Source organism: Taudactylus pleione, unplaced genomic scaffold, assembly GCF_031769625.1.
Source record: "Taudactylus pleione unplaced genomic scaffold, aTauple2 ptg000201l, whole genome shotgun sequence".
Classification (NCBI taxonomy): Eukaryota; Metazoa; Chordata; class Amphibia; order Anura; family Myobatrachidae; genus Taudactylus; species Taudactylus pleione.
Window position 1 is genome coordinate 8,990,953 of NW_028284603.1, and position 102,569 is coordinate 9,093,521.

Sequence of the window (102,569 nt, forward strand, 5' to 3'; positions counted from 1 at the left end):
GTGCGACATGAGGATGTCATAATGTCAATATGCAGCATGTCAACATGCTTGGCATGCCAGTGTTGCAAGGTCAACATGATTAGAATATCAACAAAAGGTCCTTGGTGGTCTAGTGGTGACTTAACTTCAGCAGGTGCGGCAGCTCCAGTGGTGTCTTCTGGGTCTAGCAGTAGCGTTATGATGACTTTTGGGGGATCCTGCATGACTTCTGGTGGTGACTATTGCTAATCCTAACCCCTAACTCTCTCCCTAGTGCCTAAACCTAACCTCCCCTCTCATAGCCTAATCCTTCCCCTACTGCCTAACCCTAATCCTTTCCCTAGATGCCAACCCTAACCCTCCCCTACCAAAGTCTAATCCTCTCCCTAGTACCGAACCCTCCTTTTCCGTAGGCTAATCCCCTGCCCTTGTGCCTAACCCTAACCCGCACCTTCCATAGCCTAACTCTAACCCTGTGCTGCTGCAGCCTATCCCTAACCCTCCAGTCCCTGCAGAATGTTAACATTTAACATGTCGGTATTGTGAAAATACAGTCATTCTGTAGATACAGACATGTTCATTGTCAACATTTCAACAATGTTGCCTTCATAACTGTAGTCGTTGTGGTGTCGACATTATGACTGTTGACATTTGTAAATGTTGGCCTTATGACTACATCCCGAGAAAATGTATTAAACCTTCTAATGAGTGGACAAGAGAGCAACTTATTCAGCCAGCATTTATCAAGTAGATTCCATAGAATGATAGGTAGAAGCTGATTGGTTGCCATGGGCAACTTCTCCACTCTTTAGAAGGTTTGACACATTTCCCCCAGAGTTCTTACCTGGGTCACGTACAACTATAGGATGTTCCTTTATTGTCCCTCCTTTTGGCACGTCCACCTCTCCACTCTCCCTATATTTTGGGTCACAGTATCACCTCTCCATTGAAGACATCCACATCTATCTTCCCTCCCCTGATCTCTCCTTTCTGTTCTATATCATGTGACCGGGTGTAGTTAAATTGCCGGCGGACGGGATACCGGCCGCTGAAATACTGACACAGGAATCCCGAACATGCCAATGACGATATCCCGAAGGAGATCAGGATACCAGAGTCAGCATCCCGAATGCCGGAATCCAGAAAGTCCGGACCCCGGTAAGTATTGCAGTTTCCCCGGAGATGGGGGTTTAGGTTTAGGCACCCCCAGGGGGGGAGATTAGGGTTAGGTACCCCCCGGGGAGGGTTAGGCTACTGGGAGGGAGGGGGTTAGGGTTAGACACCTCAGGGGGAAGGTTAGGGTAAGGCAACCCCCGGAAGGGTTAGGTATAGGGTGCGGTAAGGGAGGTTATGGTTAGGCATGACCAGGGGGAGATTAGGGTTAGGCACCAAAGAGGGAGGGTTAGGGATAGTACACCACCCCTGACGGGATCTTCAGGGTTCGGGCATCCGGCGTCAGGATTTCATGCCCATTCCCATGGGACCAACTCTTTCTCAGCTATCTCCACATGGCTGTTATGTTATGCTCCAGAGATTTAATATAAAAACTGTGTTTTTATACATGTGTGCCACCCCAGCCATTGACCTGACCGCACGTCACTGCTAAAAAATCAATCTCTTTATAAGAGTGTACCAACTGCCACATGTACTATACACACTAATGCACCCGCACAACGGTCCCAAGCTCCACTCTGGTCCACTCACTTCTACTTATCTTTGTTTTCATGTCTGCATTTATATTATTTAGTCTACCCTGCATGTCCCTGTTTTATGTATGTCCTGTTTTCCCCGCGGTCCAGCGACACGGAACACTGTGGTGCCTTTGCAATCAACGATAAGCAAATTCCTTTCAGGTTGCAAAATATGGATCACAATTTAACTGAGACCATCATAATATTAAGGATTTAATTGTCATCTTACCATTGGACCTACTTAGCTAAAAGGGACTGAAGTATATAATTGTCAAATCAACTCCACTTCTGATAAATGGTAAGTGGTCTATAAAATACTTTTTAGCCATCCTAGGTAGTAATATTACCATTGATACGCCCAGACCAACGGGGGTCTGTGTTCGGGGTGATTTAGCATTGAACGTAAGTGCAGAACGGGTCCTACGTGATTTCAGGTAGGCAGAGGCCTTTACGGGCCAGTGCGGAGGTGGGGACGCCCGGCTTTCCCGAGAAAGGGGGCATGTTGTCCAGTTTTTCTGGGAGTGGAAAGGCCAGGATCTGCGTTCACGTACACAGTTTCCTGACCTCGCCAGCCGACCGATGGTTGCGATGGTTATCCCAGTCTGCGACTTTGGTTACAGTGCTGGGATCGCAAATGCCTAGTTGAAAGGACGGAATTGCAAAGCTGCTTGTGAGCGGCTTTGCAATTCCGTCCCCTGCTGAATCAGCCCCAATATACAATAAGCAATCACATTTCAGTACATTATAACATAATTATTATGGTAAGATAGATGCCACAGCACCTGATGGCTATAATACTATTGCACAACCCGCTAATTAAATTAAAACTGTGAAATGAAAACAGTAATACAGCATTGTTGTACCTTTAATCACGGTGCATTAACACTGTAATACCATCACAGAACGTGAACCAATTTTTACTGTATCCTTAGGGACCCATTTATCAAAGTGAATTTGATCTTTTTGCCATTGGGCACATGGTTGGTCCTAGATCCCCTTCAGCAAAAGGACCTGGACGAGATGTCGAGCGAGGGCAGAAGTGCTGTTCCATGTCCTGAACGCACTGTTATTTTGTCCCAAATCTAGTATCTGGTCAACAGTACAAAATTGTTTGCTTGTCATGCTTCGGGCAGGTTACTATTCCCAATAGATGTCCACGTGGATAGTAAATTATGACATCAGGGTCCTTTAACTGAAGGGGATCTAGCCGCAACCCTGGGCACACAGTGGTGGGGGTAACACAACTGAGAGATCTATTTCCATTGGGTAGATGGTGTGTGTGGGCAATGCAACTGAGGGGTTGGGTAATTTACAGTTGGGGTATATGGACACTGGGGGTTAATGCTACAACGGAGACATGCCACTGGGGAATCTATTACCACTAGGCAGGTGGGAGGTAATGCCACTGAAAGATCTATTGCCAATAGGGGGGGTGAGGGTGAACACGCGCCAACCCTGCCCTGAGTGCAGATAAAGATGATAATATAATATCATGAACAGTTCAGCATTTGTTAATGCCCACTGTTTGTTACAGCTGTAATTGTAGCATAGATGTCAATGATATATTTATTAATGTTCCCATACTGCAGAAAGAACACATATGTAAAAAGAAAACAAAACTAATTCTTTCTTGACACAGACAAACTAAATTTTTCGCATTTTCTATTTTCACAATCGGAATTTAGACTAAAGTTTGAATTCAGTGACTATTCTTTGCAAAAGTAAATGCACTTTGATCCAAAACAAGTGTCAGTGAGCTGGCTGGGAGCCAGACAGTGGCCGGAGGGATAGAGGGGTGATGGGGAAACCTGGGGACAGGCAGGGGACTGGAGGGAGGGAGGGATTTTCCAGCACTGTCGGGGTGGGAGGGAGAGAGAAGGACGCTCTGTTGCATCAGCTGCAGCAGCAGCACTTACTATAGTGGCTGTGCAGAGTGCAGAGCACAAAGCACTGAGACAGAGCAGCTCTTACCCGCCCGTCTGTGCGCACAGCTGGACCTCCTGCAGCAACTCCTCATCTCAGCCACGCAACAATCATGGAGAAACCATGCGAAACTAATGGCCACATTGACAAATACCCGGAGTACACGGTGTGCCAGGTGGAGGAAGATGGCAAAGCTGCAAAGAAACGTGCTGGGCAGAGATGTGCCCAGTTTCTAAGAAAGAATGCCATAGTAATACTGACAGTGTCCGGGGTGCTGGTAGGGGTTGGCCTGGGCACACTGGTCAGGAGCATGAACTTGACCAAGGCACAGATGACCTATTTTGCCTTCCCCGGAGAATTGCTCCTGAGAATGCTGAAGATGATCATCCTGCCCTTGGTTGTGTGCAGCTTGATCTCTGGCGCTGCCAGCCTAGACACCAGGTCACTGGGCAAGCTGGGTGCTATAGCTGTAGCCTACTTTTTGGTGACCACCCTCATGGCTTCAGGTTTAGCCATTGCCCTGGGCTTCATCATTAAACCAGGGGCTGGGGCAGGTGCCCTGAACTCCAACGCACTGGGCATAGAGGACACCATCACAACCAACAAGGAGACAGTGGACTCTTTCCTGGACCTGGTCAGGTAATTTCTTTCTTTTTGCTCTTACCAGGACACACTGATGTACTAAACTCAGTTGCTGTAGAGCCTCTTAGCAATTACACCTGTAAATCATGCCATTATTCAATTCAATGTTCCCACCTGCTAAAATTATTATTTTGCCATACAAAAGACCCCCCAGTAGCATGGGTGCCAACTTTTCAAAATGAATGGGTGTGCCCCACCATATGCCATAGACATGGATAGTGGCAGATAAAATATTGGGGTTGCTCAAGCACCCACAGAGCTGGCCCCTGTGCCCAGTTGCTCATAGGTACATTAAGCAACCATTAGTATTGAAACCTTCAGCATTCCTACCTGGCAAGGCATGCTTGATCTTGTAGTTCTTTAACAGTGAGAGCAACACAGACTTTCGAAGAGTACTGTAACCAATTCACCAGTCTTCGTTGGTTATATTGCATGTCCTATAGATTGTAAGCTTGCAAGCAGGGCCCTCTTACCTCTATGTCTGTCTGTTATTACCCTGTTTTGTTCTATCAATGTTTCCAATTGTAAAGCGCAACGGAATATGCTGCGCTATATAAGAAACTGTTAATAAATAAAATAAATAAATAAATGTCTAGACTGTGATGAAGTTTAATTTCCCCATCTAGCCAGCATTCTTTGTGACTAAATATGTGATATATATATACACAGTGCTTTATTTAGTCTGATATATAGCAGCTTAGTCACTATGAAGATGCTTATATTGGCACCAATTTAGCTGATGATCCCTCACAGATATTCGTCATTTAACATCAGATAAAATAATGAGTTATTGCTTTAAACTTAAATATGTAGTTTGCCTTATACAGCAATACACCACTAGATGCTAAACGGCAGGCTGCTTCATTTAGTACTTCTATATAAAGAACATTATCTTAGCTGGCATGTGTAAGTGGCTCTAATATGATGCAATCCCACCCTAGATTTACATGTCTATTGTGTGGGCACAGCCTGGATTGCTGTTAGGATGTATTGTATATATAGACTGGGTTTTGTCTCCACCAACCATATGCTATAAAGATATTTGGTGTTTCTCTCTGTTGGTCTACAGTTATTATATCCTAAATATACTGGTAATTGCTTCATCAAGGTAACTATTATTGCTAAGACCATGAATTTCCTCTGATGCAGGTTACAGGATGATGGCAATACTGGTCCAATTATTCTCTTTTCAGAGAACACATTTCAAATTGTTTTACAAATACAGATGTGTCCTGGTACACTGTGGCTTCATTCGCTCCAAACAGCCCCTCACGGCGTGCCCGGTTCCGGGCAACTCGGCCATGCCGAGCGTCTTTCTTGCTCAAAATGTGCTTAAATAAAACAACTGTAAGTGACAAAGTCCTCTGCAAAATGACAAAGATCAATTTGATGTGTGACATTTGTACATATATGTGCGAATAAGTCTGAATCTGTATACGCAGTGCTACGATGCAGCGGCCGCGACGTTTTCTCACGCCAAGTTCCGATATGCTTCATCTGTACATGTTTAAAACAAAGGGGAAGATTTATCAAAGCTTGGAGAGAAGTACCCACTAGTCAGCTCCTAACTGTCATTTTTCAAACACAGGGCCTGATTCAGAGCCGCTCGTAAGCAGCCGCTCGTTCGCTCCGAGCGATGTTCGCACATCTGCGCATGCGTATGGGTCGTAATGCGCATGCGCCAACCAGTCAGTGCGGTCGGAAATCGAGCGCTCGCAAAATAGCGAGTGGCTGCTAATTTGAGTGACAGGATGAGGCGTTTGTGGGTGGTAACAGGGGAAGGTGCTTGAAAATGGGGAGTGGTGATCCGAACGCAGGCGTGCCAAACGGTCAAAACGGGCGTTTTAAGGGTGTGCATAATTAACAAAGCAGCGTCATCGGCCACGTCACTTGGTTGTCTCTTAGCCTGAACTGTTCGCATGATTGCGGTAGGAAAATCCTACCACAAGCACTGTGAGCAGTTCAGACGCCTTTCGATGTACTCGATTAATCTAATAAATAGCGGAGATGACGTAAGATGCGAGCGGCCAGGGGGCGAGCGGCCAGTTCATGTTCTTCGAAAAAGTATTTGCTGTTCCAAAATTGCATTGAAAAAAAATAATAGTTGAAAATGTCTCTACGTTGTAATTTTTGTCAATTGATTCCCCTATAATGTGTGGGGCAAAACACCTCTGGTAAACTTCCAGCCAATTTTGCTGCTTATTCCAGTGATGATGCTCAAGTAAATGAAAGACCCAAATAATCCTGCCATTATGTATGAGCACCAATCCACTGTACTGGTCTCCAAATTGGTCATAACCTGCAAGTGGCCAAACTGGACGAGAACCAATCATTAGCCTTGGTCCTAGCAGTTGGGCCACTGCTGGGATCACTGCAGTTGTAAGGTGATCATAGCCCAGGCTGACCTCATCCGACTACCAACATGTCAATTTCATTTTTAGGCCATACATGCTTAAGTAACATTAGCGCAACAGTGTCACCAGTATTAGAGCCCAAATAAATAGGTTCATTTACATCATTAGTGTTCATTCTAGGGTGGGCAGCGTGGCTATCGTAGTAGGGCAATTCTTTGTGAGCGCCAAAGACATGCGTGCTCCTGAAAAAGGGGCATGGTAACTAGAAAAGGGGACGTGTCCTTGAGATGCGCCCACTTTTCATCACTGTAGGGGGCATCCCAGCACTCACAAAGACGCTGGGCTGCCCACAAGGTCTACCTGCAGTGTGAATAGATGCGGAGCGCACGGCGTCTATTCACTCGCCGGTGATTGTTTCATGTGAACTTCTCCCCCCCCCGCAGCCCGCAGGTGGGGACGGCTGTTCCGGCGGGGCGCCGCCATAAGGGCAGGGCGCATTTCAGCTACTTCATATCAGGCAGGGCACGGCACGGCACCATGCTGAAACAGCCTAGTGGGAACACTAATCATGGCAATCATACTGGCTGGATTATCATCAGATGTTATTAATGAAATGGGTGTAATTTATCTAGCTTCCAAAACCTGACAAATAGTGGAGCAGAGAAAATCCTCCTATACACAGAAGGGGTTACCGTGGAGAAATCTAAGATTTCTCCAGCGGTGCCCCAGCTCTGTGCCAGGATCACTTCCCCCATACAGCAGGGATGTGCAGCCAGGGCAGGCAGTGGAGGCAGAGCCTGCCCTGTCATACTCCCTCCCCTATCATACTCACTGTCATGCTCCAGAGTTTTCATATAAAAATTATGTTTTTATACATGTGTGCCTCCACAGCCATTGACCTCACCGCACGTCACTGCCATACAGTAGTATGGGGAGAGCGATTCATAGAAGCACGGAAAGCTCAGCTTTCCGTTTCGCGTCAGCAAATGTATTCACCATCTCAGGACGGCGTAATGTGCCTCCTGTGAGGAGAAGAGCAGGGAAGACAACTGTCTCTCTGCTCTCCCCGCCCCCTGCTGCTTCAGCTGCCAATCAGAGAAGTCCAGGGCCGGGTCATCTCCTCCTGGCTGTCTGCTGCCACAGTGCTCCTTCCCTCTGCCCGGGAAGCCAGCGGTCGCAATGCCGACCGCTGGCTTCCCGACTGCTTAATCCCGGCAAGGAACAAATGACAGGCGTCGAAATCTCGACGCCTGTCATTAGACCTACGCCGGGAGCCCGACACCCGGCTTACCGATCGAATGTAAGCCGGCCGCGGACAGCCGCGGGGGAGGGAGGGTTAGTTTGGGGGCTCCCGGGGGGGACTTAGGGTTAGGCACCCTCTGGGAGGTTAGAGCTAGGCTAGGGGAAGGAAGGGTTAGGGTTAGGCACCCCCAGGGGGAGGTTAGGGGTAGGCACCCCCCCGGGAGACTTATGGTTAGACTGCGGGGAAGTGTTGGTTAGGTTTAGCCTCTTAGAGGGGTTAGGGTTCAGGCACTGGGGGGGGGGGAGGTTAGCCACCCTAAAGGAGGGTTAGGGTTAGGGGGCAGAATTAGGTTAGTTTATATTTACCTTAAGGACGATCAGGATTTCCTCCTCTGTCGGGCTGCCGCTGTCGGGATTAGAACCGCCGCGGTAAATCACACTGATTCCCTCTGCCCTACCCCTGCCGCTGCTGTAGTAAGGTGACCCGACATATGCATATGCCGGGTCACCACCTCTTAACTAGAGATGAGCGGTAAAACCGAACCGCTAATCTCTACAGTGCACACTGCCCCCCACTCCCCCCTCGCACTGCCACACCCCCCCGCTCGGAAAGCCCACCCGCTCCCCACCTTTCACTGCTTCAGACGACGCAGTAGCACTGCAGTGAGCCGGCACATGCGCAGAAGGGGACAGCCATACCGCAAGCAGAGGACCGGAGAAGAAAACTGCATCGCAGGACCCCCGGATACCGGATCGCATCGCTGGATAGGTTAGTATACGTGATTTGCTCCTTCTCTCAGCTATACATAGCATCAAACTGATGCGATCTATAGTGATAAGTAACAATTTACGACCGCATATCTTCATGAATAGACCCCATAGACCCACAGAATGATGAGTTACACAAACACATGGGGTTATACTGTGTAAATGCACAGTAATGTACAACAAGTAGTAATATGTATTTTCAGATGAAAATGTTATGAGATTAACCACTTAACTGGCTAATATTTTTTCCAAAAACCGCTCAAAAATTGTTGGTTTTTTTATGATTAAATTAGGTCAAAACAGTCTATCCAACACAATTTTATTTTACAAAATTTTACAAAAATATATATTTGTTTTGAAACATTGACATAATAGTAAATTATTATTATTTTTTTTTTTAAATATCAACTGCCGATGTATCGGAATATCGATCATCAGTACATTGCGACATCGCGACTTTACATTTTCCAGGAGGGTACAATAGGGGGCTGATGGCTGGTTCATTTACATTTCCCTGGCGGCTACTCCTCTCTGGAGCTGCTGTGTGTGTGTGTGGGGGGACGGGACTGCCTGATCAGCAGTGATCGGCAGCACGGCAGTCACTGGGGGAGGGTGCAAGGATGGGAGGTCCCTCTGCCATTGATGGCTGCGGGAAAATTATTAGTGGTTGCAGTGTTTGCGACCATGTCAGGTAATGCAAAGCCTGGCGTGGTCGCAAATGATGCAACTATGCCAGGCCAGTGGTTAAGGGCTTGACTCAGAGGTGGACATAGTTGCAGACTCTAATAATAAATTAGAAAGCGCTATAAGTTTATAAAAAATAATAATACTTAAATCTGGGTTAGGGCATAAATAAATAAATAAATAAATAAATAAATTAAGAAATATAACAGACATACTGTATGTGTTTCGAATTCACTGCATATATCCCTACAGATCCAGTATATTTATTTATTTATTCTCTAACACATAGATTTAATTATTATTATTTTTTATACACTTATAGCACTTTCTGATTCATTATTATATCATAAAGTATTTTGTTTATGCTAGCTGCTTCCAGAATCATAAGCGCTTGATTAACTTTATTTTAGAGTTGCAGACGGCTCTAATCTGCGGCGGTATGCGGAAAGTTGCACCGTAGAGTGGACTTCGGCCATACCATCGGACATTAGAGCAACTCTATGGTTGCTCAGAATCTCTGACAGTACATGGCTGCCGGTGCCAGTGGAACTGCCATCCGCCAACATGCCTGCCTTCGAAAGCCACCTCCTTCAGTCACCGACCAGGATCGCCTATTGAAAGTGCGTGATCTCCATGTAATTCTGCCGGTGGTAACCATCGGGGCGCATGGACATACACAGATTTAAAACATTGGACTAAAACAGTCCACCTCTGAATCAGGCCATAAAAGAGTTATGTCAGTTCTCTCTTTTATCATTGAAATCAAGCACATTTTGTGGCTGTTAAGGGTGGACGCACTTTCATATAAGAAATAGCTGGATTGGTCACTGTAATGAGGACGGGACTTTATGCATGACAGAACTCAGTGGACAGCACTATGCAGTAATTGATTTGCTCTATGAACAAAACTAGGAAGCAGGAATCCCAGCTAGAGTGTCACATTCAGTAGTATTACATTATTTATCTGCTTCCCGCAGTTATGGCCATCTATCCCATGGAGCGGCTCTTACATCAGTAAAGAACCTTCTCATTAACCCTCTGAGTGCATATTTTTGCTTTAAAGGATAACAAAAGTAGACACAAACAATACATATTGTAGTTTACCTTATAGCCATTTTTTGTATTTTGAACAAAGAAACAATATTATGATGTTAGAAAATATCCAGCTTAATATCCATGTAGTCTGTCACTTGGATATTGCATTTAGTCATTTCCATTCTGGTTATACCAGGGTGTCAATGCCTATTGTAGTCCGTTTCCAGCTGTGATGTCCTAGTGTAACCACCCTTAATATACTATCCAGGCTGCCTAATGTATGTGTATATACTCTAGGCAGAATATGTATACGAGCACTGGTCTATTTGCACTATTTTGAAGTGATAATTGTACATAATTTTCAGTTTCACGGATAATAGAAAGGATGGCATAGCTGGCATTGTATAATTGCCATAATATAATAATCAGAGAGGGTGGAGTGGGTACTATTTACTTGGGCCTGGGTTGGTTGGAAGGACCCGGGTCAGCGACCGCCACCACCTAAAAAAATCCGCCCTGCCCCTGTATAGTAACACAGCTGCAGTTGCACATTCGGCAGTGAGAGCAAGGAGACTGCTGTCTCTCAGCAAAAGTAATACTCTCTCTTTCACTGCCCGATGTGCCACTGCGGCTGCACTGCTGTACAGACGTGGTGGTAGTGGGCAGAGAGAAGAATTATTAATGGTGGGGCCCTGGACTTCCTCTCTCCCCTGGAGACACCCCTGTGCCAAGCACGTGGAGCTGCGACTATGGCCTGTATTCAATTAGAGGCGAAAAGTCGGAAAAGTTTGTCATTAATTTGTGTTAAAAGCTTTATATCTGCTTATTTGTAAAAGTGCTGAAAAATGGTAGAAAACAGTATTTTTGGTGAAAATAAATAGTCCTGTCAAATTTGGGGTACTTGAAAATGGGTGCTAGCATATTTTTGTGTCTCTAAAGTGAACTTTTAAAAAATGCGAAAAACCACCCTCATACATGCAGCTGCAATCCCCAAAACACTTGGCCCCTCCTTACAGGACCCCAAGAAGTCTATTTCGCTAGTTTTTATAGTTGTTCCCCCACTTTTTACTTTTTCGTCCCAAAAATGACATGTCTTTTTTGGGGTGTTCTGAGGTAATTTTTTTTCCATTGTTGTTGATTTGTCCTTTGGGGGGCTTTCCCAAGGGTTCTGAATCGTTTTCCCACGTTTGCACCCCAAAATAACGATTTTGCACTTTTTTTCACCTGCTATTCATAGGAGATACTTTTCTGACTAATTACAATGCTTTGAGTTTCCGCTTAGGCGAAATTGTCGTGGAATTGAATATGGAGATACTTTGAAAACAGGCGTAAGGTCAGAATCCGCGGAAACTTATCTCCAAACGGCATATATATATATATATATTTATACAGTGCTCGAAGTGGGGGTATGGAAGGTATTTTGTAGGTAGGGGTTACAGGTGTGATTTTTTTTATCATTTAAAATGACTTAAGGGGGGAAATTCAATTGTTTGTGCCCGCAGCTGCTACTACTGGGCGCCCGATTGAGCAATTCAATTGTGCGTCCACGGCGAATGCTGCGGGTGCACAGGTTGCTGCTCGCGCCCTCCTGAGGTGGTGAACAGAAATCGTCAAAAAGTCCTAGTTTAGGCACGCTAAACAAGACTTTTGAAGGGCTGAACCAAGTCTATATGGACGCGACATGCGCAAAAAGGCATGGACGCTCAAAAACAAGTGAATATCGCCCCCCCCCCGATCTCCTGACACTTTAGATGAGAGATCGGACGCAATAAAACAATGCAGTAATGTCAACCAATATTAATTTGGCTTTTTTTTTAGGGTACAGGCTGATCTCCTAATTTTTTAAAGAATTTCTGTGGATTTTTGCAGTAAAATTTGTCGCAACCAATTTTTTTTTCATTTGGATAACGCGAGAATCGTGAGTGTGCATAGCTGCGGTAATCGGAAATTGGGCGTGATAGGTGTGTTCATTTTTGCAGCAAAAGTCTTGCGAACAATTGGAAATGCCCCTAAATATCCCCTGTAAAGCTCTGCATTATATGTGTGCGCTAGATAAATAACTGTTATTATATAAATTACATTTGTAACCAGACAGTGCAAAGATCACTCTTCTTATGATGATGGAGCTCGCAGAGAACCAACATCTTCCTTTATACTGTGACCACTGGCAGGTCAAGGGAATTAAATTGTCCATTTAGGGTTTCTGTTATTGTATCAGCATTTTGCCATTTACCTACACATAACTACTTATATCCAAGCAGAGGCCAGATATCAGTCTACTAATTAGCCTGGATAGGACGCCTCATGCACCAACAAATCTCACTGGAAAGTGTGTTTTTATCCTTTTAAATAACACATGTAATTAATAGTTAGAAATGTTATACATGAAAAACACAATGTCTCCTTACTCTCATGACCTAAAGTGGGTTGGGTATGAGATACCGGCGGTCGGGATGTCGCTGGTCAGAATACCGACAGCGGCATCCCGACAGTGAAGATCCTGACTGCGGTAGGTAAGTATAGTGCAACTTACCCTAACATCTACTCTAACCAGTGGGGGACTGGGCCGGGGTGCAGGGTGCCATCTGCCCCCCGGGCCATTCCGATTTTACTGTTTTAGGGCCACCAGTTGCATCAGGCACCCGGGAGCAGTGGCGGATCCAGGGGTGCACGGTCGTTTCTGACACTTTTTTTAAACCTAAACGGAGAGCAGCGTCAGCGTGGCACTGCAGTGGGCCGCAGCGGTATTGACGGCGTTACTAATACTCATACTCTGCGACCGGCCGTGAGATTTTCAGGATCCCAGCTGAAATTGTCCGCTGCGGCCGCCCCTGTGTAACCACGCAACTATTAGAAGCCACACTAGCCTCTGCCACCGCGGTCACCTAGGAGAAGCAGGAGGAGGTGAGCGTAAAAGTAACCTGGCACAAGCAGCAACATGCAGCACTGTCCGCTCTACACATCAATTGCAGCAGCACCACTGGGCCTGGTACCTACTACACTTCCCACCCATGAGCCAAAAGAAGTAGAAGAGAGGACCCTGAGTGACACTTCCTGCATCATCAGTGACAGTCAGCCATGTGTGGTAAGTGATAGTCTCTCTCTCTCTCTCTCTCTCTCTCTCTCTCTCCTTGTGTCAGTGTCCCTCCTTTTTCTGGCTCTTCTATTATCCCCTTTTTACCTCCTCCTTTCCTATCTCTTCCCTGAGGCTTGTCCCTAGAGGGACAGGGTGTTAGAGTTTGGGTACAATTGCATTATTCTTTTTTTTTTTTTTTTTTGGGGGGGGTTTAATATAGAGCTGCTTGTTTACATAGGAGAGTGCCACTGGTGTACATACATACATGATTGTATGTATGCATGATTATATATGAAATATATATTATGTGTGTATGTCTATCTGTATGTATATGTGTGTATATATATATATTATATATATATATATATATTCACAGGTTGTTGTTGTTTTTTTTTTTTCTAGAAAGCCTGGGCCACTTGCTTGTGTTGCCCCCCAGGCTGAAAGTTGCCAGCCAGCCCCTGACTCTAACCCTCCCTCCTCGGAGCCTAAACCTAACCTCCCCCTCCCGCACCCTAAACCTAACCCTCCCCACTTAGTGGCTAACCCTAACCCTCCCCCTAGTGCCTAACCCTAACCCCTAAACCTAACCTACCCATCCCTGCACCCTAAACCTAACCCTCCCCACTTAGTGGCTAACCCTAACCCCTCCCCCTAGTGGCTAACCCTAACCCCTAAACCTAACCCTCCCCTAACCCCCGATACTTACCTTCGGGATGCTGGCAGTCGGGATACTGGTGCCGGGATCCCGACGCTGTCGGGATTCCAGCGCCAGCATTTAGACCGCGGCATCCCGCACATCGGGATGCTGACTACATCCCCTTAAAGCAACTATACCACATCAATTTCTTTATAGCAAGTTAAATAGCTTTAAAGCATGCATCTGACAGTTATTGTTTTTTACTGTTCTTCTACAAATCATCTCTTTTTCAAAACTTCTTTGGAAGGCAAGCAAAAATGGCTGACAGTCATACACAGTATCTGGATAGATGGACACTGTAAAGGTCGACAATCAATGGGTCCACAGGTACAAAATGTCGTATATGGAAAAGATTTCTGGACTGCACAACCTGACTATGGGGGTCATTCAGACCCACTCGCGAGCGGCAGTACGCTCGCAAGTGGGTCGATGTTCCCCACTGCGCATGCGCACGACGGAGGGAGCTCCGTCGTGCGCATGCGCGAGACCCGGCGAGCTAAGGACTTTCCTTCGCTCGGAATGTCTCATCAAAGGGGACGTGCTGTCGATGGTGACTGACAGTACGCCCCCTTTGGTGGGCGTGCCGGGGTCGTGCCTGCCAGATGGAGGCGTTCCCAAGGGAACGCCCGTCTGAAGCCGGCCCCACTGACATCACTAGTGATGTCAGTGGGAGTGATTTTGGCTCTGATAGAGCCAAAATCACTCTTGGCCTTGCGGTTGGGAAACCCAACCGCAGGCTTCCACTCGCAGTTCCGATGGTCGCGATGGTCAAGACCATCGCGACCATCTTTTTGCACGCTCGTATATGCTGTGGGTGGTGACCCACAGCTATACGAGCGTCCAGGAGGACGCTCCATTTTAATGGAGGTGGGCCCTGATTCAGAGCGAGCGCTCTGGTCAGAGCGTCCGGCTCTGAATCAGGGCCTATATATACAATGGGAGGTGCTACCTGATGAGACTAATTGCAGATGTTGCACATCTGAGGGAAAGGAGACGCCCGCATTCTGGACTGGCACCCTTCCTTATTGGTTTAAAAGCATGGAGTATGGCAATGTATATGCACACTGTATTAGGCACAATTCTAGGTAAGTCCTACAAGTTATATACTGTAGTGCAATTTTGGTTCATTTTTGGGGCGTGGGTCCCCCTGGATTGCGTTGGTTGGTCTGTTTCAGGGCACTGCATTATAACACATTTTCCTTTATAACACATTTTAACCCTTCACTGTGTGTCTAATATATATGTACTTCACTTTTTTATTTTCATTCTTTATATGCAGCAGCAGCTGCTCCTAACTATCTCTTTACACTGCACTTTTCTTACTATGGTGGTGCCCTGGGGCGGCTTAGCCTGGCCGGTTTTGGGGGGTCCTGCGCTCTGGATTTGAACCTTAGTATGTTAGTGACCTACCCGAAAGAGGTTACCTGGATATGGTGGGTAGGCCCATAAGCCTGGCCATGATTATGCTAAAAACCTCTATTGATTGCAAAACTTTATTGCATTTATATATATTATTGATGATTTGGAGTTGTGCACCTGAGATTTTGTCTGTTTCTGAGGTACAAAATGTCGACTGACAAGAGGTCGACAGTGCAGAATGTCGACAGGGTTAAAAGGTCGACTGGTACACATATGGTTGACACATATTTTTTATGGGATTTTTAAATTTTTAATGTTAGGGTTTAGGCTAAGTACCCATCAGAGGGAAGTACAAAAGACGCGATGGTCATTCCAAGTTTCCTACATCTCAGAGCACACGATATAGAGCGCACACACTATGCAATGTTACAAACGATGGCATGACATATCACGTCGGAGCATTGTATCCAATTAATCTCTTTTCCTATATACACTATGCAATCACTGGCAGTTTAGGTGATGTCTTCAGAGGAAAGCTCAGACCAATATATCTTGTGGTCGTCTGGTTGAGAGTACACATTGCACGATGTACATGACATCTTCCCATCTGACGTGCAGCGCATCAGATGTGAAGATGTGACAAATGATGCACGTGAACGCACGATTGAGCATACACACTATGCAATGTGAAAGATATGTCGCTCCGATATATTGTCTAATATATCACTTAATGTATACCCAGCCTTAGGGTTAGTGTGAGGATTAGGCACTTGGGGAAGAGTGAGGGTTAGGCTGCCATAGGGGTAGTGATAGGCACCAGGCGGAGGGCTAGATTTAAACGAGGATTAGGTATAGGCACTTGGGGGAGGGGAAAAGGGATAGACACTAGGGGAAGGGTTAGGGTTAAATTACAGTAAAAAAATGTGACAACCATTTTTGTGTCGACCATTTGAGCCTGATGACCTTTTGTACCTGCCGACTTATTGCACGTCGACCATCTGGTGTCAACTCACCGACTGTCGACCGTTACATTGTCGATCTTTTGTACCACACCAGTCATACACAACATCAGTCTGTGCAGGCTCACAGCTCTTAGCATGCCATATGATGGCAGAATTGATAGAAGGGGGAGGTCACTGTCAGACAGAGGGCCTGATTCAGACCCGCTCACGAGCGCTGAGCGCTCGCAAGCGGGTTGATGTTGGGCCAGTGCGCATGCACACGACGGACCTGGCTCTGTCGTGCGCATGCGCGAGACCCGGATAGCGACGGGCAAGCCGTTGCTATGGGTCTCGCTACAAAGGGGCGTGCTGTCGATGGTGAGTGACAGCACGCCCCCTTTGGTGGGCGTGCCGGGGGCGTGGCTGTCCAGACGGAGGCATTCCCATGGGAACGCCTACCGTCTGGGGCCGGCCTCACTGACATCACAAGTGATGTCAGTGGGAGTGCTTTTGGCTCTGATAGAGCCAAAAGCACTCCAGGGCTTGCGGCAGACGAGACCCTACCACAAGCCTGATGGTCGCGATGGTCACCCACAGCTATGCAAGCGGCCAGTAGGCTGTTCTAAAAAAAGAGAGGGAGGGCACTGATTCAGAGCGAGCGCCTAATCCTAACCCTCCCCTCCCGCAGGCTAATCCTAACCCTCCTGCCCCGCAGCCTAACCCTAACCCTCCCACTGCCTAATCCTAACCCTCCCATCCCGCAGCCTAACCCTAACCCTCACATCCCGCAGCCTAACTCTAACCCTCCCACTGCCTATCCCTAACCCTCCCATCCTGCAGCCTAATCCTAACCCTCCCCTCCCGCAGCCTAACCCTAACCCTCCCATCCCGCAGCCTAACCCTCCCCTCCCGCAGCCTAACCCTAACCCTCCCATCCCGCAGCCTAACCCTAACCCTCCCGTCCCACAGCCTAATCCTAACCTTCCCCTCCAGCAGGCTAATTCTAACCCTCCCGTCCCACAGCCTAACTCTAACCCTCCCACAGCCTATCCCTAACCCTTCCGTCCCGCAGCCTAATCCTAACCCTCCTCTCCTGCAGCCTAACACTATCCCTCCTCTCCCACAGCCTAACCCTAAGTCTCCCCGTGACCCTAATACTTACCTTCACAGTTGTCGGCATCCTGACTGTCGGGTTGCTGGCTACCTCCCAGTGTCGGAACTCCCGGAGACAATGGAGTCACGTTCCGCTGGGCGCCAGCACTGAAGGGGGCACCTGGCTCCTTTGTCACCCGGCAGTTCTGGGCACTGCTGAGGAGGAGCTGCATGGAGAAGGAGCACCGCTGATTGGCGGTCCACCTCCAGTGACGCAACTACGGCGTGTCGCCCGCTGAGTGTGTTACCAGTGGGCGCCTGGCACCTTCTGACCCCCCCCCCCCGGCACCAGCAGCAGTCGCAGGACGGAGCTCACTCCTGAGCTCCGTCTTCCGGGGTCCCGCAGTGCACTATGGGAGTGATGTCATGCCGTCACTCTAATAGTTCCGAGGAGCGGGCGCCGGGGGGCGGACGGCAGCAGGCACTGGAGCGGGGTTTAAGGTAAGTATTGTTTTGTTTTGTATCTGTGTGCGCGGGGGTTGGGGGCTTACTACTGGGGGCATTACAGGGGGCTTTACAGGGGGAATTACAGGGGGCTTACTATTGGGGGCACTACAGGGGGCATTACAGTGAGCTTACTACTGGGGCACTACAGGGGGCTTACTACTGGGGGCACTACAGGGGGCTTACTACAGGGGACTTACTACTTGGGGCATTACAGGGGACTTACTACTTGGGGCATTACAGGGGTCTTACTACTGGGGGCACTACAGGGGGCTTACTACAGGGGGCATTACAGGGGCCTTACTACTGGGGCATTACTACTGGGGGCATCATATGGGGGCACTACAGGGGCCTTACTATTGGGGGCACTACAGGGGGCATTACAGTGAGCTTACTACTGGGGCACTACAGGGGGCTTACTACTGGGGGCACTACAGGGGACTTACTACAGGGGGCATTACAGGGGACTTACTACTTGGGGCATTACAGGGGTCTTACTACTGGGGGCACTACAGGGGGCATTACAGGTGCCTTACTACTGTGGCATTACTACTGGGGGCATCATATGGGGCACTACAGGGGCCTTACTATTGGGGGCACTACAGGGGCCTTACTACTGGGGGCAGTACAGGGGCCCTTACTACTGGGGGCACTTCAAGGGGCATTACAGGGAGCATTACTACTGGGGGCACTACAAGGGCATTACAACTGGGGGCACTACAGGGGCCCTTATTACTGGGGGCACTGCATAGGGGGATCACTACTGGAGGCACTGCATAGGGGGACCATTACTGGGGGTCACTACATAGGTGGGCACTGCATAGGGGGACCTCTACTGAGGGCACTGCATAGGGGGACCACTACTGGGGGCACTGTATAAAAGGAACTGCATAGGGGGGCGGCGGCAGCTGGGGCTGGCATAGGTGCTAGGGGGGTAGTAAATTTTAATTTGGGGGGTAGGGGGGGCACCAACATTTATCTTGCCTCCAGGCACCTGGGATGAAGTTACGCCACTGCTACCTCCCATAGAGGCACCAGAACTGCGCTGAGCACTATTCTTTCTGCACTTTACTGCACACTTTAGCTAGTAGACGCTGCTTCCAATTGCATAGAGAAAGTGCATCTGGCATATTACCTCCATAGTGCTTTGTGCCATATAAATCTTCATTGTTACTGTATTTAGGGCCTGATTCAGATTTGGGAATAGAGTGAGATATCGCTCTCAACTGATCATCTTGATGAAGCCATGCTGCTCTGCAGGTGGGGCAGATGTAAAATGTGCAGAGAGATTTAGATTTGGGAGGAGTGTTGCCAAACTGACATCTAAATTGTAGAGTAATAATAAAGCTGTGCAGTATTTGTGGGCTACATGTAAAAGCAGCCAGTATTTACCCTACATGTAAAAAAATGTATGTATTTACACACCTTGCATTGCAATATGGTTTATTCAGGTTCACAGTTGAGAGAGATATGTCACTCTGGGCCTGATTCAGACCCGCTCGCGAGCGCAAGCGAGTCGATGTTGCCCAAGAGCGCATGCGCATGACGGAGCCAGCTCCGTCGTGCGCATGCGCGAGACCTGAATAACGACGGCCAAGCCGTCGTTATGGGTCTCGCACCAAAGGGGGCGTGCTGTCGATGGTGATTGACAGCACGTCCCCTTTAGTGGGCGTGCCGCGGGTGTGGCTGCCCAGAAGCACTCCAGGGCTTGCGGCAGCGAGACCCTACCACAAGGGTCTCGTCGCAAGCCCGATGGTCGCGATGGTCTTGACCATCGCGACCATCATTTTGGGCGCTCGCTATAGCTGTGGGTGGTTACCCACAGCTATGCGAGCGGCCAGGAGGCCACTCCAAAAAGTAAGAGGGACGGCCCTGATTCAGAGCGAGCGCTCTGTCAGAGCATCTGACTCTGAATCAGGGCCTCTATTCCCAAGTCTGAATCAGGCCCTTAGCTTGCATTTAAACTTCAAATCTTGTAAATGATGTGGTTGTGAATGTGCAGGCAAGGTTATTGCTGCTACTAAACTGCATGAATAGCAAAACATAAATAACTGACTGAAATTCTACACTTATTTCATGCAGAAACATATTTTAAGACATGGATTGGACTGGTAAACAGATTGCTATTCTTTCATATATATGGTGCAACTTTCTAGGTGCAAGGAGCATGCACTTTCATCATAGGAAAATGGATTTTTCCCTACAAATCACCCAATACGTGTAAATTGTGCCATTTGATATAGATGATTGTTATTCTTATTATTAGTAACCACTAAAATATGTAGCTGAAAGTTTTATACCTTGAATTCTTTCCTGTGTGTTGTATTGTAAATATTAGACCTTTATTAGTAACTGACATGCTGTGTATGCATAGGAAGCAAATTATTTCTGAAATTACCTGTAACTGGTAGTGGATGGGACATACAGTATACAGCCCTCAGAAGTTTTATTATACCTTGCACCTTAACTGACAACTCCCACAGAGCCTGCAGTCAGTGACCATGTGAGCCCTTCTCTTAAGGGGCCTATCCATTACCCGACTTTGTGAACTATCCGACCAGAACCAGGAGGTTTTGGTCGCATTGTTCACAAAGGCCCTCATTCAGAGCCGTACGCTCTGAGCAGAGCGCACGCTCTGAATGAGGGCCGGGCTCCATTTTCATGGAGCGTCCTCCTGGACGCTCGTATAGCTGTGGGTCACCACCCACAGGCTATACGAGCGTGCTTTGTGATGGCCGCGATGGTCGAGACCATCGCGACCATCGAATTTGCGAGACGGAGCCTGCGGTTGAGGTTTTCAACCGCAAGCTCCGGAGTGATTTTGGCTCTATCAGAGCCAAAATCACTCCCACTGACATCACTAGTGATGTCAGTGGGCCGGCTTCTGACGGGAGGCGTTCCCGTGGGAACGCCCCCGTCAGGTAGGCACGCCCCCGGCACGCCCACCAAAGGGGGCGTGCTGTCAATCAACATTGACAGCACGCCCCCTTTGATCGGACACAACGAGCGAAGGACTTTCCTTCGCTCGTCGCGTCTGGCGCATGCGCACGACGGAGCTCCCTCCGTCGTGCGCATGCTCAGTGCATAACATCGACCCACTTGCGAGCGGACAGCCGCTCGCGAGTGGGTCTGAATCAGGCCCAAAGTCAGGTAATTGATAGCCGGCAAGGACCAGCGATGCGCGTGCACGCTGGGTCCTTGCCGTTCCCGACTATCTGCTGAACATGCCCGTCAACCTGACGACACTCGTCAGGTTCGGCATGTTCAGAGATAGGAGGTCGGCTCCTGCACTGAATGACGTTCAGTGAACGCCATACAGTGCGGGCACCGCACCTCACGTCCTGAAGGTCTGAACGCTTGACGTTCAGTCTTTCAAGTTGTCTAGTGGATAGGCCCCTTTATAATATTTGAAGTGCACTCTAGAAATACTCTTAGTTCATGAACTTCATGATCTCATGACATGAAAATGTCACCGATGGAATAACCTAAGAAGCAGGAAATCTTTTCTAGTACACATATTGATGTAAATGTGGTCATAGTAAGGGGCATAGCTACATTTTGTTTGTTTTTGAGTTTCAATTAGTGATCACTCACATCTTATTTACTTTCTGTGCTATTAGCAGATTCCTAAATCAGCAAACTGAGTAGAGACCTGAAGAATGTTGCTACCATAATTTGTTCTACTATGTTCCTAAAAAGCTCCTTTCATCACAAAAATAATCTTTTCCAAATATCATCAAATCATAGATCACATGTTTTTATATTAGTTAGTGCTTAATATATGTAAATTAAATTTGTCCCGCCAGCTAGTGAGGAGCAGGATGATTTTGTCCGCTTTGATGGCCCCGCCCCCAAACACATGACACAGAGGGGGCGGTAATGTTGGCACTAGGACTTCTGTTCCAGGCACTCTGCGAGCTAAATGCTACTGCGCCCTGGGCGACGGCACCAATCGCACGTACCTCTAGTTACGGCCCTGATGCCAGCCCTCCACCTCTCCATTGATAGGGAAATTTTGGACTAGACCTCTGATTAGCTTATTATATATTTTGTTCTGTGCAGTGTAAGTGGCAATAAGATAAGGTTAGCTGTGGTACGTCATGAAGTTCTAGATAACAGGAGAAATTAAAACTAATACCCTTTTCACACTTGAACATGAATGTGCAGCGACCCAGGTCTTTGCCATGTGTGAATGCAATTGTATTAGAGAATTAAATGATGGGCTCATATACATTTATGGGACAATCTCATCGGACAGGTATGACCAGCTGCTGTCAAGTCCTCCGTCTATAACTGATGCAATGCACCTAGGGTTTCCCTACCTCTTTTTTACCACTGTTTGAATAATTACTTGTACTAACATTTTTTATATGTTCATGCAAATCTGCAAAAAAAATATCTTACATTAGGTAGTGCTGAATATTTTTTAATGCCTACGAGTCTGTCAGTCCTGCTGTCTGGCAAGTTTGAGTCAGTATCTAATTCTAAACTCATCCAAGATTCATCTGCAGCTTAATATAAAAAGCAATGGATACTGGGCCTGATTCAGAAAGGAAGGCACATAAGCAGACGCACGCGCCTGTCCACTGTGAGAATATGCTAGTCAATGCATACGCACAGAGACCGCAGCACAAGATGCAGACGCCCAGCCCCATACTAAGCATCTCCCTTTACTCACAGCCTGATCAGTACGCAAGATAGTGTAAACATCGGTAACATCGAGAGCCATCGGACTCATTAGCATAATAGTGATTGACCTGACCTGCTGCGGGAATTTGGCCGCTTCCTGTGTACAGCTTACGGTATGGCTGCGTATGCCGCCGCACTGCCTTAATTATGTACCCCCCTATGTTATAACTGTGTTATAACGCCTGCGTTCTCCTGACCACCCCCCGACGCCACCCACAAACGGCACTTTCATCATTTTCGGAAGGGTCTGCGTACACACTGCGTGTAGTCTGCGTACCATAATCTAATCGCACTGGCAAGTTCGCGCACGCCTAGTGCGATGCATACGCATGCGCAGAGCAAAAACATCGGCCAAGTGCGTGTGTTCTCTCCTGTGCGTTCCTTGCTGAATTAGGCCTTCTGTCTAATAAACAAGTGCATGCATGATTTGTGTACCCTATAGTGATATAGATTTTTGTAACCTGTAGTAATATTATGATGAGTAAAATATAAGTATTATAAAGCAATGGCCTGTGTGGTTTTGAAAGGAGAAAATGTGTTTAAAAGTGCACTGCAAGGAAAACTACTTCACAGAGCCACAAATGGTTCCAAGTTATAATTCGGCAAGAGCCAGGCAACTTATAAAGGGCCTTTCAGAATGGGATATGTGCCAGATTTCTCCCAAGCTCCTTCTCTTTGTTCACTAGATTGCAAACTGCTACTGTATGATTAGACTTCCTAATACCCACTGGAGAATGTTGGTGAGATTCACTTATCCAAGGGAAAACTAAATTCCCCTGGATATGAATATAGAACAAATGAAGAACAATAAAACATTTTTTTCATTCATACATTAAAATAAAATAGTAAAAAAGCTTTATCCAATTATGAATCCCACCAGCGTCTCTCTAACTTACTGATTTCTTGATTTTCTTCTGCAAGATATTAAACCAGCAATTGTGTTAGCTACAACCAGCAAGGAGTAAAAGTTTGAGGTACATAGGACCCCAAAACTTGAATACAACAAGTTTGTCACCCTATCTCTCTAAGGGCTTTTCTCTCTCACTGGTGGGAAATGTAATTTGCCTTTAAAACAATACTAAAAGCAATGGAACTAAGGGTCTGATTCAGTAAGGAACGCAACTGCGAATGCTGTAGAGATTACACACGCAGTTCAACTGCGATAGTTTGCTAATCCATTGTGATCGCAATGCCGCCTTTGCACTACATAAGGACGCCCGCTTTATAGGCACACATCCGGAATTTTTAGCAGGACTGCAAAACCATCGGTACAATAGAGTACCATCGCAGCCTCATGCACACTTGCACAAGTCCTGACCTTACTCCGAAATTACTAACTTCCACGCAGGCTATCAGACCTCCGGCTGCGTATGACATTGCAGTGGATAATTTATGCATGCCTCTGCAACGGCGTCCAAATGCACTGGCACGCCTGCATTTGCCCGACCACCCTGCCGTTACCACCCACAAACGCCACTTCCTGTCAATCACTCTGCGATGGGTCTGCGTAGTTGTTGCGATCGCAGTCCCGATCGCAGTGGCTGGTTTGTGCATGCGCACTGCGATGCATGCGCAGTACGCAATAATCGGCCGATTGCGTGCGTATTAGCTACTGCGTTCTTTGCTGAATCAGGTCCTAAGGGCGTATCAAAACAACATCCCCTACCTGCTATTTGAAAAGTGTGTTACATGTTTGGGAAATCACCAAAGAATAACTGGAAGGAGAAAGTAATGCTGGGTACACACTTTGAACAACGAATTTGCCCGCCCAGTTGAGATGTCAGTTGAGACATCGTCCACAGACATATCGGTTGTACACACCCCGCCTATATACTCGCAAATATATCGCTCGTCGGTAGAAGGAGCAATATATCGCCAAGTGTGTACCCAGCATAAGTTACAGTATGTGCAGAACACATGATGCAATGTGTCACATTAATATGAACACCTGGTTTTGTATTGACTATAATTACCCTGGCTATAACTGCCGAAGACGCGGTGGCTTTGAAAAGTGCTGCATAATAAATTTATCCCCATAAATGAAGTTTCCCTTCAATGTGTGGGCACGACTATGTACATAGCTGAGATTGAGACAAAATTGTACCAAATTCTTAATGGTCTTTCTTTAACCATTTGAAGTGTTGGGTGCTATTAGAGAAATGGTTGGCATATGGCCATCCATTTTATATGGGCAAATATGTGTGCACAGTGCTTAGCATTGCTGTATTACAGAACTGGGACCATGCATTCCATTCTGACAATGGCACTATCTATGTGGAGTTTGTATGGGCCTACCTGTGTTTGCCTGGATTTCCTCTGGGTACTCCAGTTTCTATGGAATTTATATGGAAACTCCGCTATCACAGGGACTGATGTGAAATTTCCAATTTTTCGGAGAGCTGCATAATATGTTGCCACTGCATAAATGACAATAATAATCATTACATAAATGTATGCATCATAATAGTTACTATGTATCTTCCCAATCCTTGCCGGGAGTCCCTCATTTGGAACTCATTAATTGGTACACTGGAATGATGCTTCAGGACCTTAGTACAGCCTCATGGACCTGGTAAAACTGGCTGACAACCCTGAAGCCCATTGCATCATCTCACAGGTGTAAAAGTCCAAGTTATCGGTTTCTGCTGGGACTTTCAAGTCTCTGGGTGAGGTGATGAGGTCATTAGCATGTGACTGCACCACATAATGATGCAGACTAATGCTTCGGGTGTTTAGGACTGAATAGGGCCTCTTCCCTGCAGAGTGTAAGACGTAAGGTAGAGTTGAACAATTTAGCAAATTTAGGGAAAATTGTTTTAAGACTACTCTTTGTGTGTATGTAAACACTGAATCCCAAAGTTTGTAGAAATCATTTAAAATCCATATTGGATTGGAATTGTTCCTGCCTTAAAGTGAAGTTGGCCAGTGGCCTGCAGTAAATTGGCTCTATAGGATATAGCTATTTATCCTGTTGTCAAATTACAAATTAGACACTGCCTGGTGTGGATATCAAGCCCAAAGTCTGGATCATAACATGTGTAGCCATCTTAAACCCTCATACATATACAGTATACAACTGCATTCATAAAATGTAACTTTAGAGCATGTGCAATGCATATTTTATTTGCTTGACCTTACATAGGTGCATGCCCACTTCTCTCTTTTCGAACCTGCACTTATAAAATCAATCTTTCCCTTCTTTTGTGAGATTGTGGATCCTCCTGAAAATGTGTATGGATGAAAGAATACACACTCCACTTCAATGTCTTGCCTGCTTTACCCAGTTATCACCCTCTGAGATACCCCAAGCTTTCCCCAGTGCCTTAACCTCAACTTATTCCAATCCTGGACTCAAATTGGGATCTGATCTCTCACAGACCATATTGAAATTAAAATTTGGCTCTGTTTATCTACCCAGCAATTAGTAGTAGTAGTAGTAACCAGCCCCATGGAAAACTAGACACATGGGATTCAGTACAGTCCTCTTTGTACTTCAAAGAATGAAATATCTGTCCCCTTTTAGTGGTAAAAAAGCCCCAATACACACTCTGAACTCAGAGTAACCCCAATTAGAATCTCCCATACTTCTTTCAGGGGTCTAGCTTTTAGCATTGCAAACCTCCTGAGCACCCATAACAAACTAGTCCTTTTGTGGGGAGAAAAAAATGTCATCTTCTAATGTAGGAATACACCATGAGATCAAGGTAGTGAGTTCCAAGAAACAAGATGATGTTTTGCGCCATCACAGTCCAGCCCCGCTGCGTAACAACATGATTCAATTCATTGTTCAGAAGAGGAAGGAGCAATGGTAATTTAATTCACAATGAATCACCAAAAATGCCCCATCCACTTCAGAATTGATGTGGTGACCTAGGGTTGTCTATCAGTGGTTTCGGAAATCAATAGTCAATGTTTATAACCATAGGGGGGAATCCATTGATGGTTGAACAGGCCGTGCAAGTGCTGACTGGCCACCATTGAACCTCCACTGCTGATGTTTACTATTGGTGAACACCCATCATTGGTAAAACTATTTGCCATGATATCACACCATCAATGGTATCTAACCAGCGATGGTCGACAGCCTTTCCTAAGATGACCTACTCCAGAGTCTCTCATATATCACAGGAGATCAGGAAGTATGCATTACAGCAAATATCTTGTGCATTCCCGGATGCACATATGTAAGAATACCCCAATCTGCCAGCTGCTCCCATCAGAATTTTGCACCTTGCAGACGCTGTTATTTTGACATGGAATTCCCTGTGCTTTTCATAAAATCAAGCATATTTGTACAAAAATATACACATTACAACACAAGATGGCATAACTACTGCAGGGGCGCCGCGTATTTGCGCATGTTCTTAAATAACCCTTATTGTGTCTTAGGCAATGTCGTTTTATATTAAAGCCAAGGTTACAAGTAAATGATAAACCAGGAGTGCCTGCAAAACACATGTCCTTCCCCATAGTTTGGATGAAGCATTGTGCATGTGTAGCAGTTCACATAATTAAGTTAGTATTATGAGGGTGTTTTTGTATTGGGGAAGGGGAGGGGGATTGATGTAGAGTCAGAGCTTCTAGCAATATTTTGCTTGCTTGCATAAGCTGAAACCAAGTACAGCACTGTTCATTACTCAAGTATTTTTGTTAACTTTTTTGTTTTCAGTTGCTTATTTAAGTATTATCAAAGCAGTGATATGGTCGAATGTCAAATACAGGAATGTGATTGCTACTGAGTCCAGTGATGTAGGGATTCATGGACTTATTGGAGACCAGCGACCTGCCCCAGCTTCACCTGGGAGCAAATTCATCTTGCCACAGCCCCCTGCATCTCATAACAACCTACGCCATGTCACCACAGCCCCCTGCATCTCATAACAACCTACGCCATGTCACCACAGCCCCCTGCATCTCATAACAACCTACGCCATGTCACCACAGCCCCCTGCATCTCATAACAACTTACACCATGTCACCACAGTCCCCTGCATCTCATAACAACCTACGCCATGTCACCACAGTCCCCTGCATCTCATTACAACCTACGCCATGTCACCACAGTCCCCTGCATCTCATAACAACCTACGCCATGTCACCACAGCCCCCTGCATCTCATAACAACCTACGCCATGTCACCACAGCCCCCTGCATCTCATAACAACTTACACCATGTCACCACAGTCCCCTGCATCTCATAACAGCCTACGCCATGTCACCACAGTCCCCTGCATCTCATTACAACCTACCCCATGTCACCACAGCCCCTTGCATCTCATAACAACCTGCGCCATGTCACCACAGCCCCCTGCATCTCATAACAACCTACGCCATGTCACCACAGCCCCCTGCATCTCATAACCTATGCCATGTCACCACAGCCCCCTGCATCTCATAACAACCTACGCCATGTCACCACAGTCCCCTGCACCTCATAACAACCTACGCCATGTCACCACAATCCCCTGCACCTCACTACAGCCCCTTGCATCTCATAACAACCTACGCCATGTCACCACAGCCCCTTGCATCTCATAACAACCTACGCCATGTCAAAACAGCCCCCTGCATCTCATAACCTACGCCATGTCACCACAGCCCCCTGCATCTCATAACAACCTACGCCATGTCACCACAGTCCCCTGCACCTCATAACAACCTACGTCATGTCACCACAGCCCCCTGCATCTCATAACAACCTACGCCATGTCACCACAGTCCCCTGCACCTCATAACAACCTACGACATGTCACCACAATCCCCTGCACCTCACCACAGCCCCTTGCATCTCATAACAACCTACGCCATGTCACCACAGCCCCCTGCATCTCATAACAACCTATGCCATGTCACCACAGCCCACTGCATCTCATAACCTACGCCATGTCACCACAGCCCCCTGCATCTCATAACAACCTATGCCATGTCACCACAGTCTCCTGCACCTCATAATAACCTACGTCATGTCACCACAGCCCCCTGCATCTCATAACAACCTACACCATGTCACCACAGCCCCCTGCATCTCATAACAACCTACGCCATGTCACCACAGTCCCCTGCACCTCATAAGAACCTACGCCATGTCACCACAGCCCCCGCATCTCATAGCAACCTATGCCATGTCACCACAGCCCCCTGCATCTCATAACAACCTACGCCATGTCACCACAGCCCCCTGCATCTCATAACAACTTACGCCATGTCACCACAGCCCCCTGCATCTCATAACAACCTACGCCATGTCACCACAGTCCCCGGCATCTCATAACAACCTACGCCATCTAAACACAGTCCCCTACACCTCATAACAAACTACGTCATGTCACCACAGTCCCCTGCATCTCATAACAACCTACGCCATGTCACCACAGCCCCGTGCATCTCATAACAACCTACGCCATGTCACCACAGCCCCCTGCATCTCATAACAACCTACGCCATCTCACCACAGTCCCCTGCACCTCATAACAACCTACACCATGTCACCACAGTCCCCTGCATCTCATAACAACCTACACCATGTAACCACAGTCCCCGGCATCTCATAACAATGTACACCATGTCACCACAGTCCCCTGCATCTCATAACAATGTACGCCATGTCACCACAGTCCCCTGCACCTCATAACAACCTACGTCATGTCACCACAGCCCCCTGCATCTCATAACAACCTACGCCATGTCACCACAGTCCCCTGCACCTCATGACAACCTACGACATGTCACCACAATCCCCTGCACCTCACCACAGCCCCTTGCATCTCATAACAACCTACGCCATGTCACCACAGCCCCCTGCATCTCATAACAACCTACGCCATGTCACCACAGCCCCCTGAATCTCATAACAACCTATGCCATGTCACCACAGTCTCCTGCACCTCATAATAACCTACGTCATGTCACCACAGCCCCCTGCATCTCATAACAACCTACACCATGTCACCACAGCCCCCTGCATCTCATAACAACCTACGCCATGTCACCACAGTCCCCTGCACCTCATAAGAACCTACGCCATGTCACCACAGCCCCCGCATCTCATAGCAACCTATGCCATGTCACCACAGCCCCCTGCATCTCATAACAACCTACGCCATGTCACCACAGCCCCCTGCATCTCATAACAACTTACGCCATGTCACCACAGCCCCCTGCATCTCATAACAACCTACGCCATGTCACCACAGTCCCCGGCATCTCATAACAACCTACGCCATCTAAACACAGTCCCCTACACCTCATAACAAACTACGTTATGTCACCACTGTCCCCTGCATCTCATAACAACCTACGCCATGTCACCACAGCCCCGTGCATCTCATAACAACCTACGCCATGTCACCACAGCCCCCTGCATCTCATAACAACCTACGCCATCTCACCACAGTCCCCTGCACCTCATAACAACCTACACCATGTCACCACAGTCCCCTGCATCTCATAACAACCTACACCATGTAACCACAGTCCCCGGCATCTCATAACAATGTACGCCATGTCACCACAGTCCCCTGCATCTCATAACAATGTACGCCATGTCACCACAGTCCCCTGCACCTCATAACAACCTACTCCATGTCACCACAGTCCCCTGCACCTCATAACAACCTACGCCATGTCACCACAGCCCCCTGCATCTCATAACAACCTACGCCATGTCACCACAGCCCCCTGCATCTCATAACAACCTACTCCATGTCACCACAGTCCCCTGCATCTAATAACAACCTACGCCATGTCACCACAGCCCCCTGCATCTCATAACAACCTACGCCATGTCACCACAGCCCCCTGCATCTCATAACAACCTACGCCATGTCACCACAGCCCCCTGCATCTCATAACAACCTACGCCATGTCACCACAGCTCCCTGCATCTCATAACAACCTACGCCATGTCACCACAGTCCCCTGCACCTCATAACCTACATCATGTCACCACAGTCCCCGGCATCTCATAACAATGTATGCCATGTCACCACAGTCCCCTGCATCTCATAACAATGTATGCCATGTCACCACAGTCCCCTGCATATGACCGCAGCCCCCTGCATCTCTCAACAGCCTCCTGTATCTTATTCCTGCAACTTGCATATCACAACAGTCTCCTGTTTCTCACTACTGCCCCCTGCATTCCACCACAGCATTCTATATTTCACCACAGGCCCCTGCTTTTCACTACTGCTTCTTACCACAGCCCCCTGCATCATAGCACAGGCCTCTGCATCTCACCACTTTCCTTTGCATCTCACCACAACCCCCTGCTTCTCACTCCTGCCCCCTGCATCTCACAAGTGTCACCACAACCCCCCCTGCTGCTGCCTTGCAGCTGGCTGGGGCCTGACCACGAAGGGCAGGAGGATCATAGATGAGAGATTTGTATTGCAGCTAGCGTAAGCATTATCAGCATCATGTCCCCAGGGCACCTGTGCATATTTCTACAGCCTCCCTGTGACCCCTCCAGCTGCCGTACATGGCGAGGAGCAAAGTGCTCTTTGCATAATGTAGCCTGTATTTCCCGGGCTTCCTGTTGAGCTTCCTCGCCATGGTGCCCCTGTCCGAGAACAGCGCTGACTTCTATGGGAGGTGTCTCCTGTTCACCGAGGGCGCGTGGCTGAGCAGGAGCATCACGCTGGAGAGGGAGCACTTCACGGCGGGGAGTGGTGGCAAGAGTCCGCCTGTAGCTTCAGCATAGGGATGGACATCGGAATCCGATGGTTACTAACCAATGATGGTAGTGTTTTTAACATTTGATGCACGGGAGAAATGTAATCCCGCCACAGCCCCCTGCATCTCACAACAGTCTTCTGCTTCTTACTTCTGCCCCCTGCATCTCACAACGGCCTCCTGCTTCCCACTACTGCCCCCTGTATTTCACCACAGTATCCCATATTTTACCACAGCCCCTTGCATCACACCACAGCCCTCTGTATCTCACAACAACTCCCTGCTTCTCACTCCTGCCCCCTGCATCAAACCAGTGTCACCACAATCCGATTGCAATGCAAGGAGTGCAAATACATACCTTTTTTTTTTGCATGTAGCAGGCTGCTTTTGCATGTAGCCTAGAAATGCTGGACAGCTTTATTTTTTAAACTTGAATTAAGATTCAGTATGGACACACCCCTCCCAAATCTAAATTTGAGAGCACATTTTAAATCTTCCCCACCTACATGCAGCATGGTTTTACCAATATGCACAGTTATGGAGCGTACACACGGTCAGATTTGTCAGACTTGTCAGATTTGTCAGATGAACGACTGAACGATTAAACGATTTGAACGATTTGGACGATTTGACCAAAGTTTTGAACGATTTGAACGATTTGGACGATTGAACGATTTTTGACTGCATTAAAATGAATGGAATCGTCCAAGTCTGACTGCAAACCCATCAGATGTCAGATATCGTTATCTGACAAACGGGAACGCGCATCGTTGATCGTCCATCGTTCAGGCATGTCAGATATGAACGATTTTCCATCAGATATGAACGACTGAACGATTTTTAAATCGTTATCGTCCATATCTGAAGAAAAAATCTGATCGTGTGTATGCACCATTACTTGCTCTTCCTAGCCTATTCTCAAGTCTGAATCAGGCCCTCAGGCATGATTCTACTCCAGTCCCTGACTCCCTCCCCTCTCTAGGCTGCTGTGAAATAATAGTGCACATTGCTAGCTCTGATTGGCTCTCACTTTTCTCTTTCAGCACTACAGGCAGCTACTGGATTAGTTTCTGTGACTGCTTCACTAAAATAGTCACTACTCGGTTCCCATTTGTCACAGATGAATGGTTTATCCACCTAAACCTGTCTCAACCAATGCTGTATAGAATAGTGAAAACCCCATCAATATCCGTCCAGTAGTTCAAGAGAGAAGCCCGAATGAACACACAGACCCCAGAACCAGGAACTTTATATAGCGATGAGGGACGGCTTAGGTTTGTGGACAGACCACTAAAGACCAGACCTGGGGCTCCATTTACTAACGAGCTTCAGCAGTTAAAAACTCGTTGTGTGTCAATTCCAGTGTTTCTTATATTTATTAAAGGCTGTTAGTAGTAGTGTAATGCAGAGCTATTTTTTATTTCATTTCAACATGCAAATCTTAAGGGGGGTATCCACTAGACGATAAAGTTGAACGATAACAAAAAAATCATTCGATAATCGTTCGATAATCGTTCAAACATCGTTTGAACATCGTTTGAAAATTTGGTATTTTTTAGACATCTTTTAGACATCTTTTAGACATCTATCATCGTGCAAACATGCTGGTCAACCTGACGATATCGTCAGGCTCAGCATGTTTCCAGATGATGGATGACCCTGCACTGAACGTCTGCTCGTTCAGTGCAGGCACATCACACGACTGACAAACGACTGCACGATTACAATGTCGTAATCGTGCAGTCATTTTCAGATCTTGTAGTGGATGCCCCCCATAACTTACCGTTCGTTGCGTTATTTTAAACTTTCCAGCTTCAGGCTTCTATTAAACAGCGCTTCCATATGCTGAGGTCCCGGCAGCCAGCTCCGGCATCAGGGTCTTTACTGTGTTTCTATGTGAACTGCCTCAACACAGGAAGTGTTCTGTGACGCTGTATGCCCAGTGTTCACTGTAGCCTGTTATGATGACAGGGAAGCTCCCCACAACACTGATAATAAAATGGTGAAACAACACACCATCGGGCAAACAAATACTGGCCTCCAAACTGTCTCCCCACAAAACAAAACAAAAATGAAACTAATTCAAAGTACAAACTTACCGGAGCTGCACATATGCACATCCGTCCTCCAAAATGGCTCCACCCACCGTCACAATATCCTTGAAGTACAGGCAGAGAGAGTGCGCATGTGCTAAAAAATTAGGATTAAAGAAAAAACTTAATTCGTCAGCGCTGCTTACATATGTAAAACAGCACTGATAGGTCCTTTCATCATTAGCGCTCGCCAAGTACAAGAAGATTAATAAATAGAGGATGAAAAATGAAAAAAAAAATGCGGCGAATGAAAAAGTAAAATAACACTTACTCTGAAACTCGTTAGTAAATGGAGCCCTTAGAATGGCCACTGCATCTGATTGGATGAATGCATCTAATGCGAGTATCCGCCCATCTATGCAGATTATCCGTGTGTCTGCATGCAAAAGGCTGGCCTGCCCACTATTTTTCCTCTGCAGCCGCAGCCGTCATCATTGGTATGGGAACATTCACCCACTCAATGCTGTGTGCAAATATATGGCTAAAACAGGCATCCCATATCCATCTGCATGCAGTGAGCGAGCAAAGAAATCGGTTTAGACACCTGTGGCGGTCCCACACGACAGATCAGTTTTGTGAGATCACATGGTCACTGCCCAGTTACCACCCATTTCGAGGGGGTAGTCCATCAGCAGACTGATCAATCCATTCGCACTTTCAATCTCTGCCCGTGTGCGTATGTATGGTGCGGTGCATTCGCAGTCCGCGATTGCTTTCTACAAGGCATGCTCCGTCTCCAAATATCCATGGGAGGCATAGGACTTGCATCCGACTCAGGGCCTGATTCAGACCCGCTCGCGAGCGGTGAGCGTTCGCAAGCGGGTCGATGGTGGCCCAGTGTGCATGCGCACGACGGAGCCGGCTCCGTCGTGTTCATGAGCGAGACCCGGATAGTTTCTGCAACCCCTGATGCTGCCACAGACGACCACCGATCCAAGTCCTCTGGATGTTGTGGGTCATCTGGCATAGCTGTGGCTGTTGTCCTTTGCTGGATGGTTTTCTGCCTTAGAAACTATGGACACAGCATTCCAAGACAACCCAGTCAATCTTGTCCACACGTAGGTTGATGGCTGTGTGGAAAATCCTGAGGCGATTGCTATGGATGCCAAATGCGTTCTCCACAATCCGGCATGCACGTGACAGTCTGTAATTGAAAATGTGCTTCTACTTCGTCAGCCCCCTGTGCGCATGCGGCTTCATAATGTGTTCATGGAGTGCAAAAGCCTCGTCAGCCACAAACACAAAATTTAGGCCGTGCTTAGTTTTCCTCACAGACGGCAAGTTAAGGGTTTTTGAGTTGAGCTTCTCGTAGAAAGCCGTCTGTTTGAAGGACCCACCATCCGAAACAAGACCATTCTTGCCAACAACCACAGTCTTCAGAACAATGCTGAAGATTCCCTTGTAGTTGTAGTTGTTGGAAGGTGGGGCTATGCGCACATGCTTGCCATCTATAGTTCTCCCGCAGCAATGCTTTTCCATTCCTCCACAGTTGTAGAGAACTATTGTAGAATTAAAAAAAAAAAAATTTAAATATGACCTTTATGAATAACTTTATTTTTTTACAGACTTTAACCCCTGACCTGGACAATGATGTCACCCAGGACATAAGCAACATTGTGGAAAGTGAGGGTAAAAGTTCCAGTAAAGCCAGCCTACCACCCCTCAAAAAACCACAACAAATTGCCACAAAAACAAGGCTGCAAACAATCACCGCTGCGGATCAATTTCTCAAAAAAGCAGAAAAAAAGTTCTGCAAACCCAACCAGAACCATTTGATCTACTAGCCTCACACTTAGGGAGATCCATGTGTCAAATGGTTCCGGAACAACAGCTCCAATTTGAGAGGCTGACCTATGATTTGGTAATTTGTGGCAAAAGTGGGAAATTAACGCCAGTACATTTGTTTGTGAGCCTCAGCCACACCAAATTGCCCCTCCCAGTAGAATGATGATTTCCACCCCCATCAAACCCCCCTCCCCCACCCACCTATTGTCTACATCTTCCAGTGGCATCTATAGTGCATTAATGGAAACAGAGAAGACCCTCAATTTTATAACAATGTGATATATTTATGTACCCCAATTTTCAACAAATGTGGTCATTCACAATAGGTGCTGTATGATATATGGTGCTTGTGACACTGATTTGATTAGGTCAATAAACGCATGCCATAAGGGCAGATTGATGGTGCTGCAATCTACCCTTACGGAACGTGTTTATTGACCTAGTGAAATCAGCGGCACGAGCACCCGTATATCATAGAGCACCAAATTTATTGGGAATGATAAAACTTGCTGATAATTTTATGATAAGGTATATATGTTTACATAAAAATATATGCACATACTGTTTGTTATAAATTTGCAAATTAGGCCCTTATTTTGTTGCCTAATAAGGCCTAAAATATTTATATATTGTTACACAATATCAAATATCATTATATTAATATGTATGCACGTACAGTTTTCCTGTACATGTGCAAATGTTAAAAAAAATGCTGTTGCGTGGCATTTTATACATGTATAAAAGAAGAAAAAATGCAGCCGTGTTCTTTGGGTGACATCTGTCAAACCGTAACGCAGGTGTCCTAAGGCGAGTTCGGGGAGAACAGAAACCTCTCGTGGAGCAGAAGGGCAAAAGCTAGAGTTTGTACATTTATAATAATTTTTTTTTTTCTTGAACAAGAAATAAAAGGACAGTAATGATGGCTCTGCAGGTCTCTGGTATTCTGGTATGATGAGACACAAAGCTGGAGGGGAGATGAAGGAGCCAAACTTCAGTTCAGACAGGGATCTTCCTGTAGCCAGGTACCTCAGGGTAGCAATCAGCCTCTCCACAGCAGGGATGGCCCTCTGCAACTTGGTATTCTGCCTCCGGATGTAGGGAGTCACCAGACGCAGCTACTCCTAGATGCTGGCGTCATCCATGCGCAGGAAGTTGTGGTAGTCATCCGGATTGTTCTCCCGAATCTCCATAAGCAGTGGCGTATGAGAGAGAGACTCCCTCTGCAACAGCCACTCCTTTGTCCAGCATGATCTCAGGCTTCTCTCCTGGGCCCACTCCCTATGAGCTAACACTACAGCCACAGCATATGATGGCCTCACTCGATAGCGAAAAGGATCAATCACAATGTAGAATAAACACACTTTGTTAAGCCAGGCAAAACAAAGCAGAGCAGTAAAGCAATGTACAGCATTCAGCCAGACTTGCCTACCTTTAGGCTGTCCCTTCCGGGAGGGGACAGCCTGGACAACACTCCTCTCACAGCAGGTGGGCGGAGCGGGGGGCGTGGCGGCTCAGCACGTCATCGTGGCCCCGCCCCCCGTTGTTCGGGCTACATATTAAGTGGCCGGCAACGGGGAATGTACGATGGCTGCGGCTGGTTCCGGGAGACTTGCCTTGCCTTCCGGGTGGTCGGGAGCGGCACCCGATTTTCGGGAGGCTCCCGACCAAATCGGGAGGGTAGGCAAGTATGCATTCAGCAGGTATACACCAAGCCTCACTAGTCACAGAGCAGAACTGCACAGAGCTAAAATGGTGCCTGCTTTATATACACTGTAGATAGTACAGCCCATTATTTACATTTTGCAGAAATCTTTAAGATGGTCGTCAGGCGTTTTGGAAAGCAAACGATATATCGTTAACAATCTAACGATTGCACAGTGTGTATGCACTAGATCGTTTGTCCGGGAGTTCAAGGGAAACCGTTTACCACATTGCATCGTTTGCAAGTCGTCTAGTGTGTACCTAGCTTAACACTCAATGATCAGGTGCCAACATTCAAAGCCTACTAGCAGCGCCATAGCAACCGGTGATGGACTCACAAAATATGGCAAACTGGTGTATGTTCATACACACAAAACTCTACAAGCCTATTCAAGGAATACTATTTTTTCGGCACTGCCAGGATAGACGGTTAGATCCGACACTGCTCAATATGGGTGAGATCAGTCTTTGTCCAAGGACCCTTTTTTGACATTTATGCATGTGAAGTTTTACTCTCATTGAACACCCCTTGGAATGGAGATTTCAACTCATCTTCACATTGCTATGTATTCAGCCTCTTGAATGACATTGCCTGCATTACAGACTCATTCATACTTCAAAGGGGGATACTTATCTCAAGTTGTTCATGTATTATTATTTTATACACATTTTACCTATTTTTACAGTTTGAGATATTAGAAAAATTGTGCGTACATATTTTATAGAATTAAATATTTGACCGTAATAAATTTAATATATATATATATATATATAATTATTTGTAATATCATCTATAATACACTATGTGTGCAGTATTTGAAGAGATAAATACAAATACCCTAAGCACTACTTGTTATTCTTCTTAGTTGGCTTACTTGGCTTATCAAGAAATGCATAGAAATTGCACATGAGGGGCACGGTGTAACTTTATATCTGCATGTTATACACACACCCATATAAATACCCAAGGATTTGTTAAACTTCCAAATCCTTGGGCATTAATATGGAATTGGTCTCTCCTTTGTGGCTATATTATTAACTTCCACTCGTCCAAGAAGGTATTTGGAACATGACTGCGAATATTCACAAGAGAGATAACATACCTACCTACCAATGAGCTCCTAACTGTCATTTTACAGGGAGTGTTTGAAAAATGACAGTTAGGAGCTGATTTGTTGGTACTATGGACCTCATTCAGAGTCGGTCGAAGCGGCCGCACGGTCGTACGGGAAAAGGGGCCGGATATGCAAATGATTCCCTCGCAAGTTGCGTCCCTAAGTTCGGATCGGTAGTTGGCCGACCAAGGGGAGGAAGCGGCCGGAATTAAAAAAAATACGCCCCCTTCTCATACGCATTGCACGTCATCTCCGGGCATATAAGGATTAATCGAGACCATCGGGAACCATCGGAACTGGTCGTAGAGCTTAAGGTTGACCATACCCTCTCTTAAGCTCTACGATCTTGTCAGTGTCAAAACCTCCCATGTCACATGTGCCATGACGCTACTTTGTTAATTATGCACTCCAATAAACCGTATGCACTCCCATAAAACGCCGTTCGCATAATTAGGCACGCCTGCGTTCGGATCTCCACTCCCCCGTTTTCAAGCACCTTCCCCTGTTACCACCCACAAACGCCTCAATCTGTCACTCAAACTACCGACCTGGCTGTGTTCAAGGAGAGAGAAATTTCTGATCGTAGTGGCTAGTTTGCGCACGCGCATTGCGAACTTTACGCATGCGCAGTATAGCGAACATCGGTGGCGTACAACCGTGCGGCCGCTTCGACCGACTCTGAATGAGGTCCTATATCCCTCTCCACTTTATCTCTCTCCAAGCTTTGATAAATCTCCATTTTAGTGAGGTGGAGTACTGTTTAAATTGGGTCGAGGTCAGGATCTGTACAGGCCAGTCACGTACACCAAACTCTGTAAACCATTTGTTGATTGACCTCACTCTGTGCATGGGACCATTGTCATGTTACCTCTGCTCTGGAGTCTAATGGTGGTGCACATTACATCACTTCAGCCAGCGTTTGGCATTGAGTATGGTTATCTGAGGCTTGTGTGTGTCTGTTCAGGCATGAAAACCGAATCCATGAGAATTTTTTGTGCTGATGTCATGCTATGTGCTTCAGGACTTGAAGGCTCCATACTGCATACCTCCCAACCGTCCCGATTTAAGTGGGAAAGTCCCACTTTTTGGACACTGTCCCGCAGTCCCACCAGCGGGCTGCAATGTCCTGTGGGCTGAAGGAAGGTTGGGGAGGCATTCGATCACCACTGCCAGGGTTGTCTTAACAGCAGTGTGGGCTCTGGGCAAATCAATGCACTGGGGCCCCTACCCACCCATTCACGGGAAAAAATTTGAAATGGTCAATAAAATTAAACCCTCCTGCATGCCCATCAAACCTCCCACACATGCAGAGAGACTCTGTCTGACTGGTCTGAAGCTGGCGGATGAAGTGAAACTGAGACTGAGGTGAGTACTCGCGGCTGTAGGGGGGCAGGTTGGTGGGCCCCTACAAGTTTCGGGCCCTTGGGCAACTGCCCAACAAGCCCAATGGAAGAGATGGCCCTGACCACTGCTCTGCACAGCCATTGCAGTGACTACTGAATAGATGCCGTGCACATAGGCATGCGCCCAGAGTGATGAAAACGGGGGATGTGCTACGAGGCCCCTCCCCGAGGCCATGCCCTCTTTTTAGGTGAGTGTGCTGAAGGCATGTCAGTGGCCCCAAATTCAAAAGTGCATTTGTTGTGAGGTATGCATAGTTTTTCTGTGGCATACCACTTGGCAGCTGCTCATTTATTTATATAGTGCCATACTGTTAAATTTAGAAAAGGAAACTGTAATATAACAAGACCAGGTATTAACAGACAGGCAGAGAGGTAAGAGGGCCTTGCTCACAGTCTTACAGTCTCTAAGGGCACAGGGAATTGATACATTCAATTGATACAATTGAACTGTGGGCCTGATTCAGAGCCGAACGCTCTGACCAGAGCGCTCGCTCTGAATCAGGGCCCTCCTCCATGAAAATGGAGCGTCCTCCTGGACGCTCGTATAGCTGTGGGTGACCACCCACAGCTATAGCGAGCGTCCATGATGATGGTCGCGATGGTCAAGACCATCGCGACCATCGGACTTGCGACAGAGACCCTGCGGTAGGGTCTCCCTGCCACAAGCCCTGGAGTGATTTTGGCTCTATCAGAGCCAAAATCACTCCCACTGACATCACTAGTGATGTCAGTGGGGCCGGCTTCAGACGGTAGGCGTTCCCATGGGAACGCCTCCGTCTGGCAGGCACGCCCACCAAAGGGGGCGTGCTGTCAATCAACATCGACAGCACGTCCCCTTTGGTGCGAGACCCGGAGCGATGGAAAGCCTGTCGCTCCCCGGGTCTCGAGCATGCGCACGACGTAGCTCCCTCCGTCGTGCGCATGCGCAGTGGGGAACATCGACCCGCTTGCGAGCGTACTGCTGCTCGCGAGCGAGTCTGAATGACCCCCTGTGTGCGTACGCATTATTGTGATCCGTAGTGAATCAGGCCCTCACTACGGATCGCAATAATACGTACCACGCAGTTCAACTGAGATAGCAAGCCAAACCACTGCAAATGCAATGCAAACTCAGCACAACATAAGGACGCCCACTTTACCATACGCACATCCATAATATACTGCAGAATAGCGAAACCATCGGCACAATCAAGTACCATTCCAACAACAAACGGCACTTCCTGTCAATCACTATGCGATGGGTCTGCGTCTCCACTGCGCGCGCACTGAGATGTGTAAGCATGCGCAGTGCAAAATAATCGGCCGATTGTGTGCGTATTAGCAACTGCGATCCTTGCTGAATCAGGCCCATAGTTTGCTGTGTATGGATGGATAGCTTCATGTAGACTCCACTTGATAATATAAGGATGCCACTTCAGACTTCCATGACCTTCATATATGTGCGGTAATAGAACTTCTCAGTGACTTCTAATAACCTTACATCTTACAGTAGAGGTACATCAATTCAATTTGTATCAGCAATGTACATAACATTCACCACAAGAAGCGTGGCTACATCACATTAGGGGTGCCTCCATGTCTCGTGCACCTACTGCAAAGCTGAGCTGCCCCTTATTCCGTCCCGGTCTCTTCCAATAACATTATCACTGCTACGCACCAGACCAGAGTAACTTCCTGGCCAATCATGACAATGCATTCCTGATCAGTAAGGCTGAGCAGAGACCTCATATTAGCACTGTCCCAACAAAATTGAGATGGTTGGGAGGTACAGTGCCTTGCAAAAGTATTTACCCCCTTTGCATTTTTCATGTTTTGTTGCCTCACAACCTGGAATTCAAATGGATTGTTTGAAGATGTGCATCATTTCATTCACAGAACATGCCTACAACTGTGAAGTTTTTTTTTTCTATTGTGAATCAAACAATATTTAGGACAACATAACAGAAAACTACAGTGTGCATAACTATTCACCCCCCTATAGTCAGTACTTTGTTGAGCCACCTTTTGCGGCAATTACAGCTGCAAGTCGCTTTGGATGTCTCTATAAGCTTGCCACATCTTACCCCTGGGATGTTTGCCCATTCCTCAAGGCAAAACTGGTCCAGCTTCTTCATGTTGGAAGGTTTCAGCTTGTGAACAGCAATCTTCAAGTCTGACCACAGATTCTCAATTGGATTGAGATCTGGGCTTTGACTAGGCCATTCCAACACATTTAAATGTTTCCCCTTAAACCACTCGAGTGTTGCTTTAGCAGTAGGCTTCGGGTCATTGTCCTGCTGGAAGGTGAACCTCCGTCTCAGTCTCAAATCACAGGCAAACTGAAACAGCTTTTGCTCAAGAATATCCCTGTATTTAGCACCATCCACCTTTCCCTCGACTCGAATCAGTTTCCCAGTCCCTGCTGCTGAAAAACATCCCCACAGCATGATGCTGCCACCACCATGTTTCAGTGTGGGGATGGTGTTCTTGGGGTGATGGGATGTGTTGGGTTTGCGCCAGACATAGAGTTTTCCTTGGTGGCCGAAAAATTTAATTTTAATCTCATCTGACCAGAGCACCTTCCTCCATACATTTGGGGAGTCGCCCACATGCCTTTTGGCAAACTCAAATAGTGTCTTCTTATTTTTATCACTAAGTAATGGCTTTTTTCTGGCCACTCTTCCACAAAGCCCAGCTCTATGGAGTGTACGGCTTATTGTGATCACATGCACAGATACACCAGTCTCTGCTGTGGACCTCTGCAGCTCCAACAGGGTTACCTTTGGTCTCTGTGCTGACTCTCTGATTAATGCCCTCCTTGCCAGGTCTGTGAGTTTTGGTGGGCGGCCCTCTCTTGGTAGGTTTGTTGTGGTACCATGTTCTTTCCATTTGATGATGATGGATTTGATGGTGCTCCAGGGGATCATCAAAGATTTGGATATTTTTTATAACCCATCCCAGAATTGTACTTCTCAACAACTTTGTCCCTGACTTGTTTGGAGAGCTCTTTGGTCTTCATGGTGTGATGCCTCTTGCTTAGTGGTGTTGCAGCCTCTGGGGCCTTTCAGAAAAGGTGTGTTTATACTGACAGATCATGTGACACTTAGATCTCACACAGGTGGACTTCATTTCACTAATTGTGACTTCTGAAGGTAATTGGTTGCACCAGAACTTTAGAGGGGCTTCATAGCAAAGGGGGTGATTACATATGCACATGCCAATTTTCTGAATTTTATTTATAAAAATAATTTTTTATATTTTTTTTCTCATTTTACTTCACCAAATTATACTATTTTGCGCAGATCCATCACATAAAATTCAGATAAAAAAAAAATAAAAACTTACAGGTTGTAATGTACCAAAAAAGGTAAAAAGCCAAGGGGGGGTGAGTACTTTTGCAAGGCACAGTATGGTACTGTTTTATATTGGGAATGCAAATTACTTACTGTAATTTCTACATTCTGTTTTGGCATAACTTACTCTGAGTTTCAATTTTGTTCTCTGTTGATAAGGCTGTGAACCAGTGATTACTTTGCTATTGACTTTAAGATCATAATAGCCACCTGTTTTAAACAAAATAAATACAAATCAACTGTGTTTCATAACTGTGCACTTCTGTGTTTAATTGTTTTCATCTATCTTAATGATACACCTACCTTTCCCTCAGGTTACGTTTGGCTAGCTCAGACACTGTCTTTATCCCTTGTGCGTAATAAAATACAGTGCCGTAATAGGACGACAGTGCGTCCTGTGCTGGCCCTGCCCCCTGAGCGCATGGCATCACGCCAAGGAGGCGGGGCTGCCAGCACCAGGAAGTATGGCACTGCCCAGAATACACTGAGGACGCCCCGATACTGGCTGCAAGGTGCCGTTCCAATCTTTGTCGGGATGCTGGCAACAGGATTCTGACTGGTGTCGGGATTCGGGCGCAGGCATTATGAGCGCCGGCATCCCGACAGCCAGGATTTAAACTACATTGCCAACTGCACACATAACAGTCAGACATATTGTGGGTTCCCACATTATTTAGAAGCAGCAAAGTTATAGCACTAATTCTCAGTGATTTGATCAGTCTACCAGGAGATTCACAAATTTGGTGGAGTTCTCCCTAGCTCCCCAGAGAATAAGCCCCCCCCCCAGTGTCTCGCTCACTTCTAAAAATAAAAGGGGCTCTGATAAAGCAATTGGTGGTGCCACGCACCAGCCCCTCACACCTGGACCAACTCCCCATATCTCTCGGAGCACAGAAAGAAAAGTATGCAAATCTAATTTCATGAGCAATGAGCCTTATTTAGATCCAGGGCGCAAATGCAATCGCAACTGCGATCTCCCACAGATTCACAGATTGCAATTGCTAAAATATGCTAATGAGCCACTCACGTCCAGAGCTTAGAGACACCCACTGAAAACATCTCATATCAGTTGCTCAGACATAAAGCTGGAAACATGGAAACGTGGGCCTGATTCAGAACCGCTCGCAAGCGGGTCGATGGTGCCATAGTGCGCATGCACGAGACCCGGGGAGCGACAGGGAAGCCGTCGCTCCAGGTCTCTCACCAAAGGGAGTGTGCCGTCGATGTTGATTGCCAGCACGCCCCCTTTGGTGGGCGTGCTGGGGGTGTGGCTGCCAGACGGAGGCGTTCCCATGGGAACGCCTACCGTCTGGGTCCGGCCCCAGTGACATCACTAGTGATGTCAGTGGGAGTGATTTTGGCTCTGATAGAGCCAAAATCACTCCAGGGCTTGCAGTCACCGAGACCCTACCGCTGGGTCTCGTCGCAAGCCCGATGTTCGCGAAGGTCTTGACCATCGCGACCATCATCATGGATGCTCGCATAAGCTGTGGGTGGTAACCCACAGCTATGCGAGCGTCCAAGAGGCCGCTCCAAGTTTAGGTGGGAGGGCCCTGATTCAGAGTGAGCGCTCTGGTCAGAGCGTCCGGCTCTGAATCAGGCCCCCGGATCAGGCAGTCATCAGCAGACATAGCAGGTCTCCAGACACGCAGTAGCTCATTTATGTACATCCAGAAAACAGTGTTTAAACAGTCTGACACACGTGCGTTTCTCTAGCCAAACCCCATCAGGCACCGTTGCATCTGCTTATAAAAATCCTGTATCCACCGTGTGTATGAGATGTTTACACTTCTAGTTTCCTCTTCTATTTCATAGCAGTTATTGTTATTGTTATAAGAGGAGAGACTGGAATATTCTACGTACATTTCTCAATTAACATTTTTTTCAAAACTTAACTGAAAACCTCACTCAGTTCAGTTATTTACATATGTTTGTCTTGGCTAAATTATTTTTCCTGTAGTAACAAAATGTTCCTGCTTTTATTTACAGAAACCTGATGCCTTCAAACCTTGTGGCTGCAGCTTTTCGCTCGGTAAGAAACACAAACATAGAAAACTGAGTTGTAATTATATCAACTGAAATACGCCCAGCTATGGCAGTGTGGGTCAACATAGCTATACCCGGGTCACTCCATCTCGTGTCAGTGTACATGCATGGTTTCATGTGCCCTTTTATTCCATAGTGTAAAATTAAAGATATTGACTACCCCTCTTATACGTTGAGTTTCTACAGAGATATCTGATGTGAGTATTGAAACTTCAGGAAGTTACTTCACTAGGATGTAGATTACAGATACTGTATGTGTTGAGTACAGTTTTAAAAAACCTCAAACACACTTTCATTTCCATAACAATTTGAACTGCCCGTTCGCACAAAACCTAAACTCTTTTTCGCTGCAGCTGTTTTGTCAAAAAAAAAAATAGATCATTGTTCTTATAATATATTAAATCTCATGTTAATAATAAGTGACATTATATAGGTAAATGTGAAGCCCACTTCCTGTTACAGGTGATACATACAATCAGAAGCAGCTTCAGGCCTATGAACAGGCTCTTGTTATCGAGTTATTTCAAAGGGGTTATGCCCAGTTTACCCTCCTCCCACAGATCTCCTATCGCCGGCTGCTCTGCAGTAATGGATTCCAGGAGGGGGCAACCAGTATCCAGCGCACCTTGCTGCAGACACTGGATGTGTTGAATATTGTAAAAGCTTTTTAGGGCTTCACATTAAAAATGGAGCTCAGAGCTCAATCCGAGATTCCAGTTCCACGCATGCACCAGGCCACTGCACTTCCTAACATAACAGGTTTCAGACCAATAAGTAATATACAGAATGGAATTTGCTCATAATCAATTTATCGGCGCATTAATCTAGGCAAGAAAATACAAGATACAAATTCCCCCAGCACTCTGCAATAGGCCAACTACATACCAATATAATGCAAATACTGTACATGATAAGCCACCCACTGTGTCAAGGCGCCACTGCTCAGGTGGTCCTACAATACATAATAATAGACTCACTTTGGGTCATATATTCATGTGTTTCTAAATTGAGAGACAACTCACGCACTGCAAATCTCACCGTTTCCTCCAAATACTGATCCCATACATGCCTCTCAGAACAGTGATACACATAATGGAAGTTGCTCATAAACAATTTATTGGCCCATCATAGGTACATATATGGGAGGGTTTAATCTAGACAAGAAAACAAGACACAGAGGGCCTGATTCTGAGTTACATGCAGTCCACATGCAATGCAGATATTGACGTAGTTGCGCAGTCATCTCTGGAAACCCCTACAATGCCTGCGTCACACAGAGTGTACACACCAAGGTGCTGTTGCGATCGGGACAGACGGTATCAGAAAGGTGACAGAGAAGTGATGGGCGTTCCTGTGCAGTGACTGGGTGGTGGCTAGTAGTGCACACAAAAAATGGTCCGTTCAGTGGGCATCATTCGGCCGCACGGATGTACACAAGGGAATGAGTTGGTAGGCCATTTACACAAACTAGACAGTGGGTGCCACCAATACACACTGCTGTGTGCGCTTTCGCGTGCGATTCAGAATCAGTCCGAGATTCCCCCAGCACTGGGCCAGCATAAGAGACCTATAAGTAACCATTATCATGTTGACAGATAATAGGGCTACAGGTAGCAGTACAAATTCACAGTTCAGAAACAATTTCAGTAACAAGCTGAGGTGAAACAACATACCAGGTGCCAAATCAGAGAAATGATTGCTAACAATAAAATAAATTACACCAGGTATCCCTGAACAGAACCTGTGACAGTAAGAGACCAGGCATTTCCTAGATTACTTAAAAATAAGCATAAAGGCAATAGAAAAATATCAGTACAAATAATATTGTATGGAATTATTGTTTGAAGATAATATTTTGTTGGAAGAAGCACTTTTCTCCAATGGCTAATAACAATGGTTAGAACGGTATGATCAGTTCTGCCCATTAATCAGTATGACATTTCCAGGTACAATACTGTCGTGCAAATATAAAGATCATTTTTGTTTTAACATAAACACTATAATCACTCTGCTTCTCAGGTTAGTGACAGTTTAATGAAAGGATTGCTGTCATCCCGATAGCAGGGTTCTCGGTCTGTCAAAATATTTTTTTTACAGAAAATCCTATAAAAAGATTCCAGCCACCATTATTTATGTCGCTCTAACATGCATCAAAAAGCAGCAATAGTAACATCACGATGAGAATGATATTCAGCGATGGGATAAATGGCCTGATAACTCTGTGCAGACAAATAGGGGCAATATAATCGTTAGCAATGGCCACAATTTGCCAGTGCTTGTGCTGTTTACCCAGCAACTCCTGGTCACAAACATCCTAAAGGACCATTTTTATTGTAGCGTGGAACAGTAGGGATTTTGAGAGTAAAGACGGGTACATGCTATACAATTATCGGGACGATCAGCAGATAATTGGCTGATTGGGATGATAATTATTGTATAGTGTGTATGCCGAGCATCAGGGCTGCCACCAGAAATTGAGGGGCCTGGTACTGATAAAATAGGCAGGCCCCCCTGGGGTAAGGGGGAATACAGGGCAGGGAAGGCTGAAGTAGGGAGGAGGGACAGGAGAGGGAAGACTGGCTAGAGTAGGGGAGAGCCACAGGCCAGGGAAGGCTAGCAGGACTTGCGGGGGGGGGGGGCACAGTACATTAGGACCTATGTACTTACCAGGCTACCTTCAGCTGGTCCAGAGAGAACAGGGGCCCAGGTGGCAGCAGTGCAGTTATGCATCGGCAGCCTGCTTAAAACAGCACAGGCGGCAATGGCATTTCAAATGGCACCGGCCGCAAGCCAATCACAGCCCGCGGACCGGCAACCAATCAGCCAATATCTGGCATTAGCCAATTAACGTCTTGAAACACTCCTGCAATGGCCAGATCGGGAGGTCATAATCTGATGTTTACTTGCCTGCTCTCCTTGAAGGTGTTGGGTTCTCATGAGTCCCCCGTAACCCAGGAAGAGTAGCCAGATCTCCTCCATCCCGCCCACTTCCTAGTGAAGTGACCAGGATGGGGAGATAATTACCAGGGAACGTGGATCCGTAGGGCGGGGGTGGGGCTAAAATGCTGCAAATCTAATTTTCTACTTCAGGTTCCATAGGGGGTCCACAGGGTTGACCTTGGGGTATAGCTGGATCTGGATCCACGGGCACCACGCAGTTAAAGCTTTGCTGCTCCCAGGATGCACTGGGTGCATCCTCCTATATACCCCGCCCCAACCACAGGCACCTCAGTTTTAGTTGGTGCCCGGCCGGAGTCCGGTCACGCTAGCGCAGGGAGCCTATTGGAACAGCCCCTAAGCTTAATTTTATTTTTATTTTTTTTTAAATTGAGTGGCAGCTTCAGACTGTCCACTGGATGTCTAAGCTGCCGCTCCTCCAAACCCCGCTGGCGCCGCGGCGCCAGTACAGATCTGGGGATCGTGGCGAGACCCCAGAGTCTGCACTAGCACAGGCGGGTGCTCCCTGGACTGCTGCCGGATGCGTCTGGGATAAGGTAAGCCGCGGGTCACTCGTGGCCCAAAGGGTCGGTGCCAGTAAGGGGCACGTAGGGACACTGTACTTGAGGTACAAGGAAGTGTGCACTGCGTACACACTCTACCGGGTTGCCGGTCAGAAACAGTGCACCACGGTGCAATACTGTAACACGTAGGTAGGGACCACAGAGTCCAGTAACAAGGTGGGTAGTAGTACTGGAGCCAGCCAGAGATTATAACGCTGGAGATTTTGGTACATATAACTACACTCAGGCTGTGATGGTAAAGCACTGGTGAAATGGATAGTATACTGCACACATGCAGCGGTGGTAACGCACTGGTGGAATGGAGGTATACTGCACACAGGCGAGGTGGTAACGCACTGATGAGATGAATGATATAGCTGCACACAGGCTGGGGTGGTAAAGCACTGGTGAGATGAATGATATAGCTGCACATAGGCTGAGGTGGTAAAGCACTGATGATATAGCTGCACACAGGCTGAGGTGGTTAAGCACTGATGATGTAGCTGCACACAGGCTGAGGTGGTAAAGCACTGGTGAAATGGACAATATAGCTGCACACAGGCTGAGGTGGTAAAGCACTGGTGAGATAAACGATATAGTTGCACACAGGAATAGATCACTGGGAGCAAGGGAACCTGGAACGAGAGACCACTAGTAACACTAGCAGCGACAATGGTTGTTCAGGCAACTACCTGATACACAGGAGCCGAATATATACCCCTGGAAGCCCACTGATTGGTCCACAGCGTCAGCTGACCGGCCAGACTGTCAGGGAAGGAAGGACAGTCAGAAAAGGAAGTGTCATGGCGGCACCCATGACAGGGACTCCGATCCCCACGCACCAGGCCGCCCGAGACACCAGCATCAGGGAGAATGCTCAGCACCTCCCACGTCGCCGCGCCAGACGCCCGACTGCCCGGGAAGTCAGAGGAAGCCGGCGGGACGGTAAGGGACGGCCGATCCCCGGCTGAACTCTGACACCCCCTCAGCATTTCTTCTGCACAAGCCTTTCCCTAGACAAGACCAAGGCGTTGTTAATCCAGGAAGCCATAGAGTCCTTGCTGAAAGCAGGGGTAGTTGTTCCCGTTCCACCATCTCAACGCAGGATGGGTTACTACTCTTCTCTATTTCTGGTTCCGAAACCCAATGGGTCACATCGGCCCATTCTCAACCTGAAATCATTGAACAAGTACCTCAAAGTGCCTACGTTCAGGATGGAAAATTGGCGTTCCATCATTCTGGCTATGGAACCGGGGGATTATATGGTCTCCCTGGATATACAGGACGCCTACCTCCATGTTCCTATAGCCCCTTCACACCAGCAGTATCTGAGGTTTGCTATACAACATCTTTACTACCAGTTCCAGGTTCTACCCTTTGGTCTCCCTGAGGGTGTTCACAAAAGTGATGGCTGTCATGGCGGCACATCTGCGCAACCAAGGTATACAGTTTCTGCCGTATCTAGACGACCTCCTATTGCTGGGCGGCTCTCCGGAGGTCCTTTAACAACATCTGCACCTGATGATTGCTTGTCTCCAAGCACACGGGTGGCTAGTAAACTGGAAGAAGTCCTCTCTCATTCCATCAGAGGATGGTTCATTTGGGCGCCCTCCCGTCAGCAACGGATCTTCCTGACTCCGGAAAAGGTTGCCTCTCTACAACTGCGAGTGAGCAGTTGTCTAAAGAGTTCCCAGGTGTCACTGCACTCGGCAATGAGAGTTCTAGGGTCCATGGTGTCGACATTCGACATGGTGGAGTATGCTCAATTCCATTCCAGGCCCCTGCAGGGGCTGATTCTATCCAAGTGGAACGAGTTGCCTCACCGAATCAGGACGCAAATGCTTGTATTGCCTCTGGAGGTGCGCCTATCATTGACCTGGTGGCTTCAGACAACTCATCTCACCAAGGGCCGCCCCTTTTGGATTCCGGACTGGGTCCTTCTCACGACGGATGCCAGTCTTCAGGGTTGGGGGGCGGTGTCAGGTCCTCTTTCACTTAAGGGACATTGGACAGCGGAAGAAGCGGCTCTTCCCATCAATATTCTCGAACTTCGGGCCGTGTACAGGGCCTTCCAGTTGTCCGGTCACGCTCTTCACGGAAGAGCAGTACAAATTCAATCCAACAACGCCACCACAGTGGCGTACATCAACCGTCAAGGAGGGACTCGCAGTCGAGCAGCGATGTCGGAGGTGTCAAACATCCTGTCCTGGGCGGACTGCCACCTTCCGGCCATCTCGGCAGTCTTCATTCCAGGAGTTATGAACTGGGAAGTGGACTTCCTCAGCATCACGACGTGCTTCCCGGGGAATGGTCCCTTCATCCAGAGGTCTTTCAACTGCTCGTGGACAAGTGGGGACTGCTAGAGGTGGACCTCATGGCTTCCCGTCACAATTACAAATTGCCAGTGTACGGGTCCAGGACAAGAGACGCCGGTGCAAGCCTAGTGGACGCGCTGTCAGTGAAATGGACATTTCAACTAGCATATCTCTTCCCTCCGATAGCCCTGCTGCCTCGGGTCCTTCGGAAATTCAAACAAGACGGCAGCAGGCTTCTGTTGGTGGCACCAGCTTGGCCCAGACGTCCCTGGTACTACGGTCTTCGGAGTCTATCCATCGACGCACCGTTTCTTCTGCCTCAACGTCGGGACCTGTTGTCTCAGGTGCCCTGCCTACACCCGGACCTGGGTCGTCTGTCTTTGACGGCGTGGCTGTTGAGACATCAGTCTTGAGAGCCTGGGGCTTCTCCAGCTCAGTCATCGGCACAATGCTACAGGCACGTAAGCCAGCTTCCGCCAGGATATACCACAGGGTGTGGCATACTTATTTTCAGTGGTGTGAGTCCAGGAACTACGATCCTCAAGCGTTTCGGGTTTCTAGGATATTGGCGTTTCTTCAGTCTGGTTTGGACTTGGGTGTACGCCTCGCTTCATTGAAAGTTCATGTGTCCACACTTTCTGTATGGTTCCAGCATAGAATCGCTACTCTGCCTGATGTCCGTACCTTTTTCCAAGGTGTCCTTGGCACACTCTTTTGCCGTTCGCCTTTTCTTATTTTTCACCAGGACAGGGCAGTTCTTCGCACCTGTCCGGGTTTTCTTCCTAAGGTTGTCTCCAAGTTCCACATTAATCAAAAAATTGTGGTTCCGGCATTTCAGTCGCCTGATCTCTCGGCTGGTGAGGCTTCCTTAGATGTTGTCCGTGCTGTCAAGGTTTATATTGATCGCACTAGTTCCATTCACAGGTCTGATTCTTTATTTGTCCTCTTTGGTTTTCATAAGAGGGGTTGGCCTGCCAACAAGCAAACTTTAGCCTGTTGGCTTCGTTTAGTTATTTCTGAGGCTTATTCCCAGGCGGGTTACCTGTCCCAGCCTCTGTTACGGCTCATTCCACTTGGTCTGTGGGTCCCTCGTGGGCTGCTGGCCGTGGCGTCTCGGCTGTTCAGCTGTGTAAGGCGGCCACTTGGTCTTCCATACAGACTTTTCTACCATTCTATAAGTTTGACACGTTCGCCTCTCAGGATGCATCCTTTGGGCGCCGGATTCTCCTTTCAGCACAGGAGCGCCCCCACCCTTAGTTGAACTGCTTTGGGACATCCCAAAGGTCAACCGTGTGGACCACCTATGGAACCTGAAGTAGAAAACAAGAGATATGGTAAGAACTTACCTTTGTTATCTCTGTTTCTACAAGGTCAATAGGGTCCACAGGGCGCCCACCCTGACGCACCTGGCTTCAAATGGGCTATGTGGCTGGTCACCGTTTTTCTGTCTCCCTTTCCGTGAGTATGGATCTTGTGTGTTCCAGTCTTCCTTCTCTCTGTTTTTGTATCTCCTTCGGCGTTGGCTACTTATCAACTGAGGTGCTTGTGGCTGGGGTGGGGTATTTAGGAGGATGGACCCAGTGCACCCTGGGAGCAGCAAAGCTTTAACTGCGTGGTGCCCGTGGATCCAGATCCAACTATACCCCAAGGTCAACCCTGTGGACCCTATGGCGACGCGATGTATCGTTACATAGCATCACTGGATCGCACCATTGTGTAGCGGGTAGCCAGCTTAGTGTATAATAACACCATGATTTTAAATGCATACTAACAGTGCTTTAATCATTTGATTGACTGCCATACAAGGGTTCAAAAGCCCCACTGCTACTGTCATCTTGAATGTAGTGCTGATGCAGAGATGGGCGTAATTGTGGCCCGAAATTATGACAATATACAAAGCGGCAAATATCTTAATGTGCAATAGTAGCATATGCAGCTGGTTTATTCAAGACAAATGTCACAGACACTTACATACTATGGGGTATATTTATCAAAGTTCGATTTTGCAATTCAATTCTATGTTCAATTTAGTGCAGCTGAAATCGAATCAAATCAGAAATCCCTGTCAAAATCCCACATTTACTAAAGTTCTATTGTGGAAGCCTTTTCTAAATTGAAATCGATTTGGTTCTATTTTGAACAGTGATTTCTTGTTTGATTTTGCATGCTCATGTCCAAATCGAACACAAAATCAAACTTCAAATCCCCAAAATAATAGACCTGCTTCATGCTTGAATTTTTAACATGAGCAGGTGTGAATTACACAGATGCATGCACAGATCAGTGAGATCCATGCATGCTTCTGTGTGTATGAAAGTTGTAAAGTGTTAAAAAAAATAAAAAAAATGACGTGGGTTCCCCCCTAAAAACACACAAACAGCACCAGGCTTTTCTGGTTGTGAAAATATAGGAGGACAAAAGACGTAGGGGTTCCCTGTATTCTGCGCAACCAGCACTGGGCTCAGTGAGCTGTTCCTGGTTTTGGAAATACGGGGGACCCCTACGTGTTTTGTCCCCCAGATTTTCAAAACCCGGCCGGCTAGGGGTGTATCTAGGGGTTTGTGTGCCCCTGGCAAAGTAAGGAACTGGCACCCCCTCCAATTTTAAATAGGGATTGGATAAATTAAAATAGGGAAGGGGCAGATGAGGTGAGAGAAAGATGAGGGAATGAGGAGGAGAGAGGGGGTGAGCAGCAGAGAGAAAAGAGGGGTATGAGGAAGAGAGAAAGAGATAGGTGGGATTAAGGGGGAGACAGAGAAGGATGGAGACAGGACAAAGAGGGTTTAGAGGAAAGATAGGAGGTGAGACAAAATAACGTGCAGACAGATAAGTATATAAGCCTGTGTCCATTATAGCGCATTGAAGTGTACCAATGCTAAAAGACTCTGAGACCCGATGAACCAGCTAGAAGAGGAGGAGCCAGTAGTGTCCGCATCGATTAGTGCTAGGAGAAGCTGTGAAGGGGGTGCCACCAGAATCCAGTCCCTCCTCCAGCTGTACCCCCCCGCCCCTGCTTAGATCCGCCACTGAGACTTTGGTGTTTGGTCTGCTGCCTGTCACTGTTCTTTCTGGGTCCGCTCCATGCCAGGGCTGACCCCGATCTGTCTCAGCAGAACACCTGACAGGCATATTCCGCACACTCCTAGTCTACGATTACTAATACGCCCAGACCCTTAAGACCACTCACTGACACACTCTTCCAGCAGGTTCTCTTTGGCCGGGGTGTCCGTGCATGGCTGCAAAGTTTGTTGCTGCTGTCAGTTATGTTTGGGGACCGCCCTTCTTTCCAGGGCTGTTACTTTTGCTGGAGAGGTGATCACCAGTATCACCAGCACTGACACCCATGCCAGGGCCGGGCACCATGTGGCAACAGGAGAAACCTCTCTCTGGGGTGCAGCCACAGTTATTCTTCCACCAGGCGGCGCCCCTGGCGATTGGCATCCTAGCCAGGGGGTAGATACGCCCCTGTTTTCAAGTGAGAGAGATAATCTCACTTCTTCCTACAGTTGAGGCAGTACAGCGGTGCAAAAAAGGCCTTAGCAGAGCTGAATGGAAGTGAATATTCACCTCTTTGAGGTGTACTCTTTGTACCTGGTATAGGGCAGGTGCAAGTACTCACTTATGCTGTTGACTTGTAGCAAACCAGGCGCACATAATACACAGATGCGAAATGTGTATAACTCCATGGGCGAATATCTACGCATAAACGAGTCCCTAGTTCCTAGTGAATGGGATGCATTCTCCTGAATACCAGTTCAACCCCCCAAAAATGGTTACACCACAGTTTATATGACAAGTAAAGTTATTTTAATATAACTGTGCTGCATACACATTGTTGCATTTTGCAGTCTATAGTAATAGTAAATAAGTTTATTGTTATGATTCTGGGGGTCATTCAGACCCGCTCGCGAGCGCAGGACGCTCGCAAGCGGGTCGATGGTGCGCTACTGCGCATGCGCACGATGAAGGGAGCTCCGTCGTGTGCATGCGCGGGACCCGGCTAGCGACGGGATAGCCGTCGCTCCAGGTCTCGCACCAAAGGGGGCGCGCTGTCAATGTTGATTGATAGCACGCCCCCTTTGGTGGGCGTGCTGGGGCGTGGCTGCCAGACGGAGGCGTTCCCATGGGAACGCCTACCGTCTGAAGCCGGCCCCACTGACATCACTAGTGATGTCAGTGGGAGTGATTTGGGCTCTGATAGAGCCAAAATCACTCCAGGGCTTGCGGCAGCGAGACCCTACCGCAGGGTCTCTGTCGCAAGCCCGATGGTCGCGATGGTCTTGACCATCGCGACCATCATCATGGACGCTCGCTATAGCTGTGGGTGGTCACCCACAGCTATGCAAGCGTCCAAGAGTCCGCTCCATTTTCATGGAGGAGGGCCCTGATTCAGAGCGAGCGCTCTGGTCAGAGCGTTCGGCTCTGAATCAGGCCCTCTGTTACCTGTTATTGTAATGCTTAACTCACTATCTGGTGTTATCCTAATCTTTTAATTTTTTTTTTTCCAGCATGTTACAGACTATATAACCTACACAAAGAACACAACCAATGGAACCATCATCACTGAACGGGTGAGCTAATGCTGGACTAGTAATATATAGAATTGTTTTATATATAAAAATAAGGCAATAATACCTACAGTGCATTAAATAAATGTTTAGTCAATTCAATTAAATGTTGCATCAAGCTTAGAAGATGGGGCAAGTACGTGTGAAAGGACTGAGTAGGATAAAACTCTTCCTAATCCTTTATTTTATCCCCCTAAAAAGGGGTGAAGCTAAAAATATCTCATGGATTCTCAGGAAGTTATTAACAAAATACAAAATGACCAAGACACTGTGCAGACTCAGCTTTGGTCGCGCTATGTGCTAGTATAACTAGATTCCCGAAGGTTGATGGAACTAGATTGCAGGTTATCAATAAATTGATGACCAATTCAAATGCCATATACAGCTGTCAATCCTTTATTTATTAAATTCTGCCCTAAGTAGTTTATTCTGTCTTCTCATATAGTAAACTAGAAGGAAACCAAAAAAAATCTTCATAATGCACAGGGTACTTGCTTCAATGTGCTATTCGCACATTTTTGGTGCCCGGATTCACTGTGTTATCCTAAGTGGGGTTTAGACATGTTATACCTTACCTGTGCCTCCCTCGATGATAAACAATTTGCGCTTTCACAAAACCAACAGTTTCACCTCTCACGGTGTAGGCGGCAGCAAGTGCAAGGTACATAGAGCTCCAAAGTCTGCTTTGTTTTAACTGTGATTTCTGCAAATCTGCAATTGGGCTTTTGTCTAACTGTACATGAAGCTCTTTGTGTGCCTGGTGTATGTAGTGGGCCTATGGTGACTGTAGTATGACCTGCAAGTACAATGAGCTACATCGATAATCAAATTATTACACTTTCCCGATATGCACAGACTGATTCTTGACATAATCTAATACATTATTGCTCTTGGAAAACAAGTGGGTTATAATTAATATTGAACATTGCATTCATGTAATCCCTCCATTATTTATAAGAAATCATATTCATTAATTTAGAGAACATAATGTATAAATGTATATTTTTTTCAGCTTTGAAGTCATTTCCTATAAAAGTTTATTTAAAATAATGCATCCCTTGACTCACCCCTTAATCTCAGCCGGTTCCTTGTATCTGCATACTAATTAATACTTTAGAGTGCAGACAGACATCACAATTACCTCATTAAACTTTCTCTGCTGTGGCTAATGAACCAGCGTCTGGTGCGTTACAGGAAGCTGGGAATTAGCATTACCATTCTTACTGGATATCCTTAGAGATTAGTCTGTAACTTTTATACTTCATATATTAATACAGTACAAACACGATGCAAAAACTGATCACTAAGAAAGACAATTTGTACCAGTGGTGACTCTACAAATTCTTTATTAATTATATAGAGGGGTCTATGTACTAAGCCTTGGATGGAGATAAAGTGGATGGGAAAAAAAGTACCAACCAATCAGGTCCTAAATGTCATTTTTAAAACACAGCCTGTAAAGTGACAGTTAGGAGCTGATTGGTTGGTATTTTATCTCCATCCACTTTATCTCTTTCCAAGGCTTAGGGCCCGATTCATGTTGGATCGCAAGGCTGCACGCGCACACAGCCGTTTGATGGTTGCGTTCTACGCATTCGTATGCATCGCAGTGCGCAAGCCAGCCACTGCGACACTTCAATCGGGTATGCGAACGCAGCGGCACAAAGTATTGATTGACAGGAAGCACCGTTTGGGGGTGGAGAGGGGTGGTGGCCGAAGGAACACCGTTACAGGGACGTACATAATTAGGCCTTTGTGATGGCATGCGCAGCCAGAGGTCTAGACGGCGACAGGAAGCTTCGCAGTTTGTGAGTCAGGGTCAGCTCAACCGCAACAAGTGTGTGTATGGCTCTGATGTTACTCGATGTTACCGTTGTTTTCGCTGACTTGCGGATGTATGTAAAGGGAAGTAAGCGGCTTTATACAGTGGTGGGCGCCTTGGTATTGTGCTGCGATTGCATTCATTTGCATATTTTCGCAGCGAGTGAGTGCGTGCGGTTGCAGACTTGCAATCCGTGCTGAATCAGGCCCTTAGTACATAGGGCCTGATTCAGACCCAGTCGCAAGCGCTGTGCGCTCGCAATCGGGTCGATGATGGGCCAGTGCGCATGCGCACGACGGAGCCGGCTCCATCGTGCGCATGCGCGAGACCTGGATAGCGACGGGCACTCCGTCGCTCCAGGTCTCGCACCAAAGGGGGCAAGCTGTTGATGTTGAGTGACAGCTCGCCCCCTTTGGTGGGCAGACCGGGGGGGTGGCTGCCCAAACGGAGGCGTTCCCATGAGAACGCCTGTCGTTTGGGGGCGGCCCCACTGATATCACGAGTGATGTCAGTGGAGAGATTCCGGCTCTGTTAGAGCTGAAATCTCTCTGGGGCTTGCGGCCACGAGACCCTACCACAAGGGTCTCGTTGCAAGCCCGATGGTCGCGATGTTCTTGACCATCGCGACCATCATAATGGCCGCTCGCTGTAGCCGTGGGTGGTCACCTACAGCTATGCGAGCGGCCAGGAGGCCGTTCTAAAAAAAAAAAAACCCAGCCCTGATTCGGAGCGAGCGATCTGTCAGAGCGTCCGGCTCTGAATCAGGGCCATAGACCGCATAGTTAGTTAAGACACCATCCAGATTCATTGAGTTTAACTTTACAGAAATTCCGATTGCTTTGATTCACTGAAAGAAAGTTGGAAATTACACCGCGCTAATGGTTGTTATTAAATAGCAGTCCACTTATTAAGTTCACTCTGGGGTTCACATCTGGGGCGCAGGGCACCCCAAAAAGATTTTTCAAAGTCCAAAAAATGTAAGAAAAAAAAAGGGGGAATAGTTTCAAATCATCTGCAGTAGTGATAATAAGCAATATCCAAAGTGTATCCAAGTTACAGCTCACAGTCATACTTTTACTTAATAAAGATTGTAACAAGCTCCATAGAACTCCATACCAGCACTTGAATGTAACCGATTCCTTGCAGAGTACCCCGCAAAGAATCCACGGTGGGGCTATATAGCTGAGACGGAGTGGCGGGGGGGAGAGACACAACTTCCTTTGGTGTTAGAAGTATCCCAAGTGGGTCCAATGTTGTCCTCTAACCGGTTTCGCTCCACACCGTGGGGGCTTTATCAAAACCCCCATAGTGTGGAGCGAAACCAGTTAGAGACACAACTACTGCAGATGTGGATTATTTGAAACTATCCCCCCTTTTTTTGTTTCTTACATTTTTTGGACTTTGAAAAATCTTTTTAGATGGTTTATGATCCACCTCCTTGAACCAATCATATTTAAACATAGTGCTGCTATTTAAGCTAAATGTTTTTATTAATATAAAATTTGCAACGTTGCTTTCTCTATATATTTGTGTATGTATTATAGGTTGTTATTGTGATTTTATTTCACCGGTCAATGAATTATAATTTATTTTATTAGTTATTACAAATGTTTATAGCCAATTTGTGAAGTGTATGAATCATTCCATGCCGCTCCTCTCTCTATATATATATTACCAAGCGCAGAGGTCTATTTCTAAATTTGTGTTATACCTGTTTATAAGGTTATTTTATGTGCAACCACAAGCACATTTATTCCTCTTTGCTGCTGGGTTTGACAGTTTAATTGATATTATTATCATTAAATTTACATATCAGCGCTGGGCTTCCTTTTTTATTTTTTTTTTAAAAATAAGCCATCCTCTGACGAAATTACCTAAGGGTAAAGAAACGCGTTAGAAGGAAAACCTGCCACTACCATTACAAGCAGGGATCCAGCAATTTTTTACAGCACCGCTACACACCAACATCAATCTGTTTCCTCGTTTCCGCGACTGTGGGTATAACCTCCTGTCTCCCCATTGCCGGCCAGCTGCAAGCCGCTAGCCTTCCCAGCACTCGCAGCCTTTCACATGGTAGAGATGCCGGTCTCACCGTGTGGACACAGCTTGAGTGCGGGATTGCTGCTGGAAGCCAACGGACCGAGGATCCATTATTGGACACTGCCATCCAGACAAGCAGCCCTATTTACAAGTCCTACAATTACTGCGCCACCAAGGGATTACACCGGAATCATTGTGCAGATACAAGGGTGAGACACCATATACCTTATTCAATAACATTTCGGACATTACCGCGATCTATCAGCGGATACTTAACCCACAATATGCTGGAATAAGAGTGGTGCTTTTACGTTCTCTTTACTTTTAGAGATCTGGATATTAAATAGTTACACTTGCCACTGCTGCTTTTGCAGAATAATAACCTTTTTGTGCAATATTTTTATATATGCAATATTGTATTTTCAGATTTTAATAAATTATGTTATTTGATATTTTAAATTTGAATGTGTATTGGATGATTTAAATACTCATTAACAGATAAAGCGCAGTTCCTAAATTTTTCTTTATCGCATTTTAGTAACATCTGACGCCAATCCACCCAACTGATTACTTTCTCCCACTCTCCCCTCCAAGATTGTGCCGTGTTGCTCCTTTCCTCAGGAACTCTCTCCCTCTCCCTATCAGACTCTTCATCTCTCTGCAAAAAATCAAGCTTTGATAAAAAGACCGACTTCTGTATCAAAGCTTTTCAGCTCTCATCCTAACCCACTGACCCATGCTCCTTTCTCACTGTTTTTCCCCTCTGTGTCACCTGTGTCTGTCTGCCCCTTCCCTTTAGACTGTAAGCTCTCACGAGCAGGGCCCTCTTCCCTCATGTGCTTTGCCTTCCCTCACTTACACCATCATCTCCTCCCCACCACTTGCAACAACACCTAACCCTTGGGTATTATGTCCTGCAATGTTCTGTACTGTAAGCCACTTTGTTCTTGTTTTGTTCTCTGTAAGGCGCTGCGGACCCCTTGTGGCACCATATAAATAAATAATAATAATGTGCATGACTTTATATCGCCATATAATAGTATTGCGATGGAAAAATCATTAGATGTTTGCAGATGCCAAGAGAATAAAGTGATTTTCTCTAGGTCATCTGCTTTCATACATGTGTATATTCAATAGTAGAGAGGTACAGGAGTTCACTTTAATCATGTAGGAGTAGAACATATTTTCTAAGATTGTTGCACGTTTCTTCCAAGTGACGGGCAACAAGAAGTTGCATAGGGGCAAATAGTCCTTTAAACTAAAGCTGTGAAGATGTGGATACATTCCTTCATATTTCATATTTCCCTATTTTGGTGGAAAGCCATAAACCTAATAGGACAACTTTTATTTTATTTGTCATTAACTTCCTTATCTGCAGTTATTATTTTTGATACTGTGAGTACCGTCTTCAACCTACGTGTTTGTATGGACATTTAGGGGTAAATTTACTAAAGTGGGGGTTTTAAGAAATGGAGTTGTTGCTCATACCAACCAATCAGATTCTACTTAACATTTATCTAGCTCCTTCTAGAAGATAATAGCCAGAATCTGACTGGTTGCTATGGGCAACATCCCCACTTCTAAAAACCCGCACTTTAGTAAATATACCCCTTAGCCTCCACATTGCTGCTTACTGGTGCTTTGTTACATTCGCCTGACCTTCTAATCCCAAAAGAAACAACATTTATTACCATCAAATTACGATGGATGTTTTGGATACTGTAATAATATAATAGTTCTAAATAATTCTTCTAATATTGCTCAATGTTTAGAAAGCAAAGACAAGAACATACCTAGATATCATTATTTCAAAGACACAGCTACCTGCTTGCCACGCCACTGCACTGCCACTTTTTCCAGGGATTTGGCAGTCACAGACAATGTTCAGGGGGCAGAAGAGAGAAAACCATGCCACCTCCACACATGAATGGCATAAAGCAGGGCAGGAGGGAGACATTAAGGAAAAAGGAAAATAAATTTGAAGAAGTTTGAAACATCTCTCCCATAGTCTATAGATGAAGACATTATACTATTACTGAACTGTGAGCATGACTAACTGGGGCAGGGTTTACTCACCAGACCACCAGGCTTCACTGGGTATGCAGGCCGCGCTTGGGACTTGGGTTCCCTGGCTTGGGGAGGCTCTTGCACACCCAAAAAAGGCCTCCCTAGGGGAGAAGCAGTGCAGTGTGCCTACTAGGAAAGGGACTGATACTGCTCAAAACATCTTGGCCTGTCACCTTGTGGCACTAGTGCCAAGGGTTTCCTACGTCAGGCTGTGGTAAGGCTGGAAATTATCCTTCCAGTATGGCCAAACTATTATCCTGCTTTCTGGCTCTGGAGTGACCCCTTAGTTGGATAAAGATACAGAATGGAACATCCTGCTGCAAATGTGGCTGATTCCATCAGGGACTATAGTTCAGGTAAGTCACAGATGTTGGTAATATGAAACCAATGACAGGACGCTATTGTTAGAATAGCCAAGCCCTTAATGCTCTTATATCAGGTCTGTTAGGACTTTAGCGGTAACCAGCCATGCAAACTCCTTATTACATGCTTAACTAATGGCTAGAAAATAGAATTTGGTTCTATATTATGGACTCAAGTCTTCAGTTGAACAATATATATATATATATATATATATATATATATAACACAGATAATATCCTTTCACAGGTGCCTGTAGGTACAGAGGTTGAAGGAATGAACATCCTGGGACTGGTCCTCTTCGCACTTGTATTAGGAGTAGCCTTGAAAAAACTGGGGTCAGAAGGAGAGGAACTTATACGTTTCTTCAATGCTTTTAATGAGGCCACAATGGTCCTTGTGTCCTGGATAATGTGGTAAGTCATGAGATACCTCAACCATCCCTTTGACAACTAGACCGGTGTAGCGATTTCTCCAGGCGCATTCTCCAGTCAGGGGCACCGTCTGGGTTGTGTTCTTTTTTTGTTTTTTATTCTAGGGCACTGGCCACCAGACTCCTCTGCTCTGTCCCAAGGATCATACTATACTACTAGGCTGATATATTGAGGAATCATCGCCTTATTAAATGCCACGTTATATCATACACCATTAGGATTAGAGAGAGGTTTTTTTATAACATTTACTATATGCTAATCACCATTAATTTAATCCTGTACGTGAACTAAGCCGGCAGATTCTACAAATAATACATTGTTTACAATTATAATGAATAATTTGCAGAATTATTTTTTTTATATATGCTGAAGGCACTGTGACAACATGCTATATCTCTGGTCCATTCTCGTGACTATGGTTCATGTCTACAAAATGTGTGCCAGTACACGTCCTCTTTGATAAGCTTTACTTGTTATTAATGCATTCATTATTCATAAAAGCTATATAACATGTAAAAGTGCTACAGCTTCCGGCTATTACTGGGACAGAGCAATCGCCTTTACTATGTTTGATTTGGGATGCCGTCTGTTGAAATCCTGGCGTTGGAATCCCGACCCGGGATTTAACAAAGGCAGCTAAATCCCGAAGCCAGTCCACAGACCGGCGCTGGAATCCCGACAGACGGCATCCCGATCGAAGGTAACCCGGGGTGCCCTTAGCTTTTACCCGCAGGGGGGAGAAGAGCTATCTTTAGGCACCACAGGGGTGGGGGTGGGGGTTTAGAGTTAGGCCTCAGGGGTGGAGGTTCAGGATAGGCACAATTCGGGAGGGGGGGGTGGGGGTTAGGCTTAGGCCCCACTGGGGGGGGGTTAGGGGTAGGCACCAAGGGGGAGGGTTAGGTTTAGGCACAAAGGGGGGAGGGTTAGGTGTAGGCACTAACGGGGAGGGTTTGGGTGCGGGGTGGGGAGGGTTAGGATTAGGGTGCAAGTAGAGAGGGTTAAGGGGAGAAGAGGGAGGGTTAACATACTTACCTGACCCCTGTCGGGATTCCCAGCATCGGGATGCCACTGTCGGCATTTTCACAGCAGGCATCCCAACTGCCGGGATTTCATACGCAACCCGTTTGATTTTCATGTGTTACCATTCTATTACAGTGTTATATACAATCTTGTGTTTAGCACTATGCTCCAGATATAATGGTTCATTAGTTAGTTGACATAACATAGTAGGGCAGTGGAACTACAAATTTGCACATTTACCCAAGTCACTTTATTTTGGCAGTTACTTGCAGACAGGTTTGAAAATAGTCATGTAACCCCTTAAGGCTTAATTCATTGCAATCTCCATATATCTCCATGTATGTATTAGAATCATTTTATGGAGCATTATTTATGCTCGGGACTCACTATAATTGCATTATTTAATGCCTTAGAGTGATATCATAATACTTGTATTGTCTCTTGTAAGGTTGTGTAAATGACAATGTTCAGAACACATTCAGCCATCTTGTATTGTTATTCCTCAGGTATGTCCCTATTGGAATTATGTTTCTTGTTGGGAGTAAGATCGTTGAGATGGGAAATCTCATGCTCTTGGTGACCAGCCTCGGGAAGTACATCATGGCATCTATTTTGGGTCACGTTATCCACGGAGGGATAGTTCTTCCACTTATTTATTTTGCTATTACGCGGAAAAACCCATTCACATTCCTACTGGGGCTGATTACACCTTTTGCAACAGCATTTGCAACATGCTCAAGGTAAGACATTGCTCACCGATCGGTACTGTGCTGGTTGTCGGTCTGGCAAATAGCGCTTCCAGGTTTCTTCCAGGTTGTGTGCTGTTGCTGGGCCCTTGCCTTTACTTGCACGCACGTCAGCATAGTAACAAAGTAAGACAAAGTTAAAAGCTACATCTACAAATTCAGCAATGAAATAATATAACAAGTTCCCTAATGTAAATTACATATTTGCTAACGGAAACCTCTCACTTAACTGCTATACTTTTGATGCTACAGATGCCAGCAGGTACCTATAATAGCTAAACCAATATTAATATTTTGAAGCTGGTTGGCAGAGGCAACCAGTAATATTTATATGCCATAAGTGCGGTTTGGTACAACAAGCTACAAATATTAAAATCATTCAAATAAATTCAAATAATAGTCTACATACAGTTATTTGTTATACACAGGCTGCTTTGTTAAGCAAAGTGCTTACAGCTTCTCCTGGGTCTATTGGACTTTTGCATTCAATCATTATATTTGCGTAATTTTGCCGTTGGTCTTCTTAAAGGACCACAAATCCTGTAGTGTAATATGAATGAGCTAGTTGATATAATCACATATTCAAAATTCTATTTTCCTCTGTTCAATTTAGTGGCTCTTAAATCCACATCTGCTACTGAAAAAGGTGAAACACAGATCTGTAAACTATTACTAAAGTAAGCTCCACAAAACACTGGTTCCAACCTACCTCTTTTAGCAATACACATAGGCAACACTAATACAAATGTTTTGTAACAAATCTTTTTACGCTTTACTAAATGCAGCAGACAATATTATGTCCTTAAATAAGAACTTTGCCCAAGAAAAGAAACAAAAAATGGTTTTGACAACAGGTAGATCACTTAAAAATAAATAAATAAATAATAACCAACATGATGATTTCAATATATATATAAAAAACACAAAAAGTCCACACTCACGTTAATCAAATCTAATGCTGGGGTAGCTGACCCAAGCAAGGTACCACATTGCTAAAAACAATTTCCAAAATAGGGGTGCACTCACCAGTCTTCATAAGTTTTTCCATAAGAATATATAGCTTTATTTAAACCACCATAATAAACATTATCATGATGGTTTTAATAAAGCTATATATTCTTATGGAAAACTTATGAAGACTGGTGAGTGCACCCCTATTTTTGGAAATTATATATATATATATATATATATATATATATATACACACACATATATGCAGTATATATTATTATTATTTTTTGGCATACTTTCATGGTAGAATGTTTTTCCCTTAACTCTCTTACCTTACTTACAATAAGGGTTACTAACATTACATTCGACACATTGTATTAAACAATACATTGATAATGCTGCCCGGTAATTGTATTCCCAGAGTCACCGCTGCTGCTCAAACTCGGTCCTCGGGACCCCACACAGGTCACATTTTGCAGGTCACCCAGCAGCTGCACAGGTGTAGTCATTACTCACTGACACATTTTAAAAGATCCACAGATGGAGCTAATTATTTCACTTGTGATTCTGTGGGGAGACCTGGAAAACATGCACTGTTTGGGGTCCTGAAGAGCGAGTTTTAGAACCTGTGCACTAATGTATATTGATGATTTCTTGAAGTTTTATTTCTGCCATATCTTCCAATAACATATAAATAATTCTGCTCATTTTCTATATAGCTCTGCGACTCTTCCGACCATGATCAAGTGCATTGAAGAAAACAATGGCGTAGACAAAAGAATCAGCAGGTTCATACTCCCCATTGGGGCCACAGTGAATATGGACGGCGCAGCCATTTTCCAGTGCATGGCCGCAGTGTTCATCGCCCAGATGAATAACTATGATCTAAACGCTGGACAGATCTTCACTATTCTGTAAGATAACAAATCAGTCAATGTCTATGACAACTTCAGTAGCCATGTAACATGTATTCCTCAGAGAGCAGCCTATCCATTTATTAGGAACCAGCGACACCAATGAGGCCCAGGCATCTTTAGTGACTGCCACAGGTTCCTAGGGAAGGAATGGCATCTTCTATTCCTGGCAGGGTGGCGCTTTGTTGTGACATCATAGTTAAGCGTCACCCTCAAAGCCTAGCACTAGCATGGAGGAGCTGAATCCAGCAGTTTCACAAGTAAGAAACTGCTGACTGTTGTCCCTTATTGTAGTGGCCAACGCTTAGTGTGACGGTAGCGAGGGACATTATGTTACTCATGCAAGGCCTGATGCAGAGTTGAACTGAAGTCGACTGTAATTGCTCCGGCATTGCACACTTGTAAGTAAATGTATATAAATGTATATATTTGCCTGTACTGTACGCATCTATGTGAGTGGGCCAACATTATCGATATGCTTAGTTTTATAGCCATCATCATCAGTGCCCAAGTGCGGCAGCACAGCGTGCAGGGCTCTGTGGGTGGCACCGTTGCCACCCCATGGCCCCTGCTTCTGGCTGCAGGGTGCCTGGAATAGCACCCTGCAGTCGGTATCGCGTATGCCTATAGCGTCCATTGGATGCTACAGGCAGGAACACTGCCATAATTTACAGCTGCCCGGAGCGTCTTCACTGCTGCAGTTCCGGGTGCTGGAGACCCCACTACTAATGCACAATCATAACGTCATGCGCACAGGGGGCGGGGCCGCACTGAACGCTCATTGCCCTTGCTACTGCGCTGACCGACTGTACCAGCCTATACCTGGTGCATATGATGCGCTGGAAACAAGTGTATTTATGCTTCTGTCCAGCTTTGTAAAGACCACAATTAAGTTGACACCTTCTCTGAGATGCATTGGGATGGGGCATGGCAAACAGACTTGTATTTAACTCTGAATCTTCTCCAAAGCGTCTCAGTGGTAGGCAGTACAGTTCCTAATGAAGTAACAGTGCATTCTTATAAGGCACAAAATACCCCAGTGACAGTCACTATAGTAGGACTGTGGGCCTGATTCAGAGATGGATTTTCACGCAGATCGAGCGATTGTTTGCCATCGCGCATGCGTATAAGCCGCACTGATAACGGCATGCCTGTCTGTTTAAACGCCATTACATGGGTGTGCATAAATCACCCACTGCGAGTGCATGCACAGCTCTGCGTGTCAGAGGAGCTCACAAGGCTGTGGCAGGTCAGACCTGCCGCAAGGGTAAGATGGCCGCCGGTGTGCATCGATGTTACTGATTTTTACGTAGGTATGCGTCGTCACACGCAGGTAAGTAGGCAGCAGTGGGCATCTTTATGCTCCGGTGATCTTCGCTAACATTAGCATATGTTTTCTGCTTCGGCTGGTTATGCACATACTGTATGTGTCAAAACTAGGTTTTCATTTTCAAGATCATTTAAATGACATTAAAGTGGCAGAGAAAGCACATTTAGGGGCATTGCATGTTTATTTAGGGCCCGTGAAGAATTTTCTGTCTGCCGGAATACCTGAATTATACACATCCTTAGAGATCATAAACTGTAGGTGTTTTCCTACGGTTTTAATATGGGAAAGTGCATTTCTAGCACTTGACCAATGTAATTATTGTTCTTATGTTTAGTAACATTTATTTGTGTAGCGCAGGAATACTGCACAGCTTTACAATTGGAAACAAACACGGCAATAAAACAACAAGACTGAAACCCGTATTCAATTAGCCGAGATCGGCGATAAGCGCAATGTTTTCGACTCATTCGCCTGTGGTTTTAGGCAAAGTTATCACGTACTTTCACAATGCGCACTCCCGCTTTTCGCCCTATTCAATTGCAAAACAGGTGAAAACACGGACGTGCGAATGCAGCGAATGTCGAAACTAGCGAAAAGAACTTCAGTTTTTGGGGAAATCAGTCTGTAACCCCAAAAAAGCATAAGTGACCTTGGTAATCAATATAGAAGTGTATTAATAGCTGTAATAAAAGTATTTTGGGTTCCTAATTTTAGTCAAATGGCTGTTATATGCAGTTTTGCATTAGTGTGAAAATATTATATAAAGCAATTTCTTTGGTGAAAAATAATTGCTGTAGTTAAATTGGGGATACATTTAAATGGGTACTAGTATATTTTGGAGTTAATAAAGTGCATTTTAAAAAACTATATAAAAAAACAGCTGCTGCAGCCCCCTGCAAACCTAAAGACACCTGTCCCACCCATACAGCACCCCAAAAATACCCGACCCATTTTCAAGCACTTTTTATAATTCACCCCAAAAATGACATGCTTTTTTTAAGGGGTATTAAGATAATTTTTTTTTATTGCCTAAGTAGTCATTGGGGGGATGCCCAAACGGTTCTGAAACAAGTCCCCACATTTTGACTCAAAAATAGGGATTTTGCACATCTTTTCTCCTACCTTTGGATGCAGAAAATTTTTCACCTGTTTTTGCCTATGGAGGTTTTCGCCGAGACGAAAACATCCAGGGAATTGGATAGGGCGATACCTCGGAAAGTGGCGAGAAACCGATCGCGGCTTTTCGCCTTTTAATTGAATACGGGCCTGAGTATTAGCAAAGAGGTAAGAGGTAATCGTTTGCAAACTCAAACACGCAAAAGAGACTTGTACAAAGACAACGCCAACTTCCTGACATAAATTAGACTAAACCTTAGAAGTGTTTTGGTGGAAAAAACAAAATAGGTGAATCTAGCAGGACGATTTCACAGTTTGCTCCATACAAATTTACCCTCAGAGCTGAAATCCCACAAATGTAGGTATAAATTGATTTTATAGTGGCGGTACCAGAAACCAGGATGTGTACCTGTCCCTGTGCATGCGCTAGGCCGACTCATAGTCACCTTCTTGCCGGTAATAATGCTCTGTATACCTGCCAGCTCCGCACTTTTGACCTTCATATTCTTTATTAAAGGGGACTATCTGCAAAACTGTAGCTATGAGTTTTTGGATGGTTCCAGCTTATAGGTCAAAATTGACATAAATAAATAAATATAAAATACTGACACCACTATTCAGGAATGGATAATGTACGTCTCAGTTTAAGAATCCATTCTGCTAACCATTATTCATTTATCATTCTCAGTGTAACAGCTACAGCTTCAAGTGTCGGTGCAGCTGGAATACCGGCAGGCGGAGTCCTCACTATAGCGATTATTCTAGAGGCTATCGGTCTCCCCACAAATGACTTGTCACTGATACTGGCAGTGGACTGGATAGTGTGAGTATACATAATAATAAGCTGTTTTACTTGATAATTGTATTATGTTAGTAACAGCACAGTGTGTTATCAATCAGAGGCTCAAACAGCATAACTTAAGCACAATTTGTACATTTTATTTATTACAAGTTACAACTTTTATCAAGTAGTGAGTGATATTTATTAGTTATAAGGACAATGTGAACAGTTTTGAACCAAATGCAATACAACTGATTATTTAAACTGCAGTTTGAACAGGTCATGATTTTATGCCCTTAATAATTGGAAAGTAAATTTACCTATTTGAGGAATATGTTCATTTAAGGGATATAAATCAGCCAGTATCTCTGGGGTCTTGAGTATAACTCAGCTGCCCCAGTGACATTTTATTGTTACATTACAGTGGGAGACAGGTATATGTAGTCATTTGCATCCTGCTCCTACAGTATGTTGACACAGGTCAGCACCCCCAATTGGGATGTTTGTGGGTAGTAATTGACTTCCATGGATTAGTCTGAAGGAAAGTGGGCAAAACAATTCCACGTAGACAACAATGAGGGGTGTGGAAACAAAGACAAGAGAGATTGACATTAGGGACAGAGATGAGAGAGTGAGAGATGGGGGACAGAGATGAGAGACAGGAAGAGAGATGAGGGGGACAGAGATGAGAGACAGGAAGAGAGATGAGGGGGACATAGATGATAGGGAGACATGGTGAGGGGGACAGAGATGAGAGACAGGAAGAGAGATGAGGGGAACAGAGATGAGAGACAGGAAGAGAGATGAGGGGGACAGAGATGAGAGACAGGAAGAGAGATGAGGGGGACAGAGATGATAGACAGGAAGAGAGATGAGGGGGACAGAGATGAGAGACAGGAAGAGAGATGAGGGGGACAGAGATGAGAGACAGGGAGACATGGTGAGGGGGACAGAGATGAGAGACAGGAAGAGAGATGAGGGGGACAGAGATGAGAGACAGGAAGACATGGTGAGGGGGACAGAGATGAGAGACAGGAAGAGAGATGAGGGGGACAGAGATGAGAGACAGGAAGAGAGATGAGGTGTACAGAGATGAGAGACAGGAAGAGAGATGAGGGGGACAGAGATGAGAGACAGGGAGACATGGTGAGGGGGACAGAGGTGAGAGACAGGAAGAGAGATGAGGGGGACAGAGATGAGAGACAGGAAGAGAGATGAGGGGAACAGAGATGAGAGACAGGAAGAGAGATGAGGGGGACAGAGATGAGAGACAGGGAGACATGGTGAGGGGGACAGAGATGAGAGACAGGAAGAGAGATGAGGGGGACAGAGATGATAGACAGGGAGACATGGTGAGGGGGACAGAGATGAGAGACAGGAAGAGAGATGAGGGGGACAGAGATGATAGACAGGGAGACATGGTGAGGGGGTAGAGATGAGAGACAGGGAGACATGGTGAGGGGGACAGAGATGAGAGACAGGAAGAGAGATGAGGGGGACAGAGATGATTGACAGGGAGACATGGTGAGGGGGACAGAGATGATAGACAGGGAGACATGGTGAGGGGGACAGAGATGATAGACAGGGAGACATGGTGAGGGGGACAGAGATGATAGACAGGGAGACATGGTGAGGGGGACAGAGATGAGAGACAGGAAGAGAGGTGAGGGGGTCAGAGATGATAGACAGGGAGACATGGTGAGGGGGTCAGAGATGAGAGACAGGGAGACATGGTGAGGGGGCAGAGATGAGAGACAGGAAGAGAGGTGAGGGGGTCAGAGATGAGAGACAGGGAGAGGTGGTGAGGGGGACAGAGATGAGAGACCGGGAGACATGGTGAGGGGGACAGAGATGATAGACAGGGAGACATGGTGAGGGGGACAGAGATGATAGACAGGGAGACATGGTGAGGGGGACAGAGATGAGAGACAGGAAGAGAGATGAGGGGGACAGAGATGATAGACAGGGAGACATGGTGAGGGGGCAGAGATGAGAGACTGGAAGAGAGGTGAGGGGGTCAGAGATGAGAGACAGGGAGAGATGGTGAGGGTGTAGAGATGAGAGACCGGGAGAAAGGGAGGCAGAGGCATAGCCAACATTTTGCGGACCCCATAGCAACATTTTGAAAGGGCCTCTACCCTATGTTTCTAGAGAGACACCTTTCTCTGCAGCATTTGTTCATTTTATGCTCTAGTTGAGTTTATGCCCCATGGAAGTATCCTAATTAATGTTATGCCCCATTGTAGTGCCCAAATTCATTTTATGTCCCATAGTAGGGCCTTTGTTCATTGTATGCCCCTTAGTAGTGCCCTAGTTCACATTATGTCACATTGTAGTGCTGCCAGTACACATCATGCCACACAGTGCTGCCAATTCACATTATGCCATAGTATCCCCAGTACATATTATGTCACATTGAAGTGTCCTCAGTTCATAGTGCCACCGTGTAGTGCCTCCAGTTCATACTATGCCACATTGCAGTGGCCCCAGTTTATTTTATGCCACATTGTAGTGCCCCCATTTCACATTATACCACACTGTAGTGCCCACAGTTCGTACAGTACAGTGACATATTTCAGTGAACCCAATTTATACTATACCACATCACAGTGCCCCCAGTTCATATTATTTCACATTAGTGTCCCCCCAGTTAATATTATGCCACATTAAAGTGACCCATATCCATATTATGCCATTCTATAGTGCCTCTAGTTCATATTGTGCCATATTACAGTGCCCGAGTTCATATTCTGTAGCATGACAGTGCCCTCCAATTCATATTCTACCACATTACAGTGCCCAGTACAGATTGTGCCACCTTACAGGTTTTCTTTACCATTGCAACATCCACTACACACATCATCCACTAAAAATGGATTGTCACCTCATATAGGCCTGCCAACAGGTCAGACCCAATTGCTTAGCAGGCAATTCTGGGAACTTGGTAGCCAACTATATGGCCTGTGTCTGGGGCCTCCTAAGCCTCTGGGCCCCATAGTAGTGGCACCCCCTGCAAGGGGATAGAGATTAGACCGGGAGAAATATGAGGGGGACAGAGATTAGAATCAGGGAAAAAGGGGATGAGGAGGAATAGATGTGAGACAGGGAGACGGTGAACAGAGATCAAAGACAAAAATTCTATTTACTGTTATATTTTATACTCTATTTTGCAATTATACCGCTGATTGTCAATAAGCAAATAGAATGCAAAGCATGAACTAAAATAAAATGTAGCTCTGACAATTGTAACTCATTACTGCATAATTTGCTATAGTAAAGCCAGGAAAAAAACTTATCTTCAAGTGCATTACAATTATTATTATCATTTACTTATATGGCACCACAAGTGTTCCGCAGCGCCTTACAAATTACATAAACACATAAATGACTAGTGACTTACAGTACAATGCAATACAATGCAGGAAAGGACATGAATAATATACTTTGCTACATTAGCGACCATAACACCCACATAAGCAGCAGAGCATAAGCAACCAAGTGTTAGGTGCCCTAGTGGGGAGTAAGAAGTAGATGAAAAGTAAAGTAAGGAGAAGCACAAGAGGGTAGAGGGCCCTGCTCATGTGAGCTTACATTCTAAAAGGGAGGGGCAGACAAACAGGTGTGACACAGATGGGTTAGACGGGGAGGAAGGAACATGTAGCAGCAAGTTAGGATGAGAGCTGGAAGGCTTTAATGAGGTAGTGGGTATTGAGAGCCTGTTTGAATGATTGTAGAGAGGTGAATGCTGAGCAATTCTCTTTTCTTCCATTCTGATAAAGGGATCGGACCACCACGGTGGTAAACGTTGAAGGAGATGCTCTTGGTGCAGGAATTCTTCATCATCTGAACCAAAAGGAAGCGGCAAAGAACCAGCAGGACCTAAATGATATTTATGTTGAGGCTGTGCCAAACTGCAAGTCAGAAGAGGAAACCTCTCCCCTTGTAATGCACAGGAACCAAATCTCAAAACCATCCAGGATACCCATGCCGGAATCAAAGGAATCTGTCCTGTAATGTACCGTGCATGCTATGCTACGTCTTGGGTTAGGCTGCTGGTCGGTCCTTAAGACCAGACATTGCTCACTGCCAGTATGAGCTGCTAGAATCTAGATTAGTGACAGTATTTCCTCAGAATCCTCTGACAATTAATCTGTGCTGACAACCACTTAAATACAGTTGCAGGATAATGTTCATATAGAGTATAGTTCAATGCCCTATCCCTGTACTGTTGTGAAATGCAGAGACCGGAGTCACACCTAGTGTAAGCACATACTTATCAGGAACCTAGTAGACAGTGTACTGGTGCCAAAGCCCCTAGTATGTCTCAGCTATAGCAAGATGCTGGGTCCCATGGAAGCTATAGTACGTTTAAGAATAAGGGGTCTATGTATCAAGTAGTGAAAGGCATGGAGAAGTGGACCAGTGAAGAAGTTGCCCGTAGCAACCAATCAGCTCCTACCTATTAATTTATCAACTGTACTTGATAAATGCTACTTCAAGGCTGATTGGTTGCTCTGGGCAACTTCTCTACTGGTCCATTTCTCCACCATATTCACTGCTTGATACATCAACCCCTTTCATCTATATTAATGTTAATAGAAACTAGGTGGTGGGCTATCACTGATTATATAAGGTTTAGAATGAATGCTTAATAGACTATGGGACCTGGAATTTAGGGACATGTTCATTTAATTTTTTTTTTTGTGATATGTCAGTTTTAGAATTTTAAAAAAAATAAAGCCAAACATTTCATATGTAAGTAAATCAAAACAATCCTGTGCCCTACACATAGTGAAGGCCAGTATTGTGTCAGTAGAAAGTGGAACTAGTGACATCCCTGAGGTATGTGGCTGTATGCACACAGTCAATGGTGTAACCAACAAAATGGCTGCCTCCATCACATGTACACTGTGGTTATACTATGAAATCTAAGGCTGCACTTATGAACTCTTTTTCGTACATTTTGAATATTATAAACCATTTGTCTATTATATCGCAGTTGTCCCTACTTAAAGCCACTAGTATATCTTTCCGTCGTTCAGTCAAAAAACATTACAATTACTTTTCTGCTTTTTGGTTGGCTGCACAAGCTTTTTACTTTACAGTAGAGTACAAGATACACTATAATGTTAGCAAAAACAGTATAATGGTAGCAAAACTGTAAATAATAAAAAGTTGTATGTAAAAGTAAACGTCAAGGCTGATTTAACAAGAACAGGCATTAAAACAATGTCTTGTGATGATGCATGAGGGAGTTTAGAGATTCTGGAAAGTATTTACAAAAATGTCAGGTGGTGGCAAGTCACAGAGCCATAGAGAGCTGTATGGCAGACTTGCCTACCTTTAGGCTGTCCCTTCCGGGAGGGGACAGCCTAGACGACACTCCTCTCACAGCAGGTAGGCGGAGCGGGGGGGCGTGGCGGCTCAACACGTCATCGTGGTCCCGCCCCCCGCTGTTCAGAGCACGTAATACAGGCACTGTACTGCGGGGGGCGGGGCTTCAATGACGCGATTTAACACGAATCGCGTCATCTGATCCCCCGGGCTGCATATTAAGTGGCCGGCAACGGGGGGTGTGGGATGGCTGCGGCTGGTTCCGGGAGACTTGCCTTGCCTTCCGGGTGGTCGGGAGTGGCACCCGATTTTCGGGAGGCTCCCGACCAAATCGGGAGGGTAGGCAAGTATGTTGTATGGGATCCTTGGTACTTCCCAGGGGGTGTTACCTAATGTAAGGAGGCATGACCACGGTAAGGTAAGGTAGGGAGGGCGGTGGACCTGGTAATTAGTACCCCCCACATCAGTGCCCCCGGCAAGTCATAGAGGGAGAGAAACTGCATAGTGCTCAAAAGTTGCCAACATCCAGTTTAATATTTTTTTCTGTAACAAGTTAAACATAAAAGGAACCTTGTCTACATGAAATTCTGTATCTTAAAATCAACTTTTTTAGTAATTAATACTTTTGTTCCTGTAAAATAAATGTAGAATGTTTAGGTAAAACCAGCTACCACACTGTCAGCCTAACTAATCTAGACCATAATCTTGCAGTATTTTTCTTTTATACCACAGGTTCTCAAACTCGGTCCTCAGGACCCCAAACAGTTTGGGATTTTCCAGATCTCCTCACAGAATTACAAGTAAAATAATTAGCCGAACCTGTGGATCTTTTAAAATGTGTCAGTGAGTAATGACTACAACTGTGCACCTGCTGTGTGACCTGGAAAACGTGACCTATGTCCGGTCCTGAGGACCGAGTTTGAGAACTCCTGCCTTATGCTGGGCATACACTATACAATTATCTGTCAGATATCTGTCCAATCTGGCTGGTTGGATTGAAAATCCGGTAATGTATGGGAGCAAATGACAATTTGCTCACAAACACTGGAAAATAGACAAAAATAGTCGTTCAGACAAATTGATTAAAACACATGAATTTAACAAATTTGAACAATTGTTTTTTTTGTCCGTTTTCCACTGTTTAAGACCATATGATTGACTGTCATTTGCTCCCATACATTACCAGGTTTTCATTCCAACCAGCCAGATTGGCCAGATCTCTGACAGATAATTGCATAGTGCACAGGTTCTCAAACTCGGTCCTCAGGACCCCAAACAGTGCATGTTTTCCAGGTCTCCAGTCCTCCGTGACCCCTAACAGTGCATTACTTACAGATCTTGGGGCAACTGTAATAGCAGGCGACTTGTAGACATTGGCGAGATCCCAGCAAACATACGTTCTCAAACTCAGTCCTCAGGATCCCAAACAGTGCATGTTTTCCAGGTCTCCTCACTGAATGGCAAATGAAATAATTAGCTCCACCTGTGGATCTTTTAAAATGTGTCAGTGAGTAATGAATACACCTGTGCACCTGCTGGGTGACCTGGAAACTGTGAACTGTGTGGGGTCCTGAGGACCGAGTTTGGGAACCACTGACATAGTGTATGCCCAGCATTAGACATAAATGTGATCTGCATCATTTTAGTACCAAGGGCCTCATTCAGAGTTGTCCGTTATTCTCATCATTCCTGCATCTTTGGACGCAGCAACGATGAGAAAATATTCTAATGCTGCAGGAAGTGTCAGAGGACAAAAAACGCTTCCCTGACAGCATTGCAAATCCGAGTGCTTATGCTTACTCATAATGGGCAACTGAACTGTGATCAAATATATAATATACAGCACAAGGTAAAGCAATCACTGGAATATTAGTTTACAAGGTTTCAATTACAAAACAGACATCACTGATTTAGAGAGACATTAGAGGAGATTTATCAAATGTTGGAAAGTGATAAGTTCTACAAGACAGAAAAGTTCCCCATACCAACCAATCAGCTCCAAGCTGTCAGTAAAGTGTAGGCTGAATGCACTTAACTATGATTGGAGAAGTATTGGACACAAACGCATATGTGGCTGTCCAGCAAGTGCTCAACGCCAGGTGCAAAATAGGCATTGATGATAATGATGACATTCGGCTAATTGTGTTTGGACCCCTGCTACTTATAATTCATTAGTGTGGGCGCTATATTATATGAAGTCACAGCCATTACTTACCTTACCTCATTGCGAACCACAGTAGTTAAGAATAGTCCCATTTGATTTTTAAAGGGAAATTATGGATGATTATATTTAATTGAAATTGATTTGTACTTTTATTTTGTATTGTGTCTGTATTTATTTGTATTTTACACTGTAAATGTGACTTTCACTTTTATTAAGAACACTGTCCAGACACTTTTCTATGTACATTACACTTACATAATTATACTGGGTACAAACTGGGTGATGTGACTTTACCATCTATTACTAATACCCCTTTTCCACCCAAATTCCGGGTCTTACCCGGAGTTGGAACAGAGTTCCTATCCGGATCAGACCTGGAACTTAGCCGGCGCCGACTTGGGATATTCCCGAGTTGGCGCCACTCACACCGGAGTTGGGTCTGCATAGACCCGGCTTTCCCGGCGTGAAAGTGGACGCTTGGAGATGACGTCATCTCCAAGCGCCACTGAAGCCGGACCAATCGGCCGGCTAGCATCGCCCGGAGTGCGCTTCTCTCACAGCGGGATTTCACGGGCTACGCCCGTGTTAAACCCTGCTATTTACCTATGTTGGAATGCCGGGTCACTCGACCCGGCAATCCAACCCTCTCCTCTTTTACACCCGGGAACTGCCCGGGTTAACCCTGGAATAACCCGGGTTTTAGCTCCGGTGTAAAGGGGGTATTACACTGCCAAGCTGTTACTGGTGCAAGCCAAGCGCCTATGCTACTGTTTATGCCTGGCATAAGCCTGCTGGAGAACTGGCCGCATATTGAGATGCATTTAGCGCCTCAGACACACATAATTTAGGGGGATATGTATCAAATCTTGGAGAGAGATAAAGTACAAACCAATCAGCTCCTAACTATCTTTTTTTACAGCACAGACTGTAATATGACAGTTAGAAGCTGATTGGTTAGTATGGGCAACTTCTCCAATTTTTCTTTCTCCAAGATGTGATCAATCTCCCCCTTAATCTTTTATTGTCAGCTGCATATTATACTTGTGTTTTATTACACAAAAAAAGTCCAAGTCTGAACGAACCCCAATGTTCTTGCTGAGCTTCAGGTTAGATATCGACCAGGAGGAGGTGGAGAGCGGATTGCTGGATATTAATGGCACAGGCTATAAAGTGCCGTTGCCTGTAACTAATCACACAGTGCCTCAAGCTTACATTACTTAATTAATAATAAAACTTTTGTAAGTGTTTAAAAAAGTGTATTATGTATTCAATTAAACAATGTGACGGAAATGTGAAGTTTGTGTAAAAAAAAAAAAATCAGCCATCATGTGTGTTTAGACCCATACTGAACAGGATTTTCCTTTTTGGTAGAGATAAATGCAAAGTACTGACTATGACTTTGTAAAATGGGAAATAACCTTTGAGGAAGTTGTATGTCATAGATAGTAACGTGACCATCCAGGATAATTTCCCACATAAACTAACTTGTGGGTGGAATAACCTGAGCAAGGCTGAGTCCCCAAAGGTTATTTATATGATGTCCCATATTCATGCTCCCCTGATTTTTCCACCACTCACTCTATTGCGCTCTGACCTTCCCATCCCAATCTTTTCTCGGATAGGATGGGATGTACTAAGCATTCCATCCGCGATACGGAACATCCCGCCACTTATCAGGTACATATCGGAATGTACCTAGAAATGCAATTTAAATTGCAAAGGACAGCTCTCCTGATAAGAGGGACTTCTGGGTTTAATAGCCAGAAGTGAGAGACACTGGGAGGGATCTGATTGGATTCCTCCAAGAAGAAATGCGAATAGAAGCCCGCAGGCTTCTATTGGGTAACACCATCTAAAGAATGCGTTACCTGCCGGGTTCAAGCTCTGCTTGGTAAATAGGAGAAATGTGGTCAAACCCCAGAAAGGGTTTGACTGCATTTTTGCTCTTAGTATATCCCGCCCATAGCACTGGGATGTAGTAAATAGACCGGCGGTCTAAATCCCGACACTACCTGCCTGACACAGGACTTAAGATAGGCGTCGAAATACTGATGCCTATCTTAATCTTGATGCCGGAAGACCGACCCCCACCATCCCAATCGTTGTGTGCTGGGTTAAATATAACACTTAGCCGGGGATGGGGGGGATAGGTTTAGGGACCCCTGGGGGGACTTAGGGTTAGGCACCCCCCCCCCCGGGGAAAGTTAGGGTTAGGCTAGGGGAAGGGTGGTTAGCATTAGGCACCACTAGGGGGAGGTTAGGGCAAGAACCCCCCCTCCCCGGGAGGGTAAGGTTTAGGCTACGGGAAGGGGGGGTTAGGTTTAGGCATCCCTGGGAGGAGGTTAGGGTTAGGCACCCCTAAGGGAGGGTTAGGGGGGGAGAGGGGAGGGTTAGGATACTTACCACCAGGCGTCGGGATCTTCTACTGTCGGGATTTGAACCGGCGGCTGTTGAGCCGTCGGTATTTCAATCCCATTCCATAGACACTGTCTGGGTGAAGGCTATCTGCAGGAGGAAGGGGCGGCTATGGCAGGTGCAGGGGGACCCAGCGGGGAAGCTGAATGCCAAACCCCATTCATGTAACCTTTGGGAACCAAGATTCACTCAGGATATTTCATCCAAAACTGAAAATTTAGTTTTAGGTGAAATTGTCTTTAATTGTAGTTAAATGTTGTGTGATAATGTTGTGGAATGCATGTTCTATTGTACAGTATTTCTCTGTCCAAGAACCCCTTGTCTATTATGTTTGTACAATGTAGCGATGTAGTACAATGTAGCCATAAAGGATTAAACAATTATTGGCTTTAAATAAATGTCAAACTTTTTTTATGGCTCTAGTGCTTTATTTACTCATTGTAGTAAATCTACAGTATACTTTATAGTTTATGCATCAATATAGATGTCATATATGTCTCTGACGTGTTGTTTGAACATGCCATTTTTACAGGATGCACCTGTATGATCAAATGAACCCTAAAATACTATTTAATCCATTGTAAAAGAGCCTTGTAACAGTTATACATATATACATAAAGGTTCCCAGACCTGGAAATAACTTCAGCTGTTTGATCATTTTTCCAGAATGCCTGAATTTTGGGATATATTGGATAAAGGTTCCCGTCTGTATAATGGAGCACCATGCCTAAAGCGTACCAAAGCACATTTACACATGACCCGTCTATTCCCACGCTGCCACTGCCTCCCAGGTTACTGATCCTGAGTCACACGCACAGCAGCTATAGCTGACTTGCTACCTTATGCTAATGCAGCCGTCATCATTAAATCAGCACTTGCACTAGCCCCATGCTAAGTGCAAGAAATCTGAACAGGCTTCACTTCCCCTTACTCTCAACTCGGCATCGCACTAAGGAGCTCATTCAGATACGCTCACACCCAGCGTATGCAAATTCAGCACACGCCCAGCAAGGCAGGCGATCGCACGGCAAGGCATTAGCATGCCCACTGTGTCTTGGCGTGCGATCACTTTGTGTATGCACACGCCCACCAGCCTGTCTTAAGACGCCCACTTGCGCACGTCATCTCCAGGAAGTGTGGACCTCATTCAGAGTCGGTCGTTGCAGCCGCACAGTCGCACGGGAAAAGGGGCCGGATATGCAAATGATGCACTCACATGTTGCGTCCCTAAGATCGGATCGTTAGCTGGCCGACCAAGGGGAGGAAGCGGGCGGAAGACAATAAAATACGCCCCCTTCTCGTACGCATTACACGTCATCTCCGGCCATATAAGAATTAATCGAGACCATCGGGAACCATCGGAACTGGTCGTAGAGCTTAAGGTTGACCACACCCTCTCTTAAGCACTACGATCAGGTCAGTGTACAAACCACCCATGTCACGTGTGCCATGACACTACTTTGTTAATTATGCACTCTCATAAAACGCAGTTCGCATAATTAGGCCCGTCTGCGTTCGGATCTCCACTCCCCCGTTTTCAAGCACCTTCCCCTGTTACCACCCACAAACGCCTCATTCTGTCACTCAAACTACCGACCTGGCTGTGTTCAAGGAGAGAGATATTTCTGATCGTAGCAGCAAGTTTGCGCACGCGCATTGCGAACTTTACGGATGCGCAGTTCAGCAAACATCTGTGGCATACGACCGTGCGGCCGCAATGACCGACTCTGAATGAGGTCCTGTATGTAACCATCGGTACATCGAGGACCATCAGATGCGATCGCAGCGCTTGAGGTTGACTATACCCTGCCGCAAGCACTGCGATTACTTCAGTGTGAAATACAACCAGGTGACGTGTACTATGACGCTGCCTGTTAATTATGCACGCCTCTGAAACGGTGTTAAGACGCTCTGGCACCCCTGCGTTTCGCACCTCCATTCCCCCGTTTCTAGCGGCCTGCCCCTGTCACCACCCACAAACGGCTTCTATATGCCCACCACACCATTACGTTGCAGTTATATGCATTTACCTGTCAGGTACAGAGGGTAACACCTATACAGGGGCTGGCTTGTGAGTTACATCCCACTAGGCCTTTCTTAGCTCTGATTGAAAGCAACCATGATAGCACTAGGCAAAAATTGCAAACAATTATCATGTCTACCTATCATTTTATAGGAAGTACTTGATGAATGCTAGCTAGAAGCTAATAGGTTGCTACTTGTCTTCTCCCCTCTTTAAAGGGCTTAGTACATTTCCCCCAAAATTCTTGATTTGCTACTGTTTTATCAGCCTGACATACGGACTGAATTGTAGGAAGTGACAAGATCTTTCTCCTTGATAAGATAAGAATGGTTGACGCAAAGAGGAAGAGAAACAGCTAACATAAGACAATGGCGTTATAGAAGAACTGGCTTGAATCACATTAAGTTACAGACTGCATTGCTAAAAATTGCATATTTGTTGCAAGATCCGGTGTATTAGAAAAAACCCTGACCTGGTTTCTTAATTTGCATATGAAATTTAATTCATCCAGTCAGGAGTACAAACAATATATAGAGATGGAGAGGTCACTAGCAGAAACGTGGTCCAGTTAGAAACTGTATTTGACAGATGTTTTTTAATTTTTTGTTGTGACCATTTGTTGGATGGGGGCACACACTTTATTAACCTCTCCACAATGAGTGCAGATGGGCATCTGCCTATACATCAAAGCTACAGACAACAAGTCCCTCTCATTGTCACAGTGAAGTGTTGCATTGACAACACTTAACCCAGAGAAAGTTTTTCTATAATGCAGGGGATTAGGAAAGGGAGGGGTGTAAGTCCCCAATCTCCCCCATCCAACCAGCTGCAGAGTCCATTCTTTCCAACAAGTGCCCCCATAGACTTTATAGTCCGGTGATCAGTGTGCTCAACAGATGGGGGAGATGTACCTTGGAGAGAGATAAAGTACCAACCAATCAGCTTCTATCTGCCATGTTACAAGGCTTAGTACATCTGCCCCATAATCCACCTACACTGCAGAAAACAATGGAAGTCCAGGGATGGGGGAAGATCTGCCATATCAAAGCTTCTCTTAATTCAGGAGCACCCATATTTGTAAGAGGGTAGTCTCCTCTTTCAAACGATATGGCCACTTAGTAATTATTGTATGGTGATCACCAACTTACAATATTACTCAACATTATGGGTGGATGCCAATAAATATACCCTATCTCTACCATAGTAGTTATTGCCTGGCGATCACATGTGACAGGAGGTTGTCAGCATCCCGACGGTCAGGATGCCGGCAGTCAGAATCCCGACAGCAGTCTGAATCAAAGCTCTAAAATCCTGATGGTGAGGGTTAGGGTTAGGCATTAGGGGGAGGATCAGGGTTAGGCTGAGGGAGGGGAAGGTTAGGGTTAGGCTGCGGTAGGGGAGGGTTAGGGTTAGGCTGCGGGAAAGGTGGGTTAGGGTAAGGGTTATAATAGTTACAAAAATCTGGATTCTGACTGTCGGGATGCCACTGTTGTTATTCTGGCCATCAGGATCTAGTACCCAACCCCATGTGACCACCAGACAATTACACAAAACAGTACACAAAAAAATGACATCTTACACTGATGGGAGGAATCTAATTCCTAGAATTCCCTCATCTTGGGTCAAAAACAACACAGATCACTTCATTTAATGCAGTAGGTTGTCTAATTTGCAAAGCTCTAGGCCTTATTTGGCTAATATCTTTCCTACACATTGCTGGTGTTTAGTTTAGCTTGCGAGGCCAGGAAACTGTGTCTGTGGACGCAGCCCCTGGCCTTGCCATGCCCGGAAAACAGGGCCGTCACCTCCCCCCGTTTCTGGGAACGCAGGCCGTCCATGCCCCCGTACCACCCCTGGTTGACAGACAGAGGCATACAGGGGCCTGCGTGCGATCATGCAGGACCCGTTCTGCAGTTGTGCAGAATGGGTCCTGCGCACGCGCATATTCCCGATAAATGGGAATCTGCATTCAACATTGCACGTACGGTAGGTGCAATGTTAAATCAGGCCCCGTGTCTCTGCAATGATGCTGCTGGCAAAACAAGCCAAGGTGAGTTGGCATCTATGTATTATTTGTCATGCCTGTGCAATGTGTGGGGCAGGGAGTGATGGACATGTTACAGATGGTCTCAGTCAGCGAATAGGTTAGGAATGGCCTTGGACATGTCCATATTATTATTATCATTATTATTGTCATTTGTAAATCAGAAACAGCTGTGCAACAGTCTCTGAACCCTTTACCTTCAAAACGGAGCAGAGTTTGTAATAAATCATATTTGTAGTTCAAGGATAAAAGCTAATAACCAAAACTTAGAGATTCACACAATCTTGTTCCCAAAACAAACTTCTACATAATGATACCTTCCCAGAAGCATACAGAGCTACAGAGTGGGGATGTACAGGCACCAAAAGCTGGCATTCTAATCCTTGCACAGTTCTCCACAACATATTTGCTGAAGGACACTTTACAGAGAGAAAGTTATTTTAAATGAGCTAGTTCTGTGCCATGTCTCACCTGCACTAGTTACTATATTAGGATGGGAATTTACTTTATTTAATATGATTGTCAGAAAAGCCCTTTTGATCCAATTAATATAGCTCAATGAATCCATGGTACAATTTTTCTAATCAATCATTCCAGATAGAAACGTGATTTTCAGGGTTATTTATAGAAATTAGTGACCGTGTGTGTAAGATTAGTCATTGCCCCTTCCTGCCCCCTTCTTGTATGCATACCTCCTAACATTTTTGAATGGACAGTGGCCCTGATTCAGACCCGCTCTCTGCCGGAGGCAGCTCGCAGTTCTGGGCATTTTTATTTATTTTTTTGTCCGCTCGCTAAGCTGTGGGTGACCACCCACAGCTTTTGCGAGTGCCCAGGTGATGGTCACGATGGTCGTGACCATTGGGCTTGCGACGAGACCCTTGTGGTAGGGTCTCATCTGCCGCAAGCCCCAGTGAGCTTCCGGCTCTAACAGACCCGGAAGCTCACTACTGACATCACTCGTGATGTCAGTAGGGCCGCCCCCAAATGGCAGGTGTTCCTTCAGGAACGACTCCCATTTGGCAGGCCACCCCCCCGACCCGCCTACAAAACGGGGCGAGCTGTCGATCAACATCGACAGCCGCCCCGTTTGTAGCGAGCCCCGGAGCAAATTAATTTATCGCTCTCTCCGGGGCTCGCGCGTGCGCACTGCCCGGCCATAGACCCGCTTGCGAGCGGTTCTGAATCTGGGCCAGAGTGTACTGAATGGGGAATCATATTTTAATTGAGAAATGCATACTTTATTTCCATAAGGATTGCAAAACAACAGACATTTGACATTATATTCAAGTGTACTGTGTCACAGCACAGCTAAAACACAATACACCACAAAACAAATATCTTTCACACATTATAGCACATTACTAGACATATGGTATAAGACATACTACACTATACATCATGTTGCGCTATTCACTCCTCACTTAAACAATACATCAATCAGCAAAGGTCTATGGGTGTGGTAGGGGGTAATGGTAAAAGGGTATGGGATGGTAAGTCACATGCCTGAAGCTTTAGTTAAAGACAGACACATATAGGGGGGATAAACAAATAGAAAAACATCAATAAAACATCAAGCAATGTGAAAAAAGGGGTGTGGGATGGGAGTCACAGAATAAAGCATGGTTTCTGGCAAGCCACAAAGCGCCCTTAACAGTTCAAAAGGCACCAGGCCTCCTGGATTGCCCCATAGGTATGGGTGCCAGTGGTGCCCCATAGGTATGGGTGCCGGGAAATAGTCCATAAAGTACTTAGTGGTATGAAAGGCTGACCCTGGGCACACTGCCACTGAGTCATTGTGTCCATGGCATTCAATAATGCTTATGCAGAGGGACAGTGCCAATAGTGGTGCATAGATGTTTCCTCATGGTGGATGCACCAGGGGCAATGTCTGTATCTGCACAGGTTACGGGAGTGCATGAAAGACCTGAGCAGCAGACCTCCTTGGATGGCCATCCATGCCACATTTTTGTGTCTATTTGTGAGACTCTTGGAGGCCACATTCGCCCAAACATGTTTTGCGGTAACATCTGGGAACCCTGGAAAAGACTCCATCGTGTCCTTCAACCTGATGAGCTTGTGGATTGTCTTAGGGTTCCATAAGTCAGGTTTAACTCCCTCCAGTTGATGCTCCCTCACAAACATGGCCACGTCCAGATAGAACCAGGAAGTGTCTCACTTGTCCCAGCCGAGGCCTCTCCAAAGGCGTAGGAGAAAGAAGTGACACATGGAGTTCCCTGTAGAGCTGTTGGTCTTTTCACAAAGAGTCCTGCGGATGCAGTTACAAACAAAGAAGGCTCACAGCATGGTTGGGATGTCAGGAATTCCCTTCCCACATTTTAGGGGCTCATTGTACATAACTGGCTGCTTAACTCTGTCCATCTTGGAGCCCCAGATGAACACTGCCCTTGTGATGGCCCTACAAACCACAACCAGTGGTGGCCACACCTGCACCATGTCCTACAGAACAGGAAGGATCTCATTGCACATCACAGGTGTTTTCCTTCAATGTTGAGGTCTTTAGGGCTCCAAAGTCCAATAAATCTGTCAAACAGTCATCAGTTTCTCATCCCAACTTTTCAGGGCTGCACCCTCTCCACCAAACCAGACTCCCACGATTTTTATGAAGTCAGGCTTGATAGTAAAGGGGAATAGTGTTGAGGATGACAGATGCCATTGCCCGAAGAGTATCACCTCTGAAGCTCAGCCGAAAGCTGGGATGCGCAGAAGACAGTGACACCTTCCATGTAGAGCAAATACTTGGTCTATTGTCATACTGGACCCGGTGCAGTGATCCCTTTGAACTCTGGATTCTGTCATGCATACAGCCAAGAGCTTTATAACAAACAAAAAGTGAAAGCGAGCCACCTTGCCTGACCCCAGACAGGAGCAGGAATGGGTCAGTCTTCCAGCCGTTCACCAACACCGAGCTGTAATATAAATATCAATGCAATGAGCTGTGTTTTTGAGTAGGGCAATGCTATCTGCAAATCTGCGACCAGGAATGCCAACAATCTGTCTGATGACAGCCTTTAGCCTATTGGCGTGTACCTTGGCGAGGACCTTGTAATCCATGTTCAGGAGATGGTCGCCAAATTTTTAAAGTCACATCTCTTCCCCTTCCACTTATACAAGATTGTGATCATTCCCTCAGCAAAGGAGGCATTTTGCCCCACACCACCATCTCCTCATACAGCTCCTGCAGGTCCGAGCCATTGAGGTTCCACAAGTCTACATAGAGCTCTGCTGAGAGACCATTACAGCTCAGGGTCCTGCCTTGCCTAAAGGATTTAGCAGCAGAGTGCACCTCCTCCAACTCCAAGGGAGCATTCATGGCTGCTTTACCTGATACTCCTAGTGTTAGTGATACCTGATAGGAACTTATCAGCCTCATCATTGTCGGTTGTCCTAGGGGAGTAGAAGTTGCTATAGTAGTCTCTTATGACACCCTCTTTCCCCTGTCTAGGAATACTGGTCTCATCTCACAGCCCAGACAGGACCATTTGGCCAGAGTGGAGTTTCCTCAAAAAGAAAGAGTTACATGTCTCACTTTTTTCCAGGTTCTCCACCTTGGAATGGAAGATGACGCGCCTGGGTTCCTCTTCAAACTGCCTTTTCAGGCTCCCATTAACCTCCTCCAGGTCATCTTTCACATCCCAGCCACACATTTGGAGTTCCTGCAGGGACTGCAGTTGTGTTTGCAGCCTTCTGAAGTTCCTCTTTCTTACTCATGCCTGTTGTCTACTTTTAGCCTTATAGAAACTTTAAATTTTGACCTTAACATATTCCCACCAGTCACTCATACAGTCAACTAACATTTATAATTTTTACATGTGATGTAGGCATCCCTCAGCTCTGCTAGCTCAACCTCCATTTCTAATAAAGCACGATTTCCAGGAGGAAAACCATTGCCCAGCAACCCCTGGAAAAGAGTGGCTCTGTGGTCTGAGAAGAAGCAAGGAATAACTGAATGACTGGAGGACTCCAGTACATTTATAATATGTGTCAGTTATTTAACTCACTGGTTACATAAAAGATAATAATACACAAATATTAAGTAACATTTACTTTGTTCCATTGTAAATGAGCGGTGACTTCTATTATATACTGGGATGAAATCTGTTATACAGGAGGCTGGGGAATGGGAGTTTCTAAGTAAGAGGGTTTTGTGTCATTTGGAGAATGACCCCCAATCTTCCCTCATACTACCCCTGACACGTTGTTACATTAAACACAGTATAAACTAAATTGAATTATACTATGAAAAAAATAACAACAAATTGCAGTTAAACATAATATTATACACTCAATATAATAATGAAGACTTGTCATCTTACCGGTAAATGGCCTTATGTAATAGCCTGTGAGATTCAGGCATAGGCGCCATTCCAGCGAGACAGCCCGTATTTTTTAAAGCAACAAAAATGTAAAAGTCAAAACCAGGTTGGTCTTGCCTTTTAAATTAATGGCGCTTTAAAAAATATGGCTGAAGTAGTTCTCCACTGCTCCCTACACCTTGGAGAGCACTATATGGAGATGCAAGGATAAATGCCCAGGATCTACCCAATAAAGAACCAAGAGATCAAATAGTATATATAGGGCCATATTCAATTGAGGCGAAAAGTCGGACTTTTTGCCATCATCGCCGTTTTTTCTGGGATAAAGTATCGAGCGTGTGCCTACTTTATCCCAGTATTCAATTAGGATCCGACGAAAATGGGACCCGGTGGAAATTTAAGTATGGAAAAGTCCTGGGAATTTTCGGGAAATCATCCTGGGAGCCCCCTAAAGATGTCCTGACATGGGGGATCACTATGGGTACCCCCGTTTGGCCTGCGGAAGGTAAGTCGGGTTTTTAAATAGCCGCGGTAGGTGCATAAATGCGCCGGTGAAGAAGAGCATTTATCTTTTTTTTAAAAAATAACTATGGCCACCAAATTTGGGGTACATGAAAATGGGTGCAAGCATATTTTTAAGTCCCTAAACTGATTTTTAAAAATTCTTCAAACATGCACCTGCTGCTACCAGCCACATTCTAGAAAACACCTGCCGCAAACATTGGGACAACCCCGGGTTGATTTAGCTAGTTTAGAAGTTTGTCCCCCAATATTATTTTTTTTACCCCCAAAGTTAAAGTACCTTTTTTCAGGTGTCCTAAGAAATGTTCTAATTTTTTTTTACACAGAATACTTTAAGGGAACACTACAAAGGCTGCAGGCTATTTTTTTTAAGCCTGCACCCCTAAACCCCAATTATGCATTTTTTTCGCCATGTATAACATGGTGAAAACTTATCCCCGTTTTTTTACAAAGACGTTTTGCACCTGCGAAAAATCTTTGAAATTGAATATGGGGATAAGTGAAACTGGCGAAAATGACATCATCGGCGATAAATTATTGCAGATAACGGATTTTCGCAGCCTAATTGAATACCCCCCATAGTGGTGGTTCTGTGACACTGGAGCTATCTGCATGTGATAAATGGGAAGAGGTGGGGAAGAATGGGCAAAAAAATGCTGCCTTCCTTATATGGTGCCTGGTTGCCAGTGGCGTAACTATAAATTTTGCTCCCCCATACCAAAAAAGTTTCAGGCCCCCCTCCCACCCAAAGATCAAACACACCCAAAGACTATGTTTAAGGTGTGTGGTTACATGATACAGCAACGTGCCTTACACATTATGACACACTAAGTAATGCCACTTATAACACAGTGTGCCCCTTACAACACCTTATGCCACACCGATGTGCCCCTTACAACACATTATGCCACACAGCAATGCCCCTTACACATCCCACACAATAATGCCACATATAACACATAATGACATACAGTAAAGCGCTTATAACAAATTTATGCCATGCTGTAATGCCCCTATTTCACATTATGCCACACGGTAATGCCACATACAACAGATTATGCCACATACAACACATTATGCCACACAGTAATGCCCCTTACACATTATGCCACACAGTAATGCCCCTAATAGCACATTGTGCACACAGTAATGCCAAATACACATTATGCCAAACAGTAATGCCCATTACATCCCACCCTGACAGATCTACTTCACCAACCCTCCGTTCTGCTCCTGCCAGTCAGTCACCTCAGCTCAAGACAGGTTGCACAGTTTTTATGTCCGTGTAGAACCAGATTATTGGGAACATAGTTTATAACCTGTAAACTGTCTATCAAATTAGTGCCCCTTATACAGTGCCCCCTGTAGTTGTGCCCCAAAATGCAATGCCCCCTATACTAGTGCCCCTTATGCAATGCCCCCTGTAGTAGTGCCCCTTATGCAATGCCCCCTGTAGTAGTGCCTCTTTTGCAATGTCCCCTGTAGTAGTGCCCATTATGCAATGTCCCCTGTAGTAGTGCCCATTATGCAGGGCCCCCTGTAGTAGTGCCCATTGAAGTAGTGCCCCTGTAGTAGTGCCCATTATGCAGGGCCCCCTGTAGTGCCCCTTCTAGTAGTTACCCCCCTGTAGTGCCCCTTCTAGTAGTTAGAAGCCTGTAGTTAGCCCCCTGTAGTTAGCCACCTGTAGTTAGCCCCCTGTAGTTAGCCCCCTGTAGTTAGCCACCTGTAGTTGCTCCCCCCCACCGCGCGCACACAAACAAACACACACACACAAAAGAAAAAAAGACCAACACTTACCTTTATCCCCGCTCCAGTGCTGCTGCCGTCCATACCCCGGCGTCCGCTCCTCGGCACTATGGGAGTGACGTCATTACGTCACTCCCATAGTGCTCTGCGGGGCCCAGAAGACGGAGCTCACTCCTGAGCTCCGTCCCCGGCGTCCGCTCCTCGGCACTATGGGAGTGACGTCATTTCGTCACTCCCATAGTGCCCTGCGGAACCCGGAAGACGGAGGGAGCTCCGTCCTCTGGCTGCCGCCGGGGGTTTGAATAGGAGCCGGGCGCCCGCTGGTAACACACTCAGTGGGTGCCTGGCAGATGGAGGGTGCAGGGGGTGCGACCGCACCCCTTGCACCCTCCGTAGTTACTACTACTGCCCCCGTCGCCCCAAGCTACCCAGCGCCTCCAAGCCACTGCGGGGGCTGCGGGGGCAGTAGTTACGCCACTGCTGGTTGCAGTGTCTTCAGCATGTAGTCATATATATGAAATGACAGAGAGAGACTAATAATAATAGTATTTGGCATAAATATATATGAAATGTTATATGTCCTCAATTAAGAGCTGTTACCACCAGAGTGCTAAATTAATAACAACACATTTATTTATAAAATACATAAAACATGTATGAAACATATATGGAATTGCAATCAAAATGTAAGAAAAATAGCATGATGGCGTCATTGTGACCTACCACTACACGATGTCACGATTACCGGCATTGTGAAGTGGGGACGGGGCAACGATGATGCGATTTAGCGCAAATTATGTCATTGGCCTCTCAGACCGCCCACTTTCACTCGGTAAGTGGGTGGCTGCGGGCGGGTAGCTGCAGCTCAGTAAGACTTACATACCCCTCTGGGCAGGGCCGGATCAAGGACACATAGGGGGCCCCCACACACTGTCCCCGACCCCTGGTCACATGCCCGGCGAAAAGTTTGATCGCGATCAACTTACGGTAAGTGGGAACGTTGGCCTCTGAATACTGATCGCTTCAGAGGCCAGCGTTCCCAGTGATGCAGTGCACTGGTGATGTCATGACGTCATCTGCGCACTGCAAAGGAGAGGAGCCTGCGCGCCTCTACTGGATCCAGTTAGATCCAGCAGACAGCAGCAGCAGTAGCAGTGATGGCGGGACTCGGGAGCCGTGACTGCGTGGAGCGAAGACAGGTAAGTTTTTTAACAGGGGTGTGGGGGCGGGGAGGGAGAGCTACTGCGGGCACTACTTTACGGGACACATCTACAGGGGGCGTTTAAGAAGAGGCACAACTACTGGGGGCATTGCAGAGGGCACGACTACTGGGGGCATTGGAGAAGGGGCACAACTACAGGGGGCATTGAAGAAGGGGCACAAATACTGGGGGCATTGGAGGAAAGGCACAAATACTTGGGGCATTGCGGAAGGGGCACAATTACTGGGGGCAATGAAGAAGGGGCACAACAACAGGGGGCATTGAAGAAGGGGCACAACTACAGGGGGCATTGCAGAAAGGGCACAACTACAGGGGGCATTGGACATCAGGCAGATAGACCGGTGTGTATATGTATATATATATATATATATATATACAGTATATATATATATATATTTATATTTATTTATATATATAACTTATTGATAGGGGCCCCCACACGTTTGTTGCCCAGGGGCCCCAACAGACCTTAATCTGGCCCTGCTTCTGGGCGGCTGGGAGCACCACCCAATTTTTGGGAGCCTCCCGGCACTTCTGGAAGAGTAGGCACGTATAATTGTAGTAGTAGAAATAATTAGTAAAACTGTAATAAAACAAGCAATAAAATACAATTACAATACAAACTAATGCAATGCAAACAATCATATCAGGATTACTACTGATTTAGGTCAGAGGGCCTGATTCAGACCCGGACGCTATTTGCGGACGCTCGTTCTTAAAAAGGGGCGGGATATTTAAATTGAGCGCTCGCTCTTTGCGGTGTGCTGACGCCTCTATGTCAAGGCGCGTGTCCAAAAAATGAGCTCGCAATTTTGTAAAGATGCCCCTTTGCCGTCCGCATCACACGTCATCTCCGGTATTTGTTAGATTAATCGGGAACATCGAAAGGCATCTGAACTGCTTGCAGTGCTTGTGGTAGGTTTTTCTTACCACTATCACTGCGAGCAGTTCAGGCTAAAAGACAACCAAGTGACGTGGTCGATGACGCTCCTTTACTAATTATGCACTCCCATTAAACGCCCTTTTGACCGTTAGGCACGCCTGCGTTCGGATCTCCACTCCCTCGTTTTCAAGCACCTTCCCCTGTTACCACCCACAAACGGTACATTCTGTCAATCAAATTAGCAGCCCCTCGCTGTTTTACGAGCGCACGATTTCCGACCGCAATGACTGTTTTGCGCATGCGCATTAAGACCCATACGCATGCGCAGTTGTGCAAACATCGCTCAGAGCGAACGAGCGGCCGCTTACGCGCGGCTCTGAATCAAGCCCAGAGTCCTTACCATCGATGCTGTGCTGAGGGGAGGAATTTAGTAGCACTTCTTTGCAGTGGACGATGTGGAAACTAAGGGCCTGATTCAGAGATGGACACAATGGTGATATTTTTTACAGAACAGGCGATTGTTTGCTATTGTGCATGCGCTAACACTGCACTACGCATGTGCAGCGATTGCAATGCGATTACCCTCGTACACAGGAACCACTCACAAAGTGAGTGATAAGCAGTCAGCATTTGGGGGTGGTAACAGGGGGGTGGTTAGAAAATTGCAAGAGTGTCTCACCATTTGAATGCCATTTCATGGGCGTGCATAGCCATTGCGATCGCCTTCACAGCGTGACAGCTCTCTGCATGTCAGGAAAGCTGCAGTGTTTGCGGCTGGTCAGACTTGACATACATGCTGACTGCTCGAGGTGTGTCGATAATACCGATGATTACGCTGTTGTACATCATCAGACGGATGTGAGAAACATCAGTGGGCGTCACTGCTCGGCTATGCTTTGGAAGGCATTAGCATATTTTAGCAACTGTGATCCATGAGAGGACTGTATGCAGTTGTAATTGCGTTTGCGTACATCTCTGAATCAGGCCCTAAGATGGAGACTGCACTCCATCTTATACAAACTTACCAATCGTCTGCCCGATGAGCTGGGCTTAACAGCTCAAATGGGTGAGCACACTTGCTCAATGGCGACAGCGCAATCCCGGCAAGGAATGTAACATAGGCGTCGAAATACCGACGCCTATGTTAATCCTGACGCCGGAACGCCGAGGATGCCAGCCCGAATGAAGGTAAGTCCGGGGCACCCTTAGCATTAGCCGTGGGGGAGGAGGGTTGGTATTGGGGAGTCAAATTCAGCTAAGTGACATCAAGGCAGCCGCTCGCATGGCGAGGCATAAGCATGCCCACTATGTCTTGGCGAGCGATCTCTTTGGGTTTACAGACGCCCACCAGCCTGTCTTTAGCCGCCCACTTGTGTACGTCATCACCAGGAAGTATATACAACCATCGGTACATCGTGTTCCATCGGATCTGACCGCAGCGCTAGCGGTTGACTCTACCCTGCCGCAAGCACTGCGAACACTTCAGTGTATTATTCAAGCAGGTGACGTGTCCTATGATGCTGGCTGTTAATTATGCATGCCCAAAAAATGGCGAGAAAACACTCAGGCACGCCTGCGTCCGCAACTCCACTCCCCCGTTACTACTGGCCTGCCCCTGTTACCACCCACAAACGGCCTCTCCTGTCACTCAAACCACTAGGTTGTCTATGCACGGTGGGCGAGTACATTCCGATTGCTCGTACCAGTGCACGCGCACTGCGAACTACACGCATGCGCACATTAGCGAACTTCGACGAGCGGGTCTGCATGAGCTCCTGTGTTTGACCTCGCAGCGAGTTCAAACCATAATTGTCACATGTGATAATTATGTTTTGATGAATAGGCCCCTTAGTGAGATCAGTAACTCACCACTGGTGGCTTGCACTGTTTGTGGCTTTTTTTAGTGTGGAGCATTTTGAGCTTCAGGAGACCATGTAAAAGTACAGTACAAGTCAGTAAAAGGAATATAGTCATTTTTGAAGGAAGAAGTTATAATAAATATCAAAACCAATGAAATTCTGGCCTTAAGGCATACTTACCAACTTTTAATATCTAATCTCTGGGAGATGCCCGGAGAGGAGACACCTCTGGGCACTTTGGGGGGTGGGGCTGGGTTCTTATGTCATTAGGCCCAGCCCCCGTCATAGCAAACTGTTTTGAACTGTGGGACCGTGAGGATGGGAGGGGCTAAATGAAGCATTTTCACATTATTTAGCCCGTCCCCTCCATACATGATTCCCAGCAATAATAATTCCCAGCAATAATAATTCCCAGCAATAATGCCGCAATTCCCGACAATTATCTCCCCATCTTGCCCACTTCACCAGGAAGTGGGCGAGATGTGGGAGATCCAGATACACTGCTGGGGGTGTGGGGGGCTACCTGAAAATTCAGAAGTCTCCCGCAACTTCCTGGAGAGTAGGTAAGTATGCCTTAAGGTCATTTGGAATGAGACACTCATCAAAAGCTTTAGACGTAGCTGAAACCAGTGTAGAGATTTATCTTGCTCCTCAATCTCAAGCGATTGTGAATGTTGTCGTCCAGGTAGAATGCGATGGGCCAGAGATATCACAATCCACATTTTTAATATTGATGTGATGAAAAATGTTTGCCTAAATTTACAGGGTAAAAAATAAAAAAGGCCATTTTCATGCTAATTTAGCAATCTCCCCTTGTCGGGAAACAAGTTCCAAAATGAACCCGTCCCAGTGAAGAGCTGGTAGCAGAGAGAAAGGTTATGCTGTCACTCAGCGTCCTGTTTCTGGTCCCCTGCGTTAGCTGCCAGGACCAAGGATGATAAATCTGACAGTATAGCAGCCCCCATAGAAACCTATGGGGCCAGCTTTGCGTTCGGAATGGAGAGACGGTGGCAGATGTTGGAGATATATCTGCTGTGGTCCTTCAATGGTATCCAGGGGATCCTCAACATTTGTGGGTAAGTCTCGATAACGGGTGTTTTGCGGGATATCCTGCAAATGGTTGAAACGCATTGGCACTACACCTATTCACACTAACAGAGAGGAGATCTGGAGACCACATCTCACACCAGACGGGCCGCGAACACGTGACTGACTCGGAAGCAACAGGAGGAGATACGTGAGAAGACTACAAGCCGGTAATGGGTGAGAGCGGAGAACTGTAGAGACCTGAGGAGGTAAGTCTTAATTTGGAGGAGGGTAACGGCACCTGATTCCCCGAGCCACAACCGTTTTATCCCCCCCATAGACATCAGCGGTCCTTCCAGCGCGAAGTGCCGGTTTCTGTTGGTTCACTCCAGGTGTTCACCGGGGCACCGCCACACCTAGGACACTGTGCCAAAGAGAACCACCCCCCAGTAACTCCAGTACCGTACTCCTACCCCGAGAATCATATCCCGGGCAACAACATCTGTGCACACCATTACTTAACTAACAATCATCAAATTGCGGGACGCGGCATTATCACTACACTGAGCTATCCAGGACATAACCCTCCCCCCAAGACTTTCTATTGTGATCTCCATACCCCCACAACTTTACACCGACCTATCGGGTCTATTCCTTATAAAACCTAAATTCTGCAACAAGTTATTTCAGTCTCCCATTTTTTCTTCCCTTACTTTTTTTTTTTTCTTTACCATTGTGGAGAAAGAAGTTAAGTTTTAATTTCATATAATTCTGTTCATTAATTCTCATTACATTTCCTTTCTAAGAGTGCCCCAACAAAGGCTTATTTGTCTTTTTTCTAGTTTTTGCTCTTTGCATAACTATTTATAATATCACTGTGTATGTTTGTCAGACACTAGCCAGCATCTGCAATCCAGTGCAAACAGGCTCCTGTGTATGTCTGTCAGAAGTGAACTTGAAGTCAGCTGCACTTACAATTGTTTTTCATAGATGTGCTATATCTTTTTCTGTCATGTGTTTGTGCCGCTACTCTGTCACTTAGTTTACCCGTCAGCTTGCTTTCACCAATATTGGTGAAAACAATACAGTATTGTGAACTATGAGGTGGTCAAAATTGACTGGAAATGACAGTAAATGAATGTTATTGATGTTAATAATACTATAGGAACAAAAATGGGTCTAAGTTACATGGTTTTAGCTGTTTTTAGCAATTTTAAAGAAATCCCAAACCAAAAGCATAACCAAACCAAAACACTTGAGGGTGGTTTTGCCAAAACCACAACCAAAACCAGATGATGATTTAGAATCAAAACCAAAACATAGGGGTCTGCGCGTATCTCTACTTCTTGCACATAAGGGATAGAGGGCCTGATTCAGAGCCGGACGCTCTGACAGAGCGCTCACTCTGAATCAGGGCCGGCCCTCTGGTTTTTCAGAATGGCCTCCTGGCCGCTCGTATAGCTGTGGGTGACCACCCACAGCTATAGCAAGCGGCCATGATGATGGTCGCGATGGTCAAGACCATTGCGACCACTGGGCTTGCGACGATACCCTTGTGGTAGGGTCTCGTTGCCGCAAGCCCAAGAGTGCTTTCGGCTCCGGGAACGCCTCCGTCTGGGCAGCCAAGCCCCCGGCCCGCCCACCAAAGGGGGCGTTCTGTCACTCAACATCTACAGCATGCCCCCTTTGGTAAGAGACCCGGAGCGACGGTTTGCCCGTCGCTATCCGGGTCTCGCGTATGCGCACGACGGAGCCGGCTCGCGAGCATGTCTGAATCAGGCCCAGTGCGCATATCAAGTTGTGCCTATTGCCCCATGTTATATGATATCAGTTGGGTACAGGGACGGACTGGGGCTGCTCAGCAGCCCTGGCAGTCCCCCTAATGAACTCGCCTGCAAAAGGGGTGTGGCTTCACGCAAAGGTGGCATGGCCACGCCTCACGGGGGGCGTGTCATGAGTCACGGGCGGTCTTTCAGTGTACCGGCCGAGCAGAGCGCCAGGAGGCGGAGCTGCTCGGCTGGGGTTTGCAGCCGGACCAGCCCATCTTTGGCAGAAGTGCCAGATGGCCAGTACGGCCCTGGTTTGCTAATTCTACTCATGTGCAAACACCCGATAATCGCTCAACTGTGAAAACTTCGATATATCATAAAACTCGGAATTAGGCCCAATAGCAGCATTCCCCGTATTCAAAAATAATCATTAAAAACATGTGGGGAGTTATTTGCAAAAAGTTTGCTACACCAGGGCTGATGCACAGTACGTACTACAGCAGGCAGTGTAGCATATCTTGCTTGAATTAATTTCACACTGAACAAGACCAGAATGCAAATACACACAAACACGCTTATGGAGACCCGCACGCATTGTACTTACTTCTAATCTTATGACCATAGAGTCAGAACGAGGTTGGGTTGGGAAGAAGCTTTCTCACATGGGCAGTGAGAACGTGTTCACGTAAATGTGGTTGATGCAGATCAGCAATTGTTAATATTAGAGATGAGTAGTTCGGTTTTGCTGAAAATTGAACACACCCAAACTTTACTGCTGTGAGATGGTCAAAACTGACAGGAATGACTGGAAATGAATGTTATTAATTTTAATAATACTATAAGAACAAAAACATGATTTTAGTTGCTTTTATCAATTTTTAAAGAAATCCAAAAGCAAAACCAAATCAAAACACTTGAGGGTGATTTTTCCAAAAACCAAAACACGACAATGATTTAGAACCAAAACCAAAACACCGGGGGTCTGAGCAAGTCTCTACTTTCTGCACATGAGATATAGGCCCTCATTCAGAGGCGGTCGCAAGAAGCGATCGCTCTCTCTGAATGAGGGCGGCCGCTTAGTTTTTGAAGTGCGGCCTCCTGGTGGTTAGTTAAGCTTAACGACCAACCAGGTCGATGGTCGCGATGGTGATCACCATCGCGACCATTGGGGCTTCCGACCAGACCCTAAGGTTGGGTCTGTGCACTCGTAAGCCCCAGGGAGCTTTCTGCTCTGATGGAGCAGGAAGCTCCCCACTGACATCACTGATGATGTCAGTGCCGCCGCCCACAAATCGGTAGGCGTTCATTAAGGAATGCCTCCGTTTTGGAAACCACCCCCTCGGCCCGCCTACCAAACGGGGCGAGCTGTCGATCAACATCGACAGCCGCCCCTTTGGTAACGAGCTCCGAAGCGAGAGAGTTTCTCTGTCGCTCCGGCCGGGCTTGCACACGCACAGTGCGGCCGCTGCGCATGTGTAGGACTAACCATCGAGACGGTTATGAGCGCATCGGCGGTTGCGACCGACTCTGAATGAGGTCCATAGTGCGCTTGCTGCTCCATGTTATATGATGTCAGTTGGGCAATGTGGCCACACACAGAGGGGGAGGGAAAGGATACTTTTAAACATTTTCATATTATTTTATTTCGTTTGTAGAAAAGCGCACATTGACTGACTAAATTATAAAACATTATTAAGATTGACAGGAGCGCTTTGGCAGAAGAAGGGGATTATGGGTCAATACAGAAAAACCGTGGTAAGCTCAGCAGGGCTGCTGGGAGATATGTTGTGGTCAGAAGGTGTGACCAAACATGTGGGCCCATGACACGTTCATTTGCAAAAACTGGGGCAGGGGGCATGGCCATGCCATCTTGGGATCATATCTGCGCCCCCTCAGAAGACTCGGCCTGGGCACCATACAACAACATTCCCCTTATCACTCTGATGGGGGCCAGCATTCAGAGTCTGTAACACCTTTACACAAGCTAGGTGAAGCCATCATTATTATGTTTTCATCTCTCAATATTTCAATGAGACAAATACACTCTAACATAGAAAACTAAATGGTCAAAATAAGGCAAAAATACTTTAAGTAGGCATAAGAGCATGCCATGTTTACTAACACAGTGTCGTGGGCGTTCTATAGGAATTGGGGACTATTCAGAGGTAGGCAAATGCAGAGATCCAGCAGCTTTCAGTCAGACCTCCTGCCCTGAGCATGGTGATAATGACAACTGCTGTTGCCAGCAGGATTGGGGAGGTCACATATATACACGCATGTACAGTATTCCTGTATGCGTAAAGCAGCCTCAATGTTGTCCACTTTATGTGCGACTCAGGCCCTGCATGTACACTAAAAATAGTATTGCTATATATAAAAGTAATAGTATGGCACCGTGTGAGGCGGCAGGGGATCCGACGTCCGACATATCGTGCGGTCCGCACACACGGTGCGATATAGCAGCCGAATTGTACCAATCAGACTGCTCGGCTGCTTTATCGCACCGTGTATGGGGGCCTTTACTCCAAACCAGAGGTTCCTAAACGCGGCCCTCAAGGCTCCCCAACAGTACAGATTTTAGAGATATCCATGGTTGGGCACAGGTGACTTAATTAGTACCTCAGTTAATTTGATTTAACCACCTGTGCTCAACCATGGATATCTCTAAAACCTGAACTGTTGGGGAGCCTTGAGGACCGCATTTGGGAACCTCTGCTCTAAACACAATACACAATACGCAATACTATTGATTATTCATCATCTCCACCACTAGATGGCAGGAGGTGAGCAACTAGATAAGAAGGTTGCTACTGGGAAAGCCTGTTGAGAGTGAGGGAAAAGAAAAAAAATCAATGGAAAAACTGGGCCTGATTCAGAGCCGGACGCTATTTGCGAAGGGTCGTTCAGAAAAAGGGGCCGGCTATTTAAATTGAGCGCTCGCTCTTTGCGGTCTGTTGACGCCTCTATGTCTGAGCAAGCGAACGAAACATGCGCTCGCTATTTTGTAAAGACGCCCCCTGGCCGTTCGCATCATACGTCATCTCCTCTATTTATTAGATTAATCGAGTACATCAAAAGGCGTCTGAACTGCTCGCAGTGCTTGTGGTAGGTTTTACTTCCCGCAATCACTGCGAGCAGTTCAGGCTAAAAGACAACCAAGTGACGTGGTCGATGACACTGCTTTGTTAATTATGCACACCCATTTAAACGCCCATTTTGACCGTTTGGCACGCCTGCGTTCGGATCTCCACTCCCCGTTTTCAAGCACCTTCCCCTGTTACCACCCACAAACGCCTCATTCTGTCACTCAAATTAGCAGGCACTCGCTGTTTTGCGAGCGCACGATTTCTGACCACAATGACTGGTTGGCGCATGCGCATTACGACCCATATGCATGCGCAGATGTGCGAACATCGCTTGGAGCGAGCTAGCGGCCGCTTACGAGCGTCTCTGAATCAGGCCCACAGTCTGCAACAGTGTCTTTTCAATCAATGACTTTGCTCTTAGCATTCGCAGCACAAACAGTACCTCTCACTTTCATGGATAGCCGTAGCCGTTACTCGTCTAAGTCCAGGGGCTAATTTACTAAAGGGCGGTTTGTGTGGGGTTTTGAAACTGCTGCACATTGCCGGTGGTTTGGAGGCTGATTCTCACATCCAGGAGAATTACTATCTCTCCTTTTTTTGGGGACATTTATAACTGTTGGAATATGTGTGTCCAGGTAGCGATGCTAAAGCAGAGTGAGTGTTCACACCAGCAGATGACCTGAGACAACGGCAATCAGATTCTACAAGCGGTATCAGGCTCTCTAGCAGTGAAATGGCACGCCGATCGCCCGTACACATGCTGAAGAGACCGCTGGTCAGTGCCGTAGCTAGGGTAGTGCGGCCGGTGCCATGGCACAGGGCACCACAGGTCAGGGGGCGCTGTTTGGGCCTGTCAAATTTCTGTTTATTATCATTCTCACTTACAGCTTCCTCTTATTGCATCCCCAGCACCTCCTGGCCTCCCCTATGTCTTCCCAGGCCCTTCCCCATGAGGCCATGGCCCTTTTCTGGGTGCATCGTGTCCCTTTGAAAAATGAGGGGGGCGCCAATGCTCTTTCTGGCACAGGGCACCAAAAAGTCTAGCTACGGCTCTGCCGCTGGTAGTGACATCCCAGCTAGGCGGTCAAATTAAAATGCCCTACCAAATGTGATGTCAAGCTCGGCACATCGGGCAGACGATTGGTAAGTGTATATGCACTTACCAATCCTCAGATAGGTCAACAGGTTGCCCAACTCGTCGACTTAGTGTGTACCGGGTTTAAGCTTCAATGTGTGATGTTAAAGAGGTTAGGGACATCCAAAAAATTAATTTTCCATGCTGTTTCATGTGTACCAAATTCTGTATAAATCTATTTTGCTTTGTGCGGTTCAGGAAAAAGATCCCATTAGGGATCAACATGGGCTAAAAATGGTCTTTTTCTTTTCTATGCTAGGATCTACATTATTTCCTACGTGGGAGTTCTGCATTTTTTTGCAGGCCCAATCCCACTAGGTAATACAGACTCGTGCTGACAAACCTAGGGCTGGTTGACACTATGACGGAGTGAGCCCAAACTGGTGGGGTACATGCAAGAGCCTTGCAATGCAGGCATCGGTGAGTTTCTGGTGAGTTTGCCCAATGTTTTAAAGGGGCAGTCATTTAAATCGCACAACCAGGTTGATTTGGCCTTTTATATGATTGCCCCTTGTTATGAGCTGCCGCGCTAGCTGCAGCTGCTCACACTCCCCGTCAGGTACCAGCCGTTGCTAGGAGACCAACATCAGCTGGCCACGTAATGCCAGCAGCAATGCAGCCTGATCGGGGGGCTTGGCCCAGCGGGCTCTCTGATTGGCTGCAACTCTAGGTAACATGCAATGAGGCCTCACTTCCGGTGATTGCTTCATGCCTAGGTGTTTTGCTAACTGGTTCCTGTGCTCTGGTGGATACTCTGTGCTGTTATTGGTTCTTGGCTGTTTCTACGATTCCTGCCCTGGTTTAGCATTCTGTCCTGCTGCAACTGCAATCCAGCCGGCATTACTACACCAAACTCCATTCCTGCTGCTTTTAAAAACCAGTCTACCTTTATTACACCTACTCCACTTCTGTTTCATTTGGCAAGCCAGCCTGCAATTTATACTGTTATATTCTAATGTACCTTTCTTTATAGCAATGAATCATCAAGTATGCTGTTTATATAGTTTATTTCTTATTAGTAATACTTGCAGTTTTACAGGTAGATAATGTGCTCGATTCAATTCAACGCAAATTGAATAGTGCCGGGAACGAGCTCCCGGAGCTATTCAATTCTGCACGCTGTTAGGTCGGGGAATGCCCGTTCTCGCGCCTCAAACAGGGTGTTTAGTCGCGAGAACGGGCATTCTCCGACTAAACTTCTCAATGCGATGCTGTTTCCGCCGAGCTAAGGGCAGAAAACAGCATCGCGCCTGTACTTATGTAGGATTTATGCTCGCATCCCAGGAGGGATGCGAGAATAAATCCTTAGTCGGGCTTAACAGCGCGCTGGATTGAATAGCTCCGGGAGCTCATTCCCGGCGCTATTCAAATCGTGTTGAATTGAATCGATCCCAAAGACATCATCTCCTCATTGCTGTTCTTCTTCCCCTTCCTTCCCAGTAGAGCTTATTTCCGCTTCGCGCTAGGGACCTGGAAGTGACGTGAGTGAGGGCGGAAGTGCAGTTCCATGCCCATTAAGGCCTCCTAAAGAAGAGAGTTGTCCCCTCGCAGGCTCACCACGCTTCGGGCTCGCCAAAAGATTATATTCCGCCTCTAAGTCCATGTGGATGGTAGGGAATAACGTTGGACAGTAGCTGATGACGTCAGGGTCCTCTCCGCGAAGGGAATTTAGACATTACCCTTCCTTCCCCCTATCTTCTCCACTTCCTGATCACATGTCCTTCTATGTTGCAGGATCCTTAAAGGTACACTACCTCATCTTACTATTACTTGACAATGCACATAAACTATATATATATATATATATATATATATATATATATATATATAGACACTACATATACCTACTTCAGCCTTACTCCCTCCGGCCTCCTGAAGCGCGATTCTAGGAGTTTATGTGATTTCCTGGGTGAGCCCTAACACCCCTTTAAAACATTGGTCAGATTCACTGGGATCTCTCAGATGACTGCAAATTACAGGATATTACATTTACTCCTGGTGTTATAGTGCTATAGTGCCACCGGCCCTGGCTGGTAAAGACTAGCAATGGCAGTAGCAATTTCGGTGGGAACCCCACGCTTATTATACCCCCAATTTTACTGCTACCAGCACTAGTGCTCAGTGGACTTTTATGGGGGAGCGGGCTTGCGATTTAAAAAAAATGTATATATATATATATATATATTTTTTTTTTTTATAGGTAATACAAGATCTAT

The 102,569-nt window shown here is 46.2% G+C and overlaps 1 protein-coding gene and 1 pseudogene across 1 annotated transcript; one reads left to right on the plus strand and one right to left on the minus strand.

Moving 5' to 3' along the window:
* The first annotated feature begins 3,545 nt into the window (after positions 1 to 3,545).
* SLC1A4 (solute carrier family 1 member 4) lies at positions 3,546 to 79,094 on the plus strand. Its single transcript, XM_088477243.1, has 8 exons — positions 3,546 to 4,232; positions 44,768 to 44,810; positions 55,148 to 55,210; positions 61,746 to 61,912; positions 63,457 to 63,690; positions 65,367 to 65,561; positions 68,696 to 68,830; positions 72,568 to 79,094. Exons 1-8 carry the CDS (start codon positions 3,706 to 3,708, stop codon positions 72,800 to 72,802), a joined length of 1,599 nt encoding a protein of 532 aa, XP_088333369.1. The 5' UTR covers positions 3,546 to 3,705; the 3' UTR covers positions 72,803 to 79,094.
* Positions 79,095 to 84,341: 5,247 nt separating this feature from the next.
* LOC148518193 (uncharacterized) lies at positions 84,342 to 85,843 on the minus strand (annotated as a pseudogene).
* Between the last annotated feature and the right edge of the window lie 16,726 nt (positions 85,844 to 102,569).

Excerpts from the sequence above, each read along its gene's own strand:
- SLC1A4 (XM_088477243.1), top strand. The coding sequence starts at position 3,706 with ATGGAGAAACCATGCGAAACTAATGGCCACATTGACAAATACCCGGAG. Across the intron at positions 44,811-55,147 it reads TGGCTGCAGCTTTTCGCTCG|CATGTTACAGACTATATAAC; the intron begins GTAAGAAACACA and ends TTTTTTTTCCAG. Across the intron at positions 61,913-63,456 it reads CTTGTGTCCTGGATAATGTG|GTATGTCCCTATTGGAATTA; the intron begins GTAAGTCATGAG and ends GTTATTCCTCAG.